The sequence below is a fragment of the Vigna unguiculata genome, chromosome 4 (genome assembly GCF_037176805.1).
Source record: "Vigna unguiculata cultivar grain cowpea cultivar isolate G323 ecotype 2 chromosome 4, ASM3717680v1, whole genome shotgun sequence".
NCBI classification, from domain to species: domain Eukaryota; kingdom Viridiplantae; phylum Streptophyta; class Magnoliopsida; order Fabales; family Fabaceae; genus Vigna; species Vigna unguiculata.
In genome coordinates this window covers 22,749,842-22,894,020 of record NC_140795.1, presented here as the reverse complement: position 1 = coordinate 22,894,020, position 144,179 = coordinate 22,749,842, and the positions used below count along the sequence as shown (strand labels likewise).

Below are 144,179 nucleotides of genomic sequence, written 5' to 3'. Positions count from 1 at the left end.
AAGACATCACAAAACAAAATTTGGAGGGAAATTCAAATCTGCCTACAGAAAACACAAAAACCAACTACACATTAGTCAAAATGAGCTTAAGACTATCCAATCCGCAAAGGAAATGTTGAGGAATGATGCAAAAACAATGTATTTAGTATATGAAAGATGAAAACTAAGCTAAAAGTGAGCAATATGAAGGAAAACGAAAACTGAAGTGGAGACTAACTTGTATGGCTAGTTTAGGAATCTCTAGTCTAGTTATATACCTAACTTCATTATTTTTTCATTCAATTCGTGTGACTAAGTTGTGTGGCCTATTTTTATGCAGAAAAAGTAAACCAAGGACAGAAACACTAACAAAAACAAAGAAAGAATGCAGTAACTTGGTTGAAAAGTTGACCAAGAGTTGACTTTTTGCCTTTTTCCTCTAATCTGAAATCTATTATGCGAAACTGGTATAAACTGGACCAAGGACCTACTCAACAAAGTTAAAATGACCTAGGGATCCTAAGGAACAACTCAAAACTGAAATCCTACCTAAAACTCAAAATTTCACTACCTAAAACCTCTAAAAACACCTTAAAGATAGGCTAAAACTAAGTTTATGCTAAAGCACGGGTAGAACTACAACTAAACTACCTAGACAAGGTTAAAATAACATAAGAAAACTTAATCCTAAATCACAAACTATCTCCTAAATGATTTACAAAAAATCACTACCTAAAACCAAGACTAGTCTACAAAATTGACCCTTTTGTGTATGCATGTACTAAGCTAACCTATGGAAGTTTAATCTAACTATTCTAACATGTTTCTAATGGAAAAATATGAATAGAAAACAGCTCACACTGCTAAAACTTACTACAGCTCAAAATCTAGATACCTAAGACCTAATATTAGCACTAAACTATGCTAAAACTCCAAAAATTTAGAGCTGATATAAACTATTGCATAAAACTTTTATCAACACCCTTGGACAACTTTTACTTACCAAAAGAAATGTGGAGAAGACATCACAAAACAAAATTTGGAGGGAAATTCAAATCTGCCTACAGAAAACACAAAAACAAACTACACATTGGTCAAAATGAGCTTAAGACTATCCAATCAGCAAAGGAAATGTTGAGGAATGATGCAAAAACAATGTATTTAGTATATGAAAGATGAAAACTAAGCTAAAAGTGAGCAATATGAAGGAAAACGAAAACTGAGGTTGAGACTAACTTGTATGGCTAGTTTAAGAATCTCTAGTCTAGTTAAATACCTAACTTCATTATTTTTTCATTCAATTCGTGTGACTAAGTTGTGTGGCCTATTTTTATGCAAAAAAAGTAAACCAAGGACAGAAAAACTAACAAAAACAAAGAAAGAATGCAGTAACTTGGTTGAAAAGTTGACCAAGAGTTGACTTTTTGCCTTTTTCCTCTAATCTGAAATCTATTATGCGAAACTGGTAAAAACTGGACCAAGGACCTACTCAACAAAGTTAAAATGACCCAGGGATCCTAAGGAACAACTCAAAACTAAAATCCTACCTAAAACTCAAAATTTCACTACCTAAAACCTCTAAAAACACCTTAAAGATAGGCTAAAACTAGGTTTATGCTAAAGCACGGGTAGAACTACAACTAAACTACCTAGACAAGGTTAAAATAACTTAAGAAAACTTAATCCTAAATCACAAACTATCTCCTAAATGATTTGCCAAAAATCACCACCTAAAACCAAGACTAGTCTACAAAATTGACCCTTTTGTGTATGCATGTACTAAGCTAACCTATGGAAGTTTAATCTAACTATCCTAACATGTTTCTAATGGCAAAATACGAATAGAAAACAGCTCACACTGCTAAAACTTACTACAGCTCAAAATCTAGGTACCTAAGACATAATATTAGCACTAAACTATGCTAAAACTCCAAAAATTTAGAGCTGATATAAACTACTGCATAAAACTTTCATCAACACCCTTGGACAACTTTTAATTACCAAAAGAAATGTGGAGAAGACATCACAAAACAAAATTTGGAGGGAAATTCAAATCTGCCTACAGAAAACACAAAAACCAACTACACATTGGTCAAAATGAGCTTAAGACTATCCAATCCGCAAAGGAAATGTTGAGGAATGATGCAAAAACAATGTATTTAGTATATGAAAGATGAAAACTAAGCTAAAAGTGAGCAATATGAAGGAAAACGAAAACTGAAGTGGAGACTAACTTGTATGGCTAGTTTAGGAATCTCTAGTCTAGTTATATACCTAACTTCATTATTTTTTCATTCAATTCGTGTGACTAAGTTGTGTGGCCTATTTTTATGCAGAAAAAGTAAACCAAGGACAGAAACACTAACAAAAACAAAGAAAGAATGCAGTAACTTGGTTGAAAAGTTGACCAAGAGTTGACTTTTTGCCTTTTTCCTCTAATCTGAAATCTATTATGCGAAACTGGTATAAACTGGACCAAGGACCTACTCAACAAAGTTAAAATGACCTAGGAATCCTAAGGAACAACTCAAAACTGAAATCCTACCTAAAACTCAAAATTTCACTACCTAAAACCTCTAAAAACACCTTAAAGATAGGCTAAAACTAAGTTTATGCTAAAGCACGGGTAGAACTACAACTAAACTACCTAGACAAGGTTAAAATAACATAAGAAAACTTAATCCTAAATCACAAACTATCTCCTAAATGATTTACCAAAAATCACTACCTAAAACCAAGACTAGTCTACAAAATTGACCCTTTTGTGTATGCATGTACTAAGCTAACCTATGGAAGTTTAATCTAACTATTCTAACATGTTTCTAATGGCAAAATATGAATAGAAAACAGCTCACACTGCTAAAACTTACTACAGCTCAAAATCTAGATACCTAAGACCTAATATTAGCACTAAACTATGCTAAAACTCCAAAAATTTAGAGCTGATATAAACTACTGCATAAAACTTTTATCAACACCCTTGGACAACTTTTACTTACCAAAAGAAATGTGGAGAAGACATCACAAAACAAAATTTGGAGGGAAATTCAAATCTGCCTATAGAAAACACAAAAACCAACTACACATTGGTCAAAATGAGCTTAAGACTATTAAATCAGCAAAGGAAATGTTGAGGAATGATGCAAAAACAATGTATTTAGTATAAGAAAGATGAAAACTAAGCTAAAAGTGAGCAATATGAAGGAAAACGAAAACTGAGGTGGAGACTAACTTGTATGGCTAGTTTAGGAATCTCTAGTCTAGTTAAATACCTAACTTCATTATTTTTTCATTCAATTCGTGTGACTAAGTTGTGTGGCCTATTTTTATGCAGAAAAAGTAAACCAAGGACAGAAAAACTAACAAAAACAAAGAAAGAATGCAGTAACTTGGTTGAAAAGTTGACCAAGAGTTGACTTTTTGCCTTTTTCCTCTAATCTGAAATCTATTATGCGAAACTGGTATAAATTGGACCAAGGACCTACTCAACAAAGTTAAAATGACTCAGGGATCCTAAGGAACAACTCAAAACTGAAATCCTACCTAAAACTCAAAATTTCACTACCTAAAACCTCTAAAAACACCTTAAAGATAGGCTAAAACTAAGTTTATGGTAAAGCATGGGTAGAACTACAACTAAACTACCTAGACAAGGTTAAAATAACTTAAGAAAACTTAATCCTAAATCACAAACTATCTCCTAAATGGTTTACCAAAAATCACTACCTAAAACCAAGACTAGTCTACAAAATTGACCCTTTTGTGTATGCATGTACTAAGCTAACCTATGGAAGTTTAATCTAACTATTCTAACATGTTTCTAATGGCAAAATATGAATAGAAAACAGCTCACACTGCTAAAACTTACTACAACTCAAAATCTAGATACCTAAGACCTAATATTAGCACTAAACTATGCTAAAACTCCAAAAATTTAGAGCTGATATAAACTACTGCATAAAACTTTTATCAACACCCTTGGACAACTTTTACTTACCAAAAGAAATGTGGAGAAGACATCACAAAACAAAATTTGGAGGGAAATTCAAATCTGCCTACAGAAAACACAAAAACCAACTACACATTGGTCAAAATGAGCTTAAGACTATCCAATCAGCAAAGGAAATGTTGAGGAATGATGCAAAAACAATGTATTTAGTATATGAAAGATGAAAACTAAGCTAAAAGTGAGCAATATGAAGGAAAACGAAAACTGAGGTTGAGACTAACTTGTATGGCTAGTTTAGGAATCTCTAGTCTAGTTAAATACCTAACTTCATTATTTTTTCATTCAATTCGTGTGACTAAGTTGTGTGGCCTATTTTTATGCAGAAAAAGTAAACCAAGGACAGAAAAACTAACAAAAACAAAGAAAGAATGCAGTAACTTGGTTGAAAAGTTGACCAAGAGTTGACTTTTGTCTTTTTCCTTTAATCTGAAATCTATTATGCGAAACTGGTATAAATTGGACCAAGGACCTACTCAACAAAGTTAAAATGACTCAGGGATCCTAAGGAACAACTCAAAACTGAAATCCTACCTAAAACTTAAAATTTCACTACCTAAAACCTCTAAAAACACCTTAAAGGTGGGCTAAAACTATGTTTATGCTAAAGCACGGGTAGAACTACAACTAAACTACCTAGACAAGGTTAAAATAACATAAGAAAACTTAATCCTAAATCACAAACTATCTCCTAAATGATTTACCAAAAATCACTACCTAAAACCAAGACTAGTCTACAAAATTGACCCTTTTGTGTATGCATGTACTAAGCTAACCTATGGAAGTTTAATCTAACTATTCTAACATGTTTGTAATGGCAAAATATGAATAGAAAACAGCTCACACTGCTAAAACTTACTACAGCTCAAAATCTAGATACCTAAGACCTAATATTAGCACTAAACTATGCTAAAACTCCAAAAATTTAGAGCTGATATAAACTACTGCATAAAACTTTTATCAACACCCTTGGACAACTTTTACTTACCAAAAGAAATGTGGAGAAGACATCACAAAACAAAATTTGGAGGGAAATTCAAATCTGCCTACAGAAAACACAAAAATCAACTACAAAATTGGTCAAAATGAGCTTAAGCCTATCCAATCAGCAAAGGAAATGTTGAGGAATGATGCAAAAACAATGTATTTAGTATATGAAACATGAAAACTAAGCTAAAAGTGAGCAATATGAAGGAAAACGAAAACTGAGGCGGAGACTAACTTGTGTGACTAGTTTAGGAATCTCTAGTCTAGTTAAATACCTAACTTCATTATTTTTTCATTCAATTCGTGTGACTAAGTTGTGTGGCCTATTTTTATGCAGAAAAAGTAAATCAAGGACAGAAAAACTAACAAAAACAAAGAAAGAATGCAGTAACTTGGTTGAAAAGTTGACCAAGAGTTGACTTTTTGCCTTTTTCCTCTAATCTGAAATCTATTATGCGAAGCTGGTATAAACTGGACCAAGGACCTACTCAACTAAGTTAAAATTACTCAGGGATCCTAAGGAACAACTCAAAACTGAAATCCTACCTAAAACTCAAAATTTCGCGACCTAAAACCTCTAAAAACACCTTAAAGGTAGGCTAAAACTAAGTTTATGCTAAAGCACGGCTAGAACTACCACTAAACTACCTAGACAAGGTTAAAATAATTTAAGAAAACTTAATCCTAAATCACAAACTATCTCCTAAATGATTTACCAAAAATCACTACCTAAAACCAAGACTAGTCTACAAAATTGACCCTTTTGTGTATGCATGTACTAAGCTAACCTATGGAAGTTTAATCTAACTATTCTAACATGTTTCTAATGGGAAAATATGAATAGAAAACAGCTCACACTGCTAAAACTTACTACAGCTGAAAATCTAGATACCTAAGACCTAATATTAGCACTAAACTATGCTAAAACTCCAAAAATTTAGAGCTGATATAAACTACTGCATAAAAATTTTATCAACACCGTTGGACAACTTTTACTTACCAAAAGAAATGTGGAGAAGACATCACAAAACAAAATTTGGAGGGAAATTCAAATCTGCCTATAGAAAACACAAAAACCAACTACACATTGGTCAAAATGAGCTTAAGGCTATCCAATCAGCAAAGGAAATGTTGAGGAATGATGCAAAAACAATGTATTTAGTATAAGAAAGATGAAAACTAAGCTAAAAGTGAGCAATAAGAAGGAAAACGAAAACTGAGTGGGAGACTAACTTGTATGGCTAGTTTAGGAATCTCTAGTCTAGTTAAATACCTAACTTCATTATTTTTTCATTCAATTCGTGTGACTAAGTTGTGTGGCCTATTTTTATGCAGAAAAAGTAAACCAAGGATAGAAAAACTAACAAAAACAAAGAAAGAATGCAGTAACTTGGTTGAAAAGTTGACCAAGAGTTGACTTTTTGCCTTTTTCCTCTAATCTGAAATCTATTATGCGAAACTGGTATAAATTGGACCAAGGACCTACTCAACAAAGTTTAAATCACTCAGGGATCCTAAGGAACAACTCAAAACCGAAATCCTACCTAAAACTCAAAATTTCACTACCTAAAACCTCTAAAAACACCTTAAAGGTAGGCTAAATCTAAGTTTATGCTAAAGCATGGATAGAACTACGACTAAACTACCTAGACAAGGTTAAAATAACTTAAGAAAACTTAATCCTAAATCACAAACTATTTCCTAAATGATTTACCAAAAATCACTACCTAAAACCAAGACTAGTCTACAAAATTGACGCTTTTGTGTATGCATGTACTGATCTAACCTATGGAAGTTTAATCTAACTATTATAACATGTTTCCAATGGCAAGATATGAATAGAAAACAGCTCACACTGCTAAAACTTACTACAGCTCAAAATCTAGCTACCTAAGAACTAATATTAGCACTAAACTATGCTAAAACTCCAAAAATTTTGAGCTGATATAAACTACTGCATATAACTTTTATCAACACCCTTGGACAACCTTTAATTACCAAAAGAAATGTGGAGAAGACATCACAAAAAAAAATTTGGAGGGAAATTCAAATCTGCCTACAGAAAACACAAAAATCAACTACAAAATTGGTCAAAATGAGCTTAAGCCTATCCAATCAGCAAAGGAAATGTTGAGGAATGATGCAAAAACAATGTATTTAGTATATGAAAGATGAAAACTAAGCTAAAAGTGAGCAATATGAAGGAAAACGAAAACTGAGGCGGAGACTAACTTGTGTGACTAGTTTAGGAATCTCTAGTCTAGTTAAATATCTAACTTCATTATTTTTTCATTCAATTCGTGTGACTAAGTTGTGTGGCCTATTTTTATGCAGAAAAAGTAAACCAAGGACAGAAAAACTAACAAAACAAAGAAAGAATGCAGCAACTTGGTTGAAAAGTTGACCAAGAGTTGACTTTTTGCCTTTTTCCTCTAATCTGAAATCTATTATGCGAAACTGGTATAAACAGGACAAAGGACCTACTCGACAAAGTTAAAATGACTCAGAGACCCTAAGGAACAACTCAAAACGGAAATCATACTTAAAACTCAAAATTTTACTACCTAAAACCTCTGAAAACACCTTAAAGATAGGCTAAAAATAAGTTTATGCTAAAGCACGGCTAGAACTACCACTAAACTACCTAGACAAGGTTAAAATGACTTAAGAAAACTTAATCCTAAGTCACAAACTATCTCCTAAATGATTTACAAAAAATCACTACCTAAAACCAAGACTAGTCTTCAAAATTGACCCTTTTGTGTATGCATGTATGAAGCTAACCTATGGAAGTTTAATCTAACTATCCTAACATGTTTCTAATGGCAAAATATGAATAGAAAACAGCTCACACTGCTAAAACTTACTACAGCTCAAAATCTAGATACCTAAGACCTAATATTAGTAATAAACTATGCTAAAACTCCAAAAATTTAGTGCTGATATAAACTACTGCATAAAACTTTTATCAACACCCTTGGACAACTTTTAATTACCAAAAGAAATGTGGAGAAGACATCACAAAACAAAATTTGGAGGGAAATTCAATTCTGCCTACAGAAAACACAAAAATCAACTACAAATTGGTCAAAATGAGCTTAAGACTATCCAATCAATAAAGAATTTGTTGAGGAATGATGGAAATTCAATGTATTTAGTATATCAAAGATTAAAACTAAGCTAAAAGTGAGCAATATGAAGGAAAACGAAAACTGAGGTTGAGACTAACTTGTATGGCTAGTTTAGGAATCTCTAGTCTAGTTAGATACCTAACTTCATTATTTTTTCATTCAATTAGTGTGACTAAGTTGTGTGGCGTATTTTTATGCAGAAAAAGTAAACCAAGGACAGAAAAACTAACAAAAACAAAGAAAGAATGCAGTAACTTGGCTGAAAAGTTGACCAAGAGTTGACTTTTTGCCTCTTTCCTCTAATCAGAAATCTATTATGCGAAACTGGTATAAACAGGACCAAGGACCTACTCGACAAAGTTAAAATGACTCAGGGACCCTAAGGAACAACACAAAATTGAAATCCTACCTAAAACTCAAAATTTCACTACCTAAAACCTTTAAAAACACCTTAAAGATAGGCTAAAACTAAGTTTATGCTAAAGCACGGGTAGAACTACCACTAAACTACCTAGACATGGTTAAAATAACTTAAGAAAACTTAATCCTAAATCACAAACTATCTCCTAAATGATTTACTAAAAATCACTACCTAAAACCAAGACTAGTCTACAAATTTGACCGTTTTGTGTATGCATGTACTAAGCTAAACTATGGAAGTTTAATCTAACTATTCTAACATGTTTATACTACCAAAATATGAATAGAAAACAGCATACACTGCTAAAACTTACTACAGCTCAAAATCTAGCTACCTAAGGCCTAATATTGGCACTAAACTATGCTAAAACTCCAAAAATTTAGAGCTGATATAAACTACTGCATAATACTTTTATCAACACCCTTGAACAACTTTTAATTACCAAAAGAAATGTGGAGAAGGCATCACAAAACAAAATTTGGAGGGAAATTCAAAACTGCCTACAAAAAACACATAAATCAACTACACATTGGTCAAAATGAGCTTAAGACTATCCAATCAGCATAGGAAATGTTGAGGAATGATGCAAAAACAATGTATTTCGTATATGAAAGATGAAAACTAAGCTAAAAGTGAGCAATATGAAGGAAAACCAAAACTGAGGCGGAGACTAACTTGTATGGTTAGTTTAGGAATCTCTAGTCTAGTTAAATACCTAACTTCATTATTTTTTCATTCAACTAGTGTGACTAAAATGTGTGGCCTATTTTTATGGAGAAAAAGTAAACCAAGGACAGAAAAACTAACAAAAACAAAGAAAGAATGCAGTAACTTGGTTGAAAAGTTGACCAAGAGTTGACTTTTTCCCTTTTTCCTCTAATCTGAAATCTATTATGCGAAACTGGTATAAACCGGACCCAGGACCTACTCCACAAAATTAAAATCACTCAGGGATCCTAAGGAACAACTCAAAACTGAAATCCAACCTAAAACTGAAAATTTCACTACCTAAAACCTCTAAAAACACCTTAAAGATAGGCTAAAACTAAGTTTATGCTAAAGCACGGGTAGAACTACCACTAAACTACCTAGACAAGGTTAAAATAACTTAATAAAACTTAATCCTAAGTCACAAACTATCTCTTAAATGATTTACCAAAAATCACTACCTAAAACAAAAACTAGTCTACAAAATTGACCCTTTTGTGTATGCATGTACTAAGCTAACCTATGCAAGTTTAATCGAACTATCCTAACATGTTTCTAATGGGAAAATATGAATAGAAAACAGCTCACACTACTAAAACTTACTACAGCTCAAAATCTAGCTACCTAAGGCCTAATATTGGCACTAAACTATGCTAAAACTCCAAAAATTTAGAGCTGATATAAACTACTGCATAATACTTTTATCAACACCCTTGAACAACTTTTAATTACCAAAAGAAATGTGGAGAAGGCATCACAAAACAAAATTTGGAGGGAAATTCAAAACTGCCTACAAAAAACACATAAATCAACTACAAATTGGTCAAAATGTGCTTAAGACAATCCAATCAGCAAAGGAAATGTTGAGGAATGATGCAAAAACAATGTATTTAGTATATGAAAGATGAAAACTAAGATAAAAGTGAGCAATATGAAAGAAAACGAAATCTGAGGCAGAGACTAACTTGCATGGCTAGTTTAGGAATCTCTATTCTAGTTAAATACCTAACTTCATTATTTTTTCATTCAACTAGTGTGACTAAAATGTGTGGCCTATTTTTATGCAGAAAAAGTAAACCAAGGACAGAAAAACTAACAAAAACAAAGAAAGAATGCAGTAACTTGGTTGAAAAGTTGACCAAGAGTTGACTTTTTGCCTTTTTCCTCTAATCTGAAATCTATTATGCGAAACTGGTATAAACCGGACCAAGGACCTACTCGACAAAGTTAAAATGACTCAGGGATCCTAAGGAACAACTCAAAACTGAAATCCTACTTAAAACTGAAAATTTTACTACCTAAAACCTCTGAAAACACCTTAAAGATAGGCTAAAACTAAGTTTATGCTAAAGCACGGGTAGAACTACCACTAAACTACCTAGATAAGGTTAAAATGACTTAAGAAAACTTAATCCTAAGTCACAAACTATCTCCTAAATGATTTACCAAAAATCACTACCTAAAACCAACACTAGTCTACAAAATTGACCCTTTTGTGTATGCATGTACGAAGCTAACCTATGGAAGTTTAATCTAACTATCCTAACATGTTTCTAATGGGAAAATATGAATATAAACAGCTTACACTGCTAAAACTTACTACAGCTCAAAATCTAGCTACCTAAGACCTAATATTAGCACTAAACTATGCTAAAACTCCAAAAATTTAGAGCTGATATAAACTACTTCAGAGAACTTTTATCAACACCCTTGGACAACTTTTAATTACCAAAAGAAATGTGGAGAAGACATCACAAAACAAAATTTGGAGGGAAATTCAAATCTGCCTAAAGAAAACACAAAAATCAACTACAAATTGGTCAAAATGAGCTGAAGACTATCCAATCAGCAAAGGAAATGTTGAGGAATGATGCAAAAACAATGTATTTAGTATATGAAAGATGAAAACTAAGATAAAAGTGAGCAATATGAAAGAAAACGAAATCTGAGGCAGAGACTCACTTGCATGGCTAGTTTAGGAATCTCTAGTCTAGTTAAATACCTAACTTCATTATTTTTTCATTCAATTAGTGTGACTAAGTTGTGTGCCATTTTTATGCAGAAAAAGTAAACCAAGGACAGAAAAACTAACAAAAACAAAGAAAGAATGCAGTAACTTGGTTGAAAAGTTGACCAAGAGTTGACTTTTTGCCTTTTTCCTCTAATCTGAAATCTATTATGCGAAACTGGTATAAACCGGACCAAGGACCTACTCCACAAATTTAAAATGACTCAGGGATCCTAAGGAACAACTCAAAACTGAAATCCTACCTAAAACTCAAAATTTCACTACGTAAAACCTCTAAAAACACCTTAAAGATAGGCTAAAACTAAGTTTATGCTAAAGCACGGGTAGAACTACCACTAAACTACCTAGACATGATTAAAATAACTTAAGAAAACTTAATCCTAAATCACAAACTATCTCCTAAATGATTTACTAAAAATCACTACCTAAAACCAAAACTAGTCTACAAATTTGACCGTTTTGTGTATGCATGTACTAAGCTAAACTATGGAAGTTTAATCTAACTATTCTAACATGTTTATACTGCCAAAATATGAATAGAAAACAGCATACACTGCTAAAACTTACTACAGCTCAAAATCTAGCTACCTAAGACCTAATATTAGCACTAAACTATGTTAAAACTCCAAAAATTTAGAGCTGATATACACTACTGCATAAAACTTTTATCAACACCCTTGGACAACTTTTAATTACCAAAAGAAATGTGGAGAAGGCATCACAAAACAAAATTTGGAGGGAAATTCAAAACTGCCTACAAAAAACACAAAAATCAACTACACATTGGTCAAAATGAGCTTAAGACTATCCAATCAGCATAGGAAATGTTGAGGAATGATGCAAAAACAATGTATTTAGTATATGAAAGATGAAAACTAAGCTAAAAGTGAGCAATATGAAGGAAAACCAAAACTGAGGCGGAGACTAACTTGTATGGTTAGTTTAGGAATCTCTAGTCTAGTTAAATACCTAACTTCATTATTTTTTCATTCAACTAGTGTGACTAAAATGTGTGGCCTATTTTTATGCAGAAAAAGTAAACCAAGGACAGAAAAACTAACAAAAACAAAGAAAGAATGCAGTAACTTGGTTGAAAAGTTGACCAAGAGTTGACTTTTTGCCTTTTTCCTCTAATCTGAAATCTATTATGCGAAACTGGTATAAAACGGACCAAGGACCTACTCCACAAAGTTAAAATAACTCAGGGATCCTAAGGAACAACTCAAAACTGAAATCCTACCTAAAACTCAAAATTTCACTACCTAAAACCTCTAAAAACACCTTAAAGATAGGCTAAAACTAAGTTTATGCTAAAGCACGGGTAGAACTACCACTAAACTACCTAGACAAGGTTAAAATAACTTAATAAAACTTAATCCTAAGTCACAAACTATCTCCTAAATGATTTACCAAAAATCACTACCTAAAACCAAAACTAGTCTACAAAATTGACCCTTTTGTGTGTGCATGTACTAAGCTAACCTATGGAAGTTTAATCTAACTATCCTAACATGTTTCTAATGGGAAAATATGAATAGAAAACAGCTCACACTGCTAAAACTTACTACAGCTCAAAATCTAGCTACCTAAGACTTAATATTAGCACTAAACTATGCTAAAACTCCAAAAATTTAGAGCTGATATAAACTACTGCATAAAACTTTTATCAACACCCTTGGACAACTTTTAATTATCAAAAGAAATGTGGAGAAGACATCACAAAACAAAATTTGGAGGGAAATTCAAATCTGCCTACAGAAAACACAAAAATCAACTACAAATTGGTCAAAATGTGCTTAAGATAATCCAATCAGCAAAGGTAATGTTGAGGAATTGTGCAAAAACAATGTATTTAGTCTATGAAAGATGAAAACTAAGCTAAAAGTGAGCAATATGAAGGAAAACGAAAACTGAGGTAGAGACTAACTTGTATGGCTAGTTTAGGAATCTCTAGTCTAGTTAGATACCTAACTTCATTATTTTTTCATTCAATTAGTGTGACTAAGTTGTGTGGCCTATTTTTATGCAGAAAAAGTAAACCAAGGACAGAAAAACTAACAAAAACAAAGAAAGAATGCAGTAACTTGGCTGAAAAGTTGACCAAGAGTTGACTTTTTGCCTCTTTCCTCTAATTAGAAATCTATTATGCGAAACTGGTATAAACAGGACCAAGGACCTACTCGACAAAGTTAAAATGACTCAGGGACCCTAAGGAACAACACAAAATTGAAATCCTACCTAAAACTCAAAATTTCACTACTTAAAACCTCCAAAAACACCTTAAAGATAGGCTAAAACTAAGTTTATGCTAAAGCACGGGTAGAACTACCACTAAACTACCTATACATGGTTAAAATAACTTAAGAAAACTTAATCCTAAATCACAAACTATCTCCTAAATGATTTACTAAAAATCACTACCTAAAACCAAGACTGGTCTACAAATTTGACCGTTTTGTGTATGCATGTACTAAGCTAAACTATGGAAGTTTAATCTAACTATTCTAACATGTTTATACTGCCAAAATATGAATAGAAAACAGCATACACTGCTAAAACTTACTACAGCTCAAAATCTAGCTACCTAAGACCTAATATTAGCACTAAACTATGCTAAAACTCCAAAAATTTAGAGCTGATATACACTACTGCATAAAACTTTTATCAACACCCTTGGAACACCTTTAATTACCAAAAGAAATGTGGAGAAGACATCACAAAATAAAATTTGGAGGGCAATTCAAATCTGCCTACAGAAAACACAAAAATCAACTACAAATTGGTCAAAATGAGCTTAAGACTATCCAATCAGCATAGGAAATGTTGAGGAATGATGCAAAAACAATGTATTTAGTATATGAAAGATGAAAACTAAGCTAAAAGTGAGCAATATGAAGGAAAACCAAAACTGAGGCGGAGACTAACTTGTATGGTTAGTTTAGGAATCTCTAGTCTAGTTAAATACCTAACTTCATTATTTTTTCATTCAACTAGTGTGACTAAAATGTGTGGCCTATTTTTATGGAGAAAAAGTAAACCAAGGACAGAAAAACTAACAAAAACAAAGAAAGAATGCAGTAACTTGGGTGAAAAGTTGACCAAGAGTTGACTTTTTGCCTTTTTCCTCTAATCTGAAATCTATTATGCGAAACTGGTATAAAACGGACCAAGGACCAACTCCACAAAGTTAAAATGACTCAGGGATCCTAAGGAACAACTCAAAACTGAAATCCTACCTAAAACTCAAAATTTCACTACCTAAAACCTCTAAAAACACCTTAAAGATAAGCTAAAACTAAGTTTATGCTAAAGCACGGGTAGAACTACCACTAAACTACCTAGACAAGGTTAAAATAGCTTAATAAAACTTAATCCTAAGTCACAAACTATCTCCTAAATGATTTACCAAAAATCACTACCTAAAACAAAAACTAGTCTACAAAATTGACCCTTTTGTGTATGCATGTACTAAGCTAACCTATGGAAGTTTAATCGAACTATCCTAACATGTTTCTAATGGGAAAATATGAATAGAAAACAGCTTACACTACTAAAACTTACTACAGCTCAAAATCTAGCTACCTAAGACCTAATATTAGCATTAAACTATGCTAAAACTCCAAAAATTTAGAGCTGATATAAACTACTGCATAAAACTTTTATCAACACCCTTGGACAACTTTTAATTACCAAAAGAAATGTGGAGAAGACATCACAAAACAAAATTTGGAGGGAAATTCAAATCTGCCTACAGAAAACACAAAAATCAACTACAAATTGGTCAAAATGAGCTTAAGACAATCCAATCAGCAAAGGAAATGTTGAGGAATGATGCAAAAATAATGTATTTAGTATATGAAAGATGAAAACTAAGATAAAAGTGAGCAATATGAAAGAAAACGAAATCTGAGGCAGAGACTAACTTGCATGGCTAGTTTAGGAATCTCTATTCTAGTTAAATACCTAACTTCATTATTTTTTCATTCAACTAGTGTGACTAAAATGTGTGGCCTATTTTTATGGAGAAAAAGTAAACCAAGGACAGAAAAACTAACAAAAACAAAGAAAGAATGCAGTAACTTGGTTGAAAAGTTGACCAAGAGTTTACTTTTTGCCTTTTTCCTCTAATCTGAAATCTATTATGCGAAACTGGTATAAACCGGACCAAGGACCTACTCGACAAAGTTAAAATGACTCAGGGATCCTAAGGAACAACTCAAAACTAAAATCCTACTTAAAACTGAAAATTTTACTACCTAAAACCTCTGAAAACACCTTAAAGATAGGCTAAAACTAAGTTTATGCTAAAGCACGGGTAGAACTACCACTAAACTACCTAGATAAGGTTAAAATGACTTAAGAAAACTTAATCCTAAGTCACAAACTATCTCCTAAATGATTTACCAAAAATCACTACCTAAAACCAACACTAGTCTACAAAATTGACCCTTTTGTGTATGCATGTACGAAGCTAACCTATGGAAGTTTAATCTAACTATCCTAACATGTTTCTAATGGGAAAATATGAATATAAACAGCTTACACTGCTAAAACTTACTACAGCTCAAAATCTAGCTACCTAAGACCTAATATTAGCACTAAACTATGCTAAAACTCCAAAAATTTAGAGCTGATATAAACTACTTCAGAGAACTTTTATCAACACCCTTGGACAACTTTTAATTACCAAAAGAAATGTGGAGAAGACATCACAAAACAAAATTTGGAGGGAAATTCAAATCTGCCTACAGAAAACACAAAAATCAACTACAAATTGGTCAAAATGAGCTTAATACTATCCAATCAGCAAAGGAAATGTTGAGGAATGATGCAAAAACAATGTATTTAGTATATGAAAGATGAAAACTAAGCTAAAAGTGAGCAATATGAAGGAAAACGAAAACTGAGGCGGAGACTAACTTGTATGGTTAGTTTAGGAATCTCTAGTCTAGTTAAATACCTAACTTCATTATTTTTTCATTCAACTAGTGTGACTAAAATGTCTGGCCTATTTTTATGCAGAAAAAGTAAACCAAGGACAGAAAAACTAACAAAAACAAAGAAAGAATGTTGTAACTTGGTTGAAAAGTTGACCAAGAGTTGACTTTTTGCCTTTTTCCTCTAATCTGAAATCTATTATGCGAAACTGGTATAAACTGGACCAAGGACCTACTCGACTAAGTTAAAATGACTCAGGGATCCTAAGGAACAACTCAAAACTGAAATCCTACCTAAAACTCAAAATTTCACTACCTAAAACCTCTAAAAACACCTTAAAGGTAGGCTAAAACTAAGTTTATGCTAAAGCACGGGTAGAACTACCACTAAACTACCTAGACAAGGTTAAAATGACTTAAGAAAACTTAATCCTAAGTCACAAACTATCTCCTAAACGATTTACCAAAAATCACTACCTAAAACCAAGACTAGTCTACAAAATTGACCCTTTTGTGTATGCATGTACTAAGCTAACCTATGGAAGTTTAATATAACTATCCTAACATGTTTCTAAAGGGAAAATACAAATAGAAAACATCTCACACTGCTAAAACTTACTACAGCTCAAAATCTAGCTACCTAAGACCTAATATTAGCACTAAACTATGTTAAAACTCCAAAAATTTAGAGTTGATATAAACTACTGCATAATACTTTTATCAACACCCTTGGACAACTTTTAATTAACAAAAGAAATGTGGAGAAGACATCACAAAACAAAATTTGGAGGGAAATTCAAATCTGCCTACAGAAAACACAAAAATCAACTACAAATTGGTCAAAATGAGCTTAAGACTATCCAATCAGCAAAGGAAATGTTGAGGAATGATACAAAAACAATGTATTTAGTATATGAAAGATGAAAACTAAGCTAAAAGTGAGCGATATGAAGGAAAACGAAAACTGAGGCAGAGACTAACTTGTATGGCTAGTTTAGGAATCTCTAGTCTAGTTAGATACCTAACTTCATTATTTTTTCATTCAATTAGTGTGACTAAGTTGTGTGGCCTATTTTTATGCAGAAAAAGTATACCAAGGACAGAAAAACTAACGAAAACAAAGAAAGAATGCAGTAACTTGGCTGAAAAGTTGACCAAGACTTGACTTTTTGCCTTTTTCCTCTAATCAGAAATCTATTATGCGAAACTGGTATAAACCGGACCAAGGACCTACTCGACAAAGTTAAAATGACTTAGGGATCCTAAGGAACAACACAAAACTGAAATCCTACCTAAAACTCAAAATTTCACTACCTAAAACCTCTAAAAACACCTTAAAGATAGGCTAAAACTAAGTTTATGCTAAAGGACGGGTAGACCTACCACTAAACTACCTAGACAAGGTTAAAATAACTTAAGAAAACTTAATCCTAAATCACAAACTATCTCCTAAATGATTTACCAAAAATCACTACCTAAAACCAAGACTGGTCTACAAAATTGACCCTTTTGTGTATGCATGTACTAACCTAAACTATGGAAGTTTAATCTAACTATTTTAACATGTTTCTAATGGCAAAATATGAATAGAAAACAACATACACTGCTAAAACTTACTACAGCTCAAAATCTAGCTACCTAAGACCTAATATTAGCAGTAAATTATGCTAAAACTCCAAAAATTTAGAGTTGATATAAACTATTGCATAATAATTTTATCAACACCCTTGAACAACTTTTAATTACCAAAAGAAATGTGGAGAAGACATCACAAAACAAAATTTGGAGGGAAATTCAAATCTGCCTACAGAAAACACAAAAATCAACTACAAATTGGTTAAAATGAGCTTAAGACTACCAATCAGCAAAGAAAATGTTGAGGAATGATGCAAATTCAATGTATTTAGTATATGAAAGATGAAAACTAAGCTAAAAGTGAGCAATATGAAGGAAAACGAAAACTGAGGCGGAGACTAACTTGTATGGCTAGTTTAGGAATCTCTAGTCTAGTTAAATACTTAACTTCATTATTTTTTCATTCAATTCGTGTGACTAAGTTGTGTGCCCTATTTTAATGCAGAAAAAGTAAACCAAGGACAGAAAAACTAACAAAAACAAAGAAAGAATGCAGTAACTTGGCTGAAAAGTTGACCAAGAGTTGACTTTTTGCGTTTTTCCTCTAATCTGAAATCTATTATGCGAAACTGGTATAAACAAGACCAAGGACCTACTCAACAAAGTTAAAATGACTAAGGGATCCTAAGGAACAACTCAAAACGGACATCATACTTAAAACTCAAAATTTTACTACCTAAAACCTCTGAAAACACCTTAAAGATAGGCTAAAACTAAGTTTATGCTAAAGCACGGGTAGAACTACCACTAAACTACCTAGACAAGGTTAAAATGACTTAAGAAAACTTAATCCTAAGTCACAAACTATCTCCTAAACGATTTACCAAAAATCACTACCTAAAACCAAGACTAGTCTACAAAATTGACCCTTTTGTGTATGCATGTACTAAGCTAACCTATGGAAGTTTAATATAACTATCCTAACATGTTTCTAAAGGGAAAATATGAATAGAAAACATCTCACACTGCTAAAACTTACTACAGCTCAAAATCTAGCTACCTAAGACCTAATATTAGCACTAAACTATGTTAAAACTCCAAAAATTTAGAGCTGATATAAACTACTGCATAATACTTTTATCAACACCCTTGGACAACTTTTAATTACCAAAAGAAATGTGGAGAAGACATCACAAAACAAAATTTGGAGGGAAATTCAAATCTGCCTATAGAAAACACAAAAATCAACTACAAATTGGTCAAAATGAGCTTAAGACTATCCAATCAGCAAAGGAAATGTTGAGGAATGATGCAAAAACAATGTATTTAGTATATGAAAGATGAAAACTAAGCTAAAAGTGAGCGATATGAAGGAAAACGAAAACTGAGGCAGAGACTAACTTGTATGGCTAGTTTAGGAATCTCTAGTCTAGTTAGATACCTAACTTCATTATTTTTTCATTCAATTAGTGTGACTAAGTTCTGTGGCCTATTTTTATGCAGAAAAAGTATACCAAGGACAGAAAAACTAACAAAAACAAGAGTTGACCAAGAGTTGACTTTTTGCCTTTTTCCTCTAATCAGAAATCTATTATGCGAAACTGGTATAAACAGGACCAAGGACCCACTCGACAAAGTTAAAATGACTCAGGGATCCTAAGGAACAACACAAAACTGAAACCTACCTAAAACTCAAAATTTCACTACCTAAAACCTCTAAAAACACCTTAAAGACAGGCTAAAACTAAGTTTATGCTAAAGCACGGGTAGAACTACCACTAAACTACCTAGACAAGGTTAAAATAACTCAAGAAAACTTAATCCTAAATCACAAACTATCTCCTAAATGATTTACCAAAAATCACTACCTAAAACCAACACTAGTCTACAAAATTGACCCTTTTGTGTATGCATGTACTAAGCTAAACTATGGAAGTTTAATCTAACTATTTTAACATGTTTTTAATGGCAAAATATGAATAGAAAACAGCACACACTGCTAAAACTTACTACAGCTCAAAATCTAGCTACCTAAGACCTAATATTAGCAGTAAACTATGCTAAAACTCCAAAAATTTAGAGCTGATATAAACTACTGCATAAAACTTTTATCAACACCCTTGGACAACTTTTAATTACCAAAAGAAATGTGGAGAAGACATCACAAAACAAAATTTGGAGGGAAATTCAAATCTGCCTACAGAAAACACAAAAATCAACTACAAATTGGTTAAAATGAGCTTAAGACTATCCAATCAGCAGAGAAAATGTTGAGGAATGATGGAAATTCAATGTATTTAGTGTATGAAAGATGAAAACTAAGCTAAAAGTGAGCAATATGAAGGAAAACGAAAACTGAGGCGGAGACTAACTTGTATGGCTAGTTTAGGAATCTCTAGTCTAGTTAAATACCTAACTTCATTATTTTTTCATTCAATTCGTGTGACTAAGTTGTGTGGCCTATTTTTATGCAGAAAAAGTAAACCAAGGACAGAAAAACTAACAAAAACAAAGAAAGAATGCAGTAACTTGGTTGAAAATTTGACCAAGAGTTGACTTTTTGCGTTTTTCCTCTAATCTGAAATCTATTATGCGAAACTGGTATAAACAGGACCAAGGACCTACTCAACAAAGTTAAAATGACCCAGGGATCCTAAGGAACAACTCAAAACGGACATCATACTTAAAACTCAAAATTTTACTACCTAAAACCTCTGAAAGCACCTTAAACATAGGCTAAAACTAAGTTTATGCTAAAGCACGGGTAGAACTACCACTAAACTACCTAGACAAGGTTAAAATGACTTAAGAAAACTTAATCCTAAGTCACATACTATCTCCTAAGTGATTTACCAAAAATCACTACCTAAAACCAAAACTAGTCTACAAAATTGAACCTTTTGTGTATGCATGTACTAAGCTAACCTACGGAAGTTTAATCTAACTATCCTAACATGTTTCTAATGGGAAAATATGAATAAAAAAGAGCTCACACTGCTGAAACTTACTGCAACTCAAAATCTAGCTACCTAAGACCTAATATTAGCACTAAACTATGTTAAAACTCCAAAAATTTAGAGCTGATATAAACTACTGCATAAAACTTTTATCAACACCCTTGGACAGCTTTTAATTACCAAAAGAAATGTGGAGAAGACATCACAAAACAAAATTTGGAGGGAAATTCAAATCTGCCTACAGAAAACACAAAAATCAACTACAAATTGGTCAAAATGAGCTTAAGACTATCCAATCAGCAAAGGAAATGTTGAGGAATGATGCAAAAACAATGTATTTAGTATATGAAAGATGAAAACTAAGCTAAAAGTGAGCGATATGAAGGAAAACGAAAACTGAGGCAGAGACTAACTTGTATGGCTAGTTTAGGAATCTCTAGTCTAGTTAGATACCTAACTTCATTATTTTTTCATTCAATTAGTGTGACTAAGTTGTGTGGCCTATTTTTATGCAGAAAAAGTATACCAAGGACAGAAAAACTAACGAAAACAAAGAAAGAATGCAGTAACTTGGCTGAAAAGTTGACCAAGACTTGACTTTTTGCCTTTTTCCTCTAATCAGAAATCTATTATGCAAAACTGGTATAAACCGGACCAAGGACCTACTCGACAAAGTTAAAATGACTCAGGGATCCTAAGGAACAACACAAAACTGAAATCCTGCCTAAAACTCAAAATTTCACTACCTAAAACCTCTAAAAACACCTTAAAGATAGGCTAAAACTAAGTTTATGCTAAAGGACGGGTAGACCTACCACTAAACTACCTAGACAAGGTTAAAATAACTTAAGAAAACTTAATCCTAAATCACAAACTATCTCCTAAATGATTTACCAAAAATCACTACCTAAAACCAAGACTGGTCTACAAAATTGACCCTTTTGTGTATGCATGTACTAAGCTAAACTATGGAAGTTTAATCTAACTATTTTAACATGTTTCTAATGGCAAAATATGAATAGAAAACAACATACACTGCTAAAACTTACTACAGCTCAAAATCTAGCTACCTAAGACCTAATAGTAGCAGTAAATTATGCTAAAACTCCAAAAATTTAGAGTTGATATAAACTACTGCATAATAATTTTATCAACACCCTTGAACAACTTTTAATTACCAAAAGAAATGTGGAGAAGACATCACAAAACAAAATTTGGAGGGAAATTCAAATCTGCCTACAGAAAACACAAAAATCAACTACAAATTGGTTAAAATGAGCTTAAGACTATCCAATCAGCAAAGAAAATGTTGAGGAATGATGCAAATTCAATGTATTTAGTATATGAAAGATGAAAACTAAGCTAAAAGTGAGCAATATGAAGGAAAACAAAAACTGAGGCGGAGACTAACTTGTATGGCTAGTTTAGGAATCTCTAGTCTAGTTAAATACTTAACTTCATTATTTTTTCATTCAATTCGTGTGACTAAGTTGTGTGGCCTATTTTTATGCAGAAAAAGTAAACCAAGGACAGAAAAACTAACAAAAACAAAGAAAGAATGCAGTAACTTGGCTGAAAAGTTGACCAAGAGTTGACTTTTTGCGTTTTTCCTCTAATCTGAAATCTATTATGCGAAACTGGTATGAACAGGACCAAGGACCTACTCAACAAAGTTAAAATGACTAAGGGATCCTAAGGAACAACTCAAAACGAACATCATACTTAAAACTCAAAATTTTACTACCTAAAACCTCTGAAAACACCTTAAAGATAGGCTAAAACTAAGTTTATGCTAAAGCACGGGTAGAACTACCACTAAACTACCTAGACAAGGTTAAAATAACTTAAGAAAACTTAATCCTAAATCACAAACTATCTCCAAAATGATTTACCAAAAATCACTACCTAAAACCAAGACTAGTCTACAAAATTGACCCTTTTGTGTATGCATGTACTAAGCTAACCTATGGAAGTTCAATCTAACTATTCTAACATGTTTCTAATGGGAAAATATGAATAGAAAACAGCACCCACTGCTAAAACTTACTACAACTCAAAATCTAGCTACCTAAGACCTAATATTAGCACTAAACTATGCTAAAACTCCAAAAATTTAGATCTGATATAAACTACTGCATAAAACTTTTATCAACACCCTTGGACAGCTTTTAATTACCAAAAGAAATGTGGAGAAGACATCACAAAACAAAATTTGGAGGGAAATTCAAATCTGCCTACAGAAAACAAAAAAATCAACTACAAATTGGTCAAAATGAGCTTAAGACTATCCAATCAGCAAAGGAAATGTTGAGGAATGATGCAAAAACAATGTATTTAGTATATGAAAGATGAAAACTAAGCTAAAAGTGAGCGATATGAAGGAAAACGAAAACTGAGGCAGAGACTAACTTGTATGGCTAGTTTAGGAATCTCTAGTCTAGTTAGATACCTAACTTCATTATTTTTTCATTCAATTAGTGTGACTAAGTTGTGTGGCCTATTTTTATGCAGAAAAAGTATACCAAGGACAGAAAAACTAACGAAAACAAAGAAAGAATGCAGTAACTTGGCTGAAAAGTTGACCAAGACTTGACTTTTTGCCTTTTTCCTCTAATCAGAAATCTATTATGCAAAACTGGTATAAACCGGACCAAGGACCTACTCGACAAAGTTAAAATGACTCAGGGATCCTAAGGAACAACACAAAACTGAAATCCTGCCTAAAACTCAAAATTTCACTACCTAAAACCTCTAAAAACACCTTAAAGATAGGCTAAAACTAAGTTTATGCTAAAGGACGGGTAGACCTACCACTAAACTACCTAGACAAGGTTAAAATAACTTAAGAAAACTTAATCCTAAATCACAAACTATCTCCTAAATGATTTACCAAAAATCACTACCTAAAACCAAGACTGGTCTACAAAATTGACCCTTTTGTGTATGCATGTACTAAGCTAAACTATGGAAGTTTAATCTAACTATTTTAACATGTTTCTAATGGCAAAATATGAATAGAAAACAACATACACTGCTAAAACTTACTACAGCTCAAAATCTAGCTACCTAAGACCTAATAGTAGCAGTAAATTATGCTAAAACTCCAAAAATTTAGAGTTGATATAAACTACTGCATAATAATTTTATCAACACCCTTGAACAACTTTTAATTACCAAAAGAAATGTGGAGAAGACATCACAAAACAAAATTTGGAGGGAAATTCAAATCTGCCTACAGAAAACACAAAAATCAACTACAAATTGGTTAAAATGAGCTTAAGACTATCCAATCAGCAAAGAAAATGTTGAGGAATGATGCAAATTCAATGTATTTAGTATATGAAAGATGAAAACTAAGCTAAAAGTGAGCAATATGAAGGAAAACGAAAACTGAGGCGGAGACTAACTTGTATGGCTAGTTTAGGAATCTCTAGTCTAGTTAAATACTTAACTTCATTATTTTTTCATTCAATTCGTGTGACTAAGTTGTGTGGCCTATTTTTATGCAGAAAAAGTAAACCAAGGACAGAAAAACTAACAAAAACAAAGAAAGAATGCAGTAACTTGGCTGAAAAGTTGACCAAGAGTTGACTTTTTGCGTTTTTCCTCTAATCTGAAATCTATTATGCGAAACTGGTATGAACAGGACCAAGGACCTACTCAACAAAGTTAAAATGACTAAGGGATCCTAAGGAACAACTCAAAACGAACATCATACTTAAAACTCAAAATTTTACTACCTAAAACCTCTGAAAACACCTTAAAGATAGGCTAAAACTAAGTTTATGCTAAAGCACGGGTAGAACTACCACTAAACTACCTTGACAAGGTTAAAATAACTTAAGAAAACTTAATCCTAAATCACAAACTATCTCCTAAATGATTTACCAAAAATCACTACCTAAAACCAAGACTAGTCTACAAAATTGACCCTTTTGTGTATGCATGTACTAAGCTAACCTATGGAAGTTCAATCTAACTATTCTAACATGTTTCTAATGGGAAAATATGAATAGAAAACAGCACCCACTGCTAAAACTTACTACAACTCAAAATCTAGCTACCTAAGACCTAATATTAGCACTAAACTATGCTAAAACTCCAAAAATTTAGATCTGATATAAACTACTGCATAAAACTTTTATCAACACCCTTGGACAATCTTTAATTACCAAAAGAAATGTGGAGAAGACATCACAAAACAAAATTTGGAGGGAAATTCAAATCTGCCTACAGAAAACACAAAAATCAACTACACATTGGTCAAAATGAGCTTAAGAGTATCCAATCAGCAACGGAAATGTTGAGGAATGATGCAAAAACAATGTATTTAGTATATGAAAGATGAAAACTAAGCTAAAAGTGAGCAATATGAAGGAAAATGAAAACTGAGGCGGAGACTAACTTGTATGGTTAGTTTAGCAATCTCTAGTCTAGTTATATACCTAACTTCATTATTTTTTCATTCAATTAGTGTGACTAAGTTGTGTGGCCTAATTTTATGCAGAAAAAGTAAACCAAGGACAGAAAAACTAACAAAAACAAAGAAAGAATGCAGTAACTTGGCTGAAAAGTTGACCAAGAGTTGACTTTTTGCCTTTTTCCTCTAATCTGAAATCTATTATGCGAAACTGGTATAAACTGGACCAAGGACCTACTCAACAAAGTTAAAATGACTCAGGGATCCTAAGGAACAACTCAAAACTTAAATCCTACCTAAAACTCAAAATTTCACTACCTAAAACCTCTAAAAACACCTTAAAGGTAGGCTAAAACTAAGTTTATGCTAAAGCACGGGTAGAACTATAACTAAACTACCTAGACAAGGTTAAAATAATTTAAGAAAACTTAATCCTAAATCACAATCTATCACCTAAATGATTTACCAAAAATCACTACCTAAAACCAAGACTAGTCTACAAAATTGACCATTTTGTGTCTGCATGTACTAAGCTAACCTATGGAAGTTTAATCTAACTATTCTAACAAGTTTCCAATGGCAAAATATGAATAGAAAACAGCTCACACTGCTAAAACTTACTACAGCTCAAAATCTAGCTACCTAACACCTAATATTAGCACTAAACTATGCTAAAACTCCAAAAATTTAGAGCTGATATAAACTACTGCGTAAAACTTTTATCAACACCCTTGGACAACTTTTAATTACCAAAAGAAATGTGGAGAAGACATCACAAAATAAAATTTGGTGGGAAATTCAAATCTGCCTACAAAAAACACAAAAATCAACTACACATTGGTCAAAATGAGCTTAAGACTATCCAATCAGCAAAGGAAATGTTGAGGAATGATGCAAAAACAATGTATTTAGTATATGAAAGATGAAAACTAAGCTAAAAGTGAGCAATATGAAGGAAAACGAAAACTGAGGCGGAGACTAACTTGTATGGCTAGTTTAGGAATCTTTAGTCTAGTTAAATACCTAACTTCATTATTTTTTCATTCAATTCGTGTGACTAAGTTGTGTGGGCTATTTTTATGCTGAAAAAGTAAACCAAGGACAGAAAAACTAACAAAAACAAAGAAAGAATGCAGCAACTTGGTTGAAAAGTTGACCAAGAGTTGACTCTTTGCCTTTTTCCTCTAATCTGAAATCTATTATGCGAAACTGGTATAAACTGGACCAAGGACCTACTCGACAAAGTTAAAATGACTCAGGGATCCTACGGAACAACACAAAACTGAAATCCTACCTAAAACTCAAAATTTCACTACCTAAAACCTCTAAAAATACCTTAAAGATAGGCTAAAACTAAGTTTATGCTAAAGCACGGGTATAACTACCACTAAACTACCTTGACAAGGTTAAAATAACTTAAGAAAACTTAATCCTAAATCACAAACTATCTCCTAAATGATTTACTAAAAATCACTACCTAAAACCAACACTAGTCTACAAAATTGACCCTTTTGTGTATGCATGTACTAAGCTAACCTACGGAAGTTCAATCTACCTATTCTAACATGTTTCTAATGGGAAAATATGAATAGAAAACAGCACCCACTGCTAAAACTTACTACAACTCAAAATCTAGCTACCTAAGACCTAATATTAGCACTAAACTATGCTAAAACTCCAAAAATTTAGAGCTGATATAAACTACTGCATAAAACTTTTATCAACACCCTTGGAAAACTTTTAATTACCAAAAGAAATGCGGAGAAGACATCACAAAACAAGATTTGGAGGGAAATTCAAATCTGCCTACAGAAAACACAAAAATCAACTACACATTGGTCAAAATGAGCTTAGGACTATCCAATCAGCAAAGGAAATGTTGAGGAATGATGCAAAAACAATGTATTTAGTATATGAAAGATGAAAACTAAGCTAAAAGTGAGCAATATGAAGGAAAACGAAAACTGAGGCGGAGACTAACTTGTATGGCTAGTTTAGGAATCTTTAGTCTAGTTAAATACCTAACTTCATTATTTTTTCATTCAATTCGTGTGACTAAGTTGTGTGGCCTATTTTTAAGCTGAAAAAGTAAACCAAGGACAGAAAAACTAACAAAAACAAAGAAAGAATGCAGTAACTTGGTTGAAAAGTTGACCAAGAGTTGACTCTTTGCCTTTTTCCTCTAATCTAAAATCTATTATGCGAAACTAGTATAAACTGGACCAAGGACCTACTCGACAAAGTTAAAATGACTCAGGGATCCTACGGAATAACTCAAAACTGAAATCCTACCTAAAACTCAAAATTTCACTACCTAAAACCTCTAAAAACACCTTAAAGATAGGCTAAAACTAAGTTTATGCTAAAGCACGGGTAGAACTACCACTAAACTACCTTGACAAGGTTAAAATAACTTAAGAAAACTTAATCCTAAATCACAAACTATCTCCTTAATGATTTACCAAAAATCACTACCTAAAACCAACACTAGTCTACAAAATTGACCCTTTTGTGTATGCATGTACTAAGCTAACCTATGGAAGTTCAATCTAACTATTCTAACATGTTTCTAATGGGAAAATATGAATAGAGAACAGCACCCACTGCTAAAACTTACTACAACTCAAAATCTAGTTACCTAAGACCTAATATTAGCACTAAACTATGCTAAAACTCCAAAAATTTAGAGCTGATATAAACTACTGCATAAAACTTTTATCAACACCCTTGGACAACTTTTAATTACCAAAAGAAATGTGGAGAAGACATCACAAAACAAAATTTGGAGGGAAATTCAAATCTGCCTACAGAAAACACAAAAATCAACTACAAATTGGTCAAAATGAGCTTAATATTATCCAATCAGCAAAGGAAATCTTGAGGAATGATGCAAAAACAATGTATTTAGTATATGAAAGATGAAAACTAAGCTAAAAGTAAGCAATATGAAGGAAAACAAAAACTGAGGCGGAGACTAACTTGTATGGCTAGTTTAGAAATCTCTAATCTAGTTCAATACCTAACTTCATTATTTTTTCATTCAATTCGTGTGACTAAGTTGTGTGGCCTACTTTTATGCTGAAAAAGTAAACCAAGGACAGAAAAACTAACAAAAACAAAGAAAGAATGCAGTAACTTGGTTGAAAAGTTGACCAAGACTTGACTCTTTGCCTTTTTCCTCTAATCTGAAATTTATTATGCAATACTGGTATAAACTGGACCAAGGACATACTCGACAAAGTTAAAATGACTCAGGGATCCTACGAAACAACACAAAACTGAAATCCTACCTAAAACTCAAAATTTCACTACTACCTAAAACCTCTAAAAACACCTTAAAGATAGGCTAAAACTAAGTTTATGCTAAAGCACGGGTAGAACTACCACTAAACTACCTTGACAAGGTTAAAATAACTTAAGAAAACTTAATCCTAAATCACAAACTATCTCCTTAATGATTTACCAAAAATCACTACCTAAAACCAACACTAGTCTACAAAATTGACCCTTTTGTGTATGCATGTACTAAGCTAACCTATGGAAGTTCAATCTAACTATTCTAACATGTTTCTAATGGGAAAATATGAATAGAGAACAGCACCCACTGCTAAAACTTACTACAACTCAAAATCTAGTTACCTAAGACCTAATATTAGCACTAAACTATGCTAAAACTCCAAAAATTTAGAGCTGATATAAACTACTGCATAAAACTTTTATCAACACCCTTGGACAACTTTTAATTACCAAAAGAAATGTGGAGAAGACATCACAAAACAAAATTTGGAGGGAAATTCAAATCTGCCTACAGAAAACACAAAAATCAACTACAAATTGGTCAAAATGAGCTTAATATTATCCAATCAGCAAAGGAAATCTTGAGGAATGATGCAAAAACAATGTATTTAGTATATGAAAGATGAAAACTAAGCTAAAAGTAAGCAATATGAAGGAAAACAAAAACTGAGGCGGAGACTAACTTGTATGGCTAGTTTAGAAATCTCTAATCTAGTTCAATACCTAACTTCATTATTTTTTCATTCAATTAGTGTGACTAAGTTGTGTGGCCTATTTTTATGCAGAAAAAGTAAACCAAGGACAGAAAAACTAACAAAAACAAAGAAAGAATGCATTAACTTGGCTGAAAAGTTGACCAAGAGTTGACTCTTTGCCTTTTTCCTCTAATCAGAAATCTATTATGCGAAACTGGTATAAACAGGACCAAGGACCTTACTCGACAAAGTTAAAATGACTCAGGGATCCTAAGGAACAACACAAAACTGAAATCCTACCTAAAACTCAAAATTTCACTACCTAAAACCTCTAAAAACAACTTAAAGATAGGCTAAAACTAAGTTTATGCTAAAGCACGGGTAGAACTACCACTAAACTACCTAGACAAGGTTAAAATAACTTAAGAAAACTTAATCCTAAATCACAAACTATCTCCAAAATGATTTACCAAAAATCACTACCTAAAACCAAGACTAGTCTACAAAATTGACCCTTTTGTGTATGCATGTACTAAGCTAAACTATGGAAGTTTAATCTAACTATTATAACATGTTTCTAATGGCAAAATATGAATAGAAAACAGCTCATACTACGAAAACTTACTACAGCTCAAAATCTAGCTACCTAAGACCTAATATTAGCACTAAACTATACTAAAACACCAAAAATTTAGAGTTGATATATACTACAGCATAAAACTTTTATCAACACCCTTGGACAACTTTTAATTACCAAAAGAAATGTGGAGAAGACATCACAAAACAAAATTTGGAGCGAAATTCAAATCTGCCTACAGAAAACACAAAAATCAACTACACACTGTTCTAAATGAGCTTAAGACTATCCAATCAGCAAAGGAAACGTTAAGGAATGATGCAAAAACAATGTATTTAGTATATGAAAGATGAAAACTAAGCTAAAAGTGAGCATTATGAAGGAAAACGAAAACTGAGGAGGACTCTAACTTAGGTGGCTAGGTTAGGAATCTCTAGTCTAGTTAAATACCTAACTTCATTATTTTTTCTTTCAATTCGTGTGACTAAGTTGTGCGGCCTATTTTGATGCAGAAAAAGTAAACCAAGGACAGAAAAACTAACAAAAACAAAGAAAGAATGCAGTAAGTTGGTTGAAAAGTTGACCAAGAGTTGACTTTTTGCCTTTTTCCTCGAATCTGAAATCTATTATGCGAAACTGGTATAAACTGGACGAAGGAGCTACTCAAAAAAGTTAAAATGACCCAGGGATCCTAAGGAACAACTCAAAACTGAAATCCTACCTAAAACTCAAAATTTCACTACCTAAAACCTCTAAAACCACCTTAAAGATAGGCTAAAACTAAGTTTATGCTAAAGCACGGGTAGAACTACCACTAAACTACCTTGACAAAGTTAAAATAACTTAAGAAAACTTAATCCTAAATCACAAACTATCTCCTAAATGATTTACAAAAAATCACTACCTAAAACCAACACTAGTCTACAAAATTGACCCTTTTGTGGATGCATGTACTAAGCTAACCTATGGAAGTTTAATCTAACTATTCTAACATGTTTCTAATGGCAAAATATGAATAGAAAACAGCTCGCACTGCTAAAACTTACTACAGCTCAAAATCTAGCTACCTAAGACCTAATATTAGCACTAAACTATGCTAAAACTCCAAACATTTCGAGATGATATAAATTACTGCATAAGACTTTTATCAACACCCTTGGACAACTTTTAATTACCAAAAGAAATGTGGAGAAGACATCACAAAACAAAATTTGGAGGGTAATTCAAATCTGCCTACAGAAAACACAAAAACCAACTACAAATTGGTCAAAATGAGCTTAAGACTATCCAATCAGCAAAGGAAATGTTGAGGAATGATGCAAAAACAATGTATTTAGTATATGAAAGATGAAAACTAAGCTAAAAGTGAGCAATATGAAGGAAAACGAAAACTGAGGCGGAGACAAACTTGTATGGCTAGTTTAGAAATCTCTAGTCTAGTTAAATACCTAACTTCATTATTTTTTCATTCAATTTGTGTGACTAAGTTGTGTGGCCTATTTTTATGCAGAAAAAGTAAACCAAGGACAGAAAAACTAACAAAAACTAAGAAAGAATGCAGCAACTTGGTTGAAAAGTTGACCAAGAGTTGACTCTTTGCCTTTTTCCTCTAATCTGAAATCTATTATGCGAAACTGGTATAAACAGGACCAAGGACCTACTCGACAAAGTTAAAATGACTCAGGGATCCTACAGAACAACACAAAACTGAAATCCTGCCTAAAACTCAAAATTTCACTACCTAAAACCTCTAAAAACACCTTAAAGATAGGCTAAAACTAAGTTTATGCTGTAGCACGGGTAGAACTACCACTAAACTACCTTGACAAGGTTAAAATAACTTAAGAAAACTTAATCCTAAATCACAAACTATCTCCTAAATGATTTACCAAAAATCACTACCTAAAACCAAGACTAGTCTACAAAATTGACCCTTTTGTGTATGCATGTACTAAGCTAACCTATGAAAGTTCAATCTAACTATTCTAACATGTTTCTAATGGGAAAATATGAATAGAAAACAGCTCACACTGCTTAAACTTACTACAGCTCAAAATCTAGCTACCTAAGACCTAATATTAGCACTAAACTATGCTAAAACTCCAAAAATTTAGAGCTGATATAAACTACTGCATAAAACTTTTATCAACACCCTTGGACAACTTTTAATTACCAAAAGAAATATGGAGAAGACATCACAAAACAAGATTTGGAGGGAAATTCAAATCTGCCTACAGAAAACACAAAAATCAACTACACATTGGTCAAAATGAACTTAAGACTATCCAATCAGCAAAGGAAATGTTGAGGAATGATGCAAAAACAATGTATTTAGTATATGAAAGATGAAAACTAAGCTAAAAGTGAGCAATATGAAGGAAAACGAAAACTGAGGCGGAGACTAACTTGTATGGCTAGTTTAGAAATCTCTAATCTAGTTAAATACCTAACTTCATTATTTTTTCATTCAATTCGTGTGACTAAGTTGTGTGGCGTATTTTTATGCAGAAAAAGTAAACCAAGGACAGAAAAACTAACAAAAACAAAGAAAGAATGCAGCAACTTGGTCGAAAAGTTGACCAAGAGTTGACTTTTTGCCTTTTTCCTCTAATCTGAAATCTATTATGCGAAAATGGTATAAACAGGACCAAGGACCTACTCCACAAAGTTAAAATGACTCAGGGATCCTAAGGAACAACTCAAAACTGAAATCCTACCTAAAACTCAAAATTTCACTACGTAAAACCTCTAAAACCACCTTAAAGATAGGCTAAAACTAAGTTTATGCTAAAGCACGGGTAGAACTACCACTAAACTACCTTGACAAGGTTAAAATAACTTAAGAAAACTTAATCCTAAATCACAAACTATCTCTTAAATGATTTACCAAAAATCACTACCTAAAACCAACACTAGTCTACAAAATTGACCCTTTTGTGGATGCATGTACTAAGCTAACCTATGGAAGTTTAATCTAACTATTCTAACATGTTTCTAATGGCAAAATATGAATAGAAAACAGCTCGCACTGCTAAAACTTACTACAGCTCATAATCTAGCTACCTAAGACCTAATATTAGCACTAAACTATGCTAAAACTCCAAACATTTCGAGATGATATAAATTACTACATAAGACTTTTATCAACACCCTTGGACAACTTTTAATTACCAAAAGAAATGTGGAGAAGACATCACAAAACAAAATTTGGAGGGTAATTCAAATCTGCCTACAGAAAACACAAAAACCAACTACAAATTGGTCAAAATGAGCTTAAGATTATCCAATCAGCAAAGGAAATGTTGAGGAATGATGCAAAAACAATGTATTTAGTATATGAAAGATGAAAACTAAGCTAAAAGTGAGCAATATGAAGGAAAACGAAAACTGAGGCGGAGACAAACTTGTATGGCTAGTTTAGAAATCTCTAGTCTAGTTAAATACCTAACTTCATTATTTTTTCATTCAATTTGTGTGACTAAGTTGTGTGGCCTATTTTTATGCAGAAAAAGTAAACCAAGGACAGAAAAACTAACATAAACAAAGAAAGAATGCAGCAACTTGGTGGAAAAGTTGACCAAGAGTTGACTCTTTGCCTTTTTCCTCTAATCTGAAATCTATTATGCGAAACTGGTATAAACAGGACCAAGGACCTACTCGACAAAGTTAAAATGACTCAGGGATCCTACGGAACAACACAAAACTGAAATCCTACCTAAAACTCAAAATTTCACTACCTAAAACCTCTAAAAACACCTTAAAGATAGGCTAAAACTAAGTTTATGCTGTAGCACGGGTAGAACTACCACTAAACTACCTTGACAAGGTTAAAATAACTTAAGAAAACTTAATCCTAAATCACAAACTATCTCCTAAATGATTTACCAAAAATCACTACCTAAAACCAAGACTAGTCTACAAAATTGACCCTTTTGTGTATGCATGTACTAAGCTAACCTATGGAAGTTCAATCTAACTATTCTAACATGTTTCTAATGGGAAAATATGAATAGAAAACAGCTCCCATTGCTAAAACTTAATACAACTCAAAATCTAGCTACCTAAGACCTAATATTAGCACTAAACTATGCTAAAACTCCAAAAATTTAGAGCTGATATAAACTACTGCATAAAACTTTTATCAACACCTAAGACCTAATATTCGCACTAAACTATGCTAAAACTCCAAAAATTTAGAGCTGATATAAACTACTGCATAAAACTTTTATCAACACCCTTGGACAACTTTTAATTACAAAAAGAAATGTGGAGAAGACATCACAAAACAAAATTTGGAGGGTAATTCAAATTTGCCTACAGAAAACACAAAAACCAACTACAAATTGGTCAAAATGAGCTTAAGACTCTCCAATCAGCAAAGGAAATGTTGAGGAATGATGCAAAAACAATGTATTTAGTATATGAAAGATGAAAACTAAGCTAAAAGTGAGCAATATGGAGGAAAACGAAAACTGAGGCGGAGACTAACTTGTATGGCTAGTTTAGAAATCTCTAGTCTAGTTAAATACCTAACTTCATTATTTTTTCATTCAATTCGTGTGACTAAGTTGTGTGGCCTATTTTTATGCAGAAAAAGTAAACCAAGGACAGAAAAACTAACAAAAACAAAGAAAGAATGCAGCAACTTGGTTGAAAAGTTGACCAAGAGTTGACTCTTTGCCTTTTTCCTCTAATCTGAAATCTATTATGCGAAACTGGTATAAACAGGACCAAGGACATACTCGACAAAGTTAAAATGACTCAGGGATCCTACGGAACAACACAAAACTGAAATCCTACCTAAAACTCAAAATTTCACTACCTAAAACCTCTAAAAACACCTTAAAGATAGGCTAAAACTAAGTTTATGCTATAGCACGAGTAGAACTACCACTAAACTACCTTGACAAGGTTAAAATAACTTAAGAAAACTTAATCCTAAATCACAAACTATCTCCTAAATGATTTACCAAAAATCACTACCTAAAACCAAGACTAGTCTACAAAATTGACCCTTTTGTGTATGCATGTACTAAGCTAACCTATGAAAGTTCAATCTAACTATTCTAACATGTTTCTAATGGGAAAATATGAATAGAAAACAGCTCACACTGCTTAAACTTACTACAGCTCAAAATCTAGCTACCTAAGACCTAATATTAGCACTAAACTATGCTAAAACTCCAAAAATTTAGAGCTGATATAAACTACTGCATAAAACTTTTATCAACACCCTTGGACAACTTTTAATTACCAAAAGAAATATGGAGAAGACATCACAAAACAAGATTTGGAGGGAAATTCAAATCTGCCTACAGAAAACACAAAAATCAACTACACATTGGTCAAAATGAACTTAAGACTATCCAATCAGCAAAGGAAATGTTGAGGAATGATGCAAAAACAATGTATTTAGTATATGAAAGATGAAAACTAAGCTAAAAGTGAGCAATATGAAGGAAAACGAAAACTGAGGCGGAGACTAACTTGTATGGCTAGTTTAGAAATCTCTAATCTAGTTAAATACCTAACTTCATTATTTTTTCATTCAATTCGTGTGACTAAGTTGTGTGGCGTATTTTTATGCAGAAAAAGTAAACCAAGGACAGAAAAACTAACAAAAACAAAGAAAGAATGCAGCAACTTGGTCGAAAAGTTGACCAAGAGTTGACTTTTTGCCTTTTTCCTCTAATCTGAAATCTATTATGCGAAAATGGTATAAACAGGACCAAGGACCTACTCCACAAAGTTAAAATGACTCAGGGATCCTAAGGAACAACTCAAAACTGAAATCCTACCTAAAACTCAAAATTTCACTACGTAAAACCTCTAAAACCACCTTAAAGATAGGCTAAAACTAAGTTTATGCTAAAGCACGGGTAGAACTACCACTAAACTACCTTGACAAGGTTAAAATAACTTAAGAAAACTTAATCCTAAATCACAAACTATCTCTTAAATGATTTACCAAAAATCACTACCTAAAACCAACACTAGTCTACAAAATTGACCCTTTTGTGGATGCATGTACTAAGCTAACCTATGGAAGTTTAATCTAACTATTCTAACATGTTTCTAATGGCAAAATATGAATAGAAAACAGCTCGCACTGCTAAAACATACTACAGCTCATAATCTAGCTACCTAAGACCTAATATTAGCACTAAACTATGCTAAAACTCCAAACATTTCGAGATGATATAAATTACTACATAAGACTTTTATCAACACCCTTGGACAACTTTTAATTACCAAAAGAAATGTGGAGAAGACATCACAAAACAAAATTTGGAGGGTAATTCAAATCTGCCTACAGAAAACACAAAAACCAACTACAAATTGGTCAAAATGAGCTTAAGACTATCCAATCAGCAAAGGAAATGTTGAGGAATGATGCAAAAACAATGTATTTAGTATATGAAAGATGAAAACTAAGCTAAAAGTGAGCAATATGAAGGAAAACGAAAACTGAGGCGGAGACAAACTTGTATGGCTAGTTTAGAAATCTCTAGTCTAGTTAAATACCTAACTTCATTATTTTTTCATTCAATTTGTGTGACTAAGTTGTGTGGCCTATTTTTATGCAGAAAAAGTAAACCAAGGACAGAAAAACTAACATAAACAAAGAAAGAATGCAGCAACTTGGTGGAAAAGTTGACCAAGAGTTGACTCTTTGCCTTTTTCCTCTAATCTGAAATCTATTATGCGAAACTGGTATAAACAGGACCAAGGACCTACTCGACAAAGTTAAAATGACTCAGGGATCCTACGGAACAACACAAAACTGAAATCCTACCTAAAACTCAAAATTTCACTACCTAAAACCTCTAAAAACACCTTAAAGATAGGCTAAAACTAAGTTTATGCTGTAGCACGGGTAGAACTACCACTAAACTACCTTGACAAGGTTAAAATAACTTAAGAAAACTTAATCCTAAATCACAAACTATCTCCTAAATGATTTACCAAAAATCACTACCTAAAACCAAGACTAGTCTACAAAATTGACCCTTTTGTGTATGCATGTACTAAGCTAACCTATGGAAGTTCAATCTAACTATTCTAACATGTTTCTAATGGGAAAATATGAATAGAAAACAGCTCCCATTGCTAAAACTTAATACAACTCAAAATCTAGCTACCTAAGACCTAATATTAGCACTAAACTATGCTAAAACTCCAAAAATTTAGAGCTGATATAAACTACTGCATAAAACTTTTATCAACACCTAAGACCTAATATTCGCACTAAACTATGCTAAAACTCCAAAAATTTAGAGCTGATATAAACTACTGCATAAAACTTTTATCAACACCCTTGGACAACTTTTAATTACAAAAAGAAATGTGGAGAAGACATCACAAAACAAAATTTGGAGGGTAATTCAAATTTGCCTACAGAAAACACAAAAATCAACTACAAATTGGTCAAAATGAGCTTAAGACTCTCCAATCAGCAAAGGAAATGTTGAGGAATGATGCAAAAACAATGTATTTAGTATATGAAAGATGAAAACTAAGCTAAAAGTGAGCAATATGGAGGAAAACGAAAACTGAGGCGGAGACTAACTTGTATGGCTAGTTTAGAAATCTCTAGTCTAGTTAAATACCTAACTTCATTATTTTTTCATTCAATTCGTGTGACTAAGTTGTGTGGCCTATTTTTATGCAGAAAAAGTAAACCAAGGACAGAAAAACTAACAAAAACAAAGAAAGAATGCAGCAACTTGGTTGAAAAGTTGACCAAGAGTTGACTCTTTGCCTTTTTCCTCTAATCTGAAATCTATTATGCGAAACTGGTATAAACAGGACCAAGGACATACTCGACAAAGTTAAAATGACTCAGGGATCCTACGGAACAACACAAAACTGAAATCCTACCTAAAACTCAAAATTTCACTACCTAAAACCTCTAAAAACACCTTAAAGATAGGCTAAAACTAAGTTTATGCTATAGCACGGGTAGAACTACCACTAAACTACCTTGACAAGGTTAAAATAACTTAAGAAAACTTAATCCTAAATCACAAACTATCTCCTAAATGATTTACCAAAAATCACTACCTAAAACCAAGACTAGTCTACAAAATTGACCCTTTTGTGTATGCATGTACTAAGCTAACCTATGGAAGTTCAATCTAACTATTCTAACATGTTTCTAATGGGAAAATATGAATAGAAAATAGCTCCCACTGCTAAAACTTAATACAACTCAAAATCTAGCTACCTAAGACCTAATATTAGCACTAAATTATCCTAAAACTCCAAAAATTTAGAGCTGATATAAACTACTGCATAAAACTTTTATCAACACCCTTGGACAACTTTTAATTACAAAAAGAAATGTGGAGAAGACATCACAAAACAAAATTTGGAGGGTAATTCAAATCTACCTACAGAAAACACAAAAACCAACTACAAATTGGTCAAAATGAGCTTAAGACTATCCAATCAGCAAAGGAAATGTTGAGGAATGAAGCAAAAAAAATGTATTTAGTATATGAAAGATGAAAACTAAGCTAAAAGTGAGCAATATGAAGGAAAATGAAAACTGAGGCTGGGACTAACTTGTATAGCTAGTTTTGAAATCTCTAGTCTAGTTCAATACGTAACTTCATTATTTTTTCATTCAATTCGTGTGACTAAGTTGTGTGGCCTATTTTTATGCAGAAAAAGTAAACCAAGGACAGAAAAACTAACAAAAACAAAGAAAGAATGCAGTAACTTGGTTGAAAAGTTGACCAAGAGTTGACTCTTTGCCTTTTTCCCCTAATCTGAAATCTATTATGCGAAAGTGGTATAAACAGGACCAAGGACCTACTCGACAAAGTTAAAATGACTCAGGGATCCTAAGGAACAACTCAAAACTGAAATCCTACCTAAAACTCAAAATTTCACTACCTAAAACCTCTAAAACCACCTTAAAGATAGGCTAAAACTAAGTTTATGCTAAAGCACGGGTAGAACTACCCCTAAACTACCTTGACAAGGTTAAAATAACTTAAGAAAACTTAATCCTAAATCACAAACTATCTCCTAAATGATTTACCAAAAATCACTACCTAAAACCAACACTAGTCTACAAAATTGACCCTTTTGTGGATGCATGTACTAAGCTAACCTATGGAAGTTTAATCTAACTATTCTAACATGTTTCTAATGGCCAAATATGAATAAAAAACAGCTCGCATTGCTAAAACTTACTACAACTCAAAATCTAGCTACCTAAGACCTAATATTAGCACTAAACTATGCTAAAACTCCAAACATTTCGAGCTGATATAAATTACTGCATAAAACTTTTATCAACACCCTTGGACAACTTTTAATTACCAAAAGAAATGTGGAGAAGACATCACAAAACAAAATTTGGAGGGTAATTCAAATCTGCCTACAGAAAACACAAAAACCAACTACAAATTGGTCAAAATGAGCTTAAGACTATCCAATCAGCAAAGGAAAGGTTGAGGAATGATGCAGAAACAATGTATTTAGTATATGAAAGACGAAAACTAAGCTAAAAGTGAGCAATATGAAGGAAAACGAAAACTGTGGCGGAGACTAACTTGTATGGCAAGTTGAGAAATCTCTAGTCTAGTTAAATACCTAACTTCATTATTTTTTCATTCAATTTGTGTGACTAAGTTGTGTGGACTATTTTTATGCAGAAAAAGTAAACCAAGGATAGAAAAACTAACAATAACAAAGAAAGAATGGAGCAACTTGGTTGAAAAGTTGACCAAGAGTTGACTCTTTGACTTTTTCCTCTAATCTGAAATCTATTATGCGAAACTGGTATAAACAGGACGAAGGACCTACTCGACAAAGTTAAAATGACTCAGGGATCCTACGGAACAACACAAAACTGAAATCCTACCTAAAACTCAAAATTTCACTACCTAAAACCTCTAAAAACACCTTAAAGATAGGCTAAAACTAAGTTTATGCTAAAGCACGGTTTGAACTACCACTAAACTACCTTGACAAGGTTAAAATAACTTAAGAAAACTTAATCCTAAATCACAAACTATCCCCTAAATGATTTACCAAAAATCACTACCTAAAACCAAGACAAGTCTACAAAATTGAACCTTTTGTGTATGCATGTACTAACCTAACCTATGGAAGTTTAATCTAACTATCCTAACATGTTTCTAATGGCAAAATATGAATAGAAAACAGCTCACACTGCTAAAACTTACTACAGCTCAAAATCTAGCTACCTAAGACCTAATATTAGCACTAAACTATGCTAAAACTCAAAAAATTTAGAGCTGATATAAACTACTGCATAAAAATTTTATCAATTGCCATGGACATCTTTTAATTAGCAAAAGAAATGTGGAGAAGACATCATAAAACAAAATTTGGAGCGAAATTCAAATCTGCCTACAGAAAACACAAAAATCAACTACAAATAGGTTAAAATGAGCTTAAGACTATCCAATCAGCAAAGGAAACGTTGAGGAATGATGCAAAAACAATGTATTTAGTATATGAAAGACGAAAACTAAGCTAAAAGTGAGCAATATCAAGGAAAAGAGAAACTAAGGCGGAGACTAACTTCCATGGCTAGTTTATGAATCTCTAGTCTAGTTAAATACCTAACTTCATTATTTTTTCATTCAATTAGTGTGACTAAGTTGTGTGGCCTATTTTGATGCAGAAAAACTAAACCAAGGACAGAAAAACTAACAAAATCAAAGAAAGAATGCAGTAACTTGGCTGAAAAGTTGAGCAAGAGTTGACTTTCTGCCTTTTTTCCTTTAATCTGAAATCTATTATGCGAAACTGCTATAAACTGGACCAAGGACCTACTCGACAAAGTTAAAATGACTCAGGGATCCTAAGGAACAACTCAAAACTTAAATCCAACCTAAAACTAAAAATTTCACTACCTAAAACCTCTAAAAACACCTTAAATATAGGCTAAAACTAAGTTTATGCTAAAGCACGGGTAGAACTACCACCAAACTACCTAGACAAGGTTAAAATAACTTAAGAAAACTTAATCCTAAGTCACAAACTATCTCCTAAATGATTTACCAAAAATCACTACCTAAAACCAAGACTAGTCTACAAAATTGACTCTTTTGTGCATGCATGTACTAAGCTAACCTATGGAAGTTTAATCTAACTATCCTAACATGTTTCTAACGGCAAAATATGAATAGAAAACAGCTCGCATTGCTAAAACTTACTACAACTCAAAATCTAGCTACCTAAGACCTAATATTATTACTAAACTATGCTAAAACTCCAAACATTTCGAGCTGATATAAACTACTGCATAAAACTTTTATCAACACCCTTGGACAACTTTTAATTACCAAAAGAAATGTGGAGAAGACATCACAAAACAAAATTTGGAGGGTAATTCAAATCTGCCTACAGAAAACACAAAAACAACCTACAAATTGGTCAAAATGAGCTTAAGACTATCCAATCAGCAAAGGAAAGGTTGAGGAATGATGCAGAAACAATGTATTTAGTATATGAAAGACGAAAACTAAACTAAAAGTGAGCAATATGAAGCAAAACGAAAACTGAGGCGGAGACTAACTTGTATGGCTAGTTTAGGAATCTCTAGTCTAGTTAAATACCTAACTTCATTATTTTTTCATTCAATTAGTGTGACTAAGTTGTGTGGCCTATTTTTATGCAGAAAAAGTAAACCAAGGACAGAAAAACTAACAAAAACAAAGAAAGAATGCAGTAACTTGGCTGAAAAGTTGACCAAGAGTTGACTTTTTGCCCTATTCCTTTAATCTGAAATCTATTATGCGAAACTGGTATAAACAGGACCAAGGACCTACTCAACAAAGTTAAAATGACTCTGGGATTCTAACGAACAACTCAAAACTTAAATCCTACCTAAAACTAAGAATTTCACTACCTAAAACCTCTAAAAACACCTTAAAGATAGGCTAAAACTAAGTTTATGCTAAAGCACGGGTAGAACTACCACTAAACTACCTAGACAAGGTTAAAATAACTTAAGAAAACTTAATCCTAAGTCAGAAACTATCTCATAAATGATTTACCAAAAATCACTACCTAAAACCAAGACTAGTCTACAAAATTGACTCTTTTGTGTATGCATGTACTAAGCTAACCTATGGAAGTTTAATCTAACTATCCTAACATGTTTCTAATGGCAAAATATGAATAGAAAACAGCTCACACTGGTAAAACTTACTACAGCTCAAAATCTAGCTACCTAAGACCTAATATTAGCACTAAACTATGCTAAAACTCCAAACATATAGAGCTGATATAAACTACTGCATAAAACTTTTATCAACACCCTTGGACAACTTTTAATTAACAAAAGAAATGTGGAGAAGACATCACAAAACAAAATTTGGAGGGAAATTAAAATCAGCCTACAGAAAAAACAAAAATCAACTACAAAATTGTCCAAATGATCTTAAGACTATCCAATCAGCAAAGGAAATGTTGAGGAATGATGGAAAAACAATGTATTTAGTATATGAATGATGAAAACAAAGCTAAAAGTGAGCAATATGAAGGAAAACGAAAACTGAGGCGGAGACTAACTTGTATGGCTAGTTTAGGAATATCTAGTCTAGTTAATTACCTACCTTCATTATTTTTTCATTCCATTAGTGTGACTAAGTTGTGTGGCCTATTTTTATGCAGAAAAAGTAAACCAAGGATAGAAAAACTAACAAAAACAAAGAAAGAATGCATTAACTTGGCTGAAAAGTTGACCAAGACTTGAGTGTTTGCCTTTTTCCTCTAATCTGAAATCTATTATGCGAAACTGGTATAAACAGGACCAAGGACCTACTCAACAATGTTAAAATGACTCAGGGATCCTAAGGAACAACTCAAAACTGAAATCCTACCTAAAACCTCTAAAAACACCTTAAAGATAGGCTAAAACTAAGTTTATGCTAAAACAGGGTAGAACTACCACTAAACTACCTAGACAAGGTTAAAATGACTTAAGAAAACTTAATCCTAAGTCACAAACTATCTCCTAAATGATTTACCAAAAATCACTACCTAAAACCAAGACTAGTCTACAAAATTGACCCTTTTGTGTATGCATGCACTAAGCTAACCTATGGAAGTTTAATCTAACTATCCTAACATGTTTCTAATGGCAAAATATGAATAGAAAACAGCTGACACTGCTAAAACTCTCTACAGCTCAAAATCTAGCTATCTCAGACCTAGAATTAACACTAAACTATGCTAAAACTCCAAAAATTTAGAGCTGAAATAAACTACTGCATAAAACTTTTATCAACACCCTTAGACAACTTTTAATTACCAAAAGAAATGTGGAGAAGACATCGCAAAACAAAATTTGGAGGGAAATTCAAATCTGCCTACAGAAAACACAAAAATCAACTACAAATTGGTCAAAATGAGCTTAAGACTATCCAATCAGCAAAGGAAATGTTGAGGAATGATGCAAAAAAAATGTATTTAGTATATGAAAGATGAAACCTAAGCTAAAAGTGAGCAATATCAAGGAAAACGAAAATTGAGGCGGAGACTAACTTGTATGGCTAGTTTATTAATCTCTAGTCTAGTTAAATACCTAACTTCATTATTTTTTAATTCAATTAGTGTGACTAAGTTATTTCGCCTATTTTTATGCAGAAAAAGTAAACCAAAGACAGAAAATCTAACAAAAACAAAAAAAGAATGCAGTAACTTGGCTGAAAAGTTGAAAAGTTGACCAAGAGTTGACTCTTTGCCTTTTTCCTCTAATCTGAAATCTATTATGCAAAATTGGTATAAACAGGACCAAGGACCTACTCAACAAAGTTAAAATGACTCAGGGATCCTAAGGAACAACTCAGAACTAAAATCCTACCTAAAACCTCTAAAAACACCTTAAAGATAGGCTAAAACTAAGTTTATGCTAAAGCACGGGTAGAACTACCACTAAACAACCTAGACAAGGTTAAAATGACTTAAGAAAACTTAATCCTAAGTCACAAACTATCTCCTAAATGATTTACAAAAAATCACTACCTAAAACCAAGACTAGTCTACAAAATTGACCCTTTTGTGTATGCATGCACTAAGCTAACCTATGGAAGTTTAATCTAACTATCCTAACATGTTTCTAATGACAAAATATGAATAGACAACAGCTGACACTGCTAAAACTCTCTACAGCTCAAAATCTAGCTATCTCAGACCTAGAATTAAAACTAAACTATGCTAAAACTCCAAAAATTTAGAGCTGAAATAAACTACTGCATAAAACTTTTATCAACACCCTTAGACAACTTTTAATTACCAAAAGAAATGTGGAGAAGACATCACAAAACAAAATTTGGAGGGAAATTCAAATCTGCCTACAAAAAACACAACAATCAACTACAAATTGATCAAAATGAGCTTAAGAGTATCCAATAAGCTAAGGAAATGTTGAGGAATGATGCAAAAACAATGTATTTAGTATATGAAAGATGAACACTAAGCTAAAAGTGAGCAATATGAAGGAAAACGAAAACTGAGGCGGAGACTACTTTGTTTGGCTAGTTTATGAATCTCTATTCTAGTTAAATACCTAACTTCATTATTTTTTCATTCAATTAGTGTGACTAAGTTGTGTTGCCTATTTTTATGCAGAAAAAGTAAACCAAGGACAAAAAAACTAACAAAAACAAAGAAATAATGCAGTAACTTGGCTGAAAAGTTGAAAAGTTGACCAAGAGTTGACTTTTTGCCTTTTTCCTCTAATCTGAAATCTATTATGCGAAACTGGTATAAACAGGACCAAGGAACTACTCAACAAAGTTAAAATGACTCAGGGATCCTTACGAACAACTCAAAACTGGAATCCTACCTAAAGCTCAAAATTTCACTACCTAAAACCTCTAAAAACACCTTAAAGATAGGCTAAAACTAAGTTTACGCTAAAGAACGGGTAGAACTACCACTAAACTACCTAGACAAGGTTAAAATGACTTAAGAAAACTTAATCCTAAGTCACAAACTATCTCCTAAATGATTTACCAAAAATCACTACCTAAAACAAAGACTAGTCTACAAAATTGACCCTTTTGTGTATGCATGTACTAAGCTAACCTATGGAAGTTTAATCTAACTATCCTAACATGTTTCTAGTGGGAAAATATGAATAGAAAACAGCTCACACTGCTAAAACTAACTACAGCTCAAAATCTAGCTACATAAGACCTAAAACTACCACTAAACTATGCGAAAACTCCAAAAAATTAGAAATTAAATAAACTACTGCACATAACTTTTATAGAACTACTTGGACAACTTCCAATTATCAAAAGAAAGGTTGAGAACATATGAGAACTCAGAATTAACAACCTAATTCGAATTTGCCTAGTAAAAACCCAAAAAATGAACTAGAAATTGTCAAAATGAGCTAAGACATCCCAATTCAGCAAAGGAAATATGAAGCAATGGAACAAACACATTGTAATTGGTATATGAATGATGAAAAGTAATGTAAAAGTCTGCAATAACATGTTGTACGAAAATTGATGTTTGGAGACCCAAACTTTAACAATTCCACATAAAACATGTGCATGAAACAAGCAATACAACAAAATTGGTCAAGATAGCACCAAGGACCTACTCAACAAAGTTAAAACGACTCAAGGATCCTAAGGAACAACTCAAAACTGAAATCCTACCTAAAACTCAAAATTTCACTACCTAAAACCTCTAAAAACACCCTAAAGATAGGCTAAAACTAAGTTTATGCTAAAGCACGAGTAGAACTACCACTAAACTACCTAGACAAGGTTAAAATGACTTAAGAAAACTTAATCCTAACTCACAAACTATCTCCTAAATGATTTACCAAAAATCACTACCTAAAACCAAGACTAGTCTACAAAATTGATCCTTTTGTGTATGCATGTACTAAGCTAACCTATGGAAGTTTAATCTAACTATCCTAACATGTTTCTAATGGCAAAATATGAATAGAACACAACTCACACTGCTAAAACTTACTACAGCTCAAAATCTAGCTACCTAAGACCTAAAACTACCACTAAACTATGCTAAAACTCCAAAAAATTAGAAATTAAATAAACTACTGCACATAACTTTTATAGAACTACTTGGACAACTTCCTATTATCAAAAGAAAGGTTGAGAATAGATGAGAACTCGGAATTAACAACCTAATTCGAATATGCCTAGTAAAAACCCAAAAAATGAACTAGGAATGGTCAAAATGAGCTAAGACAATATGAACTAAGTGAAAACACACTATTTTTTCAGATTTAAAAACAATTCCAATTTAAGTTTCTTTCTCAGGGGGTTTCTCTCTCCCTTTTTAGGATTGAGGTCTCATAACCTAATTGATATAGGCTCATACTATTCAAATTCTTGGCAGCTTTGAAACTCTATTCGCTACCTTTAATGCAATTCATATTTTTGTTAACCATACCCTATGTGGTTCATATTTTTAGAATGAGATTATTCTGAAAAATGATTCTAAACTATTCTCATAAGACTTAACTTATAAAAAATTAAATTTGTGTCTTTTTTGTATGAAAGTTGAGATTGATTCAATGGATGTGGTTGTGGCTGTAAAGGATGCCCAATTTCACAGTTTATCACCCATCCTTGTGGCTGTTAAGGATGCCCAATTTCAAAGTTTTAGAAATAAGAACATAATTAAACTTGATGCACAATTTGATCAACGAATTGGTTCAAAACTACACCAAATCCCTAATCAACCAACTCAATTAAATAAAAAACAGAACACATCACTCAATAAGGGATCGAGATAATGAAATGGGAAAATGGCACACACCTAACAATGACCACTGAATTGGGAAACACAACCAATCGAGACATGCTTGTATGAGACATGAACACATTCACACAATGAATCAATCAACTTAATAACTTAATGGAATCCAAAACAAAACCAACCAATCAAATTCGGATCCAACAAAGCAATCAATTCGTAAATGCAGTGAAATCAGAAAGGGAAAATTGATCAAACCTAGTGTCTCACGTCTCTTGCAAACAACCCACAATATCAATGAATTTCACGCCTTCCCGCCACTACTAAACTCAACCGGACATCATCTCCCCTTACCAATTTCAGAATCAATGACAGTGAGAACAAGTTTTGCGATAAAAAATTCAAACAAACATCATGGCAGTTGACACTTACCACTACATTGACGTTGCCGGAGAACGCGTCGTCGTCCAAGACCCCCACACACTACGCTACATGATGAAGGATTGAACCCAACCAAGGATGGAGGCACATGCTTAAGAAGACTAAGCATGTTTAGAAAGGAAGTTCACTAATCTTTCATCCCTTTCATTTGTGTTTTTTTGATTCCCTAAGTTGACTTAGTTGAATCAACTTTAGTTGACTTGTTGCCCTTTGACTAGGTTTGACTTGTTGACTATAGTTGACTTGACTTAAGCCAACATGCTAATCTATGTTTATTTGCTTTGTAGGTTAATTAGGAGTAAGAAAGCAATGCTAGGTGGTGCATGATGATTGGGGAGCATAAATGATGTGGAGGAGAGAGTAAAGCAAAGGCATAAAGCATAAAGTAAAAGGCATGAAGCAAGTGTACCTATGTACCTTTGGTCTCCTTTGTTTTTAGCACACTTTGGCCACTTTTTGGAGACATATGAGCACATTCTTTGTCTCCTTTTGTGCTAGGACGAAATTAGTCTTGCACACACCATACTTGGCTCTTTTGTCTCTCATTTTTGTAACCTTATTTGACATAGTTTCTAGAAGCTAGGGTTAGGTTTTTGTAGAGACATCCTTAGGTATCTTTTATTTGCTTAGAGGCCCCTAAACTCTTCTATATAAGGGGTGCTCCTAGACATGTAAAAGGGTTGAAGATTTTGAAGTAAAAACACTCTTGTGTCTCAACCATTTGTGAGAGTTTCCTCCCTAGGGAGTGAATACTTTTAAGCCTTATCTTGCATAGCAAGTGGCGGCACACATCCACTCATCTTCAAGGTTGCCATGGCTTCTAGCCTAGCCTTGTAATGCCGTGCTTCTCACATTTTTACCATTTCCTTCCTTTCCATTTTATGTTTTCTTCTTCCTTTAATTGTTCTTGGTTTTATATGATTTATGTGTTTTCCATTGCCTTTTCATTTTGAATCAATTTATCATCTTCTTCTCTTGAGCTTTGTGAAAGGAACATTCACATTTAGATAGCTTGCTATCTTAATATCCAGTGGGGATTTCACTTACCTTTCTTAATCAACTCACACCATATTCAATAATGTGAAAAAGGAACAAGTCAATCCTTCATCACTACAAGAGGCTCGCACCGGAGAATGGACGAAGCAGATGAGGTAGCGACAGATTATGCCAGAGAACGCGCGTCAGGGCATGAACGGAAGAATCACGGTGGAGCGGCACAGGCGGTGGTCACGACGATTTGCAGAAAGGCACTAGGTTTTGGTGATTTTGGGGGAAGGGGGTAAACTGAAAATGGTGGAGGGGAAAATGAAATCTTATTTTCATTTGGCTGAGAATTTACCGAAGGATCTTCTCCGTCGGTAAATATCAACACGCCGCTGGTAACTTACACTATGACATTACCGACGGATCCTTCCGTCGATAAATAAGAAACCCATTTCACATCGGACATTACAGACGGATCCTTTCGTCGGTAAATAAGAAACCCAATTCATATAAGCCATTACGGACGGATCTTTTCGTCGGTAAATAAATCATCAATATCCGTCGGAAAATAAACTTTACTGACGGATAATTATCCGTCGGAACATATCCGTCGGTAATCAATGAATTTCTTGTAGTGAGCAAGATTCACCGATTAAAATGCAAGGAAACAAGGAAAACTAAACAAGCTATGGATAAAACCCTTACCAAACCAAGACAAGGTACTACTCAACAATTTGGATGGCTCTAGATACCACTATGATGGAGCTTGGTGGAGACATGAAGCTCCAAGTGCAGCGGAAATGATGGAGGAAGCATGAAAGAGTGGAAGGCAAGTTTGTAGGCTCTTGCTTGCAATGGATAGGTGAAAGGTTGAGTGATTTAGAGGTAGCTCTAGCCTAGGAAGGGGGCTAGAGGTAAAGAGAGTAAGCTCTCTAAAAGATGACTCTCAAGTGGCAATAGTGAGGAGTGTTCTCAACTCAAAGTGTCTATTGCACAAAAATTCAAGAGTGAGTACAATGCTGAAAAATTAAGGCATTTATACTCAAGCCATTACACATGAGGAATCTTGGCCCTTGGATGAGAAGGGCCTTTGATGCTAGCTTGGAGAAGAAGGCTTGATCTTGGCTGTGAGATCCTAGCGTGAAAAGGAAGCCAAGTCTCCTAGCCCTTGGATGCGTGAGGTGTAGGAAGGAATGTTGACTTCCACTTAGTCCACCTTGGACCTTTGGTAGCTCATGGAAAAATCTCCTATTGGGCTTAGTCAAGCCCAATTTATCAATTCAACTACACATTGTTTGACTTATTATTCTAGGGTTTAGGGTTTAGGGTTATTGTTTTGTATTTTTTGATTTGAAATAATTTGTAAACTCTTATAAGAGGCCTTTATGTTATTTCCAATTTATAAACTATGGATTTTGGATTTTAATTGGAAGTAATAAAATGTTTTAATTTTCCCGCGTTTTTGGGAAATGAGGTATTATTAAATGAAGTTGTTGCTTAATTCTTTATTTTATTATTTAAATTCGTAATATTCGATCGGGATGTTACACTTACTTTTTTCTTTCTTTCTTTTACTTTGTCCTTTTTTACCTAGACCGCCCTCTTGGGTTTTCAGTCTTGAAATTCACGAATGAAAGAATGATGCAACTTGAGCAAAATCCTTATATCCACAATGTGTGGAAGACAATCCAGTTATCTGAACGAAATATCAAAAACATAACATTTCTCATTTTTACAAAAACTTCCTTCAACGTAAATGTCTTCCTTCCCAGGCATGGATTGTCTTCAACTCTCAACATTGGGTTGTCCTTCTTCAAAGCTTAGTCATCCTGAATCTATCAACAACTGCATTTTTTTCTTAAGAGCCACACATGCTTCTGTTGAATGACTTGGCGCCCCTCCATGGTAATCGCATTTGGTATTTGGATCGTAATTCTTTGGATATAGAGGTTTAACAGGCCTGGTGTTGCAAACCTCTATCAAATTATCGCGAAGAAGCTTTGGCAGGAGTTTTGTGTAAGTCATTGGAATATGAATGAAATTCACAATCTTTTTGTCTCGATTGTAACTTTTCTGCACATTGGCCTGATTAGATTTTCGGGATTGAGATGCTTGAATCTAGACAATGTGGTGAGGATTAACTATTATTCCTTTCTTCTTCCCAGAATTAGATCCACACTCATTCATATTTTCTACCATATTTGAGCCAAACGCAATTTTCCCATTTCTTATGCCAGTCTCGACTCTATCCCCAATCATGATAATATCAACAAAGTTAGAGGACACATTGCCTATCATGTGCTCATAGAATGGATATTGCAAAGTGCTTATAAAAAAGATTACCATCTCCTTATCACTCAATGGGGGGTTCCACTTGGGCAACCATTTCTCTCCATTGTTGAGCATATTCTCTGAACGCCTCTACCTCACCCTTAGTTATACTCTATAATTGCATTCTATCAGGCGCCATATTGTTGTTGTATTCATATTGTTTCAAGAATGCATTAGTCAAATCCTTCCATGAATGAATGCGAGCTGGTTCTAGCTGCATATACCAATTCAATGTTAGGCCAACTAAGCTTTCCTGAAAGAAGTGAATCAACAACTTGTCATAATGAGCATAGGTGATGTAGGATTATCTTGTTCCTTTTAGAAGATTAATGATATGGTGATGATTGATTAAGAAAACCAAGGAAATCCCCACTGGACATTAAGATAGCAAGCTATCTAGATGTGAAGGTTCCTTTCCAAGGTTCTAAAGAGGATGAGGATGGATTGATAGAGAGTAAGAAACCAAAAGGAAAAACATATAATAGAAATAATATAAACCAAGAAGAGTAAAGAAACATAAAATGAAAAGTAAGGGAAAGGGGAGGAATGGAGGATTCACGCCACTACAAGGCTAGGCTAGAAGAAGTCATGGCAACCTTGAAGATGAGTGGTGTATGCCGCCACTTGCCAAGGCAAGATAAGGCTTGAAAGAACTCCACTCCCTAAGGAGGAATACTCTCACAAAAGGTTGAAACACAAAGTGTATAAATTCTCCAAAATGTTCAACCCCTCTACAAGTGTTAGAGGTCCCCTTAAATAGACAAGTCTAGGGGCCCCTTAGCAAAACAACAAAGTAGAAGGTTACAAAAGAAACCTAGCATGTTCTAGAAAGTAGGTCATCCTAGGGTGCACATGGGTGAATTTTTGTACAAACCATCTAGGTGGCAAGTCTTCATGGCCAAGGCTCCCAAAGGAAGGTTCTAGAACATTCTAGAAGACTTGGTGTCCAAGGCATGTGGGCCTCCCCTTTCTAGATGCTTCTAGAAAGTCTTATTCCTCCTCTCTCTTCCTTAGGACGCCAAGTGTCTCCTATGTGGTCCTCCTCCTTTCTTATTCCTACAAAAGCAAATTAAGGAATTTATTAGCATGTTAGTTTAAGGTTAAGCTAATCTTTTGAGTCAACAAGTCAACCCAAAGTCAAGGTAAACAAGTCAACTTAAAAATAGTCAACCAACCCAACTTAATGGAATTTTAAACTAAAGCAAATAAAAGCAAAGGAAGGGATCAAGGAATTCCCTTTCTTCTAAGCATGTGCCATGGGCCATCATCCTTGGTAGGGATCAATCCTTTATCAATAATGAGCCATTTTTCTACAATACATGGTTATATGGCTCTTTGGGCAGGATATCCCTTTGTATTTTTCAAATTCTAGCACTTTAAATTTTGGCAGTATAACCACATCTGGAACTAAGCATAATCCTACAACATCTCCAAACTCAAAACTTATTTTTCCTTCTATGACTCTCAGTCTTTCCTCTAACATTTCTAATTTGCCCCTGGTATTTTCAACATCAATTGGCATGGTATCATGGGGTAAATAGTTCACCTCAAGTTGCTTTGTTGGCTCCACGCGTACTGCATTTGATTCAACAATTCCTTGATTGGATGTGAAAACAAATGCCCCTAGTTCATTTACTCCTGCATCAACAGAGTTTACAGCCTTCTAGGTGTATGTTTGCTTTGAGTCATCTTCAATAGGTGGAGTGTACTTCAGAGGGAGACCATATGGAGGTTGGATCATTTGAGCTCCTTATTGTTGTGGCAAAACAGAAGTTTCTCCATTACTTTTCAATGCCATCAAGGCCTCCAAAATGTGGCGCATTTGCTCCTTTAATTGTTGGATTTCGACTTTCATCCCTTCGTGAACTTCTCCTATATTTTCCATGATCTCAACAAGTCCTATCAGGTGTCATTATGTTTTTTTATTTTATTAACATGGACCAATGATTGCATAAACAAGTGCATGGAGACTCACTATGTGTATATAGACAATATCAACCTACAAATGCATTATACAACATTAATTCAATATGCATGTTATTTGTATGAAACTATGTACATCGTATTATGAATGAAAACTGAATGTTTAATGCAAATGCATATATGTGCCCCACTGGGTACTTATTCACAACATGAAATGCTAATGAAAATTGTGATGCATTTATCAAAAACATGCATGATATGCGAATAATTTATGCAATGTATGTTTGTGCCTTAAAAGGCATTCATCCACATGATATGCTGGTAAAATGGTCATGCTCTCAATAAAAACATGAATGATATGCAATGTAAATGACATGCCTAACTCTTATGTAAGATGCAATGCATGCTTGGTGCTTATTCATATAACATATTGATGCAAAGATGATAAATTTAAAAATTAATTACATAGTATCATTAATAACAACAGGATTAAAGGATATGGAGGTATAAAACATGCTCCCACTTTGTGTCCTATTAGGTGTGGAGAAAACCTATTTTAGGTCTATGGACTTTCATATGATTCTTCTAAGGATAGCTCTAAATTATCTCACAAGCCTCTAGAGCTGAAGTCAACCTCAGGACATAATCCACAACGTTAGACGACCTAATAGATGTGGCATGTCAAGAGGAAGCAAACTCTAGATGAAGTCTTCCCAATAAAGAGATGAGACATCATAATCAAACTTTATTTAAGAAAAAAATATTTAATTATCAAGCAAGTCTGAGACTAGACATGATAATCAAACTTTATTTTAAGAAAAATATTTAATTATCAAGCAAGTTCGAGACTAGACATTATAATCAAACTTTATTCAAATCGGATGAAAATTATAATTATCAAGTAAGTCCGAGACTTAACATGATAATTAATAATATCCAATATTAAAAATATAATTTTGATTTAAATGAGAGATGGATCTATTTGTAACACAAGGCTCAAATAAAAATATGAAGTATAGGTCTAGATAGCCAAATCTGGGGCACAGGCAGCATATAAGGGTAGAAGTGCAATACCAAAAATATGGGAGGTGCTTAGTAAATTATATCAATCGCAAACATTTAAGCTTTGATAAAAAAATTCAATTACATCAATCCCTAAATCCTATATTTTAACTAACCTGTGCAAATGAATCCCTCTCCCAATTCAACATTTTTCACCATTAACAGAATAACAAACTCTTGCAAAAATCAAATACTTCATCTTCAAAACAAAACTACGTAATCTATTTTATAAATGATACATGAATCATAAAACTACCGTTTAAAAGTGATGAATGAACCTAAGTTTAAATATGAAAATAGAACTATTTAGAAATGTACCTCGATGCGCTTATGAGTTAATGACCTAATCTTTTATCCATGAAATCGAATGCATGAGAATGTATTATGAATGTATCAAACATGTTCCCAGACGATATGAATTTTAAACAATGCATATGGACTGGGAAGAAACCGAAAAGCTGCAAAACTCATAGAATTACTTACCAAAATAGATTTAGCACCAAAGTGCTTGTTAAAATGCATGAAAAAATAAAACTTTTGTAGAAATCAAATTAAAAGCTGGAACACCTCTAACCTGGGCTAGACGGGCCGGGTTGGTACGGGTTAACGGGTTCTGTTTTCTAACCCGTCCCGCTTTTTTTTTTGGCAGGCTAACAGGCCGTCCCGTCGGGCCTGAGCCATTTTGACAACCCTAGTAGAAACCCCTTATTCTACCTCGATTCTATTGAAACTGAAACCATATAGAGTTTGACACGTCCATCTCTCTCCCCCATTAGGGTTTCATTCCAACGTTGGTGAGTGACTACAATGGAGGTTTGTGTTCACATCGTGTTTTGTTGCATTTCAGCAGACGTGGTTGATAGTGGAGCTCCGGTTTCACTTTTATTTTCCAACCTATTGGTGCACGAGGCTTGTGACGAGCGCTTCCATGGAGGTTTCACGGTGGCTCGATCTGTTGCGCGAAGGCTCGCGTGGGTGATATTGTTGTGTCGAGGCTGAACGCAATTAGTTGACGCATGGATGGTGGTGTGTCATGGTTGATCGGATGGTTCGTTGGAGTTCTGATGAAGGAGCAGGGTGAGGGATAAACTAGTGGTTGTCGTGGAACCCAAATGACCGTAGTGGCGTGGAAGGAGGCTCGACAATGGCTAACGGCGCGAAAGGAGGATGGACGATGGCGGTTGTTGATGGAGGCATGAATCAAAGGAGAAAAAAATGAAGGTGCAACGTTGTGGAAGATGAAGAACATTTGCATTTTTTATTCCCTAATTAGGTATGTGGCCTCGGTTCAATTTTAATCGAGGCAAAATAAGTCTTTTGGCACCTATTCATTTCAACCCGAAGCCAAATGTCACTCTCCTAGTCGCATTTTTGAAATATCAACGCACTTTTTTCCTTCGGGTCAGTGAAAACCAAAGGCTATAAAGCTTTATAACAGCAGGTATTTTTTTAACCGAGGCAAAAAAGCATATTCTACCTCAGGTATTTGGGGAACCAAGGAAGAAAAGTTGGCAGGAATTGCAAAAATACAATGGCGCCATTATATGCTTCGATTTTGTGATAATTGAAGCCTATAACGCGAGGCAAAATCCCAAAACTACACTAGTGGGAGAGGCATGCTTTTGGTCATCTTGAATGGATGGATGCACGTGAAGTTTCACTATTAAAAATTCTCATATTACATGAGATTTTTTTTTGCAAATTTGTTAAAATAATTTGCAAGAAAAGACTTTTTCCTTTTAATTTTTCTAAGAATCTTAATTGGCAGGTAATTTCTTCGTGGGTAACTATTTCCTACAAAATTATAAAATTCATAAGTATTTCCTACAAAATTTGTTGTGAAAAGTGTTTTATACGAAATATTTTGCAAAAAAATTGGAAGCAATTTCCTACAATTTTTTTTCATAACAAAATGTATTAGTATTTCCTACAAAAATATTTCAAAACAAAATTGGCAAGAAATATGAGTTTTTTCAGTAGTGTGTTTGTTGTCTAGGGCTACTTCTTGGCTGTAGATGCTCACGTTAACATGAGAGGCCATGTGTTTGGTTTCTTTTCGTATAGGTCCACTTTAAGATTTGTTCTTCTTTCTTTCATTTTAGGTGCATAATCATGTGAGTGTCGATTCCTTGTTAATTGCCAAACACCTGAGTGTGTTTGTGGCCTTTGATGGGAGGTGGTACGTAGGGATTTTTTACTTGATTTTCCTATTTCACATTTGGGAAATGATACTTTGACAAAGTTTGTTTTGGCAAACTTTGACAAATAACCATTTTTGGTAAAAAAAAAATCCTAAAACTTTATTACTTTATTTTCTTAACTTCCATAAAAAAATAAAAAAAAAACTACTCTATTTAGTAACTTTGTCAACTTTGTCAATAAAATTTTGTCAAAAAATTATTTTCCCTCACGTTTGGGTGCAAACCACCCATAGTGTTTCGTCCTTTTAGATTAATGTTAAAGCATCTTCATAGTTTGGATGGGACTCTTCCTTTACCATTATGGTTGGTGGTGAGCAAAATGTGAAAGACCGACTGAAACCGGAAAACTAGAAAAATAAAATTAGACATGGGTTAGATTTTAATGGATACGTATTAAAATGGATAAAGGAATGGGGTTTGATGCGTATATATGGTCGGGTTCAGATATAGATTTACTTTTTAAAAGATACCCTACCCAACCAGTACATATGTTATATTGTTATGTTATAAGTAAAAAGTCCAATCCAATTCTACCACACACCATCCCTCACGTTACCACACACTATTGGTGCACCTTTATTGAACCTTCGCGTTACCACACACCACCGCCCCTCACCCTTCTTCACTCATGGTTCCCATTTCACATTCAAAAAGGGTAACTTTCTTATTCCCTATTTCAAATAGTGAAGAAAGAACCCATGTCTGTTTGCTTGATTTGGTGGATTTTTTGCTTTTGGCTTACTCTACAAGATTGCAACATTTGAAAAAAAAAGATGGTTTCAGGTTTGTAAATTATGCACTACTTTCATTCATATCCTGAAATTCTATTTTATTATGCACTTTGTAATTCTTCAATTGTATCCATCATTTCACCTTTTTCACGGTATCAATCTCACCATTTTCTTCAACTATATTATAACTTTAATCCTAAAATTCTATTTTAAACAACTATATTATTACTTTAATCATAAAATTCTATTTTAAAGCTACAATCTTTTATAAAATTTTAAAAAATTATAACTATCACCGTGAAGAATTTATGGTTTTAATAAAGTTTAGATCATATTTAATAAATTATAGCTTGAATGATAATATCATGTTAAGAGTTATTTAAGAAAGTTTAGATCTCTATTTAATAAATTATAGCTTGCATGATAATATCATTGTGAAAAGTATATGGTTTTAAAAGATAGTTTAGATATATTTAAAAATAATATTTTTAAGAATTAATGTGATGGTATTATGTATTTTAAGAAGTTTTAATGTTATGGGTTACTATTTTTTTAATGATTTTTCGTTTCCTTTATAATGTGAAATATTTTTTTTATTATCTTTCTTATGATTGATTGAATATAATTTTTTTTCTAAATAAAAATAGCATGTTATTTTTGTGGTATCCTCTATTTTGCTAATTGATATGTGTCGCCTAAAATAAATTACACAAATATGATTGGTAGTTATTGATTATGATTTCTTCATTATAGTTGTAATAGAGAGACATAGCCAAGAATTGCCTCCAAGTTCACAACAATCTGACCTGCCAAACGCTACAACTGAACTTGTAGGAGCTGTAGGAGGGGAACATGATGTTCCTCATTCCCAAAATACAAAAAAGAGAAAACCAAATGCTAGTGGTAAGAAAACAACCTCTGTTGTTTGGGACCACTTCACAAGATCTCTTGAATCCACAGATTCAATTGAACATGTAATCATTGTGGTAAGCGATTTAGATGTGATCCAAAGATACATGGAACATCTAACCTTCTTAATCACCTTAAAAGGTTGTGTTCTAAATATCCATCTGCTGCCATTAATGACCCCAACCAAAACTCTCACCTTTAAAAGTGGTGACAATAAAAATATCCTTGCAACACCCCAAAAGTATAATGTTGAAGCTTGTCAAAAGGCAATTGCTATGTTTGTTATTATGGATGAACAACCATTCAAGGTGGTGGAGGGTGTGGGTTTTAAAATCTTGTGCAGACAATTATAACCTTTGTTTATTGTCCAATCAAGATTCACCATAGCGAGAGATTGTTTTCAATTATATATGGATGAAAAAGTTTGGTTAAAGGAGTTCTTTAAGACAAATTGTGTTAGAGTAGCACTCACTATCGATTGTTGGACATCAATTAAGAACTTAGGCTACCTAACACTCACTTCACATTTGATAGACAATGATTGGAGGTATCAGAAAAGGATAACCAGTTTTTCATTCATAACCTAATCATAAAGGGGAAACAATTGGAAGGAAAGTTGAAGAAATTTTAAGGGAATGGGGAATTAGGAATGTGTCAACACTCACTGTTAATAATGCATCATCTAATTATGTGGTTGTTACATATTTAAAAAAAAAAGGATGAAGAATATGGGTGGATTAGTAATGGATGGACAATTTTTTCATATGAGGTGTTGTGCTCATATACTAAACTTAGTTGTGAGTGATGGCTTAAAAGAGTTGCACAAGTCAATCACAAGTATTAGGAATTTTGTAAGATTTGTAAGGTCTTCACCACAAAGATTGGATAAGTTTAGAGAGTGCATAGAGTTTTTAAAAATTGAATGCAAAAAATTGTTATGTCTTGATGTTCCCACAAGGTGGAATTCCACATATATGATTTTAGATGCAGCAATCAAATTTCAAGTTGCATTTGAAAAGCTTAACAATGAAGACACTAGCTATATGGCTTGTTTTTGTGATGAAGGTGCCCCATCTCCTAGTGATTGGAAACATGCCCAATATTTTTTGAAGTTTCTAAAAAATTTCTGTGAAGCCACTAAATATTTTTCAACATCATTGCATGTGAGTATACATATTATGTTTTACCAAATGGCTATTATTCGTTTTGCACTTGACAAGACAACCATGAATCTAAATAGTATATTAGCATGATGAAGGATTATCTTGTTTCTTTTTAAGATTATTGAATATGGTGTGAGTTGATTAAGAAAACTAAGTGAAATCCCCACTGGACATTAAGATAGCAAGCTATCTAGATGTGAAGGTTCCTTTCACAAAGCTCAAGAGAAGAAGATGATGGATTGATTCAAACAAAAAGGAAATCGAAAGCACATAAACCATAGAAAACCAAGAACAATTAAAGGAAGAAGAAAACATAAAATGGAAAGGAAAGAAATGGTAAAAATGTGAGAAACACGCCACTACAAGGCTAGGCTAGAAGCCACGGTAACCTTGAAGATAAGTGGATGTGTGCCGCCACTTGCTATGCAAGATAAGGCTTAAACGTATTCACTCCCAAGGGAGGAAACTCTCACAAATGGTTGAGACACAAGAGTGTTTTTACTTCAAAACGTTCAACCCTTTTACATGTTTAGGAGCGCCCCTTATATAGAAGAGTTTAGGGGCCTCTAAGCAAATAAAAGATACCTAAGGATGTCTCTACAAAAACCTAACCCTAGCTTCTAGAAACTAGGTCAAATAAGGTTACAAAAATGAGAGACAAAAGAGCTAACTATGGTGTGTGCAAGGCTAATTTCGTTCTAGCACAAAAGGAGACAAAGAATGTGTCTCATATATCTCCAAAAAGTGGTCAAAGTGTGCTAAAAACAAAGGAGACCAAAGGTACATAGGTACACTTGCTTCATGCCTTTTATTTTATGCTTTATGTATTTGCTTTACTCTCTCCTCCACATCATTTACTCCTAATTAACCTACAAAGCAAATAAACATAGATTAGCATGTTGGCTTAAGTCAAGTCAACTATAGTCAACAAGTCAAACCTAGTCAAAGGTCAACAAGTCAACTAAAGTTGATTCAACTAAGTCAACTTAGGGAATCAGAAATAATAAACACAAATGAAAGGGATGAAGGATTAGTGAACTTCCTTTCTAAACATGCTTAGTCTTCTTAAGCATGTGTCTTCATCCTTGGTTGGGATCAATCCTTCATCATAGCACCTAGTAGTTGTGATATGAGGTTGAATTATCACAAGTATTAGGATAATGTTGACAACATCAATCACTTGTTATATTTTGGTGTCATTTTTTATCCTCGTTACAAGTTTGAGTATGTCATTTGGAATTTTCAAGAAATGTACAAATATGATTCAAACAAAGTTGTTGAATTAACTAACTGTGTAAAAGATAGTTTGAAGAAAATGTATGATTGGTACAAATCACTTCATAATGAACAACATAAACCTGAGCAAGTACTTGAACATCAAGTTGATGCATAAACCATTCCTGTAAATTTTGCAAGGCATGATGCTTTTAAGAAACATTTGAGAGAAAAGGACACCATAGATAGAAAGAATGAGTTAGAGAGGTATTTAAATGAATTTATTGTTGATGGTGATGACCAACTTGATATTTTGGTTTGGTGGAAAATAAACTCTTCACGGTTTCCCATTCTATAAAGAATGGTTAGAGATGTGTTGGCCACCTGATAAAGGATTATCTTGTTCCTTTTTAAGATTATTGAATATGGTGTGAGTTGATTAAGAAAGCTAAGTGAAATCCCCACTGGACATTAAGATAGCAAGCTATCTAGATGTGAAGGTTCCTTTCACAAAGCTCAAGAGAAGAAGATGATGGATTGATTCAAAATGAAAAGGAAATGGAAAGCACATAAATCATAGAAAACCACGAACAATTAAAGGAAGAAGAAAACATAAAATGGAAAGGAAAGAAATGGTAAAAATGTGAGAAGCACGCCACTACAAGGCTAGGCTAAAAGCCATGACAACCATGAAGATGAGTGGATGTGTGCCGCCACTTGCTATGCAAGATAAGGCTTAAAAGTATTCACTCCCAAGGGAGGAAACTCTCACAAATGGTTGAGACACAAGAGTGTTTTTACTTTAAAATGTTCAACCTTTTTACATGTCTAGGAGCACCCCTTATATAGAAGAGTTTAGGGGCCTCTAAGCAAATAAAAGATACCTAAGGATGTCTCTACAAAAACCTAACCCTAGCTTCTAGAAACTAGGTCAAATAAGGTTACAAAAATGAGAGACAAAAGAGCCAACTATGGTGTGTGCAAGGCTAATTTCGTTCTAGCACAAAAAGAGACAAAGAATGTGTCTCATATGTCTCCAAAAAGTGGCCAAAGTGTGGTAGAAACAAAGGAGACCAAAGGTACATAGGTACACTTGCTTCATGCCTTTTACTTTATGCTTTATGCCTTTGCTTTACTCTCTCCTCCACATCATTTATGCTCCCCAATCACCATGTGCCACCTAGCATTGCTTTCTTACTCCTAATTGTCCAAGTGTGAATTTTGGGTGGACGAAGTGCAATTCTTGGGACATGTGATATCCGCCCAAGGGATAACAATGGACCCAGCAAAGGTAGAGGCAGTGGTGAAGTGGGAAAGTCCCAAATCAACGACGGAGACAAGGAGCTTTGTGGGTTTAGAAGGGTAATATAGAAGGTTTATTGAGCGGTTTTCCAAGATAGTGGCGCCCTTCACGCAACTTACACGAAAGGACCAACCTTTCACTTGGACGGACAAGTGTGAGGAAAGTTTCCAAGAGCTTAAGCGGAGGTTAACGAGTGCTTCAATCCTAGTGATCCCCGATATTGGAAAACCTTTTGAGGTCTATTGTGATGCCTCTCATCTAGGGTTCGGCTGTGTGTTGATGCAGGAGAAGAATGTCGTGGCCTACGCTTCGAGGCAACTCAAGGTGCATGAGAGAAACTACCCCACTCATGACCTGGAGTTGGCGGCTATTGCGTTTGCCCTGAAGATCTGGAGGCACTACCTCTATGGTGCTCAATTTTAGGTATTCAATGATCACAAAAGTATGAAGTACCTATTTGATCAGAAGGAGTTAAACATGAGACAGAGAAGATGGATGGAATTTTTGAAGGATTATGATTTTGAGCTTTTGTACCATCCAAGGAAGGCAAACGTAGTAGCCGATGCTTTGAGTAGGAAGACGGTGCACACCGCTCACCTCATGATCAAAGAGGTGGAACTGCTGGACAAATTCAGAGACATGAAACTGCAAGTGGAGTTGGAATCAGGATTCATTAGATGTAGTAACCTGATCATATCTAGTGACTTCCTGAACTCGGTTAGAGAAAGATAGTTATTGGATGCTAGTCTGAACAAGGTGAGAAAGCAATTGGGGTCGGAAGAGGCAAAGGACTTTGCTTTGGGTAATGACGACATATTGAGATTCCAGGGCAGAGTGTGTGTGCCTAATGATGTTGAGGTGAAAAGGCTAATCCTTGAGGAAGGGCACAAGAGTCGCCTTAGCTTACATTCGGGCATGACTAAGATGTACCAGGACTTCAAGGAAAATTTCTGGTGGTAGGGTATGAAGAAAGAAGTAGCACAGTTCGTGTCGGGCTGTCTGACCTATCAGAAGGCAAAGGTGGAGCATTAGAGACCCGGTGGGATTATTCAACCCTTAGAGATACCAGTGTGGAAATGGGATAGCATCTTGATGGACTTTGTGACCCATCTGCCACGAACTTTTAGAGGGCATGACACCATTTGGGTCATAATGGACCGATTAACCAAAAGTGCGCATTTTCTAGCAATGAACCTGAGGATGTCTATAGTTAAGTTGGCCTAGTTGTACATCAAGGAGATTGTGAGGTTGCATGGGGTGCCTTCGAGCATTGTATCAGACAGAGATTCACGGTTCACATCACGGTTTTGGCAAACCTTGCAGGGTGCTTTGGGAAGCAAACTCATGATGAGTTCAACCTATCATCCTCAGACAGATGGTTAGTTTGAGAGGATGATCCAGTCACTTGAGGACTTACTACGGACATGCATACTGGATCATTTGGGTGCTTCGGATGAAGTGTTATCGTTGATTGAATTCACCTACAACAATAGTTTCCATGCAAGCATTGGGATGGCGCCATAGGAGGCTCTTTATGGTTAGAAGTGCATGACTCCTTTGTGTTGGTATCAAGATAGGGATGTCGTGTTAGTTGGGCCAGAATTATTGGAGCAGACCACCGAGAAGGTAAGATTGGTGAGAAATAGAATGCAGGCTTCATAGAGCAGACAAAAGGCTTATGCAGATCGTAGGAGGAGGCCCTTGGAATTCGAGGCTGGAGATCACGTGTTCTTAAGGATGACCTGAACCACTGGTGTGGGAAGGGCTCTCCGCTCAAGAAAACTTTCTCCTAAGTTCCTTGGTCCTTATCAGATCTTGAGGCAGATTGGACCAGTAGCTTATGAGATAGCTTTGCCTCCTCAGTTGGAAAATCTTCACCCGGTGTTCCACGTGTCGCAGTTGAGGAAGTATGTGTTTGATTCGGCTCATGTGTTGGAAGCTGAGGATATACAAATCAGGGAGGGCCTCACTGTGGAAGTACCACCCATTGCTCTAGAGGATAGCAAGGTTGAGGAACGCAAAGGAAAAACAGCCAGATTGGTCAAGGTCATCTGGGATCGGAGGGCAGGTGACTCTACTTGGGAGTTGGAGGAGGATATGAGGAAATCACACCCACACCTTTTTACCTAGTAAGCTTTCATTTTCGAGGTCGAAAAATTTTTCTTGTTGGGGAGAATGTAAGGCCCATTAATTTTCGTTTTCTCTTTCTGCCCTAAAGTAAAGGGTTGCCCCTTGAAATTGGGCCTATAGCTGGCCCAAGTGATATAACCGAACCCCAAGTCTGCCCTAACTCACTTTGCTTGTTGATTCTTAGAAAAACCTTAGAGCCGCAACCGTCTCCCACTCCGTTAGGGTTTGGTGTTACTGTGGTCAAGCGAGTTCGAACCAGTGTTTCCCTCCCCACGTAAGCATTTCCTCCACCGTGCTTGAAACTCCTACTATTGTTACTCTGAGTAGCTCATGCCTCTACTGCCATTCTTTTTCCAGTTTGTTAAGTTATCCCCGAGCTAGTATCGGAGCTGCTGTGCTAATCAAGTTTGGTCTAGGAGCCTTCTGCTAAACCCTTCCAAGTAAGGGAAGTTAGGGTCCATTTGTCTAGATCGCTTTTCTACTTGTTCTACTGCTATTGTATGATTCTATAGATTATATGCTACTATGATGTGATAAGAATGTCGTTTGGCTTTTGGGTTTGGTGTTTGTGTAACTGTTGTATGAAGAAACAATGGCAGGCACTGGTTTTCTCGCCCAAGCGAGCATGCCTCTCCTAGGCGAGACTAGCATAGGCTCGCCCAAGCTTTCTGCGTGAACAATCGCTCAAGCGACTCGTCTGCATTTTTTAGCGAAGCGTAATCTCGCTTAGGCGAGAGGGGACTCGCTTGAGCGAGAATCCCCATGAGCCACTGTTTCACTTCTCGTACTCTCACCTAGGCGAGAAGGGACTCGCTTGAGCGAGGGGATGTCTCGCCTGAGCGAGGTCTTCTAGCCTGAGCGAGGTTGGGGCAAGTTTTGTGCTATAACGCAAATGGCCAATGTTGTGGTTAATTGTTTGTCTGACTTGAAAGCTTGACTGGAAAAGTTTGAGGGATGATGCCTTGATTTATATATGAGGTTAAAATGTAAATGATATGTTGCTTCATTGTGTATGATTTGGAAAGCATGAGTTGTATGATTGGTTGTTATACATGATATTAGTATTATGGGAACTTTCTGATTAGTTGGTGAAACATGTACATAGTGTGAGTAGGGCATAATTCCATGACTCTTGTAGTGAGAGCTCTTGGTAGCCCCTCATCTATTAGACGTAATCCCATGGACCCTCCTAATGGGAGTCCCTGGTGGTGCCTCACCTATTGGACTTAATTCTATGAACCTCATGGTGAGAGTTCATGGTGGTGCCTCAACATAAGAACGTAATTCCATGCGACTATCGTGGTGGTGCCTCAAGGGCAGGACGTAATTTCACGAAGGCCACGTGGTGGTGCGTCTTGTAAGGGTATAATTCCGCGAAGGCCTCGTGGTGACGCCTCACTGCTAGGACATAATTCCACTGTCACGTGGTGGTGCTTCATTATGCGTATCCAGATAGTCAAGTCTTGGGAGTCTTAAATGATTTTGGTAATCCATGTGTGAATGTCTGTTATTCATGTTTGACTCTGAGATTGCATGTTGACTGTTGTGACATAAGATTTCTCTACTCTAGCTTACCCTGTTTGGTTGTCTTGTATGTGGTTCTTCTCCTATTGCGATGATCATCGATTTTATTGATGTGAGCAGATGGGAGAACTCCTGGAAGTGGTAATGATAATAGGAATGCTACAGCTTGATGGACTGGTCGAGTATTGGGCCCACCCCGGGGCCCATCGCTGAAGAATTTATTTGATATGCTTTCTTGTCTGGACCAGACTTAGTACTATTAGTTATCTAGTATTTTATGTTTTGGACCGTGTGTGGCCTCTTTTATGTTTATGGATATGTTAGGGTACGGAGTACTTTATATCCCAAATCTTCGTACCCTTTAGATATTATGTATGTGGTGTTTTTATTAAATAAGTTTTATCTATTTATTTAGGACGTTACAATTACAATGAAATCATGGTTTCTTTTTCTAGTTCAAAGATAAAAAACAGATTTTTTAAATAATAAATGAATTGTGAGTTAAATGAACCCAACACACTCAAACTCGCATAACTTGAATTAAGTGAACCCAACTTATTTTTGTCCACAATAATTTATTTTTTAAATTTCTCAATCTAAATCAACTCAAACTTGTAATAAATTGGATTGATTCACGAATTCAGACTATTTTCACATGCTAAAACAACCACTAAAGTTGTTTAGGTATTACTTTAGTATATTTTATTTTATATTTTTTTGTGACATTTGTTACGGTGTTAAAAAGGGTAAATAAAAAAGACTTGGAGTTTTACATTTTGTATATTTTACAAATATATTTATTGATTATTCATTCACATCAAACAAATATGATATTTATATTGAGAAATGGTTAGAATGTAATTTGATGAAAGAGAGGGCAATTTCAGGTCTCCACGTAGGTCATTAGCAGCTACACTGCCCTCATAAGAGCAGCTGCAGATTTACATTCTAAAACCCAAAACCCTAGAAAAAGCTCCCAAAATATCTCTTGTCTCAAGCTGCCATGGATTTGCAACAGGGTGAGTTTGATCGTCTCTTGTTCTTCGAGCACGCTCGTAAGGCTGCAGAAGCCGAATACATCAAGAACCCTACAGATGCCGAGGTTCGTATATCTTTTTCCTTTCTATGTTTTATTTTATTTTAGCTTCGTCGTTTCCTTCGAACTCCGAATGTTTCTCTCAGAGGATTGGCTCATGGGTACTCTATTTAGATTATAATCGCAATTAATCTGTTCGTTTTCGTTTTTATCATTTTCTTGGTTTATTTTGATATGAATTGGTCGTTGCCTGCTAGATTGGGAAAAAATTTCTGCAATTTTCGAGAAATTATTCGCCTTTTCCATTTGTCTCTACAGAACTTAACACGATGGGGTGGAGCTTTATTAGAGTTGTCTCAGTTTCAGAACTTTCCTGAGTCGAAGAAAATGACCCAAGGTACTGCTAATTTTCTTATTCTACTTAAATCATTTTTTGGTCGATTTAGGGCCAATTATCACTTATTTCTTTCAAGAAAATGATTTTCATGCGGTTCAGCTTTTCAAATAATCAGAAAGTAGTTAAAGAATTTAAAATCTGATCAAAATCAAGAGATATTTTGAAGTGCGTAGAATATAACAAGTGCGCCCTACATTTGTTTGGACATGGAATTTTCAAAGTAGAGGCTTTTTTGTTTTTTATTTTAAAGATTTAAATGGAGCATCTAATGATATGATATGATATGGTGAGTATTTGTATGTTTATGATTTTGAATTTTTGTCTGTGTTCTGTTCTTGAGCAGAGGCTATTTCGAAGCTAGAGGAGGCACTTGAGGTGAATCCCAAGAAGCATGACACCCTTTGGTGCCTTGGAAATGCTCACACCTCGATGGCATTTTTAAATCCAGATCAGGAGGAGGCAAAGGTTTATTTTGATAAGGCAGCTCAGTACTTTCGACAAGCTGTTGATGAGGTACCATTGATTTATTCAGTGTCAATAGCAGTCTCAGATTCATAGTGGGATGTATTTTACGTTTGTCTCAGTTGAAATAATTTGTAATGGAGTACTTTTGTCTTATGTAGGATCCTTCAAATGAACTTTACCTTAAATCATTGGAAGTGGCTGCTAAGGTATGTTTTGTATTATATCGGTTTTGTACCATCAAATTGGTTGCAGGGCTCCTTTGTCTTATGATTTGTGTTTGGAAGCTGTAATGGAATATAGAAACGGTTGTTGCAGTTTGTTCAATTTTGTTGTCACTTTTGTGTCTGGGTTTGAGATAAGTAAGGCAGATATTGTGATTTTCAATTTTTTATTGTAAAGCCGTTCTGATATCTATTTATGGCTGAAACTTTGAGATTGCCTTGATTTGTAGATTGTCAATACATCCATGTTGATCACATCTTAATGAATTTATCTGATTGACAAAGTTTCGATCACAATTGTTTTGGCAGAGTCATGACAAAATTTTACCAGATTTGTACTGTCTGTGATGAGCATAAATCTGGCATCTCCTGGTTCCATCTTTTATCCAGGTTGTGTCCTTAGTAACCCAATTTTATAAAGCCAACAGTGTGTGAAGCTTTTTGACCTCCCTGCTCCACCCTGCCCTGCCCTTCTGTCCTGCCTTTTCTGAGACTATTCGAAGTCAAATAATCTTTAACTTCTATACAGTGTCTAGATGGATTGAGTTTTTCTTATTGAAATTTTAATTAATTATTATCATAGTTGTTAATCAGAAAAGCACTCCCACAGTGCCTCAAAAAGTGAGAGGAGGGGGAACAGAGTGTTCTTGTCATGGTGAATGGAGGATGCTATTATGTCACTTTCTAATTATAATGATTTGGCAGAAACTAAGATCGGAGAAAGCCATTGCTAGTTCTAGGAAGGGGAAGGGAGTTGCAGAAGATGAAGAGGAAATTGAATGAGGAAAAACGCATCTACTGATCTAGTTTTGAGGAGAGTTGTTAGGAACTAAATATAGAAATGGGAAAGAAAAACTTGCTTTTATTGAATTCAATTCAAAGAATGGAAAATGAGAGGAAAATCTCTATTCCAAAGGTTTTGTCTTCACAAAAAGGTTCCCCTTCACAAAAGATTGATACCATAATTGACTATTCTTTGAAGTTGATCTGTTCCTTGTTTTTTACTGGATGGTACCTTATCCACAGCCTCATTTATATTCTTTCTAGAGTAAACTTTCTCTGTTTTTAAATAGAAAAAGGTTCATGAACTTGTTCTGAGATTGGCTTCTGGTCAAATTAGTAATGCCTTTCTTCTTTTCAGGCTCCTGAGCTTTATGTAGAAATTCGTCAGCATGGATTGGGTCAGCAGCAGCAGGCAGCAACCGCTGGATCTTCTACATCTTCGGCTACAAAGGTAATATTTCTGTCTTGTTTCCCTGCCTTAACCTTGTGATATTTTGTATGAATTTTTTTGGTTTTTTGTATTGTTCTTGACCTTTTATGAACAAACAATATATATTTTACGCAATTTGTTAATGAATCGATTTTTCTGAGATTTAATTTACCTTGAAATCATCTTCCATAAATGCACTGCTCTCTGACGGACGACAAAATCAAGGATTGCCGGTGCAGTGAAATAAAGGAGTTTGTTGACTCGAATGTGTTGTCATTACACTTGCAAGTTAATGGTTCTAAATGTTCACTTTTCTACGATAACTTTGATTTTTGTAGTGAAATAGGAACTTAGTGACTAAGGCATGTGGGAAATATTTTATACCACGGGCTCATAGGTTTTACCATGGGTGCACCAAATTGAATTTGTATAGATCTTATTTACCTTATCAGTATATACAAGCTTTGAGATAGATTGGATATGCATTTTATTTGAAGAGTACAAGAGCCAAGTGCAACCCAAACAGGACAAATAGCAGTAAGCATGTCTTCTGCTTTGTATGAGTTTAATCACCTATTTTTGTTTCTTTGTCAGACGCAGAAGAAAAAGAAGAGCAGTGATCTGAAGTATGACATATTTGGATGGGTAATTCTGGCAGTTGGCATTGTTGCATGGGTGGGATTCGCAAAATCGAACCTGCCTCAACCTCCTCCTCCACCTCCTCGATAAGTGAACCATTTGATTGTCTCATACATTATTGATAATTGAGAATGATATTTAATTTGGTTCAGTGCCGTTTGTTACTTTTTGACAGCAGTAATGTTTGTAATGATGTAGCCATTGGCGTATCTTATCCGTCATACGAAATTTTTTGCTACTGTGGGTTGAGCAGTTAAATATGTCCGGCTTAGTCTTTGCTAGTGTTGCAGAATCAAAAGCATCGCCTTCAGTCAAGTATCTAATATAATAAGAGTTTTACGCCAAGGTTTTGGTTTTTCATTTATGGCTCAGTTTCAGTAGTGTTGGTGCCACTTTGATAAATAGGCCTTACTGACGTGCTTTAATAAATTTGTGATTGAGAATTTAATTTTGGGTCTGAAGGGAAAACTTCGCTTCCGCTGTCTTTTTTTGGAACGAAAAATAAGCTAAATGAAGAAATTTTTTTAAAAGCTAAAATTGCTTATGTCCAAGTTAAAATAATGATAGAGAAGTGATATTTTTGACACATAAGTTCATGTGTAAAATGATCTTAATTTTTTAAGTTCATTACATATTTTTATTTTTCTCCTGGATGGGATAGATGGAGATTTGTCCGAATGGGTCCTTTCTCAGAACTAGTATTATTCAGCTTACAAAGTAAAGTTATTAAGGGTGACCATGATTTTAAGATTTTATTTCTAGAATTTTCTTTCTAGAAATAATGTACTTAATATATTTTTCTGACAGCGGGTTATTTATTAAATTATTACTATTTTGTAAAAGGTATTGCCTGCGCTGTTTGTAATACATAAATAACAAATAAAATATTACATTTACGTGCTCGTTCTCTATTAATGATTTCTAAAATTAATATTTGCATATTTTTATGAAAACATGTTTACTACCATTATGCAACTTTAATACAACACGAGTCTGTATAATATCTTTCATTTCCAAAAACTACCAAAGAAATTATACAATTGTATATACAAACTCGTGTTTCACTGAAATGAAAGAAAAGGATGTGACTCGTCTAAAGGCTTGTGCTACGTGGTAGAGAAAGTAAGACGTCTGATGGAGTGTGAATGTGTATCATCTGATGACTAAAAGCTTGAGAAGGACAATGGTGATGGACTTTGAAGCACGAAAATGAAGACGAGAAGCTCCATGGTTGGAGCTAGAATGGAGGAATGGAGTCAAGTTTTGAAAGCCCTTGAAGCAGTGGAGATGAAGTCTAGAATAGAGGTCCATTCTAGGGAAGGAGGCTAGAGGAGTTTAGAGTAGAAACTAGTCTAGCAAGTGACTCTTGAGGTAATAAGGGTGGAGTGATCTTAATAACTAGCATATTACCATTCAAAAGTAACCAAATAAAATAGTAAGAAGGCCCCATTTATAGGATGGATGGCTGGCCTAAATGAAATGAAATGTAACATCAAATGTAATGGAAATGTAGCTTGGAGAAGAAGCTCAATTTATGGCCGTGAGATGAAAAGGAGTGAGGGATCAATAGCCATGTGTCCACTCATACTCTCCATGCCTTGCTCCATGTGAAACATGCGCACCAATCTAGCTTCCTCCAAGCATTCTCGGCCAAGCTTCAAATTGGGCTTGGATTAGCCCAATTTTGAAGGCTAATTACAAAGTACTTTGGCATTTTTTTTTTCTACAAAGCATGACCTAACATTTGGTCCAAAATAAAATCTACTCTAATGCTTGACATGCCACCTCTTATATTTTAACATCCTCTTTGGCCCATGAGAAGAGCATTTGAAGCCCATGAGGATTTTAGCCATTTTGAGAGAAACCCATTTGAATCTTTCTAATCATGCCTCTTGTTATTGGGCCTTTGATTGGACTTGGGCCTTGAAGTGCATGTGGGCCTATAATTAGGCCTAGTATGGACTCATCAAATGTGTAATAAAGTCTGTTTAAAGAGAGCTTCTCTAAAACAATTTGTAGACATCAATTAAGTGAGGTGTGTGTTGTTATGTGTATTGTTTGTTGAAGGTGAATCGTCTGAAGTAGATGAAGGGCGAGGAAAAGCATGTGTTGGGTAGGTTTGGGGGAGGTATGTGAATGGTTAGATGTTGTTTGAAAATGCTATTAAGAGAAGTGTTTAAAAGAGTGTTGTTCATAAGATTTTTTTTTCATATGAGGAGAAGGAACCGTCTAATGCAGTAATAGTATGAATTGTTTGACAAACATTATATTGGTGAGACACTATGGTTTTTGTTTCATCTGTTGAGTTGTTTGACGAATTTCAATCATTTGATGGAAAATGTGCAAATGTTTTGATGAAAGTATAATATGCTTTCCTATGAAGCTCGTGCCAGGCATTAGGCATCATTATGCACTTTGATATCTCAGCTTAACTGACACCCTAAAGCACATCTATCATTTGTCTTGACATGAGAAAGAGAGACAATAAAGATAAAGATAAAAAGAAAAAGAAGGAACGAGTTGAGTCCAAGGAAAGAAATGAAGAAAGGTGGCCCTTTAATAGAAACTAAACAAATCTAATCAGGAATACATGATATTTATTGTGACAAAGGTAAAGACGGTTAGCATTGCATGTTATAAAACCCTATTAAACGAACTTGATAGTAAATAGGTTTTGATGATAAAACAAGAGGATAAGTGAGTATAGTAAACTTCCAAGATAACTAAAGATGATTACACTATACTCTTAGACAAGCACTGTACATAAAGGTTAACTAGGTCAAAAACCTTGTTAGACGCTTAAATGTAACCATTAAATGACCATGTTCTTTACTGTGAATATATGTTTTTATTCATGTAATGATTGTTCAATCAGTGTAAGAAAAACATAGCAAAATAGCACAAAACAGAAGTTGCTTGAAGTATGACGACACATGAAAGAAAGTGAAGCTTAGATGAGCTCAATCAGAAGTATTGATTATGTGACTAACGATGTTAGACGACCAAGCCATCAGACGACTGAAATAGTGCAGCCTCAGTTGAACTTAGTGGACAAGAACATTGGCCAAACAATTCAACATAATGAGGCAAGTCATTAGACTTCCACAAGTAGCAGATGAGTTAAAGCAAATCGTTAAACTAGCCAACGCAAACACAAAATGGTACTAGTCGAGTAACAATATTAGATGAGTTAAAGTCAATTCATGAAGTTGAATGTTGAATATCCCTATTAGACGAGTACTTCCATTAGATAAATCAAATGGAAAAATGAATAGACGAGTAAAGCTAAGGCACACATTAAACGATCCAAGTTCAGATAAAGCAAAGGAGTTAACAGATCAAGTATTATTTGATCAGCGAAGCCACAACGTTGAAATTGATTATCAAATCAATTAAGAGAATTGTGATTCAAGGCTCAATGTTATTTGAAGATATTTTGATTAAAGACTTGATTGGAGATATATCTGAAGAATATAAAAGATGATTGAATATCTAATTGAATAGATATAAAAGGAAATCCTCTCTAATTAAAGATCGTTAATGCCGTCATATAATTATCAACCAATCACGTGAATGGAAAAGACTTTGCATATCAAAAGACTATCAGAGAATCTCTAGAATATTGAAGCCACAATGTTATTAACTAGAGTACAAATCCTTGTAGGCCACAATGAGGATAAACAAGTTGAAAAATGTCCACTTGCTTTCAAAGGAGAAAAGTGTGATCTATGGAAGAAAAGGATGATGTCATTCTTACAAACTATTAATCTGGAGTTACTTGAAACCATTGAGAATGATATTCCTACATTGCTCGATGATAAGAGAAAATTACTTGTCGACAACACATGAAATAAAAGCCAGGGATACAAAGCCGAATTGAAGGCCAAAGCAAGGTATGCTCTACTTTATGCCCTATTAAAAGACAAAACTAACAAAGTTATTACTATGGTCACTACCAAGGAGATGTGGAATGTTATTGTACTGTTTTATGAGGAATCGAAGGAGAATCCTAACATTTCAAAGCCAGAATCAGATAAAAAAGGTCATCCCGATATCATGACAAATGCTATAGACAAATCTTCATCAAATAAGGCAACTAGAGAAAAAGTAAAGTTATCTAGTTTAAATCCTATGCATCTTGCACAATATAAAGTTATCTCTAATAATATTAGAATTATGAACACACACAAAATATTAAAAAAGGATTTATATTTACACTAACACAGAAAAGATAATTTACGTCTGCGATTTTACGTCTGACCAATCAGAATCAGACATAAAAATGACCGGTGGCAAACTTGTAATTAAATTATCAATTTTTACGTCTGACTGACACTAGTCAGACGTAAATTTATGTCTGACTTCAGTGCGTCAAATGTAAATGTTGAAACTTAAATCCTTAACCTTCTTCTCTATAGCGTCGCAACAGTGCGAGACGGGAACACGATTTTACCATTTTCGAACTGCACCGGTGGAGATCAAGTGATTAACTTTTGAAAGGTTAGTTTGTCTCTTGATTCCGTTTTGGTGCACCTCCATTTACCTTGAAACCCCTAATTTTCTGCAATTTTTGGTAGAGGCAGCGACAACGAGAACAGAACTGTAGTGGCGGCGAAACTGTAGCAGCGGAGGAACTGCAACGACGGAGGACTGTGTAGTTGGCACACCATTGCAGAAACGCGAGCAGCCACCATCGAAGCGCGACCACGATGCAAACAGCAGAACCTCCACGCATGAGACGAACCAGATACACCGTCGCAGCAGCCACCACGACCTTCAGAAGTGGCACTTGTTCGAACTTCCAACGCAGAGCTTCGTTCACGAATCACTTTCTACATCTCTTTCGCGAACCTATGGCAGCAGCTTTGTGAAACGTGAACTCATTGCCATTGTCTCCCACCTGCAGAGCTACAACTAACTTTACGTCTGCTCTCTTGGGTCAGACGTAAATTTATGTCCAGTTTAAAGTCAGACGTAAATTTACGACTACCGCTACTATGTCTGACCTGAACCAGACGAGAAAAGCAAAAAAACGCCGGACGTAAAAGACCTTTTTTTTTGTTAGTGTTAAAAACATAAACATAAAATCCTTAAATATGTTAATGAGATAGTTAATAAGATTTCATGATAAATTGAGATTGATCTATAATTAGAAAACAAATTAAAAAATTAACAAAAAAAAATTCTTTTATTCGTTTACTAATACTTTATAGGTTAAAATATCTTTTTGGTCCCAATTTTCATCAATTTTTTTCAAATAAGTCCTAATTTTGGTTGTGTTCAAATAGGTCCCAATTTTCGTCAATTTTGTTCAATTGGGTCTTTTTTTGCTAACACTGTTTAAATCATTAACGGCCATGAACAGTGACTGCCACGTGTCACTTCGTGGTTTTTTTGAATTTTTATTTATTTTTATTTTTTTAAAATTTTTTTAATTTTTTTTTAAAAATGTACACGTGTCAACCCAGGAGTGTGCCACGTGTCACTTCGTGATTCTTTTGAATTTTTTTTGAATTTTTTTTAAATCTTTTTAATTTTTTTTAAATGTCCACGTGTCAATCCAGTAGCGTGCCACGTGTCAAAGTCAATGTTTTAAATTCATTTTGGTCCCTATATTTGTTATATTTGTTCAATTAGGTCCCAATTTTTGTTAACATTAACCAATTTGGTCCCTCTCCAAATTAAAACCAAATTTAATTTTTATATTAAAATTCACATTTTTTATTAAATATTTTTATATAATATATTAAAATTCACGTCATTAAGTTAACATTGAAGCAAAAATGTGTCAAACAATATAAATAATTTAAATACTATCATGAAATGTGCTTGAAACGTCAAATAAACTTAACAAAATTTGGTTAAAAGGACTAAATTCACGCATTTTGAAAGATAAATGACTAAATTGGTCAAAAGTTTTGATAAGGAACTAATTCCAAATTTCGCTGAAACTTGAAGGACCAAAAACATATTTAACCCAAAAATAAATTTGGTCACATCTTCTATAGGGACCAAATTGGTTAATGTTAACAAAAATTGGGACCTAATTGAACAAAAATAACAAATATAGGGACCAAATTGAATATAGGTATTGACTTTGACACGTGGCACGCTACTGGGTTGACACGTGAACATTTAAAAAAATTCAAAAGAAATTCAAAAAAAATTCAAAAAAATAAAATAAAAAATTCAAAAAAAACCACGAAGTGACACATGGCACGCTCCTAGGTTGACACGTGTACATTTAAAAAATATTAAAAAAATATTAAAAAATATTAAAAAAACCACAAAGTGACACGTGGCAGTCACTATTCATGGCCGTTAATAATTTAAACGGTGTTAGCAAAAAAGGACCCAATTGAACAAAATTGACGAAAATTGGGACCTATTTGAACACAAAACCAAAATTAGGGCTTATTTGAAAAAACTTGATGAAAATTGGGATCAAAAAGGTATTTTAACCTACTTTATAAAAAGAAGACTTTTTATTGCATTAGTTGATAATTTTGTAAAAGTTATATTGTGTAAAGCTAACTTCAAAGGACCCAAAGATTTATATGTACCAAAATAAAAAACTAAGCGGCTTACATCCATATATAGCCATAACAGAAAATGAGGATGTCTTTGGAGGAAACCTCCATGGAAGGACGACTTCTCTTGGTGAGGTACATAAGACTTATTTGTATTTAGGTTTATTAGAATAGGCTTTCATTTTGGGCCATGTATTTGGGCTTTATTTCAAATAAATGGGCTTTTGGGATCATGAGAGATCATCTAAGGTTTTAATTAGGCTTCCATAGGCCCAATCAAAACCCTAGGCCAATCACTGAATTTGCACATGTTTCAAAGTATGTAAAATGTGAGTGCTACATGACACTTGATCCATGATATATGGAGCTAGTTTAGGCCATGAGGAGGAATTTAATTTGAATTCTCCCTCCCTTTTTCATCCAGAATTTGGAGACCTACACTCTTATAAATTGAGGTCTCCACCCTATTGTATACTACATTGTAAACTACTCTCAAATGTATAGTAAACCTTTGTCGAGATTACTCAAACCACTTTTCTTTGGGAGTCACTCAGCTGAAGCTTCTCTTAGAGCTTCCTCTAGCCCCTTTCCTCTAAAATTGGCCTAACCTTTCTAGAGAACCTTCACCATACTCCATCTTAATAACCAAACACTAAATTGTTGCTCAATGCTTTCATTGATCTTTGCCCAACCAAGACTCCATTTCCCTTCCATCAATGAAGCTTAGAGTTAACAAATGGTATCATGAGCAAAATCAATCTAAGGGCTTCATGAGCTAAGCCTTAGTTTCTTTCATCTGAATCCATGTTATTTCTTAATTTTCCTTACTTGTCTTGATATTTTGTACTAAGTGACTCTCTTGTATGAGTTTAAATTTTGGTTCAAAGCTTTGTTCATCTTGAACCAATTAGTAAATGTATGTTTAAGCTTCTTAATTGATAAAACATGAGTGCTTTTCATTTTTTTTGGTGAAATCATGTTGATTTGAAAATATTTTCTTTTTTTGAGATCATTTCCATGTTGTGAAGCCTTGTTAATTCTTTTACATGTCATAGACTACAACCGGTGAGGTTCGTAGAGTTGGACTACGAGCTAGAAGTTTCGTAGGGTTAGACCACGAGCGGACAAGTTCGTGGAAGCATATGAAATCCTTAAGTAAGACCATGGTTGAGTATGTGCTAATCTTATATAGGTTATGAGACTAGGGTTGCCTATGTACCTTTTGGTATAAAGGTCTTTAAAAATGAGAAACTGGTTAAGTTATTTTGGGTGAGAATTTATATTATTACTTATGCATGTTTATTCCTTTTAAGCTCATCCTTTCTATTTGTGTTTGACGATGATCGTGTGACTTGTCACACGGGAGTAGATGGGATTCTAGGTAAGGATGGCGATGATCGTGTGAATCTTATTTTGTTTATAAATTTTGTTTTATCAAGTAATATCTGCCTAAGATGTTACACTAAGCTACAACTAAAGTTATATTAATCAACTAAACTAGCTAAAACTAGAATTTGAATTTTAATGTAGCTCTTGTCCACTTTTCAGTCCTTTCAAGACCAGTACAAATGTGATTTAATGTTCTAAAACTTCCCCATAAGTGCCATGTCATTTGGACATGAAAATCAAAAAGTCAACTATGTCAACTCTGGTAAACTCTTTTCAACAAAAGTCAACTCTGCCCTTTTTCAATAAATTTTGATTGATTCAGATTCTTCCATGGATTTCTTTGCACATTTGAATGCTTGCCTTAATCTTTATTTCTGCATTTAAACTCAAAAAAATCTCACAATAGATGTTAGTCAACCAAACTCTTCTTAAAAGCTTATAAAACTAGACCACAAACTAGACTAACTCTATTTCTAAGCCTATGTTTCCAAACTAAGACCAAACTAATATGATATTACCTATTTATGAACCTATATTGCAAGCTAAACTAGACCATACCAACAGTACTTCTAAAGATTACACTAAGATGAATTAAAAACATCTAATTAAATTGCTTTTGCAAAACTAGACTAGAAACCTACTAAACTAATTCTAGGCTAAAAACTCCTAATTAACACCTTAAACCAACCCATAACAATGCAATTAGCTAAGAAAAAGTCTAGAGATAAGGGACTTATCAATGAGCTTAGCAAGAGTGCTCTTACTCAAGACTTTGTTGAGCAAGTAGAGTTGTTGTTTGTAAGTCTATGGAAAGTAGGGACTTGAGATTGAAAATGAACAATGCATGAGTAGTGGGCCTATTAGACCCCTCTCACTTTCTTCTATTTATAATGAAAAACTGAACAAGGTTACATGGAAAACTAAGAGACTGCACTAGGACCCTAGGTGTAGAACTAGATACAGTAGAAGGAGGTTTCCCACACTCTACACCCTATACACAGGGTTAATGATACTACATAGAAGTAATAATTCTAACACTCCTCCTCAAGTTGGAGCATACAAATTGTATGAACCAAGCTTAGAACAAATGAACTCAATATGAGGTCCCCTTAATGACTTGGTCAACACATCTACAAGTTGGTCATTTGACCCAACAAACTCAGTACAAATATCCTTGGTCATCATTTTTTTCCTAACAAAATGGCAGTCAATTTCTATGTGTTTAGTTCTCTCATGAAACACTAGATTTGATGCGATGTGGAGAGCAACTTGGTTGTCACAAAACATCTTCATGGTTTGAATTTCACAGAAATTAAGCTCTCAAAGAAATTGCTTTACCCATATGAGTTCACAAGTGATAGATGTCATTGCTCGATATTCAGCTTTAGCGGTTGATCGAGCCACTACATTTTGCTTCTTACTTTTCCAAGAGATAACATTTCTTCCAAGGAAGACACAATATCACGTAGTAGAGCGTTTGTCAATAGGGGAGCTTGCCCAATCAGCATGATAATACCCGAGACTTGAACATTTCCTTTATCTTCATATAGCAAACCTTATCCCGAAGCTTTCTTGAGGTACCTTAAAATATGAATAATGGCATTCCAATTTCCAAGACATGGAGCCTGCATAAACTAACTAACCACTCCAACTGCAAAAAATAGACCAAGTCTCGTAATAATGAGATAAATTAGCTTTCCAACAAACCTCCTATATCTCTTTGGATCGGAGAATAATTCACCTTCTTTTGTTGTTAACTTCTGATTTGGGTCCACAGGATTGTCTACTGGTTTGCAGTTAATCATGCATGTTTCTCGTAATATATAAAGAGCATACTTCTTTTGAGAGATTACAACTCCATCTTTTGACTAAGCTACTTCAATCAAGAAGTATTTAAGGCTTCCAAGATCCTTGGTTTGAAAATGTCTACACAAGTACTCCTTCAGTTGAGATATTCCAACATTATCATTTCTTGTAATAGTTATATTATCAACATATACTATTAAAAAAACACTTTTTCTGAGAGGTGTATGACAGTAAAAGACAAAATGATCTCTTTCACTATGATGCTATGATGCATTTAAACTCATGGATTTGAAGCTTAATGACTAAGTATCCAAAGACATGTTATCCAACAACATTTAAGAGCTTAAAGAGTCACAAAACCGAAGAAAAAATTGCCATGACATAACCTGAATGTTATTTTTCGTATTCTCGGCAACTCTGACCTTTGCTCACTAATTTGATCATAACTCTCTCCATAGAACTCCAAATGCATTCATTCTTTTTTTTGTTGGAAACTAAACTCACATGATTTTCTTTTGATATAAACAACGTTACTTTTGTACCTTTGAGCTAGTTGCAGTATTTTTTTTTTTAAAAACACACACGTTACTACCAACACTATTTTTTTTTATGGAAGAGAAGTTGATTTTGGACCATTCAAAGATAGATGCACAAGACAAGGTTAGAACATGAAAAACACCATACAAGGACAACCAAAGCTCTTGATACCAAATGATGTAGGATTATCTTATTCCTTTATTAGATTCATGAAGATAACATGCTATCTAGATGTGAAGGTTCCTTTCACAAAGCTCAAGAGAAGAAGATGATGGATTGATTCAAAGAAAATAAGAGTGGAAAACATATAAAAAGAGTAAAACCCGAGATACACATACAAAGGAAGAAGAAAACATAAAATGGAAAGGAAAGGAATGCTAAAAATGTGAAAAGCACGCCACTACAAGGCTAGGCTAGAAGCCATGGCAACCTTGAAGATGAGTGGATGTGTGCCGCCACTTGAGTCTAGGCTCAATATTAGGCTTAAAAGTTATTCACTCCCTAAGGAGGAAAAACCTCACAAATGGTTGAAACACAAAGGTGTATAATTTCTCCAAAATGTTCTACCCTTGTAAAAGTGTTAGAGGCACCTTAAATAGAAGTGTCTAGGGCCTCTTAGCAAAAACAAATAAGCTAAAAAGGATTACAATGCAAATAACAAAACCTAGAGTTTAGAAAGTGGGTCAACAAAGGAGCACATAGACACATTCTAGAAGCCTTCTTGGCCAAAGCAAGGTGGATGCTCCTTCTAGATGTTTCTAGACTTCTTGGTGGCCAAGGCATTGGTCATCCTTTCTAGATGTTTCTAGAAAGCTTTTCCATCTCTCTCTCCCCCACATGGGCTTGTCTTCATGTGCCACTTGTCTACTTTGTGCACCACCTTCTTGATTATCCTACAAGACAAATAAAGCTAGTTTAACATGTTGGCTTTAGGTTAAGCTAATCTTTTGAGCCAACAAGTCAACCCAAAGTCAAGGTCAACAAGTCAACTTAAAAATAGTCAACCAAGCCAACTTTATGGAACTCAAAGTAAAGAAAATAAAAACAAAGGAAGGGACCAAGGAACTCCCTTTCTTCTAAGCATGTGCCATGGGCCATCATCCTTGGTAGGGATCAAGCCTTCATCATCCAACAACCTTCTTGCCCGGTGGGTGGAGCACGATCTCCCAAGTATGATTGTGTTTAAGATCATGCATGTCTGTAATCACGGCTTGTCGCCATCCAGGATGATCAAGTACTTCATTTACATATTTAGGAATAACTATAGAAGACACTGAGGATAAAAGGGAACAATAGGAAGGCAACAACATGTGATAGCTAAGAAAATTATAAATGGGATATGGGTTTCGAGTGGAACAAGTACCTTTTCTGAGAGCAATGGGCCAGCCTGAATCAACTTCACCAAGAGTCATGGTATCAAGAGACGAAGGAGAAGAGTCTGAAGTAGGGGGGATTCATCATGTTCTTAAAAAGTTGGACTATTCATTGAGGTCCTGTGTTGAAGGGTATCAATAGGTGGAGATGATGGCTCAAGAGAACCTTGATAAAGACTTGGATTGACAAAGGCATTGGAAAGATTGGACTCAACCACTGGAGTAGGGAGCACCTACTGTATGACCTGAATATCTTGAACAAATGGAAAGAAAAAGGGGGTCTGTTCAAAGAATGTAACATTGGCAAACATGTCGTATTTCTTGATTTTAGGAGGGTAAAATCGATACCCTTTATGAAGCCATGAATAGCCCAAGAAGACACATTTGATAGCGCGAGCAGAAAGCTTGTCTAACCTTGGAGACATGTCATGAATAAAACATACACAACCAAAAATTCTTGGAGAAATGTGGAAGAGAGGATTATCTGGAAACAAAATGGAGAAATGGACCTTATGATTGAGAGAGAAAGATGACATCCTATTAATAAGAAAACATGCAGTTAAGATGACATTTCCCTAGTGATGGACGGGAATATGGGCACCAAGCAAAATGGTACGAGCAGTTTCAACCAAGTGTCTATTTTTTCTTTCTGCTATACCATTTTGTTGTGGTGTATAAGGACAAGTGGACTGATGCAAGATACCATGTGAACTCAAAATGATAGACAAAGCAGATGAAAAGTACTCTTTGGCATTGTCACTTCTAAAGATTTTAATTACTTGACCGAATTGATTCTTGATTTCATTTAAAAAAGATGTGAATATGGATAACAATTCAGAATGATCTTTCATAAGATAAAACCAAGTACATCTTGAATATTCATCAATTAATGTAACAAAATACCTAAAACCAAAAGATGAGACATTATTAGGTCCAAAAATATCAGAATGGATGATAGAAGAACTAGCATTACACTTTGATTGAGACCTTTTAGGAAAGGTAGATCTAATATGTTTGCCTAGTTGACATAACTCACATTCTAAAGTTTGGAGATCACTAAGTTCAGACACATTTTTTTTTTTAATTTGGATATATGAGGATGGCCAAGTCGATCATGTAACATTTTAGGACTAGCAACTATAGCACATGACAACTACAACACATGACACTCGTGGACGAGATCCAAAATGATATAATCCATTTACTTCATATCCTTCTCCAATTTGTCTCCCCGAACCACGCTCATGTATAATAAAAGATTTTGTGGTCGAAGGTTATTGAACAAATTAACATTTTGGTTAACTGGCTTAAGAAAATTAAATTGAATGGACACTTAAGGACAAAAAGGACAAATTTTAGATTTAAAGAGGGAGACAGGATGGATTGACCGACTCCCTTTGAGGAAGTTTTAGAACCATTTGCAAGGGTTATAAAATGATGTTTTTCTTGAAAAGAAATGGTTGAGAACAAGGAGGTATTACTATGTGGTCAGAAGCACCTGAATAAATTACCAATGAGTTTTGACCTTCCATAGATTGAGAGAGGCAAGTTGTTGATATACTTAGAGCTTAAGATGACTGTGACAAGTTGTTTGACTTGAGTCGTAGATACTTTTGATACTCGTCCTCAGTGAACTTGGATTCAACAGTTTTAGCCTTAGAGACATTGGCCGTTTTGGTAGGAAATCCATGGAGGGAGTAGTAGTTTTCTTGGGTGTGACCTATTCTTGTACAGTAGGTGCATTAAGGATGCCCTCGACCTCCACGTCCTCCGCCTCTGGTGCCACGTCCTTCTCTTCCTCGGTTGGCAACTATGACAGATGGTTCTACTAGAGCAAGAGTCTCTAGGGTTTGAGGTGTTGGGACACGAACCATGGGTGAGATTAGAGTGTCTATGGAAGGGACCTCATGAGTGGTCAAAAGTTGATCTCTGATATGATTAAAGTCTAGATGTATAACGCAGAGGATCATCACCATATAATACTTATCAATCTTTTTCTTAATTTCATTTAGAGATTTGATTGCCAAGAACATTCGCAGTTCTTCCATAACAGATTGGGCTTCATTCATGAAAGAGATCATATCAAGGTTGGTCATTCTTAGAGATGCTAACTTATTTGCCGAATCATAGAGGCGTTGGATATCATTTGCATAGATATTTTGAGCCCTCTTCCAAAACGAGTGGCATGTTTTGAAGGCTTAGAGGGACATCAAAAGTCGTGGTTCCATCGACTGCCACAATAGAGCACATAATTGGAAATCTTCTTGTTTCCAATGCTCAACTTTTTTGATAGGTACGTGGCTGTCATCTTTCTCAAGGTGGTCGTGATGTCCTTGACTAAGAAACCACATTTCGACGGCAGTCAACCAAGAAAGATAATTTTGGCCATTTAGTTTCTCGGAAGTAATGCAAAGGCTTTCGGAAAATGAAATACCACTTGTAGTGGCCATTTCGAATCAGGGAGATGAAGTATAATGAACAGAGGTAAAAAACAGCAAGAGAAACCCTAAACCCTAGGGTGATTTCCATAAGGCAGGCTTTGAGACCTTACGCAAACAAGTTTCTAGGAGGTTGAAGAAAGAGAGGAAGCTCCGACAATCCCTACAATGGTGTCGTGACGAAGTTATGGCGGTGGGAAGGCGGCGTGTGAAGGACACGCACCTGGCTGCAGCGGAGTGTGAAGCGACGCGTAGCAGCAAATTGGCCTTCGGCACCCGCGAGGTTGGCCATCACTCGAAGAGGTGATTCAGATCCGGTGGTCGTCGAACGAATCTACGGGGACGAACAACGATAGACTGACATACAATAGTGATGGACAATTAAAACAACAGTGGGTAACTTCAGATAGTGACGAACCAAGCTAGACAGTTGCTAATGATGGTGACTAATGATGGTGGACAGGACAAGACAGAAACCAGAACGGGATCAACCCACTCTTATACTAACTTGAGATTGAAACTGAACAATTTATGACTAGTGGGCTTATTGGACCTCTCTCGCTTTCTTTTATTTATAATGAAAAACTGATACAAGCGTACATGGAAAACTAACATACTACAATAGGACCCTAGGTGCAGAACTAGATACAATAGGAGGAGGTTTCCCACACTCTACACCCTATACATAGGGCTAATGATACTACATAGAAGTAATAATTCTAACATAGGGGAAAGGTCTTTTCCAAGAGGCATTGTTGCGGAGGAAAGGTAGAGTGATTGGTTATGAGAGAATATCATACCGTTTAGTAATATGTTGATGATTGCATGTTGTGGTTTTGGGAAAATGTGATAGGTTATTATCTTGATTGAGGTTATGCATATATTGTGATAATGCAAGGTGAGTTGGATGTTGACAATATAATGTGGTATGATGTTTTATTTGGTTAGCTTACCCTTTATTCGGAGAAACATAGTTGGGAGAAGCTCGTTGAGAAAGCTTTTGGAAATCAAATGGTTTGTCATTTTAATAAGATGTAATAGTTGACTTTAGTAAAAGTCTATTTTGAATTGGAAGGGTTTGTAATAACTTTCCTTTGATGACTTATATTGGTTTGGTTGATTTAAAATGTTGCTTTTTTGGTTGAAGAAATAAAGTTTTTGAAATAAAATTTTTGAAATTTTCACTTTCAAGTGATGGTATCAAAGTTATGTTTTTGGAAGTATTGACGATTTATAAATTACACGTGGCATCTCGAAAGGGATGTTACAACTTAGGATCACATCAAACTCTTATTGAATAGACAATTTTGTTAAACAATAATCAGATGAAATATCTTTAAAGCTTAATCGTGTCCATATCACATGCACTAACTATAATGTTATGCTACCCAGAGTACATCTAAGGGTACAAGGACAATGTGCTTTATCTAACCCAACATATTTAGCTCGATCGTGCTCTTCAACAATATATTGTAAAGCATACTTTGATACAAACCCTGCAATTTTTTATATATTGATACATTAAACACATTACCTATGACATGGACACTATGCTGACATAAAGCTTTTATTGAATTGTGTTACAAGGTTATCATGTTAATAGAACCCCAACAAAAAACATGTCTCCTATCCAGGTTTAAAGAATCCTCTTTTGACTCCAATGTGCAACACCAACCCTACACAGGAAAACAACAATTATCAATGGACATAACTTGTTCTCTTAAGTAGTTGGTCATATATGTTACTTGTTATATTACTTAGGAGCATTGACTTATATATCCATGCCTTAACAAAATTTTATTTGTGTGGAATTAACCAAATACTACCTACATATTCAACAAAGATAGACCATTGACAAAAAACAACTTCAAAAGCTTAAATACGATGTTCAAATTGTTATAAATCATCACAGTCCACAATAGTTCCCTATGCTTCCTTGACTTGATCCCATTTCTCTCTTAGATGCACTAACATTTCACATTTTTCTTTCACGTTTTTGTCAATGTGAAATCAACATAGCAAATTAGAAGCTTGGAAAAATATCTTTTATTACATTTGACGGCGCAAATAGAGTACAAATTTTGGTCCTTGTTTAACCTTTAAATTTATCTTCTTAATTGATTTTTATGCTTACAAAATTATTTTAATTAAATTTTGTTATAATTAGAGTTATTGAACTTGTGATATAAAAACATGTTAAAAATAATTTTGTTTATTCTTTTTCATACCATAAATATTGTACTTTTGGGTTTTTCTTTTTCTTCTGGGTTTTCCCTTGTTTTGTTATTGTTTTCTTTTTCATTATTTCATATTTCAATGGATATAATATTTGAAAGGTAAATTCTTGTTTAACTTTAAACATTTTTTTAATTCATTGATATGTTTTTATAGCATAAATACATCTATTGATTAAAAAAAATAAACAACTACAGAGAAACTGAAAACCATCATGTAATGTATTATTGTTTGGTGTCCTAATTAACATCTTTATGTTACAAAATCATATAAATGTAAAAATTGCTTTTCTTTTTACAAAATTATAAGTATAACATAATATGCTTTTATTTTTATTTATTTTACTTACAATAAATAATATATTCAATTGTCCATAAAATAACCACATAAATTAACAAATATGGGATAAAAAATAGTATAAATATTAAAATTTTAACTTAATAAAAACTAATATGATTAAGGTCAACTATTGAATCTTATCATAAATTATTAAGTTTATTTAAATGTAAAACTTACGATATTAATAGTTTCTTCTTGATTATTTAACTTATACAAATCATTTGTTAATTATTTATATTAAAAATCTCACGGTACCAACTAAATATAATCTCACTTATAAAGATAATATTATAGTCTTACCGTTTCTATCGTATTCAAGTTTATTGGGATGGTTATACTTCGCCAGCTAAACTCTTATTAAACTATCCACAGGTATGGATATGTTAAAAATCTAACATCAAATAGAAATATAATCACCTCATAATATGTAAATAAGATGCAAATTTGAATTAGAAATATACTCACCTACTAAGAATTAAGATTGTGTTACCCATATTTAATATTTGATTCTTTCCCTGGTGTATAATAAAAACTAACTAAAGAGTGTGCAGGAATACATATACATTGCTTGCATAGAAAATGATATTCAGTTCAACGCCAAAACTGAATATTCACGGCACCCGGATGACCAAAACTTTAATACCAACCCTCATGTGCATTGCTCTTCAATTCAACACTAAGACTGAAAATATTTAATGCATCCGAAGGTTACCAAAATTGAATATCATCCCTATTAAGTGTCACAAGTACATTGCTTACACTAACCTAATATTCACTTCATATGACCAAAATATTTATGGCATCAAAATATCATAAAAATTCATTATCATCCTTCCCAATGGCATTTAACCACAAAAGAGGGGCAAAAAGGCTCTATAGATCAGTCATCAGGAAAACCAAGGAAACTGTTTATATGCTGGGCCACCGGTGTAGCATCACCTGGAGAATAAGGAGAGAGAGAACTTAAATCCATATCCGTAATAGTTTGCTGGAGTGTTTGAGGACCGGCACAATACAGATGTTTTCTATCAGCAAGTTCTTCGGCTAGTTCACTTTGATGATTATCCATCAAATCTTCATTTACAACCACTATTAAAGGTTTGCCAAGCCGCAACGTCTCAAATATGCTACCGGACCCTGCATAAATTCGCAGTTACAATAAGTTACCAGGTCCCAAACAATAAAAATAGAAAAATAGAGATTACCTAACCCTTGACTTGACAATAACACAACAGAGGTTACTTAAAATTTTGTCTTATTATGCATTGTCCTTTTCTTTTATGTGAATGATGTTCTCCCAGCTTAATCACAATACAACAACAAATTTAAGTGTTGAGTTTGATGAAAGTAATAATAGTGCTAGTAATGGAATAAACATCAGTGCCTACACCTCAAAAATCCATTTTAAATAAGATACAACAAAATGACTCTTAATACTCATCAAATCCATTATAAATCTCGTGACTAATGAAGGAAATACTGATATTGAATACTATACAGCTGGTGTGGGCAGCACACAATTAGGAATAAAAGGAACTCGTTTACTAACAATGTTGGTGTTCTCCATATACTTCTTGGCAACCAATTATACTTCTTGGCCACCACGTTGCACACCAATTTACACTGCTTGGCTTGCATGAGTGCTGCCACCAATTAAATCCAAAAACTGTCAACTATTTTCACCAGTTTGTTTGCTGCACCGAAAGGGAAAAAAAAAAAGGAAAGCTGCTGCATAATTGACGGACTCCCTTTGCACCGTTTCGCTGCTGCTGCTGCAGTTGGTCCAAACTGTTTTAGCACTTCTAACTCCAATTTCACGTTATTGTCCCAGCTTTGGATAAATGAAGGTGGTTGCTGCACAAAATTCAATGCCCACTGCAACACACCGCTTCCCTCTTGTGGAATGGTCCAGCTGCTGCATCAATTGGTTCACGTGGCCAAAGAAACCAAAGTTGCACCATGCTGGAACAAGTCAAAGCTGTAATTTCTCTGAACCATTTTCACAAACACACGCTATGCATCCAAATAAACAGCCATGGAGTAATTCACTTACAACACCAACTCAAAACAGGGTCATAACGTCTCCAAGTGAAACCAGCTGATAGGGACAATTAGTAATACAGAACAATCAAGATTAATTCTTGATTACTTTTATTGAACAACACTGCTTGTGCCAAAAGAGAAGAAGCCAGAACTCAAGATTACAACTGATGAAGCTTTGAGAGATCCTCACTCTCCTACCAATCCTTTCAGGAAAAACCAAAACTGCCTTTTTCCTATAACCTCTGATTATTTATAATAATCAGTTATAAGACAGTTTTAAAAAAACGAAAACAGAATTACTCTACAGAGGTTATAACTGTCATAGTCAGTTATTCCTCTTTTCCCTCCTTTTATAAACTATTCCAAACCTATCATTACTCCGCCCCTGCAGATTCACCTTGTCCTCAAGGTGAAAGTCTGGAAACTCTTGCTGGATGGTTGTGGCAGACTCCCAGCTGTTTTCCAAATCTGGAAGATGCCTCCACTTTAGAAGAACCTCCAAATCTCCTTTAGCATCCTGGCGAGTATCCAACACTTTCTCAGGTGTCACCTCCAATATATAATCTTCAGAAAGCATGGGGGGTAAAGGTTGTGATGTGGGGATAGCCGTGGCAGCAGACTTTAGTAAGGATACATGAAAAACTGGGTGAATACGACTGTGGGCTGGAAGGAGTAGTTTGTATGCCACTGGACCAATACGTTCCAAAATCTGATATGGCCCGTCGATACGAGGACTCAGTTTTTCATTAGGTCGTCTGGCCAAAGATTTAAACCTATAAGGTTGTATTTTAAGTGTAAAATAAGATGAAATAGGGTTTTGGGATTAATCTCCCTTGTGTAAACCCTACACAAAGGACAGTTTATTTATATTGATAATGGGCCAAATCCCAGAAATACATAATGGGCTGAGCCCAACTATTAAACACAATATTATATCATCTAACACTCCCCCTCAAGCTGGTGCATACAAATCGTATGTACCAAGCTTGTTACAAAGATAATCAATTCTAGGTCCTCGAAGAGACTTAGTGAAAATATCTGCTAATTGATCACTTGAATTGACAAACTCGGTCTTGATGTCCCCGGATAGGATTTTTTCTCGAATGAAGTGACAGTCAATTTCAATGTGTTTGGTCCTCTCATGAAAGACAGGATTAGAGCTAATATGAAGAGCAGCCTGATTGTCACATATGAGTGTCATTTGAGTGACATCTCCAAATTGCAATTCTTGAAGCAATTGCTTAAGCCAAACAAGTTCACATGTGGCTAAAGCCATAGCTCTATATTCTGCTTCTGCACTAGATCTTGCCACAACACTTTGTTTCTTGCTCTTCCAAGAGATCAAATTACCACCAATTGAGACACAATATCCGGAAGTAGATCTTCTGTCGGAAGGAGATCCTGCCCAGTCAGCATCTGAATAACATACAACTTTTGTATCAGAGTTGGAATCATATAGTAAACCTTTTCCAGGAGAGCTTTTGATATACTTTAATATGCGAATAACTGCATTCCAATGTTCTTCACATGGGGAATTAAGGAATTGACTCACCATGCTAACAGCAAAGGAAATATCAGGACGAGTAACAGTAAGATAATTCAACTTTCCAACTAACCGTCTGTACTGTTCAGGATCTGAGAAAGGCTCCCCCTGTTTAGGTAGAAGTTTAATATTAGGATCCATGGGTGTTTCTACTACTTTAGAATTCATTAATCCAGTTTCCTCCAGAATATCCAATGCATATTTCCTCTGAGATATGACAATACCACTATTGGATTGTGCTACTTCAATACCCAAGAAATACCTGAGTTTTCCAAGATCTTTGGTCTGAAAATGACGACAAAGATGTTGCTTTAAGAGGGAGATGCCAAGGTTGTCGCTTCCTGTGAGAACAATGTCATCAACATACACTATTAAGTAGATACATCCAGCACTGGAGTGACGATAAAAAACTGAATGATCCACTTCACTGCGAGACATGCCAAATTGTTGAACAACACTACTGAATTTTCCAAACCAGGCCCGAGGAGACTGCTTTAGGCCATATAAAGATTTGTGAAGACGACAAACCAATCCAGAAGACTCCCCCTGAGCAACAAAACCCGGAGGTTGCTCCATATAAATTTCTTCATTCAAATCGCCATTGAGGAATGCATTTTTGACATCAAGTTGGTGAAGAGGCCATTGGCGAAGAGCAGCCATGGCAATGAATAAGCGAACAGATGCCATCTTGGCCACTGGAGAAAAAGTATCACCATAATCCAAACCAAAGATCTGTGTGTAACCTTTGGCAACAAGGCGAGCTTTGAGACGGTCAACAGTGCCATCAGGGCCAACTTTGATAGCATAGACCCACCTGCAACCAACAACAGATTTCCCGGATGGTAATTGAACAAGATCCCATGTTCCACTATGCCTGAGAGCACTCAATTCATCAAGCATGGCCTGACGCCAACCAGGGTGGGCTAATGCATCACCTAAAGATTTTGGAATTGACAAAGAGGAAATAGACGAAAGGCATGTATAGAAAGATGGAGAGATTCTATGATAACTCAAAGCAGCATAATGAGGAGAATGATTACGGGTAGAACGCATACCTTTACGAAGGGCAATGGGAAGATCAGACTCAGTTGTTGGAACCGGAGGAGACAAATAACTCGGCACTTGATGTGAGTCATGAGTTGGTGGTTGGCAACGATGTCTTCTGCTATAAACCTGAAGAGGTGGTCTATCCGCAATAGGTACACTCGGAGGTGGCTGAGGAGAATCCGAGGTGGCACTGGAAGTGGGCACACTAGGAGGATCACACACAACAGGGATATCTATAGTAGTAGATGGTGGCTCACAACGAGAAGAGGGGTGTGTGAAGTAAAAAGAAGACTCGTCAAAGGTGACATCAGCGGAGATAAAATGACGATTGAGGGAAGGAGAGAAACACTTATACCCTTTTTGTGAGCGGGGGAATCCTAAGAAGACACATTTGTGGGCTCTCGGAGACAACTTATCCAAGCCAGGACTAAAATCATGAACAAAACATGTGGACCCAAAGACTTTAAGAGGTAAAGGGTGAAGAGGGTCGTGAGGAAATAAAATAGAATGAGGAACTTGGTTATGCAAGACTGAAGAAGGCATGCGATTAATAAGATAACAAGCAGTAAGAACCGCATCACCCCAAAAATGTGAAGGAACTGCACCATGAATTAAAAGAGTGCGAGTTGTTTCAATAAGGTGCCTATTCTTGCGCTCAGCCACTCCATTTTGTTGGGGTGTATAAGCGCATGATGTTTGATGAAGAATGCCCTGAGAAGCCATAAAATGTTTGAAGGATTGAGAGAGATATTCACGACCATTATCACTCCGCAAATTTCGAATAGAAACCCCAAACTGTGTTTTAATTTCATGAAAGAATGATTGAAAAATAGAGAACAACTCAGAACGATTTTTCATTAAATATAACCAAGTACATCTTGAATAATCATCAATAAAAGTAACAAAATACTGAAAACCTAAAGTAGACTTAACACGACTAGGTCCCCAAATGTCCGAATGAACTAATGCAAAAGGGGACAAAGCTCGTTGTGAGACACTACAAGGAAACGAACTACGACTATGCTTTCCTAATTGACAAGACTCACACGACAAACTAGATAACTTGGACAAGCTGGGGACAAGTTGTTGCAGTTTGGCAAGGCTGGGATGACCAAATTGTGCATGAAGAAGGGATGGTGATTCCATAGCCGCGCCAACATGTGAAGGAGGACGAAGATGATACAGACCATGAGACTCACATCCGGTGCCAATCATGTGTCTCGAACTCCGGTCATGTAAACAAACAGAATCTTTGGTAAAGGAAATAATACAATCAAGAGAACGAGTTAGTCGACTGACAGATAATAAATTGAATGGAGACCTAGGAACATAAAGAACATGATCAATGGATATGGATGGAAAAATATTAACAGTACCAACACCATGAGATGAGACTCTAGACCCATCAGCCATTGTAACTGAGGGTAAATGATCCGGACAAGACAAAGAAGAAAACAAAGATTTGTTACCAGTAATATGGTCTGTGGCGCCTGAGTCAAGAACCCAAGGACCAAGAGAATCAGAGTGAGTCAGGCCAACGAATGATGTACCTGTGCGTGCAACAGAGGCAGATGTAGTGGAACTAGAACTTTGACGTTCCTCATACCATTTGAGAAAGTCGTTGAAAATGGCAGGGTGCCCTGCGGTATCAGATGAAGCAGGATCCACAGTCGCTGATCGGGGAGGAGGATCAGAGTGAACTACTGCAGCAGACCGAGGAGGACGTCCATGTAGAGCATAACATTTGTCAATCTTGTGGCCTAATTTGCCACAATGGTCACACTTGGGTCGTCCCTTTCCCGGCTTGCGAGAACGATTGCGATCATCCCGCTGAGAGACCAAGACTGAGGAATCATCAGCACAAGTAGATGTATCAATGATTTGTTTTCTTGGCACACGTAAAAGGGCAGAACTAGTAGCAGTGAAGTTGGGCACAACAGGAGACCCCAAAATCTGGTCGCGAACATGGGAATATTCATCAGAAAGACCATGTAATGCCAATAACATAAAGAACTTTGACCGTTGCTCAAGTTCTTCAGCTGGAGTGGAGGCCGGAGGCAATAACTCATTAAACTCATGCAGAAGGGCATGAATTTTGCCCAAATATTCAGCCATGGGTCCAGGACTCTGCGGAGCAACAACTTTGAAAAGATCCTGACAAACACCATAAAGACGTTGAGTGTCATTGGTGTATAACAACTTGGCCTGTGCCCAAACGTCTGAACATGTTTCATATGAACGAAACATTTGTTTCAGCGAAGAGTTAATGGTGGACTTAATGACGATGCATAATTGGGCATCAATTTTCGTCCAGCGGGAAACTTCATCTGCAGCAACTGTAGTTACACTCTGGGTGAGATGATCTTCATATCCTTGACTCTTGAGCCAAAGTTTGATATCGGATGCCCATGTCGCGTAATTTGTGCCATCCAACTTGTCAATGGATAAATGCACATTGACGTAGTTGGTATAAACAGAGGGTTCAGACAGCGGAGTGCTTGAAGATGACACACTCGAATTGGCAGCGGAAGAAGCCATAGAGGGAGAAACCCTAAAAATTCAAGGTGCTCCGATTGAAACAACAACCACAGATTCAGAAAGAGCTCAAGAAGGCGATTCAGGCGAAGTTGATCGGCGCAGAAAACGACCGGCGACGCGCCGTCACGCGCGGCGGAGAGGTGGCGGCTGCCGGAGCTTGCGGCGGCGCGTGGAGGCGCGTGAGAGCTCCGATGGCGGCGATCTCTGCGGCGTTGGAGTCGCCTGGCCGAGACGAACAAAACCGTCTGGTCGTCGGTCGAAACTGCAGCTCCGGCGACGGCGGCGGCGGCGGCGGCGGCGTAGGCGACGGTGACGACGACAGAAGCGGCGGCAATGAGCGGCGGCGGGACGGTGGCTGTAGTAAACTAACCTAAGCTCTAGATACCATGTAAAATAAGATGAAATAGGGTTTTGGGATTAATCTCCCTTGTGTAAACCCTACACAAAGGACAGTTTATTTATATTGATAATGGGCCAAATCCCAGAAATACATAATGGGCTGAGCCCAACTATTAAACACAATATTATATCATCTAACATTAAGGAACACCCAATCACCAATTTGATATGTAACATCTCTTCTATGCTTGTTGGCTTGAAGTCGATTCTGCTCTTGAGCTCGACAGAGATTGGACTTTAATGCTTTCAAAATCGCATCACGTTCATCTTGCAACTGGTTGACACTCTCTATTTTAGAAGGAATGGTTGTCCCTTTCAAAAGCAAGGGTGGGTTGCGACCATATAAAGCTTTAAATGGTGTCATTTTTGAGGAAGCATGGTAATTAGTGTTAAACCAGAATTCGGCCCAAGGTAACCAGCTAGGCCATAACTTAGGTTGAGATCCTGTCATACACCTTAGATAAGTTTCCAAACAACGATTAACCACCTCCGTTTGACCATCCGTTTGGGGATGGTATGCTGTACTGTATTTGAGCTTTGTACCTGCTGTTTTGAACAATTCCTTCCAAAATTGACTTAAAAACAGTTTGTCCCTATCTGAAACAATTGTTGAAGGAAACCCATGTAACCGAACCACCTCTTTAACAAAAATGGCAGCCACATCTGCAGCAGTATAAGGATGTGCTAAAGCAAAGAAATGGGCATACTTAGTGAGGCGATCGACCACTACAAGAATAGTGTCCATCCCCTTTGCTTTAGGTAGACCCCCAATAAAATCCATGGAGATATCACTCCAAACCTAAGTTGGAATTGGCAATGGTTGTAGTAAACCAGCAGGAGCTAGAGTCTCAGTTTTATTCCTCTGGCAAGTGTCACACTGCATCACAAAATTCTTAATATCTCCTCTCATGCCCTCCCAATATAGAACACCTGCAATTCGTTTAAGAGTGCGAAAGTACCCACTATGACCACCTAATGGAGATTCATGAAGCTCTTTAATGATAGTAGGGATTCGACTATAATGTTTAGGCAAAACAAGTTTGCCTTGATAGTACAATTTCCCCTTTTTTTTAGTTGAAACTGTGCATGAGCAGTAGGATCCACTAACAAATTCTGCATAATGCTGCTCATTTTCACATCCTTTTGGATTTCTGTATCCCAATCGTCCCACTCTTGAGGTTGTAGGACAGAAATGTTAAAGAAGACTTGTCGGGATAATGCATCAGCAACCATATTTTCCTTCCCAGGTCGATACTTGATGTCAAAATCCAACCCAATGAGCTTCGAAGCCCATTTAAATTGTTCCTCTGTCAACAATTTCTAATCATTCAAAAACTTTAAGCTTTTTTGATCAGTGACAATGGTAAAGTGAGTACCCATCAAGTAATGTTTCCATTTTTGCACAGCTTGGACGATAGCCATGAGTTCTCGTTCATAAACTGATTTTCTTTGACCCCTTTCTGTCAAGGCTTGGCTCCAAAAGGCCAAGGGTCTGCCCTCTTGTAATAACACAGCTCCTAACCCTTTACTGGAAGCATCAGTCTCAACCACAAAAGATTTGGAAAAATCGGACACCCCTAGTGTGGATAATTGGGAGACAGCAGTCTTCAATGCTTCGAAGGCGTGTTGTGCTTCATTAGACCAAACAAAACCTTCCTTTTTAAGCAATTGTGTTAGAGGTTGTGCAATTTTACCATAATCTCGAACAAACCTTCTACAGTAACCCGTGAGACCAAGAAAACCTCTTAAAGCAGTGACGTCCTTCGGTCTAGGCCATTTAGACATAGCTTCTACCTTCTTAGGGTCAGCAGATACCCCATTTCCCGAGATCACATGGCCCAAGTATTCAATGTTGTCTTGGCCAAAGCTGCATTTCTTTCTATTAACTTTTAAGTGATGATCACATAGTAGTTGAAGAACTTGTGATAAATGTTGGAGGTGCAGATCCATAGAAGTGCTGTAAACCAAGATATCATCGAAAAACACCAACACAAATTTTCGCAAAAAAGGCTTGAGAACTTCATTCATTAGAGATTGGAATGTTGTTGGCGCATTTGTCAAACCAAAAGGCATGACTAGAAATTCATAGTGGCCCTCATGGGTTCGAAAAGCTGTCTTCTCAATATCACTTTCTTTCATACGAATCTGGTGGTAACCAGACTTGAGATCTAGCTTAGAAAAGATAGTTGCACCAGCCAGTTCATCCAATAATTCATCTATGACTGGAATAGGAAATTTATTTGGAATGGTTACCTTGTTAAGAGCCCTGTAATCTACACAAAACCTCCATCCACCATCTTTCTTTTTCACCAAGATAATAGGGCTGGAATAAGGACTAATACTAGGCCGAATAATACCAACATTCAGCATATCACCAATCAATCTTTCAATCTCATTCTTTTGTGAGTGTGAATACTTATATGGTCTTAAGTTTGGAATGGATGCTCCCTCCTTGAGATGAATAGCATGATCTTGTTTTCGGGTAGGAGGTAATTCCTGGAACTCTTGAAAAACCACACCATAGGATGCCAACACTTGCTCCACTTCCTTTGTACAAGCCGTGGAATCCACAACGTCATGATTCTGAACCATATCCACCAAAAACCCCTGGTCCCCTTGCTGCAATTCATGTATCAACCTTTTAAATGAAGTTGCAGTAGTGGATAAAGCAGGATCCCCCATTACCATGTGCTGCTGGTCCCCTCCACCAATGGTAAGTTTTAAGTTGCCAAAATTTGCCTTAACCTCCCCTAAACTGGCCAACCACTCTAAGCCCAACACAATATCAGCTCCACCTATCTCAAAAATGAAAAAGTCTTGTTGAATTTGTAATCCTTGGATTTCCAAGATAAAATCTGCACATTTTCCTTGACACTCAATCTTTCTACCATCTCCAACTTCCACCACATAAGAGGGAGTAGCCATTGTCTGCAACCCACATCTACCAATCAAATTATTTGAAATAAAATTGTGGGAAGCTCCACAATCCAACAAAACAATCACTGTTTCCTCTCCAATTTTACCCCAAAGTTTCCAAGACTTCTTGGTAGTGAGACCAGCCATGGTACACAAGGATAACTGTAAAACCTGTCTTGTGTCCTTCAAGGTATCTTCTGTTGTCGCTGTGTGGTGTTGGAATTCCCCCAATTCAGTTATTTCGTCTTCTGACAGTAGTAACATGTGCAACTGTTTGTTTCTACAGACATGTTGAGGCCCAAACTTCTCATCACATCTAAAACATAACCTTTTTTCATCTTGTCTTGCAATTCTGCATCAGATAATTTTCGAAAAGGGGCTCCTCGTTGTCGCAGCCCCCCTGAATTTCTTATAGACACCTCACTGCTCTCCCCCTTTTCCTTATTGGTAGTACTAGAAGCGACCGAGTGACTGCCTTCTCTTGAAAAGGTTCTGGTGGCTGAATATGGTTTGGCCCCTGAAATATTGCTGCTAACCCCTGTAAGGCCGCTTTTAGATGTGACTCTAATTTTTTCCTCCACCATTTTAGCTTTCATCATTAGTTCAGCAAGACTTTTTGGTTCATGTAGCTTCACTTCCGCCTTGATACCTTCTGTTAACCCGTTCAAGAAAATGCCTACCAAATAATCTTGCTCCACGTTTTTCAAGAACCCAGCATATTGTTCAAAATTTTCAATATACTCTTCAACCGGACCTGTTTGTTTTAAGCCAAGCAAAACCTCAAACAGATTATCCAACATGGTTGGTTGAAACCTGCGCACCACTGCAATCTTGAAAGCATCCCATGTAGGCTTGGGATTACACGTTTCCCACCATTGGAACCAATTCAAAGCCTTTCCTTCCAAAGCAATAAGAACTGCCTGCATCCTTTCGTCCTCTGTTACCGCTTTTAAACGAAAATAGCGCTCCAACCTATTGGTCCAGCCATAAGCATCCTCTCCTATAAAAACTGGAGTATCCAGTTTTCTCCATCTGGACAAAGAAGAAGAATGTACTCCATTTGTGACTGAAATGTCATCACTATCCGATTTTCCTGTTGACGATATTTTCTCCACCACCACTGTAAGACCACGAATCATGTCTTCTAAACGTTGGAACCGTTGATGAGCCTCATTTTCCTGTCTGTCCCGATCTTGAGCCATTTCTTGGACCATGCGTTCAACCCCATCCATGCGTGACTCCATTCTGGTATGGACCATGCTCTAACGAACCCTTCCCACAGAACCCAGAAGGCGCTCTGAATACCAATTGATAGGGACAATTAGTAATACAGAACAATCAAGATTAATTCTTGATTACTTTTATTGAACAACACTGCTTGTGCCAAAAGAGAAGAAGCCAGAACTCAAGATTACAACTGAGGAAGCTTTGAGAGATCCTCACTCTCCTACCAATCCTTTCAGGAAAAACCAAAACTGCCTTTTTCCTATAACCTCTGATTATTTATAATAATCAGTTATAAGACAGTTTTAAAAAAACGAAAACAGAATTACTCTACAGAGGTTATAATTGTCATAGTCAGTTATTCCTCTTTTCCCTCCTTCAGTTATTCCTCTTTTCCCTCCTTTTATAAACTATTCTAAACCTATCACCAGCCAACATTCAAAAACAATCATGCACCAGAAAACTCCAAAAAGAGATCTTTAACGCTACAACACAGAAAACTAGTTTAGGCAAAACACACTCTCTCAAATGTATCTCTCGGCCAAACAGGTGTGGGGTACGGTTCACTCAATTCTTTTCTCTCCACAAGCCAGAATGCATCTCTTTACTTGGCCAATCTCTTGAGCTAACGTCTCAAGAAAAAGTGGAACAACTCCACCTCAATCTCTAGGGCAGACAAAACCAGAGCAATTCAATACCAAAAGGAATAAGAGAAAGGATTTTAACAGGGACAAAACAGCACCTAAAACAAGCAAACACAGCACTTTTAAGGTCTCTAGAGGTGTTTGTTCAAGGTAACGTGAATGACACAATATATCAAACACCTGGACTGCACACAAGACAATTATACAGAATGAAATTAAGCACATATGTAAAAACACCGAATACGAGACAATTGCAGAACTAAACAATCTGAAGGCAACAATTGCAGAACTAAACAATCTGAAGGCACAAGACAACATTACCAAAAGAAGCACTTAGATGAAAATAAGAAAAACAAAAACTCAACAAAATTAATCACGCGAGTAGAAAATGGATTACGATCCGCAAGTGAACTGAAAACACGAACATAACTAAAATTGAATGTCTAAAGCATCAATCAGGAACCAGTACACGAATGCCCCAATTTCAGATAACCACAAATTCATCAAAACCTAAGCTCTGAATACCAAATGACGTAGGACGAGATTCGAAATTTGGGGAACATGTGAACTGAGGGTTCGTGAATGGATGCAAACAAAAAAGGGGTGGACGAAGAGTACGACAAACACATACTCGAAACACAAAAATCAAAAGGAGAATGTGAAACAAACCCTAAAACATGAATAAACCCTAAAACATGAGTGGGATGGAGTAGGGGATGACGTCGAAACGTGAATCGATCGGAAGATGGAGCGAGCGAAGGAAGCCACGCCACTTGGGGATAAAGCCAAGATAAGTGGGCAAATCCAAATTCAGCATGCCACTCGAATAGCCATCCGAGATAAGTGCAACAGCTTTAACACGCCACTTGCATGCTTGCAAGATAAGTGAAGACAGCCACGAAGAAATGGAATTGTGCTCCTCTCCACGCCACTTAATAGGTTCCATGAGATAAGTGGAGGAGTCGCCACTTAAGCCACTTGCTCAAGATAAGACTCGAGTGCACATACACAAGAGAAAACACTCAACAATGTCCCTTCATGTATCTTCCAAATCTCTCTTTACAAAGAAGGAAACTTTCTATTTATAGTCTAAGAGTAAGTTGCCCTAAAATTAGGTCAAACTAAACATGGCTTAACTCCTAAATACAACCCTTAATTAAAGAAAACAAAAAATAAAAAACATAGGTGAAGCTTTCAAGACGTGTCACTCTCGCTGGGCGCCACCTTCCGTTGGTTAGGCTCTCATCAACAATAAAAACTAATAGTTTTATTAACCAAGTTTGTGCTTGAAACAGAACATAAATTGGGGAAAGCTAACATCAAATAGGCCCAAGGAATCAAGTAGGTTAGCAACTACTAATTAAGATGATGAGTTGAGATCCAAGTGAATTAGGAAAGGATTCATTAATAATGGACTGGTGGTAGTAATCAACAAGAACATGTCATTGAAAATAACTGATTACGTGTTACAAGTATTGAATTAAAAATAGCATAGCGGTTATACAATAAAAAGAAATCATTAGGAGTATATATCGGTAGATGGGTGTGTATAAAAGATAAGCGTGCTTATAGAATAATCTCCACAGAACCGTTGTCTCTACAATAACCAGTCTATTGCCATAGTGTTCATCATGTTTGGCTGGGAAGGACTCATACCTACAAATTCATGCACATAAAGACTTGGAACAAAACATCGAGAAACAAACTTATGTGCATACGCATGTATTCTTTCATTCTTTCAAGTTTCTAAGTGCTTGGTGGGAGCATCTTCTAGACAACTTGTAAAAGGAGTGCTCATATTTGTAAATCTTTCATGTGTTAAGTTAATCTCTTACAAAAAGGTGTTCTTGTATTTGATATCCAATCGGCTGAGAATGAAACCTTTTACATAACATTTTTTTTATCTTATAGCCAAGAGAGAATGTGTATTTATCCTGGAGAGTTGTTGTTGTGTACTTGTACTTAAACACATGGAAATTTGAGCGGATACTGGAAAGACTTTGTGCACATGTATGCCAAAAGTGGTAGTGAAAAATACTTGTAAACAATTATTTGTTCAGTGGAACATTTTACAACATTGAAGAATAGGATGTAACCTAGGTTAAGAATGAGCTAGAATAAAAACAAAAATGACCAGTCTCTTTTTATTACTTGCACATTGCTTCTCTTCGCCAATGGCCAGCAATAAAATGTTTTAAAAAAGCTTTGGTGAATGTTTCAGAAAACCTTCAGATGACCAACTTTTAAGCCCCTAATAGAACATATTGCAAAAATATTCAAAGGTGACCTTTTAGCTCTATTTGAACCCACTCCCCTTTCTAAAGTTAACATATCCCAAAGCAAACTTCTTGGGGTTAGTTCTTTATAGGGCAAGATGTAATGATCCTAGCTACAATGGAGAACAAAAGACAAATTGCAAACAAACCTTCGCTATTTAAGGGCGAAAAGTTTGATTACAAGAAATAACATATGATTGTGTTCTTCAAATCAAATCATAGATATGAGAAGTAATTGAAAATGGAAACCACATACCAGTACTTGTAAACATTTGTTTGTTTAGTGGAACACTTTGCAATTTGCATTGAAAAATTGGACATAACTCAAGTTACGGGTGATCTAATATAAAAAAGAAAAAAAGGTGTTGATTGTCACTTTCTATTACTTGTGCACTGCCTCTCTTGGCCATTAAAAAAATGTTCTAGAAACCGTTTGTGAACTTATTGCGAAAACCATTAGATATTTTCTCCTCTTAATCATGCAGTTTTAGACAGCACTTTTGTAATAAGGAGTTGAGGGAAAAGGATAAACAACATTACCAAAGAAAAGTTGCTCATTCAGAGAATTAATGCTACTCCAGCTGTAATGGAAACCCAACAGGTGTTATTTCATAGTTCAGAGCACTTACCCAATGCTTCAATAATAGTTTGGACTTTAAGCTTCTAATAAAGGGATTCAGATGGGTGTTTTATATTATAGCATTGAGGCCAAGCATTTTAGTGTTCTTCCTATTTAGGTTTAGTTAATTGACATATTATTTAAACCGTTACCCTGCATATTTTTATTTGTTTTTACTCTTATATTAAGCAAATTGCATTCTTAGGTGCTCATTATGTATGCAGGGGATTTCTAGGATGGAATGAGATTATAATTGGTGAATGCCAAAACATGCACATTGATGAATGTGATCCACAAACAAAATTTGAAGAAAATTCTCGAAGACCTTAAATTTGAAGAAAATTCTCAAATGCACCTTACATGTCACAAGCAACTAGCATTACGTATTACCTCTAATATTGTCTTTCATGAAAGAACAACAAATATTGTGGTAGGTCGTCATTCTTTTTCATAAGAGAAAAGTTGGACTCTAGAGACAAATTCACCAAATCTCTAAAAGAGGGCCAAGGATCAATCACATTAGCAGCAAGCTGAGCACATATAATTTTACATGCACCATCTCAAGGGGGAGTGCTATAATTACATAAATAAGAAATACATCTTTATAATTATACATATTAAGATCATGAACATATTTATCATATCTTTATAATCACAAATATCTTGACCATATCATTAATCTTATAGGATCATATCTTTCTTACTAGAGGATATCAAGTCATTGGCATAAAGTGTGATACGATCCTATTCAGGAAAGTTGACGATCATTGTTAATTTTTGAAAATTAGATGAAATATAAAAAAGATAAATCATAGTTTATAATTTTTATAATTATAAAAAATGCGGAATAAGCAGAGATGGAAGAACATTACGATCTAACATATCGATAAGTAAGATCCGCTACAAAGAAGTCCTTCTTTGATAAGGACCGATAATAGAGACGCCACAATCAATAAGACCGATAAGTCAAGGAAGATTTCCACAAAGAGGTCACTCTTTGATAAGAACCAATAATAGAGATGCCAAAATCAATAAGACTGATAAAGTCAAGGAAAAGTTAGGCATACACACAAAAACATTCATACTGAAAGCTGATTAATCTACATGGATACGATAGCAGAATACGGAATTAGGTACCAAGACAACGTACATGATAAGCTCTACCAATATAGACATAAGAATACACAAAAAATCATGCAATAGACTAGTTGTAACCAACATACCTGCGTGGCTAATGACAAGAGAAGCTGATCTGAGATGAGCTGCAATACTGGATGAAAAAGTGAAGTAGTCTACAGCCAGAGCACCATCTCCTTCAGACTACAAATAAAAAAGAAAATGTTAATAATAAGAACGAAAACACTTAGTAAACGAGACCATGAAAAAGAGAATAATAAAGTCTGCAAATTGTTATCTCCCTCCATTTTTGGAATTAGTTAAACTTTTTTGCATACAGTTACTAGATGTCAGCTTGCTTAAATTAAGTTTGTTACAATATCCATACATATTTATCTAATAACCAATGATATGTAAACCTTTTTTTCAAGCAAGTAGCTTGCAATGTTGATTCAAGAAACGATCAAGTGAGAATTTCACAACCCCCATCAGCACAAATTGATTTATAATTTAACTATTACAAAAGAAATTCTCAACCAAAAAGTATCAAATGAGTTTTTCTCAGGATGGAAAGAAATCATAAAGGGGAAAGTACCTTTGTGGGAAGATATGATCCTCGACCCATTTGAATAAGAAGGTGGGTGTATCCTTTAGCAAACAAGGCTTGTTTAACGATATTGGAATCCACAGCTCTCACAAGAGCATCAAAACAGGTCGTCCCTACAGTCACAAAAACCACTCTCTTTTGCTTATCACAACCTTCATCGTTCCCCATTTAGCTACTCCAATGTGCTGACATCAGAAGCAACAATTAGGCTTAAAGAGAATTTGAAAACGGCAGCCACCACAGTAGTTTGGTGTGAGAAACTGAAGAAAACTCACCTACGTAGGTTTTTAATCGCCGGGCTCACCAAGCCGTTGTTCGATCGCCGTCGTTCGCTTGCCGCTCCTCAATCGGGTCTCCGTTGTTGTGCTGCAGGGTTTAGTTGGGGAAGAAAACTGTTGATTGTGGAGGAAACTAATTTTATTGTTCTGTAGCTTTTAGGAGAGGAATGTAATATAATATTAATTATATTATATTAATTATTTAATTATTATTTTAATTGAATTTGACGGTTTTGGAATTAGGTGTTTTAATTTCAGATTTCAATTAAGAATTAGGATTTATTTTTAATTATTTAATAATTATATAATAACACTAATAAACATTCTTTTATAATATTAATATTTTAACCCGTGCAACGGGACTTACAAAATAGAAAAATATGTTTTGTAAAATAAATTTATAGTAATAAAAATATAATTAAAATTTAATATAAATATTCTATTTTGTAAATTTAAATAATAAATGTTTTATTATAAAAATATATTTAAGTTTTTTCGTATATTTTTTTAGTAAAACATATTTTATTATATAATTGTTTTAAATAATGTACGATAATTGAGTCGATCAAAATAAAATATTTAAATTTAAATATAGTAACAATTAATAATTTATATATTATTAAATATTCTATTTTAGTACATAAATATAAATAAGTTTTACAAATTTAAATTATATTTAATACTGAATTAAAATTATTTTATGACTATAATAATTAAATGATTTTAATGGTTTAATTCCTAACTTTTTCTTAATACCAAAAGAAAAAAAAATTAAATTATACCTAAATGGACTTAGAATTTATAATTTATAATATATATAAATTTTAATGTGAAATTGTTTTTGATATTTATAATTTATAATATTTTCTCTTAATCATGAATTTAATTTCGTTACATCAATTAGAATTAACTAAAATAGTTTGAAATGTGTATCTAATCATAGGCTTTGAAACATTAACAAAATGACATTAGTTGGTACCTAAATAAAAAAATGTAAATAAAACAAAATTTGTGTTTTTTTTATTTTAAAAATAATGACTTGTAACGAAGAAAAAGATAAAATTCAATTTTAGAAAGTGGTTTGTCGTATTTAAAACTTTATGGACGATCAAAGAATCAAATATATTTTTAGCATACATGTTTATCAATATTTCTAAATTTATTACTTTTAACTAAAAGATCTCGTGATATCATGGTATCTCAATATTATTTTCACTTCCTCGTTTAAATCTCTCTACCTCCTCGGACCAAGATAATCTAATCATCAATTTTTTTTTAATGTGTTTAGTTTTTATTTATTTTTCCAAAATTTTGTCTCATACTCTACTAAATCTTGAATTGTGTAAATAATATGACTTGATAACAATATATAAATGATTGCATAAATTTACATATTAAGCGTTTTATGGATAATTTATAAACTAATTTGAAAAATAATTATTATAGATGCAAGACCCATTTATTTTCTGCCTTTTTTTTAAGAGTTGCCCTAATCTTGTTGGGCCTAAGGGCTGGCCCAAAGGGGAAGATCAGACCTAATCTGCCTTAAACTTAAACTTTGTGCTCACTTTCGAAAAACAGAACCCTTCCACCCTTTGAGCGGCTGCTGTTTTTCCTCTGCTAGGGTTTTGGATCTCGTTCGTTTCCAAGTGCAAACAAGCTCTCTTCCGTCCATGTAAGTTGATCTCAACCATGCTCTTCTTCCTTCAACGTACTCCTTGTAAGTTCAGCTAGGGTTTGTACTGATAAACCCGTTTAACTCTGACCGCTTCACTTTTACACTGTTGTGATCTCTTTCTAGAGTCGTGGTGTTCCGTTGTTCGGTGTTGTGATCTTATTTTAGCCCATTCAAGGTAAGGGAAGCTAGGGATCTTTGTTAAAGTCTGTTTCTCGCACATTTTGCCACTGTTTTTATGCTTTGTACGAGTGTGGTGTCATTGTGAAATATTAAATGAATGTATGCTGCTGTTTGGAGTGTGTTTGGATGGTTGTGCAGGGCGAACAATGGCGAGGACCGACGTTCTCACCCAAGCGACCAGGCCTCGCCCAGGCGAGACTTGCAGAAACAAACCCAAACTCGCGCTCGAGCTCGAGCTCAGGCGGAGAGCTTTCGTTTGAGCGAGACACCATCTCGCTCAAGCGAGAGAGGCTCGCCTAAGCGAGGACGCGTAGGGGTTTGAGGTATGTTGCTGTAGGCATAGCTCAAGCGAGGAAGCCCTTTTTTGGGCAAGGGATATGCTCGCCCAGGCGAGTAGCGGCTCGCTTAAGCGAGAATCCGGGAGTTTCGTAGGGTTTCCCTGATGACAATCTCGCCTAAGCGAGCCTTACGGCTTGAGCGAGACTGGCACGGGACTTCTCTATATAACTGTACCTTTCATGTTTTTGGGCCCTTAACTGTATGTTTGGCTTATTATGCTTTACCTTGGGTATGAATTGTATGAATTGAGTGACCTTGTATGAATAAGATGGAATTACGATTCATGAGTTTTAACATGAGGTGAGCATGATGTTTGTATGGGGTGCTTCATGGAATTAAAATGATGGCTTTGGTATGGGTTTGACATGAGACATGAGTGAAAGTGGATCAATGAATGTGGCATGGTGCTGGTAGAAAATACACTCCTGCATTTGTGATTTGTGAAGGATGAGTGGAATGGATTGTAAAGGTTGACATGATATATATATATATATATATATATATATATATATATATATATATATATATATATACATGTGCATGTTAAATAGTACGGGTTTGATTATGATTTGTCTGTGTCAGTGCGTAATTCCTTGGAGCCTCTAGGTGAGACTTTCAGGGTCGCGCTTCAGTGGTCGGGACATAATTCCATGGCCATGTTAGTGGGTGTCCATGGTGGTGCCCCATCTATATGTTCTGGTAAGGATTCAAGGTAAGGTTGCATCCTGACGCTCTAAGGAGTCAGTTAGTCTCACTTAGAGCGGACTGACTCTTGTGGTGAGAGTAGTAGGAGGCCTGGAAATCATTAAGGGCTAACCTTGTGCGTGAGGGAATGGATTCATTGTAACACTTGTAACACATAGCTCGGGGTGAGCAGAGGTATCCACCACAAGTGCAAGCATCCGCTGAATCCGACCAGATTATATGTATCCGGATGAGTCGAGTCGAGTCTTAGTGTATTGATTGAAATGTGATAACATGATTGGATGATATAGGTGTATTGGATTGTGAAGGTGTATCTAATTGTATGATAAAAATATTGTTGGCTCTAGTTTATCTTTCTGTTTTGTTGTGTGTTCTGCTGTGTGGTTCTCTCTTTTGCGATGATCGTCAACTTGTTGATGTGAGCAAATGCGAGGAACACCCGTGGTCAACAGGGAGGTGATGGTTCCGCTGCTTAGTCGACTGGACTTGGGTTTCTCTTTTCATGTCTTTTGCTAGGGCCATGGCCCATGTATTATTTGATTTTTATTGTGTTTCTGGTTATTTTTAGACCTCGTACTTTGTCTTGTCTGGCATCGTGGTGTGTCCTAGGATTTTCTTTTTATAACTCTTGGATATCTTTAAGGAGGGAGTTCCTACTCTGCATCTATGCTCTTATTATTATATTGTGTGACGTGTCATTGAAGTAAGTTTATTTATTTAAATGGAACGTTACAATAGACACAAGTAACTAAGTCATATCAAAATATAAACATTATAAAGTAATAATAACATTTTTCGTTCTAATACGTTTATAATTACGTTTCTAGAATATATAACTCGAAAAAGTCAACTTTTATATCTTTAAACAAAATATACATTTTAACAACAGGAAAAAGACAACTACTTTTTGTGTATTTTTTTGACTAACAAAATTCTCTATGTTTAACTTAAAATTTATAACACAAATAATATTATAAATGAAAGAATATTAATAATGTTGATAAAGTTTTAGAATAACATAATTCATTTATAATAAAGCATATCAAATATATTCAAAAGTTTTCTTTACCATATATTTTTAATTGAATATCAATACTTATTCATAATTAAATGTATTTACATATGGTAAGCATGCTTATTTTGAACAATAGTATTCATAGGGATAAGCAAAATTTTACTTATATAATACTTGATGATAATTAATTAAGAAAAATTACATTATTTAGTATTAGCAAGTAAGTAAATTTAAAATTATAATGGTTCATGTATCAAACAAAAATGTTTACACTAAAAGACTTAAATATTTTAATTTGTATGAAAAAAAATGATATTTTTCATATATTTGAAAGTTATTAATAAACATCATAAATAAAATATAACATAAATACCATTAAATTTGTCACTAATTAATTAGAGACTAATTTAAAAACTAATTCATTTTGGTAGCGAAAACCTTAGTAATAACTTTCTAGTGGCTAATTTTATTTGGTAGCTAAAATCATAGTAATTAATTTCAAAAAATAATTTAGTGACCAATTATAATTTTTTATTCATAATATTGACTATTTTAGTAACTAATAATTTTTTATTTTATAAATTGGTATCTAAATTAGTCACTATAATTACTAAATCACCATAATTAAAAAAATAATCCAATATTGAAACACAAAACCTCCAAATGAAAATAATAAAGTATGATAAATTTTTTGAGTTTACAATAAGTTCCAATGCAAAATTTGTAATTAAAGAATAATAATAAATTGAATAAATTAAAAAAAAAATATAATTATTAACTCGACATATGATAATATTAAATAATATTAATGTTATTAATATTATTAATTCAACGAAAAGGTTAAACTAAAATACATAATAACTTAAATCATACAATGATTGATTAAGAATAACGTTAAAACAAAATATATATAACATTAAATAATAATAATAATAATAATTAAAGAAAAAATAGAATTATAATATAATTATTAATTAAATGAACAATAATATTAATATTAATATTAATAATTAAATTAACTAATCTATTTATAATACAATTGAAAGGATCACAAAAAGTAACTTCTTACACGTGGCATCTTCTCAGACAATCTTCCATTTCAAAATTCAAATAATTTTTACCTCTTTAAATAATTCTTACACGTGTCATTTCCTCAACTTGCCACGTATACAACTTCACTTTTTTTCCCTCTCAAAACCAAAACACAGCACAAAATCCTATCTCACTTTTTTTCTAAAAGTCTCTTCACTTTCCATCTCTCTGCCGTATCAAACCCTAACATCTCTTTCCCACTTTCCACCTCACTGCCATATCAAACCCTACTATCTCTTTCTCATTTCTTCTTCCAATCCTACTCTCCATATTCATCATTGAAACTCTACGCTTTTCTTACTCCTCGATCATCACTGAAACCCTACAAAATGTGTATACTATACTGCATTATAGGATTTCATCTCGCAAGTACCCATCTCAAACCTTTTTCAATTTTAAACCCTAAATGTTGTTTTTCATCATTTCAGTGATTGTTCTCACAATTTCTTTTCATCATTGGCTTATTCGACTACTAATTGGTAAGGTTTTGTTTGTTTTTTTTGTGTGTAGATGATTATTTTTATGTTTTTTCCAACTTCGTTTTTGTTTATTTTTTGGTCATGCCTTCACTGACGAAGAAGAAGATCGAAGAAGTCTTCAAGTCCAAAGATCGAAGAAGGTTTTGGTTTTTTTTTACCGTACATTCTCTTCCAATAGATCCAAATTTCTCTGTTTTTTTTGTTCATTTTGTTTGGGTTTTTTTATCGTTCATTCTCTTCCATTAGATTGTTGTATTGCGGAGTAAAGACGCGATAATGGATCCAGATTGTTCAAAGCTACTCCACTTAAATCCAGGTTATGCACATTTTTCTTTATTTAACATGTTTTCTTATTCTTTCAATTTCCTATGCGCATCAGGTTGAAGTTCATTTCCTGTACGCATCATGCTCATTCGTTATGCTGATTGCAGTTTTTTTTTTCATTTTTAGTCTCTATAACACTTCAAATCACAATGATCAGTTAAAGGTGAGGTCGCTGTTATGTTTAGGATGCAGAGTTTTTCTGTTTGAAATTATGTCGTTGAATTGCTAAGTGCGAGTGTTATGTAGTTAGGAGCAAGCCGTCCTGAAGAAGCGGTGAGGCGGATTCAATCTTTCCATGAAGCATCATTAAAGGTATGTGATCTGAAATGTTTTAAGCCTGAGGTGGAATTGTTTCAAATGAAGGATTACATTATTAATTTGAACTTCAAAGGGTGTGCCCGATGGAGGAGATGATGTTGTAGGTTGTTCTAAGAGGAGATGGCAATCCTTTAGGTAGAGTGATCTAATTTTTTATATGTGATCTATGTTTTGGTGATATAGCTTATGCGTGATCTTTTGATTATTTTTGCAGTACCATCCTTTCAGACTCACCCAAATAGTTTCTTCTGTTGTTTGGGTTGTCATTGTTTTGTAAAAGCTGTTTTAAAATTTCACATAAGTACTACAGCAGGGTAAAAGTGGTATGAATGATTTTATGGTCGCATAACGAAGGTTTACGACTATTCAAGGAATCAAAAGACAAGGATTCTGGTGGGAACTTGGGAAGGTTGGCAGAATTTGATCTCAGTAACTATTTTTTATATTTGGAGTAGAAATATGACTTTTTTTAATATTGTCCTTTCTCCATAAATATGATTATCACCTTGCAATAATGGTTGTTAGTGTGGTTGATGGAACTTCAGAAGCCATTTTCCATACTCTTATGTCTCTTGGCCCTTCAAGATCAGAGTAAGTTCATTAGTTGCATTGTGATCTTCCAGCAGAGGCATTGTTTTATTAACAAGACATTTTTGTTTTATTATCACAACATATTGTCATGTTACTTCTATCAAATTTTACTATATCATCATTCTTATTCTTAAGATTCGATGATTGGATGTAGAAGGAATTATGACGTTACAACATAATGAAAAGTGTATAAGAGCCAAGCAAATAAAAACTAGAGCAGAATTTTGTAACAAGATCGTGCAGAATTTTTAAGTGGACATTGAGCACAGATAGTATCGTTTTATGTCTAATGATCATGGATAGGCCTAGGTGAAATAGGTTTCTTCCATTGAAAAGAAAAAATTCAATGAACTGCAAATAAAAAATGTGTAATATTCCACAATGGGATTTTGGGAGTGGGAAACAGATGGGGTGGTTTTCATAGATATTATAATTTATAATTGTTGTTCAACCCTCCACCCAACCCAAGTTTCGACCATTTTATTTAAGGATTTGGATGCATTGAGATAGTCTGTACTAGCTTTAAAATATTCCCATAAGTGTTGGATGTGAAGTCAAACTATATTTGTTGGGTATTTTATGTATATCCCCATAAGATTGTGATGAAATTGTTGTTCAATCATTGAGATTGAGTTCGTGTTGGTGGCTGAAGGTTCTTTTTGTGCTTTTAGTTGATACATTAGTAATTCATCATGTTCTCTTTGACTAACATTTTCACTCTGGGTGTTTCCAAATGATGCAGGAGAATGCAAGAACAGAAGCATCGTGGTCGCTTCTGGAAATAAGATTGCTAGTTTCATTGCAAGTCGATAACAATTGTTCTTTGTTGAGGCTAGCAAATGAGATTGTCAATTTCATTCGATTAATCAGTTTCCGATTGATTTTAAGGTCACTGCGAGTTGACAAGTTATTACGTACTATAGAGAAAATGTAGGTTTTGTTTTACGGGAGTCTTGCAACCCATGTCTTTGAACCATTATTTTTTTGCCTGTTGTAATTTTGTTGCTAGAAAGCACACATTAATTGAGGAGTTATTAATCTTGATTATATTTACTCATAATTCCATGGATTCAGTTGCACAGTTTTACAACTGACATAATATCAAGGGAGTTTTGATACGGTCAAATACTATCCTTTGTATTGTGCTTGGAGTTTTTGGGATTGCATTCTTCTTCTTTTTTAATGTATTGGTTCTTTCAAATTTTCAAATGTATCTTTATATATATATATATATATATATATATATATATATAAAGACTTTTTAATTCTTAATTTTTATTTTATTTACTTTTTGTTATTTCAAGTTTTAGATTCGAAACGTATTTATTGCAAACAGTTAGACTTATTGGTTTCCAGTAAAATTTGATCATATCATGAGGAGTTTTGATACGGTCAAATAGTATCTTTTGTATTATGTTTGGAGTTCTCGGGATTGTATTCTTTTTTTTAATGTATTGGTTCTTTCAAATTTTCAAATGTATCTTTATATATATATATATATATATATATATATATTATTTTTTTGTAATTTATAATTTAAATTGATAATTTATAATAATTATTTTATTTTCATAAAAAAAGTAATATAATTTTGTAATTTTAAATCTTTCTTATTAATTTTTTTAGGATTAAGTTTTGATATAAATTGATATATTCTCATCCAAAATTTATGTCATAGACAATGTATTATTGATTATTAGCATTTCTTTATGTATTGCTTCTTTACTCTTTATAAATATAAATATAAAAAAATATATAAATAATATATATATATATATATATATATATAATTGTGGTTGCAAAATTAGGAAATTATAATTGTATTAAATTTTAATTGAAAATTTTTGTGATGTATAGTAGCTAGATTTTAATTATATTATTTTTTTATTGTAGTTATGTGACTAATACATATAACAAAAGACAAACGCAAACCCTCTCTAAAGGTGGACTTTATCTTTCTCGCCTCATATTCATTTATGGACAACTATATGTAACAAATTCTAGAGTGAAATAAAAAATAAGATTGGATTAAAAATACTAATTATGGATGAAAATGTAACTAGCCACTACAACTACAAATGTGATTTACAAATAAATATTTAAAAATATTTGATATGAGGTATTCAAATTAATCTTATACTATTTTGATTATTTGTCAATTATTGTATTGCATTTTTTTTGTTTTTTTGATCAAATTTTAAATTTAATAAAGTTATATCAATTTTATATTGTAGATTATGATGGTCTTCTAACCTATGAAATCAATCAGAAATTTTGTATACATTATTATAGCATGTACATATATAAATGTTTAAAAAGTTAAAACTTTATATTAGACAAAATAATAATTACTACAATTAGTATTGTTATAATCCACATAACTTTTTACATTTATTTATAAATATGATAAAATTAATATCATTTATTTTAAATCATATTTATCATTACTATTAATATTTATTTTTAATTTCTTTATTTTTTTTTCATTTACTATAAAAAAACAAAATTCATTCATCTAAATATTAACCCGTTGCATGGGTCATAATTCTAGTTAAGATAAAATATAACCATTGATTGTAACTATAATAACAATATTAATAGTAATAATAGCATTAATAATTAAAAAATATTAAAATGAAATATAATTATTACAATAAAATTATAGATAGTTATATTAATAATTAAGGAAGATAATGTATGTAAAGTAGGAATGATATAATCAAATAGTAATAAAAAGAAAAAATGGGAGAGAACATAATACAAGATGCTTATTCTTTCATATCTATCATTTTTTTCTCTCTCCAATGAGTATATATGTTTTTTTGTTTGGACACTTTGCATTAGTTGTATAGTTGGAAGTAGCTCAATTTGTTGAGTTGTGGGTAAAATATTTGACATTGATGAGTTAAATATAAAAATGTTGAAATCTTTGAACAAGACTTGGCAACCAAAGGCCACTACCATAATGGAGTCACAAAATCTTACCAACATGTCTATGACTACTCTATTTGGAAGCTAAGAGAACATGAGTTGGAGTTGAGAGGACTCAATGAGGAAGAAGAAAGGGAAAAGAAATATATAGCCTTTAAATATGAAATCTAAAAGGGTAAGAGTCATGAAGAGGACAATGGCTCAAACTGTGAAAATATGAATTTTATGATGAAGCAATTCACAAAGTTCATGAAGAACAAAAACAAAGGGCATCACAAAAGTTATAAAAAAGAGAACCAAATTTTGTTTCAAATTACAAGTGGTACGGATGTAGTCAAACAGGTCATGTTAAAGTCGGGTGCCAAAATTCAAAGAAAAGTGAAGAAAACAAAGATAGAAATTTATAAATATGAAGAAAGCCTACATAGCTTGGGAAAAGAATGATTCAAGCTCTTTATTTATCTCAAGTGTTTCGGGTGAAGAAGCAAACATTGGCTTAATGGTAGACAATAAATCCACAAGTAGCGAGGTAAGTAATTTTAGTGACCTAAATGAATATTATGAAATGCATACTACTTTTCAACAACTTTATATTGAATCTGAAAAGTTGTTAACATTGAATAATAAACTGAAAATTGAATATAAAGTTCTTGAACAAAAACTTGAACAATCTCAACAAAAGGAAGATACGTGGAGAACAAAAATGTCTAGCTTTGGAAAAGGTGAAACGATAATTGTTGAGTGTGAAAATTGCAATATTTGTGAAAATAAAATTGTTGATCTAGAAAAGTCTAGCAAATTTTTCTCTAGGTCAAAATAATACTTTGAAAAATTCAAGATAAAGGTTTTTCAATAGAAATAGACAAGTGTTTAGAAACTATAACAAGAAGTTTTCATTTTGAATTAGTTTGGCAAATGGAGTCAAACCCAAGCTCTTTCCTCAAAAATCACTTCCCTCTTACCCTTGTTGTTTTGCTTGGTGTATCTCTCAGTTTGGTGTTGTATTTGAGACTTCACCTTCTCATGCATTTTCTTCACAAATTCAAGCCTAGATACCCATTCCTTATGAATGAAGTCACTAGGATTTGGAAAAGGTATGAAGTTTAAAGGAGTGAGAGGGTTGAAGCCTTATACAACCTCAAATGGAGAGATTTTAGTGGTCTTGTGAACCACCCTATTATATGCAAACTTAATGTGGAGAGGTATTCATCCCAAGACTTGCGGTTTCCTTTCAAAATAGACCTCAAAATGGTTCCTAAAGACCTATTCACCACCTCGGTTTGCCCATTGGTTTGTGGGTGACTAGAGGTGAAAAAATGAAGCTTGGTTCCTAGCCTAGACCAAAGTGTCTTCCAAAAATGGCTGAGGAACTTAGAATTCCTATTAGAAACAATGGTTTTAGGCAAACCATAGAGTTTCACCACATCTCTAAAGAAGAGTTTTTCTATGTACCTTGCATCATCTACCTTATGGCATGATATAAAATGAGTCATCTTGCTAAACCTATCCACAACCACAAAGAGAGAGTCAAATCCCTTGAGTTTTGGGTATACCATGGATGAAATCCAAGCTAATGTCTTCCTATGGAGATGAAGCAATGGGTAGGGGGATTACAAACCATGAAGCATAGTCTTAGCCTTGGGTTGCAAGCATGCAATGCACTTATGACAATGTCTTTGAACTTCCTTCCTCATATAAGACCAATACAATTTCTCTTAAAGAATTTTCTGAGTTTTATCAACTCCAAAATGGTCCATGAGACCTCCCTCATGTAACTTCTTGATGAGGAGTTTCCTATGGTAACCTTGAGGCACACACAACCTACCCTCTTTAAACAAGTACCCTTTGGACACATAGTAACCCCCTTGAGCCTTCTATTGATAACTAGAAAAAATGGAGGAAAAGAAGTCATCTTGTTCACACAACTCTCATATGTGATCAAAACCAAGAATTTATGATCCAAATTTTGTGAAAAGGTTGTGCCTTCTAGAGATAGTACTCCCAAGTTTGAAGTAACCTCACAAGAGCATACAACTTCGTAACATAGTTAGGGTAGTTAAGAGTGACGTCATTGAATTTTTCACTAAAATAGGCAATGGGGTGCCCCTCTTATAACAAAACTCCACCTATTCCCATACCACTTGCATCATATTCTATCTCAAAATTTTTTGAAAAGTTTGGAAGAGATAGAATGGGTGCATTGGTGAGCTTCTCCTTAAGTTGTTTGAAAGTTAACTCTTATCTTATTCCTACACAAATTTAACATCGTTTTTCGCCAACTTATTAAGTGGTGAAGCTATGCTTGAGAAGTTAGGGACAAATCTCCTATAGAATGATGTTAAACCATGAAAACTCCTAACTTTTCCTACCTTTTAGGGAGTTGGCCAATCTTGAATGGCTTGGACTTTGGTGGGATCAACATGCACACCATGCTTGTTCACTATGAATCCTAGGAAGACTATATTATCCTCACAAAATGTGCACTTCTCCTTGTTTCCAAAAGATGGTTATCCCTCAAAGTGGAGAGAACAACCTTCAAATGTCCTAGAAGATCATGAAGACTCTTGTTATACACTAGGATGTCATTAAAGTACATAACCACAAATTTCCCAATGCAATCCCTAAGGACATGATTCATTAGCCTCATGAATGTTTTAGGTGCATTAGTTAAGCCAAATGGCATCACTAACGACTCATAAAGACCAAATTTAGTATTAAATGCAGTTTTACACTCATCACCCTCTCTTATTTGGTGATAACCACTTTTAAGTATATTTTGGAAAATATAGTGAACCCATGCAACTCATCCAATTAGGTGCTTATACTTAATGGTAATGTTGTTGATAACCTACAATCACAACACATTGTCCACTTTCCATCTTTCCTAGAGGCTAATAACCCAAGTACGACACATGGACTTAAGCTCTTTTGAATCCATCCTTTGTCTAACAAATATTGCAGTTGAGTCTCAATCTCCTTTGTTTATTGGGGATTTGTTCTATAGGTTAACCTATTTGGTAAGCTTGCCCTAAGAACAAAATCTATTTGATGCTCCATTCCCCTAATTGGTGAAAGACCTTTAGGATCTTCTTGGGGGAACATATCATCAAATTCTCATAAAAGTTTTTTCAAAGGAGATGGATACTTGGATTCTAGATTTGAACAAATGCATGAAAGTACTCCTTCACAAAAGAGAAGGTAGGAAAGTTACTTACAAAGGAGAGTTTCCTTTGATAAATTCTTCTCCTTTTGAGTGACCTTGGGAGGAGCACTACTTTCCCCCTCTTCATGAATGCATGCGTTGGGAGCTTGCTCCCCCAACTCTTTGCACATGCTCTCTTCTTTTCTCTCATCATCCCTTAGTTTCTTCATTTGTATTTGATCCTTAAACACTTTAAAAGGTGCTAGGGGATGAAGAACAAACTTCTTTTCCTTGTGTTGGAAAGTAGTCTCATTGGTAAGACCATTGTGCATAGTTTTCTTGTGAAATTGCTAAGGTCAACCTAAGAGAATGTGACAAGCTTCCATAGGTATTATGTCACAAAGAACTTTATCCTCATAGTTTCCTATAGAGAGCTTGACCTCCTCTTGTTAGTCCACATTCAAATCCGCTTCTTCATTAAGCCATTGAAGTTTGTAAGGTTTTGGATTATTGTGAGACCCAATTTTTCCACAAACCTAGTGCTACAACTATTGTAACATGAGCCACTATCCATAATGAGAGAACATGTTTTGTTTGAAACTTTACATCTTGTATGAAAGATGTTCTCTCTTTGGGTCAAGACTTAATGATGTAGGATTATCTTGACCTTTTAAAGATTATTGAATATGGTGTGAGTTGATTAAGAAAGCTAAGTGAAATCTCCACTAGACCTTAAGATAGCATGTTATCTAGATGTAAAGGTTCCTTTCACAAAGCTCATAAGAAGAAGATGATAGATTGATTCAAAATAAAAAGAAGATAAAATGTGAATAAACATATAAGAACTGAGAACAATTAAAGGAAGAAGAAAGTAATAAAATGGCAAGAAGAGAAATGGAAAAGGTGTAAGAAGCACACCACGTTAGGGGAGAGGCAAAGCCATGGACTCTACTAAAGATAAGTGATGGTGCCGCCACTTGAATCAAGATTCAAGATAAGGCTAAAAGCATTAACTCCCTAGGGAGGAAACTCTCACAAGGTTGATACACAAATGTGTTTGATTTCTCCAAAATGTTCAACCTCTTGTACAAGTGTTAGAGGTACCATTAAATAGAAGTGTCTAGGGGTCTCTTAGCAAAAACAAATAATCTCAAAAGGGTTACGTAACAAATGGCGAAACTAGTGTCTAGAAAGTAGGTCAACAAAGGAACACATGGACACATTCTAGAAGCCTTCTTGGCCAAGGCATGGTGGATGCTCTTCTAGATGTTTCTAGACTTCTTGGTGGCCAAGGCATGTGGTCATCCTTTCTAAATGTTTCTGAAAGCTTTGCCATCTCTCTCTCCTCTGTATGGACTTGTCTTCATATGCCACTTATCCACTTTGTGCGTCACCTCCTTAGTTATCCTACAAAACAAATAAAGCTAGATTAACATGTTGGCTTTAGGCTAAGCTAATCTTTGGGTCAACTAGTCAACCTAAGGTCAAGGTCAATAAGTCAACTTAAAATAGTCAACCAAGTCAACTTCATGGAATTCAAACTAAAGAAATAAAACAATGAAAAGGAATTAAGGAACTCCCTTTCTCTTAGGCATGTGTCATGAGTCATCATCCTTGTTAGGGATCAAGCCTTCATCACTTGAGGACTAGGTTGATTTTTTAGAACTATTTTCATAATAAGGAGGTCTCCCTCACAAGGGTAGGAATCTTCTCCCTCACTCTCATCCTCACTTACACTTTTCTCTTTCTTTTCTTCACTATTATATCATCAACACCCCTTAGGATTTTGGTCTTATTGGAGGGGCATTGTGATGATATATGACCTCTACCTTGACACTTAAAACACTTAATCTCACTTGTGTGCATAGTTGATGATGATCCCTCCCTGTGTTTCTCCTTTCCTTTCTCAAATTTTCTAGGGGGCTCCTCTCTTTTCTCAAATCTTGACATATGAGCTTGAGTGGTTATCTGTCAAACCTTTTCTCAAATGTTATTGTTCTACCTTAATCCAAATTTGTACCAAGTCATTTAAGTATTGATAGGGCAACAATTTCACTCTATCACTAATGTCAAGATTGAGATCACTTAAAAACCTAGAAATAGTGGTTTCTTCCCCTTCCCTAGTTCCCACCCTTATCATATAGAGCTTCATTTTTTGTCTATACTCTTCCACACTCATGTTCTATTGTTGGCCCCTTTGGAGTTTATCCATAAGCTCCTCTTAGCACTCTAATTTTGCTTATTTTCCTTTTAGAAAAAGGTTTTGTTTTAGTTTAAATAAATTTGTTTTTATCTTTATTTAATTAGTTTTTGTTGAGCATTTAGAAAACTGGAGTTTTCACAAAAAATGTGATAAAAGGGTTAATTTTAATAGTATTTTGTTTCATTTAATTTGCCCTGTTTAAAACTCCATTTTAATAAAAGTTGTTTTGCTAGGAGACCCTTTATTCTTGCTTAATTGCATGTGAGCCCTTAATTCCAATTGTTTGATTTTGCGAAGCATCCCCTGCCTTGGTCAACCGCAATTTTCCCAAGCCTTCATTCATGTTCATCATAACACACCGTTTTACTAAAATCATGGTTGATCCTTTGTTTTGGTGAAACGCAAGAAGCAAAACACACATCATAATTAAGCACTACTCCACTACACAAGCAAAATGGAAGCTCTGATGCATGAATATGATACGTGAGATCCTAGTTTTAGAGAAGGGAGCCAACGTTGATCATGATGGATGGAGACAATTGGAAGATCAAATTAGAGTGAGAGCGTGGAAAATTCGTGGAGAAAAAAAAGGGAAAAGTCAAGTTGATCAAGGGCGTAAGATCTCTGATTCAAGGTTTGTGATTCTGTTTCGAGATGCAGGGAATTGGGATTGCAATTTCTGTTTGTTTTTCTAATTTTTCCTTAGGGGTTTTTAAAGGGCATGATTAGGTTTTGTAAACGTGAGTTCTAGAATATACATGCTAGACTTTTGTGGTAAGAGCTAGGGTTCAAGGTTCTTGCGCAAGGGGGAGAAAGTATACTATAATAGGGTTTTTTCCATCTTTGATGAGCACAAAAAGGCCTTTAGAGATTGGATTTTTCCCTAGTGTGTCAGTAGGTCTACTTAGTCTTTCACCCACACAAAGTGGTCGGGATTGCTAAGTGAGTTCCTTGCATCATTTTAATTTTAGCACTATTCTTGAACTCATGTAATCCTCCTTTGATTTTTTTAGTGAAATACAATGACTAAATTCTAGTTGTGAATCGTGTTTGTTTATGTTTTGCTGAAGTTTAAGTTTTCTTTTTAGGTTTCTCATTTCAAAATCATTTTAATTTTGCTTATTGCTTTCTTAATGTTATTGTAGTTTCATGTTTCCAAGTTAGTGACTTAAGTATGGATGAACATTGCACACTTTAAGGATTGAAAACCAAGTGACCCCAAAGTGGGCACATTTTATCGAGTGGTCTTCTCGAGTGTAGAATAGTCCATGATTAAATCACTACATTTGTTTCTGTTCAATTTGTGCTACTGATTTAGTGTTTTAAGTAGGATTCTTGTTTTTCACATAATTTTAGTTCCTTTTTGGAATCCATATGAACTCAAAGTGGGCATACATTCCTGAAATGTCTTCTCGAGTGCAAAAGAACTTTAGTTTGATAACCAAATTAGTTTCCACATTCACTTTTGTTCTACGATATTTAAATTTGTTTTCTTTGGTTGTCATTCTGTTACTGATTTGAGATTCTGCATTAATTTAATTCTACTGTCTTTGCTTTAAATTCATGTAACAAGTAGTTTAGGATCATGTTTTCTATTGTAATTGTGGTAGGGAATTTTATTTCCATGCATTTTATATGATTTTGCCATGTTATTTTCTTTGTTTATAATAGGAGTGCATATTATCTTAACCATCCGGTGTGACAAGGCTAAATCCATTCATTAATGCTTATACTATTACGTGGGAGTTTTAAAGGCTAGAAATTATGGGTTAGTTAATCATTTTGAGTGTTTAGCCCTCAACTCATGCATGGCCTTCATAAATTTAATTTAGTATCCTAATATTCTAAAGTCTTGCATCAGTGTCCTAATCCCTTCATTTTAGTCATTATGCACCACTAGCATTTTAGTTTCCATTGCATCCTACATCAACATTGCATGATCTATTTCGTTTTTCTATATAGAATCAAGGTTTTTGGTGGGTAGGGGTGGACAAAAAATCTAATTTTCTTGATTTGATCCACTTTTGCTCTGATCCAATCCATTTAAATTCCATTTTATTGAAAATCCAATCCATTTAAAATCCATTTTTTTGGATCTGGATTTCAATCTAATTGACATTTTATATATTTTATGGATTGAATATTCATTATCTAAATCAAGATTTTCAAATATGGATAATCCAAAAAATCCAATCTAAATTTTTAATAGAAATTTTTAGTTGGGCTAGGCTAAAGGTTGAGATGGACTAGGCTATATCCAAACTCGGACAGGCCGTACTCGACGACATGTACGGACCGAGCAGGCCCGACGACCTTGAAGGGCCGGATGGGTCCGATGACCAGAACAGGCTGGGCGGGCTTGATGACTCAGATAAGTCATTGGGTATGAACCCCTGAACGGGTTGGGCGGGCCCAAAGACACAAATAGGTTGGATGGGTCCGAAGACCTATATGGGCTAGGCTGGTTAGACGACTCGGACAGGTCGTGCCCGACAACCTGTGTAAGATCCGAGAAAATTAAATAATTAAATAAATAATTATTTAGTAAATGAGGGTAATGGGATCTCTATGGCAATAAATGCTAGAAGTTATGACAAGCAGAAATACTAGCTTAAGTGGTTGAGAGTATATGGCCATGATTAAAGGACTTGGATTCAAGTCCTGTGTATGCCATTTGTATGTAAATTAATTATTTTATTATTTTAATAATATGCTTGACCATGGTGCGTGATAATATAATCCTAGATGTGTAGGTATTAGGTAATTGGGTGGCTGTGGTGTTTGGGAGTGCCTTTGGGAGCAGAAATTCCAACACTTGGAGTGCCTTTGGAAGCAGAAATTCCAGATTAGGGGAGCTGCACTTCGTGCTTTAAACTTTAATTATATAATTGTGTAATGTATGGGATACATTTGTGTGTTTTGTTTCTACCAAGTTTATAGATTTTTCGTGTTTCAGGAATTTTTCAGAAACCGCTTGGCGATAATGAAGGCCTGTCAGGCGACGAATGATATTTGAACTAAGATTCTGGGTTCTGCCCATAAATCGCCTGACGACAATGAAGGCCCACCAAGCGATACGAATTGGATTGGTTCGTTTTCTGTGACTTTGTAGTTTTTTTTTTGAACGTACACCTTTGGTTTTGGGTAGTTTTACACGCAATAGGGACCGCCGGGTGGTGGTTTCCTATTGCTAGGCGCTAGGTCTCTGGTCTTGTTTCATTGGGCGGCAAGATCTAGTCGTTGGGCGACTACGATTTTTCTAATCTGCGCAATTTTCGTAAAACTATATGTCTCATTTCGTTAGTCGTCCGATTTACCTGAAAGTTTGACATGTGATCCATAACATGTTATTCTTTACTTTCAACGGTGGAGATTTGAATTGGAGTTTTGTAGCTAGAGTTATATGTTACTCGTGATTATTGGTTTGAATTCCCTAACAATATGATTAGTATTGGATGCTTCAGTGTGATTGGGCCATGCTAGGATAAATGGATTTGTGGTTTCGGTGCTCTGGTTGACATGTGGTGTTTGGGTCATTAGAACCTGTCTTGGGGTGCACAAACCAGCAACTCTCACGTTACTGGTGTGGCGCCTAGTGGTGTGTCCCGTGCAGCGTCCAACGACATGTTGAGATCACCAAACAGTCTACGCTAGAATGTCGCCTGGCAGCGCTTAGGCAGCGCCAGGCGATAGCACATGGCAGTGTTTGTTATTATTGCATTTTGCATGTCTTGTTGTGTTGGTCCTGGTCTAGATATGCTTGACTGTATCACAAGCGAGTAGGTTCGTGATTGGTGATGGAACGCGTGGTTAATATGAGCGGGAAGGTTCATATTAATGATACTCTCGTGTGAGGATATGATCAGGGACGTTCATATGTTCCGTTCTCACACTTGAGAGTTGCTGTGAGCGAGGAGGTTCATAGCTGGATGAATCATACGTCTTGGACTACAGGTGGAGAGGTCCGTAGAGTTGGACTACAAGCGGGGAGGTTCGTAGAGTTAGACCACAAGCGGATAGGTTCGTGGAAGCATTGGAATCCCTAAAACCAGCTTGAGTGTGTATCTTGTATAAGGTAATGTGTTTTTCTTAATTTCTTTTGAATGTGTTGAGATGTGGACTTAGACTAGGAGATGCTTGACTATGTCATGAGCAGGTAGGTTCATGGCTGGTGGTGAACACATGATAATATAAGTGGGGAGGTTCATATTATGATGCTCTTGTGTGAGGATACGAATGGGGAGGTTCATATGTTTCATGCTCAAACTTGAGGGTTGTTGCGAGTGTGGATGTTTGTAGTTGTTGGATCACGTGTGTTAGACTACGGGTAGGGAGGTCTGTAGAGTTGGATTACGAGCGGGGATGTTTGTAGAGGCAGGACCACGAGCAGACAAGTTCGTGGAAGCATATATATCCTAGGTCCATGGTCAAGAAATTGTGGGTTGGAAAGCGTAGGGCAGTAAGGTTTCTTGGTTAAGCATTGGCTGGAATAAAGTAATTTTGGGTGAACTTCTATGTATTAAATTATATGTTTATATTATTACATGAGCTCACCCTTTTTGTGTGTGTTTAGCGATGATCGTGTAATTCGTTACACGGGAGCAGACATTGTTTCAAGTGGAGCTAGTAACGCTTAGAGCTGAAGAAGGGCTAGCTTGGGAAGTTTTATAACTATATTTGACTATGTTGTAAACATTTAGTTGATCAGTTTTGAACTATGTAAACCTAGAGTTTAATTTATGGTTTTGAATTTTGAGACATTTTATTAAGGCATATTTAATAATGGCATAATTAATATTATTTTACTTTATTTTATTTAAATTAGTAATATCTGGCCAAGATGTTACAACCTGTATGGACTGGGCAGGCCCGACAACCCTAATGGGCCAAGTCGGCTCGACAACTCGGACGAGCCATGCCAAAATGACTTGTACGAATCGGGCAGGCCCAACGACCCTAATGGGCCAAGCGAGCCCAACGACCCGATAGTGTGAGGTTGGGCCAGCACAACTAGTCAGATAAATCGGGCTGACCCGACGACCTAGACGGGTTGGCTGGACCTGGCCTGATGGCCTGGATGGGTCCTAGACCTATCGACCCTTAGCCGACGACAAAAAGTTTAATAATATATTTTTCATGTTTAAGAAGAAAGCCCATGGGTGGGGCTTGACCCACACGACTTTTGTGTGGTTCTTGGCCCCGTGGGCTTCTTTAATGGGGGGCTTTTTTGGCCCTAGTCCTGTAGGTTGGGCAAAATTGACAACTCTAGCATAATTGTATCTTGTCGGCCTTAAGGAGACAAGTTTTAGAAAATTCAATTTAAATTTCTTATATCAAAAATGAATTCTTGATTTTGAACTTGATCCAAATATTTGGACTATATTTAAATCTTGATCTAAATATTTGGATCTAGATTTAAAAAAAATTCAAACTAGGTTTGATGAAAAAATGGATTTGGATCGAAAATCTTATCCAATTATTTGGATCTAAACTAGATGGAATTGGATCATTAAAAATCCAATACATGACCACCCCTACTAGTGGGTTAAGATTTTTATTTGGCCTTGCACTGCACTTGAAAAGGAGTTGTATTGCCTTGTTGCTATGAGTTGTTACCCCAATATGCCATTAGCATTTGCATTGCATTTTAATATAATCTCGAACTTGCACATTGAGTGAATTGAATTGGAATCCTAAATCCTGAATTGAATTTTGGTTAACAGTTAATTAAGAACCCTTGTTTGAGATCAGCTTGAGCTTACATGAATTCCAAAGCATGCACATGATTTACTTGCATTTGCCATATCATGATATCACTTTAAGCTTGGTTCAATTATAGGGGCATGAATAACACGTGAACTCTATCTTGGATCTTGAATTGAATTGATATAGATTTTCATGCATATTTTCATCTAATTCAGTGTTGCATTCATGTTAGTTCTCTATTGCCATCTAATTTCTAGATTTGTATCATAGCACATGCACATTCTGTTTGGGTGTGATGTGATGAAGGATTGACCCCAACCAAGGATGGAGGCACATGCTTAAGAAGACTAAGCATATTTAGAAAGGAAGTTCACTAATCCTTCATCCCTTTCATTTGTATTTGTTATTTTTGATTCCCAAAGTTGACTTAGTTGAATCAACTTTAGTTGACTTGTTGACCTTTGACTTGGTTTGACTTGTTGACTATAGTTGACTTGACTTAAGCCAACATGCTAATCTATGTTTATTTTCTTTGTAGGTTAATTAGGAGTAAGAAAGCAATGCTAGGTGGTGCATGGTGATTGGGGAGCATAAATAATGTGGAGGAGAGAGTAAAGCAAAGGCATAAAGCATAAAGTAAAAGGCATGAAGCAAGTGTACCTATGTACCTTTGGTCTCCTTTGTTTTTAGCTCACTTTGGCCACTTTTTGGAGACATATGAGACACATTCTTTGTCTCTTTTTGTGCTAGAACGAAATTAGCCTTGCACACACCATAGTTAGTTCTTTTGTCTCTCATTTTTGTAACCTTATTTGACCTAGTTTCTAGAAGCTAGGGTTAGGTTTTTGTAGAGACATCCTTAGGTATCTTTTATTTGCTTAGAGGCCCTTAAACTCTTCTATATAAGGGGTGCTCCTAGACATGTAAAAGGGTTGGACATTTTGAAGTAAAAACACTCTTGTGTCTCAACCATTTGTGAGAGTTTCCTCCCTAGGGACTGAATACTTTTAAGCCTTATCTTGCATAGCAAGTGGCGACACACATCCATTCATCTTCAAGGTTGCCATGGCTTCTAGCCTAGCCTTGTAGTGGCGTGCTTCTCACATTTTTACCATTTCTTTCCTTTCCATTTTATGTTTTCTTCTTCCTTTAATTGTTCTTGGTTTTCTATGGTTTATGTGCTTTCCATTTCCTTTTCATTTTGAATCAATCCATCATCTTCTTCTCTTGAGCTTTGTGAAAGGAACCTTCACATCTAGATAACTTGCTATCTTAATGTTCAGTAGGGATTTCACTTAGCTTTCTTAATCAACTCACACCATATTCAATAATCTTAAAAGAAACAAGATAATCCTTCATCATGATGTTGTTGAGATGCACTAGTTCACTGATGTCATGCACTGGTTTAAAGCGATTTTCTATTCTAAATACACGTGGTTTGGTTTTAGTGTATTAACTAACTTTTATCATGAATCCAAATTGATCCATGGATTTTGCATTCTGCAGCGTCTGCATAATGGCACATGTGTAGCCTTTTAGTTGCATATTTGCATTCACAATTTCCTACTGAGAAATTTGCATTTGCATCATTCATAGTTCTTCATGTTGGTTAACAATGTTGTCCCAAATCTACTCCCATTTTCCAATATTCAAGGACCATTCTGCACTTGGTAAAGTCTAGAATCCTTTCATTCACGCACATCTTCTTGTTCTTGTGTCAAGTTCAATTTGCACTAGGCTTTAACATTGTTCGTGGTCCATAATCATTCCTCAATTGTGCATAATATCCAAATTTGCATAAGGTCTGCATCTTCATCCATATCCCATTCAACTATGCTCATCTTCATTCCAATTAAAATTCATTTCACCATTACCATTAGATTCTACGCATGCATTGCATTCTTGGTATACTTCCATTCATGCATTTAGATAGTTTAGTTTCAATTAAAATAACTCTGCACTTTTTCATAATTTAATTTTATTTACTTTCCCACATTTTCAAGTTTTACTTTCTTTATTAATAAGATTATTTTTTTAAAATTATGCAAGTTAAACTTAACACACACCATTTCCTTGGATTTGATACCTAGGGTTTCCCTATATTTCATTAGGGGGATTTGGTTTTTCTTTGCCTTAACACGACTAAAAAGGCTGCTAACAAAATGGCTTAAAGATACGGTTGTACCAATTGAAATGGATATGGTTAATTCTTAGGTAGCCTATCAATATGAAAGCACTCAAAGCTTACAAGATTTAGAAGTCAGCAACTACGATTTCCTATATAAGTTGATCAAGAGGCTTCATAAGTACCATGGAGTTGATGGAGAAGATCCACACATGCATTTCAAGGAGTTCCACATGATGTGCTTAATATTTAAACTAGCTAAAATTGTTGAAGAATGGGTCAAATTCAAGGCATTTCCTTTTTCTTTGAGGGACAGAGCAAAGGATTGGTTGTATTACAAGACTTATGCAACACCAATCACTTCATGGACTAAAATGCAAAGAAGTTTTCTAGAGAAGTTGTTCCCAACCTCAATGGTGTCATCTATCAGGAAGCAAATATGCACCATTGAACAAGGACAATACGAAGAGTTGGATCACTACTGAGAGAGATTCAATAGGCTCTGTATAGCTTACCCAAATCATCAAATTTATGGGTCATTACTTCTTGTGCAATTTTATGATGGGTTTTTGTTCAAAGATAAGAGTTACATTGATGTTGCTGCTGCAAGATCTCTACTGGACAAGACACCAACTACAACAAAGAAGTGACTGTGTAAAATGGCTGTTAATTATCCTGATGAGGTAGCTAGTGTAGAAACAATATAGGTTTTCTCTGAAGTTGAAATTCAAACTTATTTGCCTGAGGTGCAAACTGACTTTGATGGTATTGAATTGTAAAAAATTGAACCTATAGAGTCTATTATGGATTATGTTACTATGATGCCTAATCATTCTTATATCCTTGATCAAGAATTTTCTATTGATCATATTGATATACCCTCTGTTATTGATTCATGTACTGATTTTGACATTATATCACTCGATAAAAGTTGTGCAGTAGGTGTTGATCTGATGAAGGATTGACCCCAACCAAGGATGAAGGCACATGCTTAAGAAGACTAAGCATGTTTAGAAAGGAAGTTCACTAATCCTTCATCCCTTTCATTTGTGTTTGTTATTTTTGATTCCCTAAGTTGACTTAGTTGAATCAACTTTAGTTGACTTGTTGACCTTTGACTAGGTTTGACTTGTTGACTATAGTTGACTTGACTTAAGCCAACATGCTAATCTATGTTTATTTGCTTTGTAGGTTAATTAGGAGTAAGAAAGCAATGCTAGGTGGCGCATGATGATTGGGGAGCATAAATGATGTGGAGGAGAGAGTAAAGCAAAGGCATAAAGCATAAAGTAAAAGGCATGAAGCAAGTGTACCTATGTACATGTGGTCTCCTTTGTTTTAACACACTTTGACCACTTTTTGGAGACATATGAGACACATTCTTTGTCTCCTTTTATGCTAGAACGAAATTAGCCTTGCACACACCATAGTTAGCTCTTTTGTCTCTCATTTTTGTAACCTTATTTGACCTAGTTTCTAGAAGCTAGGGTTTGGTTTTTGTAGAGACATCCTTAGGTATCTTTTATTTGCTTAGAGGCCCTTAAACTCTTCTATATAAGGGGTGCTCCTAGACATGTAAAAGGGTTGAACATTTTGAAGTAAAAACACTCTTGTGTCTCAACCATTTGTGAGAGTTTCCTCCCTAGGGACTGAATACTTTTAAGCCTTATCTTGCATAGCAAGTGGCGGCACACATCCACTCATCTTCAAGGTTGCCATGGCTTCTAGCCTAGCCTTGTAGTGGCGTGCTTCTCACATTTTTACCATTTCTTTTCTTTCCATTTTATGTTTTCTTCTTCCTTTAATTGTTCTTGGTTTTCCATGGTTTATGTGCTTTCCATTTCCTTTTTGTTTTGAATCAATCCATCATCTTCTTCTCTTGAGCTTTGTGAAAGGAACCTTCACATTTAGATAGCTTGCTATCTTAATGTCCAGTGGGGATTTCGCTTAGCTTTCTTAATCAACTCACACCATATTCAAAAATCTAAAAAGGAACAAGTTAATCCTTCATCATGATCCAATTGCTGACTTTGTGGAGATGACAAAATTAAATAAGAATATAACTATTGGCAACAATGATGTAGTCCTTTTGGATGAAGAAGGAATAATTGATGCAAGTGAAGGACTTGTACAACATGCTCCAATTTCAGCTACCCAACAACTACCAGTACATGATGAGCTTTTTCTACTAAAAAGGCAATTAACAGCTCCCTATTGTAGTAGGAAGGTATGTGACTTCTTCTTAGGACACTCTTTATATCATTCTAATACTCAACTTGAGGGGAGTTGGAGAGTCCTCTTTCTCTCACTAGGGAAGTCCACCAATACACGACATTCCCTTAGAATCTTAAAGTAGCTAGGGAGACCTTTATTTCTTCACTCAGATGGTGGCACTCAAAAAGTTGCTAATCTTTTATCTCCCAATCTAAATAGACCTCTATATATTTCTTTCCCATGGAAAAGCAAAAAGTCAACCATAACTTTTCTAGGCTTTTGTTGCTCACGCTCCCTTTCAAACTAAGTGTGATGTCTTACCCCTAATGAATGAACTCTTTGCATTACTGATTAAGACTCTTTACACCAGCTGATTGATATAGGGACATGTCTACCTTCTAACAACCTCATATGGCTCAACTAGATTTATAAGATGAGTTAGCTTTCGCCTAACTCAAGTTATATATGCAATAGGTGATTGATCAAGTCATCACACATGAAACGTGAATTAAATCACTAACAAATGAATGAATAATTAATTAAAACAATAAAACAATACCATTCATAACTTCAGAAGATTTATATATAATCCCAACACTTGGATGTTCAACAACTCATGATGATTCTAACAATTCATCCTAGGAGAAATTGCATTTTCCTCGTGTTTTCTCTAAATTCTAAGAGATTTTACAAGTGAAGAGAAAGAATCTAGAGAGAGAAACTATGATCCTAAAGAATTCTTGATGAAGATCTAGATGATATGAAGGGGGGTTTGCCCCTTAATTTATAGAAAAATCTAGGTTGGTTGTAGCTCCAATCTAATGGCCAAGCATGTAAGATTTCCTCCCGTGGAGGGTTTCCTTCAAGCTTGAGTGCATTTCTTGCAATTTGATCACAAAGTTTTCCTTCAATGGTGGGTTTCCTTCATGGGTTTAGCTCTAATCTTGATGCTTGAGGTTACTTTTGGGTGAAGTTTTCTTTGTGTGGCTTAAGCACCATATCTTCTGCTAGAGTTGTGGAGGCAAAATTCAAATGTTCTAGAAACCACCTTAAAGTTGCTCAAACACTGATTCTACAAGTCAAACCATTTTGCTTTGTTTCACGAAATATTGCAAAAAATCATCAAAAATACATTAAATTGTCACACATGATCATTTCCAAATGCTTTTAATTTAAATTAGATGAAAAAGAGTAAAATCCAAAAGATATTCAATGAAATCAAACTATATAAGTGCTAAAATGCATGTGAAAAATAGGCAAAATGGGCACTTATCACAATCCCCCTTTTTAAACCTTTGTTTTGCTAAGCAAAGTACTTTGGATTTTATGAAAGATCAGATACTGGAATTGGTTGGACTCAAAAGTTGTGACTTCACTAAAAAAGGATTTAAGAGAGATGCATTCATAATATAAGATGATATAACCCTTAACATTTCAGTTCAAGATGCTTAAACATTTCAATTGCACAGCCTAAATCGATCATTGGATCCCTAGTGTGTAATTATGATTTTCAGTTTGCCCTCCCAGTTTGAAGTGTTTCACTCTAAGCAACTTTTTGCAATCCTTTCATACAACTTTGTATCTCATGTTAAATCATTGACTACACAAAACTTGGTGAGGATCACTAATGACTTTACATAGCTTGTAACATGGTTGGGCTATAAAGGGAAATTCATTTTTCAAGGCGAGCAATACTCACTAAAAGGAAATGATGTCACAAAATACATGTGTAGTGAATATTCCAAATATCACAATCTCCCTTTTTTAGGTATTTTCATTCTTTTCTTTACCCAACTCTTTCATGGCCTATGATTGGATTTTTCTATCTTTATGCTCTACATTGGTTGTCCTTTGTCCATTCAGTCACCTTTTCTAACTCACACATTTTGTTCCACCTTCCCTATTAGTGATTAAGGTATGATTCATCATTTTTCAGGCTAGGTGTGCGTTTTTAGGTTCAAAAGGGATTTTCAGTTGAAATATCAGGGTGGTTGTTTGGCTCGAGCTAAAATTAAAAACAAAGATGGCCTTGATCCTTCCCTCACCTCCTAATGTGCAAGTCATAAACAAACATTCAACAGAAAATAAGTGTAGGCTTAGCCCAAGGTGCTTCGGTCATCTAATCTCATAGTGTTTGACTATCAATTCTCATTGGTTGGGTTCTCATCCTATGTCAATTTGTAGTTGTGCAATATCCATACAAATCATTAAATAAATTCATGTAGAGCTTATTCATCATTTCTTCCTTACGTTCCTACATTTCAAAATCATTTTCAGCTCAAAAGTGACTTGTCCCACTTTTTTTTCCAAGCAATTTTCAAACATTTTCATGCTTTTTCAAGTGGTTTATCATTCTCTATGAGTTTTTCCAGAGAAAGTGTGTTTTTATCTTGATTGTGATTTTGCGTGTGGTAGATCATTTGCCTACTCTCTCAGAGGTCCTAAGATCAAACCCAATTGACCATTTTTTATTAGTACTTTAATTAAATATCTACAGTATGAAAAAAAAATAAAAACAAATAACAGACATGTACTAGCTAACTCTCTCAACTAATAAAAGTATAAAAGTATGAAATAGGTGGTTTATTGAAATTACCTTTTACTCATTCTGACATCTAATAGGTGGCTATACTTTCTTTGGTTCAATCCCTCTATATCCATTTTGAACTATATGTCTTAAAGCAACAACATAAAAAACATATTGATTTGCTGCAACACTGACCCCAATTCCATTTCCGCACTATTCATACCTTGCCCCTAATAAAAGACTCCCTTATGGTTAATCCACATACAAGATGGCTTTATTGACTTTGCTTATACAACACCATAGTTAATTCTAAAGAAGTAAAGTTGCATTTTATTTCTTGTAGCAAAAAAATTGATGATTACAACTATTCATATAAAAATTTAAATATGTACAGTGAACTCATGTGTGATAAAAGATAATGTTAACATCAACCCTTACAATTTTCATGTCTAGTCTTATTGTTCAAGTTGCACAGTACATTTAAAGTGTGGTAATGGGAGCAACACAGTCTTACCAAGTTCCTAACTATGGGTGTAGTTCCCAAGTCCAACAGCAAAACCAGACTTTATAGGTTTTCCAACAAGCTCATTTAATCCAAAGATAACCTTAACCCTGAAATATAACTATCATTGTATGTTAAACTTGAGTTCAATAATTAGCTACAAACACAATTAGTGAGAAAACACTAATCGTTTCAGTTAATGTTGCTGAAAGGAGTAAAAATATAATGATAGTTTTATATGAGCCTTAAGAAAGAAACAAGATGTAGTGAGACACCTAACTTTCTTCAATTTCGATTGCTTCCTTCTCTTCCTTAAACGAATACATCCTCTTGGATTTTTATTTTTATTTTCATAAAAGAGGTTATCTATTCTTTTGTTGTTACCATTAGATGTCACTTAGGAAATGACAGAGTCATCAATTCTGTCTAATGAGTGGCATGGTCAACCAACACACAAAACATTTCATTACCAAAAATTTTGCCCCAAATAGAGAATAAAGACATTCAACAAGTCACGTAAAGCATCGTCGAGAAGGAGAAAATTCATTGTTGCAACTAAATTTGCTTCACGAAAGTTAAGGTTCCAATGAGATAGGATTTGTGACCCAAAATTAGATTAATGAGGAGTGAAATAAAACAAAGAAATTTTGTACGAAAAGGAAGTTAGGGGTTGCAGACAAAACCTTGTAATTTAATTGCCTTCAATGCTGATGGGTTAGATGGTACTAACGACCAAGACGAGACGAACGGTACAAATGACGACGTCTCGGATGACGGCGACGTGCACAATTTTGATGACGCGGACGGCAACGCGGACAACTCTAATGATGCAGACGGCAATGCGAACAACGTTGATGATGTAGACAGTGAGGCAGACAATGCTGATGACGCGAAAGACGCAGACAAACAACAAGAGGGAGGGTAGTCTTAGGAGGAAGAACATAAAGTTTTGTGGGAATTTTAGGTTTAATTTAGGTTACATTATTTTTAATTAAAAAAGTTATATAAATTTTACATATGAAACTTTTTCGTAGATAATCATTTTCAAAATAACTTTCTTTAATTTTTTTATTATATTTATTTTCTACACTTATTTGTAACTTGTCATATGAAAGATTCTGATCACGTTATCTACGAAATTTTCATATATAATTTATTTTTATTTTACCCATGAACTTTTCCTTTATCTTTTTCCTTTATCTACGAGTAATTTTCGTAGATAAAATAAAATTATCTACGAAAAATATTTCATAGATAACCTTTCGTAGATAATATCTTAAGCAAATTTTCTACGCAAATTATCTTGTAGTGATATCTTATGTGAGATTACCTAGTTAAAACCATTAGTCGTGTTTGTACAATTTATCTTTTAATTAATAAACTTATTCTAATATAGAATTGTTGTCAATCATCATACATCCAAGTATTGTATGCTTTGGAAGTGAGTTTCGTCACAATTTTGTCCTTAAAAAGTGTATCTATAGCTGTCAAAATGGGCCACTCGGCCCAGCCCGACCCGACCCACCACGGGTTGGCCACTTAGTGGATCAATCCAACCCGACTCACTTATAAGCGAGCCAAAAAATTTCGAACCCGACCCGGCCCACCACGGGTTGGTGGGTTAAATGGGTTGGCTCACTAGCCCACTTAATTAAAATAAAATATAATTTTTTTCTTAAGTCAAATTAAAATTTAAATAAACTTCAATACAATCTAAATACAATCCAAAATGATGTTAAACACCAATACAAACCAAAATTAGAAAAAAAAAACAAATTACTATCTAAGATCAAAGCATTCTTGTCACTTATCCAACTATAATATTAGAGTCTTGAATGGATATATCCACAACATTTTCATCTCTTGAAGCATATTCTTTATCCCCATCTATTTGGAGTTAAAGCTAGGTTTCTATTTGCCAACCCACTAATCAGTGGCGGAACTTGGACAAAAAATGTAGGGGTGCCAAATTAGATTTGTTATATATAATTTGTTTCTAGTTAGAAAAAAAGCTCTTCATCTTTTCTCTTCATTTCTTCTGCTTAAAACAAGCATACATAATAGTAGAATTCAAGAAAATATTACTATCATTCGCTATTATATCATGATACCAAACCATGAATACCATTTTAGATAAGTCCTTCATACTTCATCAATTTGATTTGGTGGTATTGTCAAATTTGAGGTTGTTTTTCCCGAATCGCGTTCTAATGAATTTTTAAATTAATTATATGCAAGTCTAAGAACTTTAGAGATTTGCTTTTTTTATTGTCTTGAATTCTTGGTTTTCATGAAATTTCTCAAGTTTAGTTAACGTAAATGCATTTTTTTCATCTTTATCACAAACCTTCCTCTTTAAAACAAAAATCAATTTTTCTACTTTTTATCATAATCTTTCTAATATAAATTTATCACCTCTCGCCTATCTAGAAAAAAAATTTATATTCACAAATCACAATTATCACAATGCAAAACATAACAAAACTCATACCACTTTAATTAAATAAGCAACATTGTATAAATTCAAAACTTATAATTAAGGGTTATAATAATTTCATAATTAAGGGTTATAATAATTTGGGAAAAATTATAATTAGGGTTCATGCCAATTTCATAAAAGAATCCCTAAAATCATAATTAGAGTTTATATTAATTTGAGATAAACTTAATTTGGGAGAAACATCCTAAAAAGAACCATAAATTTAATATACATAAATCATAATAAGATACTAACCTTGATATGTGATAGATCATGCCAGAATGTATACTTCAATATCAATCTATGTGTTTCTCAACCTCTATTTCCCAATCTATCTCTTTGTATTTATTTATTTTCACACACTTTCATGATAATTTAAATGGTTAAAAGATCTTATAGCCAGAAAAAAAATCTTAATCTCTTTTATAAATCAATATCTCCATTAAATTTTTTATTTTCTTTTATTATAATTTTTCATAATATAAATAATATATAAATATAATTTTAAAAATATATAAATATATAAATATATATATATATATATATATATATAAAATTCAAAAAAAAAAATTGGGGGAGTCATGGCTCCCTTCTGTCACCATGTAGTTCCGTCAATGCCACTAATGTGTTTGGTTAAAAAAATAGCTCAACATTGCAAAGCTCAACATAATGTGTGTGACCATACGGGTTGGTGGGCCAACCCGGCTCACCAGGGTTCAACCTGGGTAAGCCGGATTCTTGGTGGACCGGGTCAAAAATTGACCCGTACTAACATTTGTAAAAAATATTCAACCCAATCCGGCCCAAACCTGTGGTGGGTCGGGTTGACCCATGGGTTCTGACCCACTTTGACGGCTCTAAGTGTATTGAATGATGAAAGAGAAATGAGTATTTAAATAGCCTTAGACCTTAACTTCTAAACAATAATACGAGACTATTAACTCAGAAATAGGAACAACATATAAGTTATTAACTTCATTTTAATTGTTTTGTCTTGCATTTGTATTTAATATAATAAAATGTTTATTTAAGTAAATATTATATATATTCAAATAATAAGATCATAACTATAAAATTAAATATAAATAATTTTTTCAAATTTATAATAGATAACTTTTATTAATTTTATAGTAATTTTTTATTATAGATAATCATTTTAGTTTAAAAATATTAATTTTAAAAAATAATTAAAAATAGTTAAATTAAACAAATAGTATTGATAAAATAATTGTTTTTATTTTAAAAAAATAGTTAAATTTTCAAAAAATAATTAAAATAATTAAAATTTTAAAAATATCACTTAAAAATTAAAAATACTAAAAATAATTTCTTTTTCATAATAAAATTAGAAAATAAAATATATAGAAAAAGGTAAATCTTTTATAATATACATGTTATTCTTCCAAAATTTTCCAACAGTTTAATTGCTTTAATTTGCTCTGGATAAAAACTAAACATTTCATGTATTAAAATTTGAAACTTAAAACTTTTAATATACTATTATATATCAAATAATAATTGAAAGGCTTAAATATACATTTGGTCCTTATTTTCGTCAAAATTATTCAATTTGATCTCTATTTTTGTTTTGTGGTCAATTTGGTCCTCATTTTTGTAAAATTGGATTCAATCAAGTCCTTTTAGCAAACAACGTTAGAATTGTTAACAACACAGTGACAACGTGGAACTGTTTGGGGAACGTGGCAAGTATGTAAATTAAAATTGTTAACAACACAGGAAAAAATAAATTAAAATTAAGTATGTAAAAGAATGTGTAAGTTAAAAAATTAAAAAGTTGGAAGTGAAAATTAAATGCAGCGAGAGAAAGTGGAAGTGAATAAGTTAAAAGTTAGAGATTCGACTTCGAGAGAAAGGGGAAAAATAGGGTTTGTGAGCATCAAATTAGGGTTCGTGAGAAAGGAGAAAATCAAGAACGATTGGAGATTGTGCTTCGAGATTGTGCTTTGTTCGTTGGTGAAGTTCGTCTTCAAGCGTCTGAACGATTGGAGCGTCAACCAGGTTAGTTCATTGTAAATATTTGTGTTGTGTAGTTTCGTTTGCGGTGGGTTTTATAGTTTTGTTGTTTATTATTTCTAAATGTCACGTTTTGGTTGATTTGTTGTTTGTGTTGTCGCTTTCATTAGTGTGGTGTGTTAATGTTTTATGTGTTTGGTGGTCCCCTTATGTTCTCCTTTATTTATGCGTTTTTCAGTTGTGGTCCCCCATTTAATTGATAGCATGTTATTTTATTTCTATATTTAGATGTGTGACGAGAGATTCAAGGTTATGGTCCACCATGGTGGACATTTTGTTCAGAATGGTGCACTTTTTTATATGTGGGTGGATTTACTGATGATTGGTCATGTGACCTAGACACATGGGGGTATTTTGAGGTGTTAGACACACTTAAGTCTATGGGTTATTTAGCTCTTAAAGAGTTGTGGTATGTTGTTGATAGAAGGTTGCAATTATTGTATGATGATAATGGGTCAATTAATATGTTTAACGTTTCTAAGGGTAATGGAGAAGTCCACTTGTATGTGGTCAACATTGTGTCAGAAGCAGTAGTGGTAGATGATGATTTAGAAAGTAATTTAGAATATGCAATTGTTGAAGTTAATGCTGAGTTGGGAGGTGGAGGTTTGACTAAGGTTGTCTTGGGGGGTAGAGGTGAGACTGTGGGTGAGTTGGGAGGTAGAGGTGAGAATGAGGCTGACTTGGGAGGTGGAGGTGAGACTGAGTTTGACATGGGAGGTGGAGGTGAGACTAAGGATGACTTGGGAGGTGGAGGTGAGACTGACTTAGGAGGTGGAGGTGAGGAAGATTTGGGAGTTGGACGTGAGGATGAGTTTCATGCAAACCTAGGTGGTGGAGGAGGTCAGGAGGGGGTGTTTGAAACTGAGGTAGAAATTGAGGTCGAGGTGCACAGTTGGGTTGATTTGAAGACTGGGGATGAGGACTTTGTTAATGTTCCTATCAGTGTAATGGGGGCCATTAATAATTGTTATAATGATGTGGGTTTTGTCGCAGTTGAAGTGGGTATAACTGAAGAAGAGAATGAAAGTGAATGTGAGCAAAGGGGGGATGTACGAAAACACTTTGATAGGGGGCTTTATAATGATCAGTGGCAGTCATATAAATTGTCGAGTGATGGGGAAACTGATTGTGAATCAGAGGATGATGATAGCAATCAAGATGTGTTTGGGATGTTTGTGATGACCAAATCCATGGCAGACTATAAGTGGGATGTGGGAACATATTTCCTTGACAAGGAACAGTTTAGAGATGTTGTTAGAACATATGCAATTCATGGTGGAAGAAATATAAGATTTGTCAAAAATGATAAACATAGAGTTAGGGTGAGACGAATAGGGGTCCAAGGAAATTGTCCCTGGTTGGTTATTGTACATTGTTGACTTCCCATAATAATTGGCAATTAAGGAAAGTTGTTGATGTTCATACTTGCAGTAGAGAATTTAGCATTGATATAATAAATGTTAAGTGGTTGAGTGGGACTTTAGAGATAGACTTAAGAGAAAATCCAAGTTTAAAAATAAATGAAATACGTAACAAGGTTGTTAGGAAATGGAATACTGGAGTGTAAATGTCTATGGCGTGTAGGACGAAAGCAATGGCAATAGACCAAGTGCAAGGTTCATTAAAGAGCAGTTTAGGAGAATTTATGATTATGCAAATGAATTGTTGAAATCTAATATGAGATCTACAATAAAATTGAAAGTGGAAGACGTTTAGGTCAAGCAACATTCAAAAGGTTTTACACTTGTTTAAAAGCGTGTAAAGATAGTTTTGTGTCATGTAGACCAATAATTGGGTTCGATGGATGCTTTTTGAAAGGAAGGTATGGGGTGAGTTATTAACTACTGTTGGTCGAGATGGTAATGACCAAATGCTGCAACTATGCTTTGCACTTGTTGAAGTTGAGAACAAAGAGACATGGACTTGGTTTATGGAGCTATTGATTGAAGATCTAGGTGGGCCTGAAGTATGTAAGTCCATCAACTTCATGTCAGACCAACAAAAGGTAAATATAAGTAATGATTTAATAAATATTTTAAAGCGTTTGTGTAACATCCCGACCGGATATTACAGATTTAAATAATAAAATAATGAAGTAAATAATAAAAAATTCATTTATTATAACTGATATTCCCAAAACTCGGGAAAATTAAAAACTTTTATTACTTTCACAATAAACCAAAATTCATAAGTATAAATAAGATTGTAATTATCTAAAAGTCCAGAATATTTATAATTACAATTTATTTGAAAGCATAAAAACTTCATAAAAGTTCTGGTAAAATCTTCTCCCAAAACTAGCCCTGCTATGTCTCTAGGCCTCACCAGATCTACCTGCAATAACATATGCTCCCGTGTACCGCGTACACGATCATCGCAAAACACAAGCAGATAGGGTGAACTAACAAATTACACATATATATAAATATTGCATAGTTATATATATATCACACAATCACACCAATACTGCGGCAATAAAAATCGTCTAGCGGGGACACGTACCGCCAAACACTGCCGCTTCCAGACCATCTGGAAGGTATGATGAGTCGAACCTTGGCTCATATTCAATAATTAACTTTTGGGGAATTTAATATTATTTTTGCGCTTACAAATTTGATATTAGTTGCATCAAATTTATTATTGGATATTCTTGAGTTTAATAATGCAACAATAATTTAATTTAGGTCCTTAAGAGTGTAAATAATGAATATTTTAATTTATTCATTAAGTCCCAAAATAGGAATTTTGGAGAGAAATAGTTCTGGTACTAAATGCACCCGCAATTCTCATGTTTACACCCTTTTCAATTGGATTATCTATTTTTGAACAAAGACATTTTTGGGGCTAACTGCACCCCCTTCTGCAATTGGACTTTATATTTCTTTTCTGCACCCCTTCTTTTTACTAATTTTCACCGCTAATATCACTTAAACTCTAGTCCACCAGATTACGCCACATGGCAATCCTCCACTTACTACATTAACCAATTAAAACTTGCCACTTCCTCAATCCCCCACTCTCTAGAATAACCACTCACAGTTTGCCACATCATCAATCCTCCACTAACTCAAATCACCAATCAAAACATGCCACCTCGTCACTCTCTCTCTCCTTCACACAACCAAAACCTTAACCCTAATCCCATTCTCTCTCTCTCTTCCGCACCAACCCCTTTCCGCAGCCGCCACCTCCGACCACCGCTGCAACTCGCCGAAATTGCAACCGCCAGTCGCGCCCTCGTTGGAAACCACAATCTCCTATCGTGCTGCCAGCGGCTCGAACCTGCATCTCCTGCACCGCCGTGAATCGGCCACCACATCTCCTCCATCATGCCTCCGTCGTGCCTCCTTCTTCATCACGAAGCCACCACCAACGCGTGCATGCCAGAACCGCAACCCTCACTTTTCGTATCACGCCGGAACACCATGGCAACGGCACTAGTGAGACCTGCAGCAGCTATCTCGAGCTCCGCTACGTTGTTCTCGCACCACCATCGAAGCCATGGAAGCCACCGTGAGTTCGTACCTGCACCTGCACCCCCTCATCGCGCTCACGTCAGAACTGCGTCGACCCCATTCAGTCCTGCGCCGTCGTCGACGAGCATCGCTTCCATGGCAGCCACCACATCGCACTCCCGCCTCCTGCTTCCTCCACCATCTAGCCCCACCGTGACGCCACTCCCCCCTGTGACAGTCGCGGACCCAACAACACCTTTCGCGACAATTCTGCAGCCACCGCGACAACCACCATAATCTCGCCTAAACCGCTCACGGCAGCCAGACCCTAATGGGGAGAGAGACTTCCCTGACACGTGGCAGTCTCTTAATGGGCTGTCAAAAGGTCAAGACTGGTCAACCAGTCAACTTTGGCAAGAATTTGGATAACAAGGGTTAATTGCCTATTTTACGCTATATCTGGCAGATGGTTCCTTTGCAGGAACCCTAAAAGGCCTAGACTAGTAAGAATCGTCTGGCGGCTGTTCATTGCCGACCAGACTATTTCTGGAAATTTCCAGAAACAATAAATTAAAAGGAAATAACATATCCATCATAACCATACCAAATTCAGCATACCAATCAGAATTAAATTAATCGACGCATGAAATTTCCCTATTTAGCATGCCATTCAAATTAAAATTAAAGTTAACGCGTAAAGCTCCCCTAACCTGAATTCCTTTGCCAAATTTGAAAATTGCAAGCTCTTTCCTTGATCACTAAAAGCTTTCCTTGGTTCTTCTCAATTCAACTCCAAAAACCTCGTTCAAGCCTCGCCACTCTAACAAAATTCGTGTCCTATTTTCTGAGTGCAATTTCAGCTTTGCAAAACCCTTCTCCTAACCTAATTTCTTGCCTTTTAAAGGTGCCTTACCAATAGGTAATTACCAAAAACGAAATTTAAGTTTTTAATGGTAATGTTTATTATCATTCGTTACTCCTTTATGGTCTGTTTTTCAGCCAACCTGCCCATGCATCTAGGTTTTCCTTCACTCTTCACATTCAAGCCACAACTAAGTTTGGCAAAAATAAAGTTTAATTAATGATCAAGCCAATTCATGTTTCATGATATTTAATATAATTCTATGATTATATTATCACTCAACATGATCAAGCATATTATTAAAAATAATAATAAATTAAATAACACACAATTGGCATACATAGGACTTGAACTCAAGTCCTCACACATAATCAAGTACTCTCAACCACTTGAGTTATTACTTTTCCACATTATATAAATAAATAATTAATGCCTTAAAGGCTCCCACTACCCGCATTTATTAATTAATTAATTAATTAATTATTTAATTTTCACGGGTCTTATAGTTTGCATTGTGGTTATGGACTTATATATTTGATTTTGCCTTATGATAAGGACTAAGTTTGTATTTAGGCCTCTTTTGGTGTAATTTTGTAGTAATTGGTACTCTATTCTATTCAATTCTTTAGTCCAGCACCTGACTGTTTTTTGGAATCTGAATTGCTTGAGTAAATAGGTTCTGATTGCACTTAAATGAATATTGGACTCCAATATTGGAGTTGTGATTGGCATTTGTGCTTTTTCTACTTTAAGAATAGGGAGTTAATTGAATTATGCTTTTGTGCTTGGCAGGTTGTCTTACCAAAATATGGACTGAATTACATTATGCACTTCTGATTGGCAGGTTGTGTTATAAAATTAGGGACTTCATTACACAATTTTTCACGAAAATAAGGACTTAATGGAACATATTTAAATCAAATTAGGGACCAAATTGAACACTTTAAACGAAATTAGGGACTTAATTAAACATATTTAAACCACATTAGGGACCAAATTGAACAACTTAAACGAAGATAAAGATTCATATTCATTCATCTAGAGCAAAATAAAGATTTCCCAAGCCTGGTTCATCCAGAACACAAAAAAGATTCATAACTTCATTTATAAATTACAAAGCAGAACCAGACATTGGTTTTTTAACATTCATAAGTTGATCAACATCCAAAAAACAACATCCTCACCTAAACACATTGTTTTTTTAACATTACTGGAACCATTACTATATTGATTACAATAATAACAATAACCAATCCTAAGAAAAATTGTATCGTTTTCTTCATAACCCTGACTGAAGTCTCCAATTTAGAAATCTTCATCCTTTGCTGGGCTATATACCATCCCTTGCATCATATAATTCTTCATCACACCACTTGAAGTAATTACACCACACCACATCATTGGAAGCAGTACTTTGTTATTGAACACAAAATTATCGAAGCATAAATTTTGTCTTATCAATCTATATGAAAGGCAAAAGACAATGAGTTTTTTAAGGCACATCAATCTAACCTTGTACTTAAGACAACCCCAAAATTTCCTACCTTATTCCTTGAAGTTCTTGCCACTCGGATCACTGCAAGTTCTCCATATTTGCAAATAAGGTTTAAACCTATACCCTTGGAACCACGAATATGAGACTCACTACAACTTGGTTGCCCCAACTATTACAGCAAGAGGAGGAAGACAAATGGTGGCAAGACACACCACACAAAAATGAATTCAAACTCACCAAGTCGTTTGTGCACATTATGTTCTTGCTAGCCACAAATTTCATGTAAACCCTAATTCAATTTCTTCCTCAATTAGATTTCAATAAGTTTTAAACCTACAACGGTCGTAAAAATGAACAACGACCCATGTTAATACAAAAATTTGCCACGTCTCCCAAACAGTTCCACGTTTTCACTGTGTTGTTAACAATTTTAACACTGTTTGCTAATTGAATCCAGTTTTACAAAAATAGGACTAAATTGACCACAAAACGAAAATAAAGACTAAATTTAATAATTTTGATGAAAATAGGGACCAAATGTATATTTAAGCCTAATTGAAAAAACTTAGGTAGTTTATTAAGATAATGTTAAATTATTTATTTTAGTACAATTTTTAAGGGATTGAGGATGGAAATCATAATTCTTAGAAAAAACGGTAAAACATATTTAAACATTTTCTTGTAGTATTACTTTTGGGTCATGCAAATTTTCAATTGAATATTAAATTTCCAAAATTTATTATAAAGTAGAGAAAATAAGTTATGCATTATTATGTCAAGAGGTGTATCGTGTTTGTACAATTCTATATTAGAGAAAATAAGATTATCTAGTCAAAATCATTAGTCGTATAATTTATTTTTTAATTAATAAACTTATTCTAATATAAAATTGTTGTCAATCACCATACATCTAAAATATTGTCTGCTTTGGAGTGTGAGCTCTGTCACGGTTTTGTCCTTACAAGACATATCGGAGAAGGATGGAAGGGGAAGGAGTATTTAAACCGCCATAGACCCCAACCTCTAAACGATGTGACTATTAATTGAGAAGTAGGAATAACATATAAGTTATTAAAAGAATGGTTAAATTACTCTTTTGATCCTTGTATTTGTCAAGTAGTGTCAAATTGGTCCTCAAGTTCTGTTTTGTCTCAATTTGGTCATTATTTTTTTAAAATGATTTAATTTGGTCCTTGCTGTCAATTTTGACCAAGCAGTGTTAAAGTCAACACTAAGTGTCAATTTGTGGTTTTTTGGACTTTTTTAATATATATATATATATATTTTAATTTTCTTTAATTTTTTTTAATTTCTTTTACACATGTCACTTCACAATTGTGTCACGTGTCAAAATAATTTAATTTTGTCCTATATTTGTTTTTAGTTTCAATTTAGTACTAACTTTTTGTAAAAATGAAGAAATATTAACCCTCCTTAAATTGACACTCAATTTACTTTTTGTATTAAATATTACGATGATATTCTTATTAAAATTGACATTTTTATTAAATATTTGTAGAAATATTATTGTACCACACCTAGCCAAACTCGACCAAATAAGTAAACAATGTGTATATTAAGGCAGCCAAGTTTCCAGCCTAGGCCGAGTTAGCCTAAACTTGTACTGGTTTTAACCTAAACTAAACATCTAAAGGAACAACCTGCATCTCATATCACCAACATAAGCCATCAAGACAAGTAGCCGGCCCAGACCGACTACTCCAGCATATCTGGTAAGATTAGAGCCTAGGCCGACCACTCCAATGGACTCAGTATGATAGAAGCCCCCGCGTTCAATAAACCTTAAGGGCCTGGGTTAGGGCCCAGGCCCACTCATAGCCCAAGCTAGAGCCCAAGTCAAGGCCCAGCCCATGAAGTGGTCAAACAGCATTAAATGCTCTATAAATACACGTGGACCCCAGCAATTGAAGGTACGTATTCATTAATCATTGATTTGACTCTCTGAGAGCTTGGACTTACTTGAGCTTCAAAGACTCTTCTGCAGGAACAATTGGCGCCCACCGTGGGGCACGAGACGAACACTTTTAGTACCCGCTTTTCTCTGAAGATGGTTTCCATCCGCAACAAAGCTGGAGCGAACAAGCAAGCGGATGTTGGTCCCTCTGGACCTCCTGGCATCACCCCCAATTTGGCCGCTGATGAGTGCGTATTTTTGCCCTCATTTAATGTTTAATTTTGGGTATTTAATTGAATTTGTGTGCTTAAAGAGTGATTTAATTGATAAATCTGATAATTAGGTTGTTTGAGCTTGTGTGATAAAAATGTCTTAAAAAGTGATTTTTAGCGGCATAAATTATTTTTGGATATTTTAACGTTTGTTGATGCAGCTGAAGTTAAGTTTTAAGCTCATTTAGAGGTGTGGAAATAAATTGATTAAAGCTTCATGACACCTTAAAGATAAATCAAAGAATAAGAAATTATCAAAAGCACAAAAATTCAGGCCAAGCATTGCATGAAGACGACAAGAAAAACTTGGAAAAGTGAAGAAGTTTGGCTAAACTAAGAAGAGAGGAACACAAAAATTGGACCTTGCGGTTTTCTTTATCTTTATGATAGAAGATAATTTGGGAAAATATATCTTAGATATTTTTGATATTTTTAAATAATTATCTTATTTAATTATATCATAAAATATTAAAAGATAATAACTACCAAATCTGTTTAAATATGACAAGATCTTCTTGAATCTTTTTAGTTACACAACAAACAAATATATCTTGAAGATATTGGATTATTTAGAAGATAATTTAAGGAGATTGCAAAGGGTTGATTTGGAAAATTAATACAAATACTAATTGGTGATAATTTATCATATATCTTTAATTAATTAATTAATTTAATTATATTAGATATTGATATTATCAACCAATTATATTTGTCAAACAGTCTATATCTCTCCAAATATTTTTAAATATTTATCTTTATCTTTATTTTAAAAGATATTTGAGAGATTTTAGCAACAGAAAAGCCCAGTCCAATTCCTATATAAAGAGACCAAGGGAGAAGCAGAAAAAGAGACAAGCTCGGGACTTCGGAGTGTAGGAACCCTCAGGGGGGCCTAATTTCGTTTCCTTTCTCTCTCTATTCTTCTTTTATTTCTATTTTGTATTTCATGGAGTGCTAAACTTCTTGGGTTGATTCCATTGTAATTTCATTATGGATTCTGAGGTTAGAATGAATTAATTTCTTTGTTCTTTTTATTATTGTTGAGGTTTTAATTCATCTATGTCTTTTATCTTTGAATCACGTAAAAAGTAATGATTTTAAATCTATATGCATGTTGATCATATGAGTTCAAGGGTTTTTAAATTTAATTGAGACTTTACTTTGATTTTATTTAGAAACTTTCATATGATTAAATGAGTTTTTACCAATAATTGAGACTTTACTTTGGTTAAAGGTATTTACTCTAACTACAATTAATTGAGACTTTACTTTGATTAGTTAAGCTTTTTATTTGGTGAGAAGATAAAAGAATAGACATGATTAGGCATAGTAAAATTTGATTGAGACTGTAC

At 34.7% G+C, this 144,179-nt stretch overlaps 3 protein-coding genes and 1 long non-coding RNA gene across 9 annotated transcripts; 2 read left to right on the top strand and 2 right to left on the bottom strand.

Annotated features, from left to right (window-relative positions):
• The first annotated feature begins 65,228 nt into the window (after window positions 1-65,228).
• On the top strand, window positions 65,229-68,708 carry LOC114180424 (mitochondrial import receptor subunit TOM20-like). The gene is made up of 6 exons (XM_028066744.2): window positions 65,229-65,475; window positions 65,728-65,806; window positions 66,150-66,319; window positions 66,430-66,477; window positions 67,634-67,726; window positions 68,300-68,708. The coding sequence occupies exons 1-6, from the start codon at window positions 65,377-65,379 to the stop codon at window positions 68,432-68,434; spliced, it is 624 nt and encodes a 207-aa protein (XP_027922545.1). The 5' UTR covers window positions 65,229-65,376; the 3' UTR covers window positions 68,435-68,708.
• A 16,764-nt stretch (window positions 68,709-85,472) lies between these two features.
• On the bottom strand, window positions 85,473-102,391 carry LOC114181715 (glycosyltransferase family protein 28). 2 transcript variants are annotated; one of them, XM_028068246.2, is made up of 4 exons: window positions 102,239-102,391; window positions 101,952-102,148; window positions 101,464-101,560; window positions 85,473-86,128 (listed from the first exon to the last, which is right to left on the bottom strand). In XM_028068246.2, the coding sequence occupies exons 2-4, from the start codon at window positions 102,129-102,131 to the stop codon at window positions 85,872-85,874; spliced, it is 534 nt and encodes a 177-aa protein (XP_027924047.1). In that variant the 5' UTR covers window positions 102,132-102,148; window positions 102,239-102,391; the 3' UTR covers window positions 85,473-85,871. The 2 variants fall into 2 exon arrangements, with proteins under 2 accessions (XP_027924047.1, XP_027924048.1); XM_028068247.2 differs by having other exon boundaries at window positions 102,243-102,391.
• LOC114181714 (uncharacterized) lies at window positions 95,714-100,096 on the bottom strand. Its single transcript, XM_028068244.2, has one exon. It carries the CDS (start codon window positions 96,734-96,736, stop codon window positions 95,714-95,716), a length of 1,023 nt encoding a protein of 340 aa, XP_027924045.1. The 5' UTR covers window positions 96,737-100,096.
• Window positions 102,392-107,403: 5,012 nt separating the features above from the next.
• LOC146886953 (uncharacterized) lies at window positions 107,404-110,022 on the top strand. 5 transcript variants are annotated; one of them, XR_014994460.1, is made up of 8 exons: window positions 107,404-107,869; window positions 107,976-108,045; window positions 108,180-108,216; window positions 108,300-108,365; window positions 108,445-108,506; window positions 108,586-108,780; window positions 108,897-108,962; window positions 109,705-110,022. It is a non-coding gene; the product is annotated as an uncharacterized LOC146886953 (long non-coding RNA). The 5 variants fall into 5 exon arrangements; XR_014994458.1 differs by lacking the exon at window positions 108,897-108,962; XR_014994459.1 differs by lacking the exons at window positions 108,445-108,506; window positions 108,897-108,962.
• The last annotated feature ends 34,157 nt before the right edge of the window (window positions 110,023-144,179 follow it).

Bases quoted from the DNA above. Each gene is read 5' to 3' on its own strand.
- LOC114180424 (XM_028066744.2), top strand. From the start codon at position 65,377: ATGGATTTGCAACAGGGTGAGTTTGATCGTCTCTTGTTCTTCGAGCAC. The intron at 65,807-66,149 runs GTACTGCTAATT...GTTCTTGAGCAG, and splicing joins GTCGAAGAAAATGACCCAAG to AGGCTATTTCGAAGCTAGAG. The intron at 67,727-68,299 runs GTAATATTTCTG...TTTCTTTGTCAG, and splicing joins CTACATCTTCGGCTACAAAG to ACGCAGAAGAAAAAGAAGAG.
- LOC114181714 (XM_028068244.2), bottom strand. From the start codon at position 96,736: ATGGTCCATACCAGAATGGAGTCACGCATGGATGGGGTTGAACGCATG.
- LOC114181715 (XM_028068246.2), bottom strand. From the start codon at position 102,131: ATGGGGAACGATGAAGGTTGTGATAAGCAAAAGAGAGTGGTTTTTGTG. The intron at 101,561-101,951 runs GTACTTTCCCCT...TTTTATTTGTAG, and splicing joins GATCATATCTTCCCACAAAG to TCTGAAGGAGATGGTGCTCT. The intron at 86,129-101,463 runs GTATGTTGGTTA...GAATTTATGCAG, and splicing joins TCTTGTCATTAGCCACGCAG to GGTCCGGTAGCATATTTGAG.